General features: G+C 45.9%; 3 protein-coding genes across 20 annotated transcripts; 2 read left to right on the top strand and 1 right to left on the bottom strand.

Moving 5' to 3' along the window:
- Positions 1–21,090: 21,090 nt before the first annotated feature.
- On the bottom strand, positions 21,091–22,351 carry LOC127677914 (endogenous retrovirus group K member 6 Gag polyprotein-like; the record flags this gene model as incomplete). Its single annotated transcript, XM_052172853.1, is given in 2 exon segments — positions 21,091–21,972; positions 21,974–22,351. Coding segments are annotated over 2 exon segments (1,260 nt in total), but the record flags the coding sequence as incomplete, so codon positions are not given.
- A 21,161-nt stretch (positions 22,352–43,512) lies between these two features.
- Positions 43,513–67,127, top strand: Znf746 (zinc finger protein 746). Of its 12 annotated transcripts, none has more exons than XM_052173623.1 (7): positions 43,513–43,847; positions 46,540–46,839; positions 46,944–47,025; positions 47,680–47,793; positions 62,250–62,441; positions 63,074–63,199; positions 64,577–67,127. In XM_052173623.1, exons 1-7 carry the CDS (start codon positions 43,824–43,826, stop codon positions 65,677–65,679), a joined length of 1,941 nt encoding a protein of 646 aa, XP_052029583.1. In that variant the 5' UTR covers positions 43,513–43,823; the 3' UTR covers positions 65,680–67,127. The 12 variants fall into 12 exon arrangements, with proteins under 12 accessions (XP_052029583.1, XP_052029581.1, XP_052029589.1 ...); XM_052173621.1 differs by having other exon boundaries at positions 47,680–47,811; positions 64,574–67,127; XM_052173622.1 differs by having other exon boundaries at positions 43,514–43,847; positions 64,574–67,127.
- Positions 67,128–81,186: 14,059 nt separating this feature from the next.
- Znf777 (zinc finger protein 777) lies at positions 81,187–109,516 on the top strand. 7 transcript variants are annotated; one of them, XM_052173611.1, is made up of 8 exons: positions 82,114–82,157; positions 82,457–82,511; positions 84,542–84,644; positions 85,432–86,283; positions 88,027–88,153; positions 92,689–92,802; positions 104,622–104,873; positions 107,901–109,516. In XM_052173611.1, the coding sequence occupies exons 3-8, from the start codon at positions 84,591–84,593 to the stop codon at positions 109,082–109,084; spliced, it is 2,583 nt and encodes an 860-aa protein (XP_052029571.1). In that variant the 5' UTR covers positions 82,114–82,157; positions 82,457–82,511; positions 84,542–84,590; the 3' UTR covers positions 109,085–109,516. The 7 variants fall into 7 exon arrangements, with proteins under 7 accessions (XP_052029573.1, XP_052029574.1, XP_052029570.1 ...); XM_052173615.1 differs by having other exon boundaries at positions 84,542–84,659; XM_052173613.1 differs by lacking the exons at positions 82,114–82,157; positions 82,457–82,511 and adding an exon at positions 81,187–81,468.
- Positions 109,517–143,753: the final 34,237 nt, after the last annotated feature.

Raw genomic sequence — 143,753 nt, 5'->3', positions numbered from 1 at the left:
CAGTACTTCTATGTGGAAACAAGTCCACATAGAAGAAAATAGTTCAAAGCTACTCACAGCAGACATCCATACTTGGGTTCCTCCTTTCTTCCAAGCAGAGTCTATATCCCAGCACCTAGTGGGAAAGAAAGGTAGGTTCCAATACCAAGGTTATAGACAAAAGCAATAGGTACAGAATATAACTGGATTAGGACACACAGACCTGTGATCTCTGGTCAGATGCCCTAATCCTGTGCTGTTACCCCTGTGCATGGATGTCTTTAGCTCAGTTTTCCTTTGTGTGGTAACACGCAGACCCCGCCAGGCTTGCTTCCTCGAAGCTGCTAGACATGACCAGCAAGATGGCGTCCCTCAGCTCTAACCCTTCCCAGGCCTGCCCTTGATGAAGTCAAGGGGGAAGGAAAGGCACCCCCTGTAGACCCCAAGTTCATTTCACACTGCTGCCCTGGGTTAGCTCAAGAGCTGACCAACTCTCTCCTGCCTTAGCTCCCAGGCACACATCCCCTCCTTCCAGAGTGCAGAATGGGCTATCGCTGAGAGGTTTTCAGTGCCTTAGTTGGCCCTGGTAACAATGGCACTCCAGAATCCCTCCCGGCCCTGGGAGAGCAGCTGAGCCAGGCTCCTGGCCACTGGCGTAGAAGAAATACACAGTGTCCCTGACACAGGAGAAAGCAACTCACGTGGACACACGTGCCCTAGAAAGAAAACCTGGTTTGCTGATTGCCTCCCTAAGTCTGACGACCAACATCCAAACTGCTGCGTATGGCAAGAGGAGAATGGAAATACCTTAGGGTTAGCTGCTCTCTGCTCCTGGGAAGTTGGCTCTCGGCATAGCTATCTTCTCTGGCCTAAAAAACTGTCGCCCGCAAACCCTGCCTACTCTCTGAGAGTTCAATACACTCAGAGAAATTACAAATATACAGACGGAAGCCGGATGCTATGAATAGGAGGGACATTCAAACTACAGAAAGAGATAGGAGACAGTTACCCATCTACATGACATGTGACCAAAGGCTGGCCTGTTGCTACCAACTCTACCAAGGACCATAATGAGAATGAAAGAAAAGTAGAACTCAATATAACAATAACTCATATGAGTAAAAAGGAAAGTAATTAAACAAAACCCCAAAACCAAAACAAAACAGCAGGCAGGAGACACCTGGGCTTGAACTGGAAGCTCAGTAACCACATCCAAATGTTCTACCCCGGGCTACATCTCACTGCCCTACTATGAGGGCACTAAATTCTCTTTATACTCACAGATACACAGCATTACACATAACAGGTAGGACATTTCTACTTCTCTCTAGAGACTTGGTAAGACTGGTCAGGATACTTCCAACCTCAATCCAAAAAGATCCTTCTCAATCTGCAGTGACCTCAGCTCTCCCCTCTGACATGTCTCTGCATCTCTCTACATGTCCCCAGGCTATGGGAATAGCAGGAATATAGTCTATATAAAATACCACCACAGCTGCTATAGGATTTCCTCATGTTATACACCACAAAACCTCAGTTGTAAGGTACCGTGTCTAATGAGACTTCTTCAGTAACTCCATTCAAACACATCTCCCCAGCCTGAGGGTCTATACATTCCCTTGACCTGATTGGACAATGAAGGAGTTCAGAGAACCGCCATGAAGACAGCATAGAACAGGGACCACAGAGGGGCTCTGTGGAGACAGCTCTACTGTGAACTTTCTCCCCACTACACGAATGTGTCCACTGTATATCAAAATAGCTTCCACAATTATTTTTCAATGGTAAAAATATTGCTTTTAAATTTTAATCATTAAAAAAAGAAATTTCTCAATTCTCTGTGTTTCTCTCCTGCCACCTACACACAGCCACTTTCCATAGTTTGGGTTGTTTCTTCTATAGTTTTAGCCTTATGAAAGGAAATAAATAAAATCAGTGTGGTGATAAGCTTCATCTAAAACAAACAGGTTTAGAAATCACTAACACACTTCTGTAGGTAAGAGTTAGAACTCATATAAACCCATCCAGTCTTGTTTTTTAAATGTATTCATATACATCTCAACTTTAAGTTGAATTGTCTTTTTCTTTATTATGATTAGTTAAGAGTGCTCATAGCTCATCTACACCATGCTGAGTAAAACAAAGAAATCTGGTAGGACTTTATTTTCCTGGAGTTAGCCATAGCTGTTCTATTTAGCTTTAATTGTCAACTTTACATAACCTGGTATCATCAGAGAGGAAGCTTCACTTGTGGAATTACCTAGACAAGATTGGCCTCCATCATATCTTTCTGTGATTTTCATTAATTGTTTCTTTTTCTTTCCAATATTATGATGTAGGGTACTCCTTTGATTGTAGGAAGGGCGGTACCATTCCCTAGGTAGGTGGTCCTGGCCTATATAAGGTAGGGAGCTGTGGTGAGACTGCAGAAGACAGAGAGAAAGGATTATAGGACTCAGAGGGATCAAGAATACCACAAGAACAGGACCCACAGAATCAACTAAGCATGGCTCATCATGACTCACAGACTGAACCCACAATCACAGAGCCTGCAGAGGTCTGACCCAGGTCCTCTGTGTGTGTGTTATGGTTGTGTATCTTGGTGTTCTCTGGGGCTGTCTCTGACACTTTGGGCTGCTTTGGGGACCCTTTTATTCTTACTGAGTTGCCTCATCCTAACCTTGATATTAGGATTTGTGCCTAGTCTTGTTATAGGCTTAGTCTTGTTGTATCGTCTTTGGTTAATAGGAGGCCTGCTCTTTTTTTTTTTTAAAGAGGAAACAAGAGGAATGAATTTGGGAAAGAGGAGATGTGGAGGGAAGGGACTTGGAAGAGAGGAGGGAGGGGAAAGTGCAGTCAGGATGTAATATGTGAGAGAAGAATTTTTAAAAGGAAAAGAACAAGAAAGGAAGCTGAGCGTGGGTCTGCGAGCAGCCCACAGGCAGTGTCCTTCCGTGCTTTCTGCTTTTGAGTTCCCGCCTGAGTTCTTGATGGCCTTCTGTATGATGGACTGTTACTTAGAACTGCAAGCCAAGTAAACCCTTCCCTGTCCTAAGTGTTTTCACAGCACCACAGCAGTAACTAGGATTCCTCGTGTTTACAACTGCCTTGTCTCCCCTGAGTATCTCCTCAACCTGTGAGAGCTCTTTGAAGTGCCCGTCAGAACGATTCTCCATAAAGGAAAGGATCAGATCCACTTCCTGTGTTCCTGTAGTGAGCTCCTGCTCACTTAGTACTGATTACACCAAGCAGTTCCCTGTTCAATCAAGGCCCCATGTTGTCTTCGCCTTCACTAAGACAATTTCTCTCTTATGTGTGGAAGCTCCTCTTTCCCATATCTCTAGTGTTGACTTTAAAAAAACAAAAAACAGACAACAAACAACAACAACAGAAGCCTTCCTCTGGTTGCTTTCTGTAAGAGGTGAGCAGAGGAAATTGTTCAAGACTGCCCATGCTTGATGGTGCTGCTTCCTTCCCATCGATGAGCTTGATGTGCAGTCTGGAGGGCAGAGAATACACGCCAGGGCCTTCCTCATCTGAACTGCTTCCTGGCATCTTCTAGTGTCTAGCATTGCTGTTGAAGGTTTAGCCATTGTGATTTCCTATGTGTGTGTCTCCTGCTTCTCTCCCTGGTTATATTTTTAAGAGCTTCCTTTGGCTCTGGTGCTCTTTGCTATGCATTTTAATAGTGTTGGTGGTGTTCATTTTTTATCTACTGTGCTCAGAAGTAAAAGGATATTTTCTAATGGAAAATCTTGCCTTTTGTTATGAGAAAGTTTATTGGATTTTGTCTCTCTGTCATTTTATCTATTATTTTCATTAGTTTTAGTTTCAATTGATTTTCAGTCATGTGTACTACTCCTGTGTCTATGTGTAGATATATGCACGTGTGTGCAGGTGCCTGTAAAATCCAGAGAAGATATCAGTTCCCCTGAAGCTGGAGTTACAGATCATTTGTGAGCTATGAATCGAACTCTGGTCCTGTTCAAGAAAATTTCTATACTCTTAACATGAGCTTTTTTTTAATATCTTAGTTTTAAACACTGCTTTTAATATTTTTATTACTTTTTTGTCCTTTCAATTTATTATTGAAAATAATTTATTATTTTGGAAAATTCCCTTAATATTTTCTATATCTTATTTCTTCTAATTTCTAAGAGTTTTGCTTTTTTTGGATTTTGGGGTTTTTTTTCGAGACAGGATTTCTCTGTATAGCCCTGGCTGTCCTGGAACTCACTCTGTAGACCAGACTGGCCTCGAACTCAGAAATCTGCCTGACTCTGCCTCCCAGAGTGCTGGGATTACAGGTATGCGCCACCACCGCCCGGCTCGAGTGCCACTTAATATAGGAAGCTCTTTGTCTTCCATGTGTGATATACTTCCTATCTTTAGGGTATCAGGTTCTTTGAAGCTTCCCTCCCTGTCTAACCAGTTAACAGGTAGACCAGTAGCCTGGAAATCTCCCCATATAGCAATCACAACCAATTAGATGCTCTTTCTTCAAAATTCTTAACATAATAGAAACCTAAAAAAAGAAGCTGCCAGCAGGTGAGAATGACAAGAATGCAAAGAAAGGCCATTAGAGATACACCTTGAAATTATACGTGAGGAGAGACTCCTGTGGAGTGGGGCCAATGCCTTTAGAGGAACAATCAAACTACTGATCACGGTGCATCAGTGAGCTTCTGCCTTGGAAGAGCCATAGGCTCCGATCCTAAAGCTTCATCAGTAAGTTCAGGGCCCACATTCAGGCTCCACAGATGCCCTGTGCTGGAGCCTGAGATCCTGCACTCCTATACTAGGACCAAGGCCATCAGGAGTTAGCTGGATGCCCCACAGTAGCGTCCACTCAGTCTCAGTGGGAGCAGAGTGTTATTTGTGATTCATCTTTCTGAAACTTTTGGATTTTCTACCTTTAGTAATTACTTTTCTTCTGTGACCAAACATCTGACAAAAGCAAGTTAGGGAAAGAAGGGGTTATTTTGGCTCATGGTTGTAGGAGAAACAGTTCTTCAAGGCAGGGATGCATGGTGGGAATAATGTGAGGTGGTCATATTACCTCACAGTCAGGAAGCAGAGAGACATAGTTCCTAGCACTCAAAAGCTTTTTTTTTAACTCTTCCCTTTCATATTCATTCAAGGAAACCATGGAAACCAGGGTCAACCAGAGCCATGGAATGGTTCTGCTCATATTCTGGAAAAATCTTCCCTCCTCTGTTAAACCTCTCAGAAACCTTAAGATATGCCAGAGTCCTTGGTGATTCTAAATCCAGTCAAGTTGGTCATTGAAATTAACCATCACACTCACAAAGTCTCAGTGACATTTCTGACAAACTCTGGGTCATTCCAATAATAGGATGATGGTCTGCCCTGCCTAATGCGGTAGGGGGATCCTCTGCATAGCACTAGAATGGTTCAGAGAATCTGGAGAGGATAACCCAGAGTGGAACTGGCTGGGAGACTCTTTGGAAACCACCTAAATCAGGATAGAACCTAACCCCCGACAGAGCCCTCCTCTCTAGACACTGTCCCAGACATCTGGAAATGATGGAGATTGGCTCCATCCCATGATCCCTCTGTGATCACATGATCCCTCTGTGATCACATGATCCCTCTGTGATCACATGATCCCTCTCGTGATTACCCACCTCAGCACTAGCGCACGAACAGCACAGACATGTGGGCATGAATGAAGCCTTGGTACCTAAGCCAAAATAAACATGTCTTTCTTTCCATTCTCTCTCTCAGGAATTTGGTCACAGACACAACCCTGAACTGTCCACAAAGGAGAGCCCAGCTTCCCTCTGCCGCTAGGGCTCTCAGCACAAGTGCTGGGCTTCTGTCTCCCTTCTCCCTCTTCTGGGAGGAGTGGTGTTGTTATGTTTAACTCAGTGTGTTCTGTATACCTGAACTCTTTTTTTATGATATATTTATGTGAGTACACTTCCATTCTCTTCACACATACCAGAAGAAGGCATCAGATCCTGTTACAGATGGTTGTGAGCCACCATGTGGTTGCTGGGAATTGAACTCAGGACCTCTGGAAGAGCAGTCAGTGTTATTAACTGCTGAGCCATCTCCCCAGCCTCCTCCCTGAACACTTACAAGTGGTATACATTTCAGAACCATAACTCTTAGTGATGAATCTATTGAACAACTAGGAGCTAAATTTGTCACTCCTGGAGGTTATCTGATGTCCCCATGATGTGGGAGAATGAGAAGAAGGAAGGATGTGATTGCAAGTTAAGCTTCTAGGGCCCTAGCTCAGATCTCACAAGTCACAAAGTCTGAGGGCTCTGGGTAATCTACACATATCACCACACTATCAGACACTAAACCCACATACTCAGCAACCTTTCAATGTACACTTCCATATTGTATTCCCGAAAAGAGAGACTAGAACAGACTGTTTGCCTACGTCTATATAATGCTTGGTAACTTGATCCTGTTCTAGAACTACTTTTGTAGTTTCCATTGCCCCAGCTCTGGAGATTGGATGAGACTTTTTTCTACCAAATCGAGTCTGCCTCTCTATTTCTCCTCCCCCCTCCCCCCCCACCCCTCTACACTCTCTATTACTACTCCTCAACCCGGAAAATGGCAAAGTCTGTATAGGGCAATAAACTTCCAGAGGGAATAGTGCTGGATTTGAACCAGGGGCCTCTTGATCTGCAGTCAAATGCCTTACCCTGAGCCATGCCACCAACCATTTAGTGAGTACGAAACAAATACCCTTTCAATTGTATTGCAATACCTTTATCTAAGGAATTGGTATATGCAAATGAGTGGACATATGTTTTTTTTTCATTTGAGTGCCAAGGAATCCCGTGGCTGAAGTGCATTGGATCGTTTCCTAACAGTGCAATGCTGACATGCACTTACCCACCATCCTCTCCACAGTGGAATGGAGGCAAGGCACATAAGGTCTGGCATGCACAGCGGCAGGCTATTCCAGATGGGAATAACGGATACAGCTGCTTAAAGAAGAGAAGAACCAAAATGAATTAAAACGTTAGGAACAGAAACGCCTCTTTATAAATACAATGTAAAACCAAGACCTTTTATGTCTTAAGACAAAATAAAATAAAAACTCATGAAAGAGAGTCCAGATCACTTCAAACTGAAAACAGAAAGACACTACAATGAATTGTCCTCACAGGCAAAGTGAGGAAAATGAAGCTAATGACGATTTATTTGTTTTTATATAATATGTATAAGTGTTTTGTCTGCACACATGTGCAGTGCTCCTAGAGGCCAAAATAGGGTATCCTATCCTCTGGAACTGGAGTTACCGTTGTTATCCATGATGGGAACCAAACCTGGGTCCTCAGGAAGAACAGCCCTGTGCTCTTAATACTGAGCTGTCTCCCGACCCCATTTACAAATTTCTTGTAACTATCCTATAACTTCTATATCAAATATTCAAAGTATTAAAACTAAATCATCTGGATTTCCCTCCTTAAGTTTATAGTAAATTATCAAATTCCTATTGAATGCACTGTTTTTTCTGTGTCTATGTGTGTGGAATGTGTACATGTTGGGTGCAAGGGGTCTTCCTCTATCACTGCTCTCTTGTTCTGAGAGACCGATGCCTCTAGGTGGCAAACCAGGGCTTGCTTCAAGAGATCCAAGCATCTCTGCCCCACCTCTGGTGCTCCCCTGGGTTCTGAACTCCTGTCCTCATGCTTCAGAGCAGGAATTTTACCAAGCCATGTCCCCAGCCCCTGCCCTCTCTGTATGACAGCATGCTCTTCTGGTACATACATACATACATACATACATACATACATACATACATACACACATACATACATACGCTGGTGGCGTATCAGATAATCGCAGTTCCCATGTCAGATGAGTGACTTGCTGTTTCACTCATACACGCCTCTAATGTGAGATGCCAGGCATCTTTCCAGCAGTTTATTTTAATCAGCTTATTACGTGACGGAATCACTTTAGTGCCATGTGGCATGATGGATTTAAATTATTGTTTAGCTCACAGCTACACGGAGAAATGTTTGACTTTTAAAGTCCTGCAGGAGATGGGACTCTCTAGAAAACCAGGAATGAGTGCAGTCGTAGGCCCTCAGAACCTGGCAGAGATGGCTCTGAGTTTCAGGGTCTTTTTTTTTTTTTTTTTTTTTAGTTCTTTTAGCTTTAATATTTCTCTGAATCCATTTCAGTATTCTATTCTGAAGTAATGTCACACTGAGAGCTCCTCCCTTCCCCACGTCCTCTTTGACTCTCTGTGCTGATGGTGCAAACATCACTCCTGCAAACATAGTAAACGAGTCCTAAAATTTGTGGGGCTTTCTTCAAGAAATGTGTCAAGCACCAACCCAACAGAGAAACATGGTGCCAGAAAGACAAGGATTTTCTGCCCAGGAAAAGGCCAGTTTTAAGAGGAAACCATGGAGAAGGAGGATATCTAAGCCTGCTTTCTTAAAAAAGAAGAAAACTTCAAACAAGATCATCCAGAATGGTGGGTATTCACTGTGAGCAAGGGTCTGGAGAGACGGCTCAATGGATAAGAGCACTTGCTGTTCTTACAAATAGCTCTTGTTCAATTCCTGGCTCACAACTGTCGGTAATTCCAGTCACTGGGGGTCCCACACACCACAAACACAGGTGGCATACAAATATACAAGCAGGCTAAACACGCATGCTCAGTAAGATGGGAAAGGATGGGATGCATGCATGTTTCAGTGGTTAACAGCGTGTGCATGTTCTCAGCACCCACCAACAGCAGCTCACGAACATCCTTAACCCTAGGAATCCAAGCTCCTCAGGCACATGGTGCACACACACAGGCAGGACCAAGCGACCCAGTTCTCTGCCACCTTTCTTGTGAAGACAAAGAAATCACAGATACGTTCATTTCATAATTTAGTCTCTGGGAGGGAATAACTATCAAAGGGAAAGTACTCTGAGTTTCCTTGGGCCTTTCCACATTCTTGGGTTTCATCCAATGCCCGTCCATTTCCAGTGCTGGCCCGGCATCAGGAAAAGTCATTGCTAAGGCTAGTTGCAGCCCATCCCACCTCCCAGCAGGTGAGAACTCTGCACATACATTGCTAGGGACCTGCCTCAGCAACGTGAGCAAGACTCTGGGGAATCAAACCCAGGTCCTCGTGCTTGCAAGGCAACTGCTTTACCAACTGAGCCATTCCACCAAGGTCCAACCCGGGCTTTCTTTATACTGTTTTGAAGGCATTTGAATGAGCTGTAGTTTGTGTACACATGTGAGTGCAGATGTAAATAAACCACAGTCATATGGAGGTCAAAGGACAACTTCCAGCAATCAGTTATCTCCTTCCACTGTGTTTTGAGGAAAGGATTTCTGTTGTTTCCTCTGACAGACAGTATGAGCCAGGCTCTGGCTGATTCTTCTGCCTGTGCCTCCCATCTCACTACAGGGATGCTAGGGTTACCGAAGTCTGCCTCTGCATCCTATGTTTCATTTTGTCCAATATTTAATAAGACTTTTAAATACTTTTTAAATTTTTTATTGGTTATTTTATTTATTTACATTTTAAATGTTATCCCCCTTCTTGATTTCCCCTCCACAACCCCCCATCCCCCTTCCCCCTGCTTCTATGAGGGTGTTCTCCCACCCACCCACTCCTCCCTCACTGCCCTAGCATTTTTCTATGCTGGGGCATTAAGACTTCACAGGACCTAGGGCCTCCCCTCCCTTTGATGCCAGATAAGCCCATCCTCTTCTACATATGCAGCTGAAGCCAAGGGTCCCTCCATCTGGTTGGTGGTTTAGTCCCTGGGAACTCCGCGGGGAGTGGGGGTCTGGTTAGTTGATATTGCTGTTCTTCCTATGGGGTTGCAAACTCCTTCAGCTCCTTCAGTCCTTCCCCTAACTCCTCCATTGTGGTCCCCATGCTCAGTCCTATGGTTGGCTTCAAGCATCCGCATTTTTATCAGAAAAGCTCTGACAGCCTCTCAGGAGACATCCATATCAGGCTCCTGTCAGCAAGCATTTCTTGGCATCAACAATAGTGACCGGATTTGGTGGCTGCACGTGGATGGATTCCCAGGTGGGGCAGTCTCTGGATGGCCCTTCTTCAGTCTCTGTTCCACTCTTTGTCCCTGTATTTCCTTTAGACGGGAGCGATTCTGGGTTAAAACTTTTGAGAAGGGTGAGTTGCCCCGTCCCTCAACCAGGCACCATGCCTAACTTCTTAATATGGTCTCTCTCCCCTTTGTTGGATATTTTAGCTAAGTGACTTCTAGAAAGTAAACTCAGGATTGAGACATCTCCTGGCCCAATAGATTCTCTATAGATACCTACTGTATCTACATTAGAACACAAATCTCTGCACTGTGGATATATGCCTTAAACTGTGAGAGCAAAGGCAGGAGAAGGTTGTGGACTTCCCAGGTCCTGACTGGACAATGAAGGAGTTCTGAGAACCATCATGAGTACACCTCAGAATGAGGACCGCAAAGGGCCTCGACTGAGACAGCCGTACTGTGACCTTTATTTCACTACATGAATATGCCCACCGTTTATTGTGGTGTTTGAATAAGAATGGCCCACAGGCTCATATATTTTAATGCTTAGTCACTTAGAAAGGATTTGGAAGATTCGGAGGTGTGGCCTTGTTGGAAGAAGTTTGTCACTCAGGGCAGATTTGAGGTTTTAAAAGCCCATGCCAAAACCAGAGCAGACAAGTGCCCCACCCCCACCCCCCTCAGTCTATGAATCAGGAGGTAGTACTCACTAATACTACCACTCCAGCACCAGACTGCATGTTTCCACTATTATAATAATGAACTCACCTCTAAAACTGTACGCAAACACCAATTAATTGTTTTATGAGTTGCCTTGGTCATGGTGTCTCTTCACAGCAACAGAATCCTGACTAAGACATGGGTTGGTACCAGGATAGTGAGGTATTGCTGTGACAGGCCTGCCCATCCTGCCTGTTGATGGAATGTGTACTTTGGACTTTGGATTGGGAAAGCAGTTGAATGTTTTAATCAGGGTTTACTGAGTCATACTTTTAGGAGCATAGAAGACAGAGATGAGGGAAAATCAAACTGTGGGAGCCAAGCTCTCAAGAAATTCAGAGGGGAAGAATATTAGCAAGTGCCCTAGAGACTATTCTTATGATAACTTGGCAAAGAATGTGACTACTCTTTGTCCTTGTTCTAAAAATCTACCTGAGACTAAACTGAAAACCTTTGGATTAGTGGCATTGGCAAAGGAGATTTCAAGACAGCCTAGTATTAATGTTCACTTGGTTAGTAATGGTCACTCTTATACTGATCCACAATTAAAAGGAGAAAGCTAAGGAAGAAAAAATATAAAATATACAGTTTGTGTGAGAGGAACACTAAAGAGATGCACTGTTAGAACCAAGTTCAATGCTCAAGGAGATTAAAAAGTTTAAAGAAAAGCTTGATGCTAAATGATGTAAAAGTCATGGCAAGACCCCACCCAGTACACTTCCAATTTGTGCAAAAAAAAAAAAAAATTAAAAGGGCTTAAGCAGCAAAGGAAGCCATCAAAAGCAGAAAGCTGAGGGAGGGGCCAAGTTTCCGATCTATCAAGCAGCAGAACTTGTCTGCCCTTGGGTCACCTGGTTCTGGCTTTAGAGTCAATGGATACAAAAAATGGACTCTTTCTCCGTGGCTAAAGAAAGCCACTGAGGCCACACATATATCAAGAGCACCCCTGCATGGAAACCCAGAAAGGCCACTGTGTGAAACTATAAAAGTGAATCCTGGATTTTATTGGAGACCTCAAGCTGTTGGCTATGACAGAGTCATTGGAAACCTGCCAAACAGAGCTGCTAACAGGAACCAGCCCAAGAGAAAGAAGAGGAGAAAGAAGCTGAAGAGAATTGGAGGTCTGAAAAGTGTTTTGACATTAGACACGGAGATGCAGAGTTTGGAGTTTGTCCAAAGCTTTTAGGTCTAGCTTTGGTTCAGTGTTTCCTTGCTGTGCTCCCTTCCCTATCTTTTGGAATGGCACTGGCTATTCTGTGTCATGTGAGATGTGATCTACATTTTTCTCTTGATTTTATGAAGAGGGTACAGTTAAGAGATTGCTTAACTATGAGTCTCAGAAGAGAGTTTGAACTTTGGACTTTTGTTGTTGTTTTTTGTCAAGACAGGATTTCTTTGTGTAGCCCTGGCTATCCTGGAACTCACTCTGTAGACCAGGCCATCCTTGAACTCAGAGATTCAACAGCCTCTGCCTCATAAGTGCTGGAATTAAAGACATTACTACCTGGCAAACTTTGGACTTTTTAGGCAGTATTGGAACTGTGATAGACTATGGGAATTTTTGAAGTTAGACTGAATGCAGTTTTGCATTATGACATGGGTACAACCTATGAGGGCCAAGAAGTGGAATGTGGTGGTTTGAATAAGAATGGCCCTGTAGACTCATATATTTGAATACTTAGTCACCAGGGAGTAGCACTATGTGAAAGGATTAAAAGGATTAGAAGACATGGCCTTGTTGGAAGTAGTGTGTCACTGAGGGAGGGCTTTGATGTTTCAAAAGTCAATGCCAAGCCCAGAGTCAATCACCCCCCACCCGTGTGTGTGTGTGTGTGTGTGTGTGTGTGTGTGTGTGTGTGTGTGTGTGTCTGTTTCTCTCTCTCTCTCTCTCTCTCTCTCTCTGCCTGCAGATCAGGATGTAAAGTTCTCAGCTATCACTCCAGCACCTGCCTACATTCAGCCATGCTCCCTGCTAAGATGATAATGGACTAAACCTCTGAAACTGTAAGCAAATCCCCAATTAAATGTTTTCTTTTATAAACGGTGCCTTGGGCATGGTGTCTCTTTTCAGCAATAGAACAGTGACTAAGACAAAGGTCAAATGTTATTTTTAAAGCTTATCATTAAAAAAAAATTCTCAGTTCTTTCTGATTTTCTTCTATCACTTAGAGGCAGCCACTTTCCATAGTCTTGGTTCTTCCTTCTGTTCTTTTAGCCTTATCAGTTTAAATAAAGAAAGTACTGTTACATTTCTGAGGCAGTGTAGAGACAGGAGGCAGAAAGAGACCAGAATTTCACTTTCAACAGATGGCATTGTGTGACAAAATTTTCCCTGGGGAGATGAAACACTCTTGTTAACTTACCTTGGACAGGAATTCCATGACAGACCAAAGTACAGGTACCACCAAAGTATACTTTGGTGAGCCAATGAGTTTTATTGGGGCTACTTACAGGAATATGGGTAAGGAGTTGCTTACAGGAGCAGAAATGACTCAAAGACAAGAGCATCACTGAAGTTCACCCCAGTGCAGGTGACAGCTGGCTAAAGCTGGGAGCCTGGAGCACACTGCCCAGCCTGCAGACAGCTCAAAATTTGGAGAGTGTCCTTCCAGGTGCCTCAGTAGGTCTAAACCTCCTCTGGGCAGCATTTTGTCTGAGAGTTGTCTTCGCAGCTCAGCTTCACGTCCTCTGAGACTGCTTCCATAAGACCAGGAAGCCATAGGGCATGTTCTCAGTTAGTGATTGATGGGGGAGGGCCCAGCCCATTGTGAGTGGTACCACCCTCGGAATGGTGGTCCTGGCAAGTGTTTTCTGAGAGCACACAGAAGCTGTGTTACCAAGGAGGCAAAGGTTGAACCTCACTGTGGTAGCAGAACATGGTACTATAAGAGTCACCAGGTATTTCGTTCCCCCTTCTAAGAAGGACCCTTTGGTTTTCCTTCTTCTTGAGCTTCATGTGGTCTGTGAATTGTATCTTGGGTATTCTGAGTTTTTGGGCTAATATCCACTTATCAGTGAGTGCATACCGAGTGTGTTCTTTTGTGACTGTGTTATCTCACTCAGGATATTTTCCAGTTCCATCTATTTGCCTAAGAATTTCATGGAGTTATTGATTTTAATAACTGAGTAGTACTCCATTGTGTAAATGTACCACATTTTCTGTATCCATTCCTCTGTTGAGGGGCATCTGGGTTCTTTCCAGCTTCTGGCTATTATAAATAAGGCAGCTATGAACATAGTGGAGCATGTGTCCTTATTACATGTTGGAGCATCTTCTGGGTATATGCCCAGGAGTGGTATAGCTGGGTCCTCAAGTAGTATTATGTCTAATTTTCTGAGGAACCTCCAGACTGATTTCCAGAGTAGTTTTACCAGGTTGCAATTCCACCAACAATGGAGGAGTGTTGTTCTTTCTGCATATCTTTCCCAGCATCTGCTGTCACCAGAGTTTTTGATCTTAGCCATTCTGACTGATGTGAGATAGAATCACAGGGTCGTTTTGATTTGCACTTCCTTGATGACTAAGAATGTTGAACAGTTCTTTAGGTGCTTCTCAGCCATTCTATATTCCTCAGTTGAGAATTCTTTGTTTAGCTCTGTACCCCACTTTTAATAGGGTTATTTGGTTCTCTGGAGTCTAACTTCTTGAGTTCTTTGTATATATTGGATATTAGTCCTCTGTTGGATGTAAGGTTGGTAAAGATCCTTTTCCAATCTGCTGGCTGCCATTTTGTTCTATTGACAGTGTCCCTTGCCTTACAGAAGCTTTGGAAATTGTGGAGTACAGACTGAATGAAAGGTCATCAAGAGACTGCCCCACCCTGGGATCCATTCCATTTACAGTTACCAAACCCAGACACTATTGTGGATGACAAGAAGTGCTTTCTGACAGGAGCCTGAAATAGTTGTCTTCTGAGAGGCTCTGCCAGAGCCTGACAAGTACAGAGGCAGATGCTCACAGCCAACCTTTGGACTGAGCATGGGGTCCCCCATGGAGGAGTTAGAGAAAGGACTGAAGGAGCTGAAGGGGTTTTTACAGCCTCATAGGAATAACAATAATATGTACCAATCAGTACCCCCAGAGCTCCCAGGGACTGAACCACAAACCAAACATTACACACAGCTGCACATGCATCAAAGGATGGTCTTGTTGGACATCAATGAGAGGAGAGGCCCTTGGTTCTGTGAAGGCTTGATGCTCCAGTGTAGAGGAATGCCAGGGCAGGGAAATAGGAGTGGGTGGGTGGGTGGGGAAACACCCTCATAGAAGCAGGGGAAAGGGCAGTGGGATAGGGGATTTGGGGATGGGGAAACTGGGAAAGGGGATAACATTTAAAATGTAAATAAATAAAATATTCAATAAAAAAAAAAGAAAGGAGTCACCAGGTAGGACTGGCTTTGAAGGCATGAAGGGGTCATGGAGGATGACGGCTGAGGCTTGACTCTGAGAGGCCAGGGAGGCCTCGGGGGAAGGTGCAGCCTAAGCAGCAGTTGAGAACTCAGGACTGAGTCAGTCCATCTTGATGACCCCCAGTGGAGTGGAGTCTGCCGAGCTTAGAAGACCACTGTGTGTTGTAGAGGATGGAGTGGGAGAAATGTTTTGCCACAGCAGTAGAAAAACCTAACTGAGCCAGTGACCCTTTATAAGGATGTGGGAGGAGTTTGGGAATAAGGAATTGTTGCCACATTTCTCTCCTTCTTGGGAGACAGGCTATCTCTACAGACATTCCTTTTTGGGCTAATAAGGCTGAGCAAGTTCACCTGTAATCTCATAGGAATCCTGTTTTACCCCTCTATCAAGTATAATGTGATTAGTCTAGAGAACTCAGGCTTAGCAGAGCTTGCTGGCACCCATCTTCAGTCCCCCACACGGGACTCATGGGAGGCAGAGAGAAAATAGAGCTGCTTGGAAGTTAGAGACTAGCCTGGCCTATGTAGTGATTTCCAGGTCAGCCTGGGATGCAGGTGAGACTCTGTCTCCAATAAATAAACAAATAAATAAATAGTAACCAAATATATTCTTGCCATACTTTGTAGCTAAGCATTAAAATAAATATAAATATACAGACATACAGAGCAAGTTCAAAGTAAGCCTGGATTATCTGTGAGATTATCTTTTAAAAAATGAAGCCCCGACCTCACTTCCAGAAGATCCTGCTATACCACTCCTGGGCATATATCCAGAGGATTTCCCACCATGTAATAAGGATACATGCTCTACTATGTTCATAGCAGCCCTATTTATAATTGCCAGATGCTGGAAAGAACCCAGGTATCCCTCAACAGAAGAGTGGATGCAAAAAATGTGGTATATCTACACAATGGAGTACTATTCAGCCATTAGAAACAATGAATTCATGAAATTCTTAGGCAAATGGATGGAGCTAGAGAACATCATACTAAGTGAGGTAACACAGACTCAAAAGGTGAATCATGGTATGCACTCACTAATAAGTGGATATTAACCTAGAAAACTGGAATACCCAAAACATAATCCACACATCAAATGAGGTACAAGAAGAAAGGAAGAGTGGCCCCTTGTTCTGGAAAGACTCAGTGAAGCAGTATTCGGCAAAACCAGAACAGGGAAGTGGGAAGGGGTGGGTGGGAGGACAGGGGAAGAGAAGGGGGCTTACGGGACTTTCGGGGAGTGAGGGGCTAGAAAGGGGGAAATCATTTGAAATGTAAATAAATTATATCGAATAAAAAAAATTTAAAAAAAAGAATATATAATCCTGAAAACAAAAACAAAAACAAAAACAAAAACAAAAAAATGAAGCCCCCAAATAACCATTGTTGGGAACTTTGACAGACTAGAGTTACTTTTCCCTCATGTACTTAGCACTAGAAGAATCTTTTTCTAATAGAAAACCTTGCCTTTCATTACGGACAAGTTTGCTTAACTGTGCCCCCTGCTTTATACACATTTTAGTTTCAACCACTGACTTTTAACTTTTTTATGTATTTTTTTGACTTTTTGTTGCTTCTTTGTGAATCTCATATCATGCACCCCAATCCCACTTATCTCCCCATCCCTTCATATCTACCCTCTGTAACCACCTGTGGCTACATGTGAACTGGGTTGCCTGAAAGAGAATTTTGAGGTTAAGGTGAGAGAGATGTGAGTCAAGGCGGTATTCCGGTCAAGACTAACTTTAATATTTTTATGACAAGATTTATAGTCTTGGGGGAATCAGCTACCCCTCCCAGAAGCCGGTCACATCAAAGGCAGGGCTGTGAGTCTTCTTTGGCTCCAGATCTCAGCGGGTCGCCTGTCTTCAGACTGGCGAGGTCTCTGTTGGGTGTCAGGTGAAGCCGCCTTGAGGAAATGTTGGTAGTTAAGGTGACACGCCTTATTGTTCCCAGGAACAAAGGCCGGAGGTAGCCCATCGGAAGAGTTGGGGGTTGCCAGCCAGCTTAATGTTGTGGGGGAAGAGACAATTCCCCCTTAATTATTTATTTTTAACAACTCAGTGGATACAAGTAAGTTCATCCAATGGATGACGGGCTTTTAACCAGTGAGTGAAAGCAGAGGCCCAACCCCCTTAAACGTTAAGGACATCTTTTTCGGGGGGGGGGGGGGGGGGGGGGGGAATAGACTGCCTTTTTAATTCAAGGACGGTCTTTCAATGCCAACCCCCATGCAGCTGGGCGTGCTTTTCGGGGAAATTCGGAGACAGGATTTTTTTCCTTTTCCCCTGCAGTGCCTTGCCTCGCACCTCAACTGATGCCCATGTTTGTTATAATAACAAACATGCATAGTTCCGAATACTATGCAGCCTCCTTTCTGAGGGATCCACTGGCAGAGTAAATGCTCTGCTGATAAGCGCTGGCTGGCTATAATAACCACCCATGCTCAACCTGGGGCCATTGCTGAAGGAGCTTATCTTCTGAGTGTTATCTGCTTGAAATATAAAAGGAGATTAAGAGAAAAAACCTGTTTGGTCAGTATCGGAAAGCCCAAAATGTTTAATTTAATTGAAATTCAGTGTCCTCAGGCCAGAAGCCTGGCTTGCAACTTAATTTGCAAGAACACAAAGGAACCTTACTTCCCAAGTAAGTGGGAAGCAGCTTAGAAAGGGCCTTTTGAATTAAATATACTTGCCAACAGTTTTAGGGTGTGTTTGCCTGTCTTACCAATCTCTCGGGCAGCCAATGTGCACCGTCTTCTTCCTGAGAGAAAATGCAGACGGACCCCTTTCCATGTATTATTTAAAGGGTCCCGCCACTTACCCATGGCGTAGGAATTGGAAGTAGCTGGGTGCCAGTGTCGGTCTGCTGCAGACTGACCTTTAGCATCCGTTTGGAGAAAATTTAAAACAAATAAAACAAAGGCAAGATGTGATTTAGGGGACCTAGGAGGATATAGGTTCCCCTTCTTAGTTTTAATAAGCCAGTTTTTAAGGGTGCGATGAGCACGCTCCACGATTCCTTGCCCCATTGGATTATAAGGAATTCCAGTTTTAAGTTTTATATTAAATTCCTTGCAAAATGAGATAAAGTTCTTACCAGTGTAGGCTGGTCCATTGTCTGTCTTAATGACTTTGGGTAATCCCATGGTATTAAAGGCTTGTAAACAATGATCAATTACATTTTTAGAGGCTTCTCCCATATGCAGGGAGGCAAAAATGAGTCCCGAGCACGTATCAATGCAAACATGTATAAATTTTAATTTCCCAAATTCTGCATAGTGAGTTACATCCATTTGCCAAATTTGATTGGGCATAAGACCACGTGGATTAACTCCTAAATGGGGCACTGGTGCTAAAGTGAGACAATTAGGGCATTGTTTTACAATCATTCTTGCTTGCTCCTTAGTGATCTTATGGCGGAGTCTCAACGTATGACTAGAAAGATGAAATTTATCATGATCACGTTTTGCCAATTCCACGGATGTAAGTGCCAAAGCTTGGCCTATAAGCGCTTTGTCGATGCACTCATTACCCTGAGCCAGAGGTCCAGGAAGACCTGAGTGGGCTCGGATGTGACCAATATAAAAGGGATTTTTCCTAGCAAGAATGATACTTTGCAATTGTGAAAACAAGGATCCATCTGGCGTATTAAAATTAAACATGCCACAGGTTTCTAATTGTGGTATAGAAAATGCAATATAAGCACTGTCAGTAAAAAGATTAAACGTACTATTTACAGACACACAACACCGCTGTTAGCTCTGATAACTGAGCAGACAGCCCAGGCGTCTCTACGACCACCTGCTGATTATTAATACGATATCCGGCTCTTCCTTTGGAAGAGCCGTCTGTGAAAATTAAGAGAGCGTTATGCAACGGCTGTAAAGATGTCATTTCTCATGCATATTTAAAAACATTATCAATTTGTCTTGAGGATAATGGTTATCTATACTCCCTTCAAAGCCTATTTGAGCTAGCAACCAATCTGTGCTATGCTGTTTTAACCAATCATCCTGATTTACACTGTAAGGTTGTATAATAATATCTGGTTCTTTGCCAAAATAAGTTAGTGCCTGCTTTCTACCAAGCATAATTACTTGGGCCACCGCCTCAAAATATGGCAAAATATTACGCCTTGAAGACACCCTCAAATGAATCCACATCAGAGGAGCCTTTTGCCATAATAAACCTGTAGGCGAGTGAGTAGTATTAAAAATTAGCAGATGCAAAGGTAAAGAATAATCTATATAGGTAACAAATTGATTTTCAATAGCTTTCTCCACTGTCTGTAAAGCCAAAAGTCCTTCTGAAGTTAATAATCTGGGGGATGTCGGGTCAGCATTCCCCTTTAGAATATCAAATAAAGGTTGTAATTCTCCTGTTGTAAGCTTTAAATACGGCCGAAGCCAGTTAATGTCACCCAATAACTTCTGAAAATCATTTAAAGTTTTCAAATTGTCCCTGCGGATAATTATCTTCTGGGAAAAAATTGCCTGGGTTTAAAACCCAGATAATTATACGGCTCCTGGGTCTGAACTTTCTCTGGTGCTATTTGCAATCCTTTAGCGACCAAAGCTTGCTGTAAATCTTTAAAACATAAAAGCAAGGTCTGAGGATTTTTTCCTGCAATTAGAAAATCATCTGTGAAATGGATAAAGTAAATATCTGGCCATTTCTGTCTCACAGGCTGAATAGCCTGTGCTACAAATTTCTGGCATAAAGCCGGGCTGTTAGCCATGCCCTGAGGAAGTACTGTCCATTGATATCTTTTCATAGGCTCTATGAAGTTAATAGAAGGAACGCTGAACGCGAATCTTTTGCAATCCTCAGGGTGCAATGGAATAGTAAAGAAACAATCTTTTAAATCTATGACTATTTTATGAAACCCTTTCGGGATAGCCACGGGGGATGGAAGACCAGCTTGTAAAGTTCCCATGGGCAACATGGTTTCATTAACTTTTCTTAAATCCTGTAACAATCTCCATTTGCCGGATTTTTTTTTAATAACAAATATTGGCGTGTTCCATGGAGATAAAGACTCTATTAAATATCCCGCCTTCAATTGTTCCTGCACTAGCAAAGAGGCGGCTTCCAATTTCTCCTTAGATAAAGACCACAGATCAACCCACACAGGATTATCACTAAGCCATTGAATTTTATCGGCGTGGGATGCAGGCAAGATAGTGGCCATTACCGAAAATGCCCCAGACTTCTAGAGTTAGGGTTTGGCTGGGGGTTTTTAAACTTTCTAGTGCCTTGCCCTTCTTTCCCAAGCCCCTGAGCAGGTAAAGATTCTGGCTCTGTCTTTTGCTTAGAGGCGATTTCATTAGGGCTGCACATAATCAAATTCATCTGTGATAGGAGGTCTCTACCCAAAGGGTAGTAGGTAAGTCTTGTATAACATAAGGCCGAATTTGCCCTGAATTTCCCTCTGTATCTTTCCAAGTTAGAAGTCTCGCGCTCTGTTTAGGATTATTGGCATATCCGATGCCTTGGAGATGCGTAAGTGTCTCCGTCAGTGGCCAGCTACACGGCCAATCCTGTCCTTTAATAATTGTAACATCGGCTCCCGTATCTATTAATCCTTCAAAACTCTTTCCTTCAATAGTCAATTTAAGGTTAGGTCTTTTATTGGTGATAGACTGAACCCAATACACTCCGGAGGAGCCAAAGCCCTCCTTTCCTCTTTTATCTTTAACGAATTTGGAAGGCAGTGGATGTAAAGGAACCAAGACAAGCTGAGCAATTCTTTGGTTAGCAGGTATAGTTATGACACCATGAGGGGAAGCAGCCATAATTTTTATTTCTCCCTCATAGTCACTGTCTATGACACCTGGATAAATCTGCAGTCCCTTTACAGTAGAACTGCTTCGTCCTAACAGTAATCCCCAAGTTCCTTCAGGTAATGGTCCAAAAACTCCGGTAGGCAGGACCTGGATGCCCATTTCTGGGGTTAATACGGCATGGAATACACTGCAGAGGTCCAATCCTGCACTTCCTGGTGTAGCTCTGGCGAGTTCAAAGATAGATTTCCTTGGCTCGGCAGCAGCTGCGTTGCCCCACAGACTGTCTGTCGTGGATGAATCGGGGCCTGGGGCGGGCCCCTCCTCCCGTTTCCCGACACAGGTCTGCCATGAATATTAGTTTTGGACTTGCATCCCTTCACCCAATGATTTCCTTTTCTACACTTAGGGCATGTTCCTGGTGAACAACCTGATTGCCCGTTTATAGTAGCCCTGTTATCAGGGCAATCACTTTTAAAATGACCCAGACTGCCACATTTAAAACACCTTCTATTTCCTCGTCTCTGCGAAAGAATTCCCTGAATGGTGGTTCCCTGCAACGCTGCAGCCATTGCTAAACCCTGATTATACGAGGGACCAATTTCAGAACAAAGACGAATATAACCAACTAAGTCTGTCGTCCCCCTATGAGGTCTAATCGCCTCCCGGCAGGCCGCATTAACATTCTCGTAGGCTAGTTGGGTAACCAGCGGATTTTCTGCCTGAGAATTTCCGAAAATTCTATTAGCTGTTTTTAGCAATCTATCCACGAAATCCTGAAAAAGTTCATCGGGAGCCTGTTTGACACCTGTTAGATTCCCACTAGGATCTCCCTTTGATGGTAAAAGATTCCAAGCATGGCGGGCAGCCACCGCAATCTGCGCATACACTGCGATGGGAAAACCCATCTGGTTAGTATTTCCTTCATATACACCTTCTCCCAGTAACATATCAGCATTCCATTCTGGATGGCCTGCCTGAGTATTAGTGGTGGCAGTTCTTTTGCTAGCCTCACGCCATTCAGAACTCCAAAGCAAGAAATCTACCCCCCCCCCCCCCCGACAACGTGGCCTTACACAGTGTTCTCCAATCCTGTGGAGTTAAATTCGACTCTATCACAGTATCCAATAACGCCTGTTTAAAAGGAGCTGTCGGGCCGTACTGGGCTACGGCTAGCTTTAATTCTTTTATCACTTTAAATTCCAAAGTCTGATATTGTCTAATCACATTTTCCTGGTCTTCAATCTCAAGGACCGGAAAAGCTAAGATTTCTGACGTATCCTGCCCCTCTCCGCGAGCCTGGCTTATAACTCTTTCTAATGGCGACTGGCGGGTCTCAGAATTATTGTTCTCTCTAGTATTAGACACCCTTTTTAGCTCCTGTAATTCATTAGTCAATTTCTGCAATTTAATTTCAAACTCCAACTTTTGTAACTGCATACCTCTCTGGATCTCGTCTCCTGCCATCAAGGTCATAGGCGTAGCAGATGGGGCTACAGGGGCCCATTCTTCTCCATGAGATTCAGTTGCTCTTTTTTTGGGATGAGCTGTCTTTTTTACAATTGGCTCATCAGCACTGTCTCTGCGTTTATGTGACTTAGGGTGTGGAGGGTCCTCCCTTGCAGGGGTCCTCTCTGGCAGGCTTTCTTCTTGAGATTCCTCAATTTCTTGAATAATATCTAATTCTTCCAAACCTCCTTCATCTATAATATCCTTTATAAGTATCCAGAGGCAGAGAGTAATATTATCTGCCTTGGCTGCCTTTAGCGAATTACCAATTCTTTCCCAAGTTCTCTCGTTTAACATTCATTTTTCTTGGAACCAAGGACAGCAAGAATATATCTGGTCCAAGAAATCCTCCAATCTTTCTTCTTCAAACCCTATCCCTTTCGCCTGAAGCAATTCTTGAATATTGCGGGCGCAAATTTCGCATGAACTTTCCTGTCCCATATTTCCCTATCTTTCAACCCAAGCGGCCACTGTGCCGGGTCAGCACAGTTTTGCTTGCAAAACCCGTATGCCTCTGCACTCACAACAATAGAATAAAATTTTACACTAGCGCTAGCATTTGACCTCTATGTTGCTTACCGTGCGGATACCATTTTCCTTTCACTTTTTCTGCGAAGCTTCGCTGGACAGGGTCACCTCAGGAAATTCTCCCATACGTTCTGGCGCCAATATGTAACCACCTGTGGCTACATGTGAACTGGGTTGCCTGAAAGAGAATTTTGAGGTTAAGGCGAGAGAGATGTGAGTCAAGGCTGGAAATCCGGTCAAGACTAACTTTAATATTTTTATGACAAGATTTATAGTCTTGGGGGAATCAGCCACCCCTCCCAGAAGCCGGTCACATCAAAGGCAGGGCTGTGAGTCTTCTTTGGCTCCAGATCTCAGCGGGTCACCTGCCTTCAGACTGGCGAGGTCTCTGTTGGGTGTCAGGTGAAGCCGCCTTGAGGCAATGTTGGTAGTTAAGGTGACATGCCTTATTGTTCCCAGGAACAAAGGCCGGAGGTAGCCCATCGGAAGAGTTGGGGGTTGCCAGCCAGCTTAATGTTGTGGGGGAAGAGACAACCCTCCACCCTCAACCTCCTCCTCAAAAAAGAATAAAAGATAGATTAAAAAAAAAAAAACAGATCTTGTCCTGGAAGCTGTAGTTGCTACAGTGTGTCACACAGTATATCATTTGTCCATACATCTTTACTTGCAAATGTTCATTGCAATGATGAGTCATTAGTTTGTTTCAAGGCCTCTGGCTTCTGCAGCAGTATCACTACTGGATCTTCACTAGGTACTCCTGTCAGATGTCCTGTTATAGATGGAGATCCTGAAGCTTTGGGTCTGCAGGACTGGCCCTTTCGCATGCTCTAGATTATAGATGGGGTGGATGTTGGGGTGGCCAGCTCAAAGCTCTGGATCTGGGCCTGGGAGGTAACGGATTGGTCAGCCCTCCAGACCTGAGCCTGCACCACCAAGGCTAAGCTCTCCAGCACTGCCCTGACTAGCTCACCCAGTGCCAAAGTGAGCAAGGGGCAGGGACAGCTTTCTTGCTCTCATGTCCTTGGGGCTGGCTCACCCACACATTTGCCACCAGGGTCAGCTCTGCTGTGCTGCCAGGCAAGGTGCAGGGCCCACTCTCCCGAGTGCAGCAGCTGGTGAGGGGCAAGGCTGACTCTCTCCCACTCTGATGACTTTGGAGCCTGTTCTCCTATCTACTGCAAGCTGCAAGGGTTGAAGGGTGGGGAAGGACATCTCTCCCTGAGGAGTGGGACCAGCTCTCCTAAGCTCACACACTCAGGGATGGCTCACCTGCTACCCTACTGTACTGTCCAGGTGAGGGGCAGAGCCAGCTTAGCACGGTGCCTCAGGTAGCAGGCCAGACCAGGGCCATCTGTGTGGCCTTTGATGGTAACACAGTCCTGGGACATTAACACAGACCCCTGCTGCCATAGGACCAGTCTCAGGCAGGGCCCACAGCAGCAGCCTGGGCCCAGGTGTCTTCATGGCTTCAGGGGGCAACACAGGCCATTCAGATCAGTATGTCCCCTCACAGCAGCAAGGTCCTCAGGAAGCCAAATGGTCTCTACTGGCAGCCAAGGCCATGGGCATCCACTTGGTCTTTGGTGGTGACTTGGGCCACACACGTGGATGCAGACCCCAGCCTGAGCAGGACCATGGATCCATACATGGCCCCTGTGTACAGCTTGGGCAGGACCTCACCATGGCCTCCTCACCACCTGACCACCACCACCGTTGAGCCTCCAGTTCTGCCTTCCTCCACAGCACACAAGCCCCTCAGCTTTGCTTTCTCTTCCATCTTTCCCACGTCTCCATCACACATTTGTTCAGCATAGTTGTGCCCACAGCAGGTGTCTTTGCGTGTCTTTCTTCAGGCAGGTATGTCTTTTTATGCTTTATAACCTTTCCTTTTCCTTTTTAAAAGAAGATTTATATTTTATGTGTGTGAGTGTTTTGCCTGTGTATGTGTGTGTGTGTGTGTGTGTGTGTGTGTGTGTGTGTACTTTGTGTGTCTCTCCTCCAACTACTTGCGTAAGTGGAAATTCTCAGATGTAAAATTCTATGAGGTTTTCAATAATTCCCCTCGCTGTCCTTCATGAATCCTACTCCTATAAGGGGATTAATGCTGGTCTCGTGGAATGGGTTAACTTTCACAGGGGTGAATCCATTACGTAGACTGTGATACAAGGCTGACCCTGACCCTGGCCCTGGCCCTGGCCCTGGCTCCTCCTCCATCTCCTGCTTCTCTCATTACATCACTGCTACCACCACCACCACCCCAAATTCTGTTCTTTTCTCCCCAATGGTAAGGTTATTTGGGGCTTCTTTTTTTTAAGATAATCTCACAAATAATCCAGGCTGACTTGGAACTTGCTCTGTATGTCAGGTTGGTCTCAAACTTGAAATCCTTCTATCTCAGCCTTAGGACTACAAATATGATCCACTGCATCTAGCTGAGTTGACTTTTGGTTTAATGAATGTCTCTATTGGTTGTCTATTTCCTATTTCAGTAATTTACACTTTTATCTTTATTAGTTGATTCCATTTTGTAGACTTTATTTATTTATTCTTAATTAAAATGTTTTCCCAAACAATATATTTTATCATGGCTCCCCTGGCCTCATCCCTCCCAGACCTCTCCATTCCTCCCTCTCCCTACACACCCAGCCTCATGGTCTTTCTTTCTCCCTCTTTAAAAAACAAAAACAAAAAATGAAACTAATACAAACAAAAACACCTAGAAGACCAAAACAAATAAACAAAGCTGAAGCAAAAAGCCCACAAAAATTGATTTAATTTTGTGTTGGCTGATTAGTCCTGGGCGTGGGGCTGCTTTGCAGTATGTTGATATATCCAGTGAGATTTCATTGGAGAAAACTGATTCTTCCCTTTGCCAGCAGGTATGGATTGCAGTCAGCTTCTTGGTTAGAGATGGGACCCAGGTCTACTCCCCCCTCTCGATGCCAAGACCATGTCTGGCTTGAACCTGTGCAGGTCTGTACATGCTGCTGTTACCTGACACTGCTAAAGTGGTCAAAACCCTGAGACTAGAGAGTTCATGAGCCTAGAGAAAACCTATTATTTTGCTTAATAGCAATAAAATGATTCTTAGGGACATAATGCTATACCTACAGGTCAGTGTCTCACTCTGCTCTCATCAGAGAAGCTACTTCTTGCAGGAGATGAGACCTAACACAGAGATTCACAACTGAACAATATGCAGAGTGAATGAGAGACTTTGAAGCACTCAGTCTTCAATGAGATGTCTTCATCAAACTCCTCCCCTCAAGGTTCTGGGATCTATGCAGAAGAGAACGTGGAAAGACTGTAAGAGCCAGAGGTGGTGGATGACCCCAAGAAAACAGTGTTTTCCAGATACAACAGGACTGAATGGCTGCATGTATGTCATAGTGCATGTATGGAAATCAGAAGACAACATTCAAGAACCAGTTCTCTCCTTCCACCATGTGAGCCCTGGGAACCCAACTCGGTTGTCAGTCTTGGTAGTAAGTGCCTTTACCATCTTGCGATGCCTGAGCCATCTGGCTAGTGGCCTAAAATCTACTTTAAAAGCTGGAAAGACAGACCAGCAAGTTAAAGCATAAGTGGTACTGAGTTCAAGTCCCACACAAAAACAGAGTACACACTTGGGAGGCAGAGGTAGTTGGATCTCTGGGAGGCTTTTTGTTGTTGTTGTTGTTGTTTTTGGTCTTTTGAGACAGGGTTTCTCTGTGTATTCCTGGCTGTCCTGGAACTCAGTCTGTAGACCAGGCTGGGCTCGAACTCAGAAATCTGCCTGCCTCTGCCTCCCAAGTGCTGGGATTAAAGGCGTGCGCCACCACTGCCCAGCGGAATGTTTTTAAAAGGGTGCAAGAGCACATAGCTGTGTAGGGGACAGTTCTGATGCTCTGATCAGGAATCCACATGTGAACTCTGAAGGTCCTGTTCACCAACTGGTTCTTGATTGATCAATAAAGATGCTAGCGGGTAATGGCTGGGCAGAAGACGCAAAACTTCCAGGGTTCCCGCAGGCAAGCTAGCAGGCACAGAAGGAGAAGAAAAGATTTGCCATGCTTCAGAGAGAGAGAATGAGAGATAGAGAGAGAGAGAGAGAGAGAGAGAGAGAGAGAGAGAGAGAGAGAGAGAGAAATGTGAGATCTCAGGTAGAATTGAGCCTGGGGTAACAGGCAGGAGATTAGAAACACAACTACGCTGAGGGCGGATTTGGGGTGCTGAGCAAGGAGAAAATAACGGAGCAACTACGCTGAGAGCAGACTCAGAGGTGTTGATCTGGGGGTGAAGATAAGGACACATTAGCCACGGGTGGCTTAGATGTTCCCAGCCACTGAGCTAAAAAGCATATTAAAAATAAGTTAATGTGTGGGTGTATTTCATCCATGGATCCATAGCAACCTGGGCAGGGCTGGTAGTGTGGTCCACCTGGAGCTTAAAGTGGGGTAGTAGAAGCAACACGCTACATAATTGTAACCCCCATGTTCCTAAGGCAGTGCTGCTCAACTTGTGGGTCATGGCGGCTTTGGAGGTCAAATGACACTCTCACAGGGGTTGCAGATCAGATATCCTGACTATCAGATATTTACATTACAATTCATAATGGCAGCAGAATTACAGTTATGAAGTAGCAACAAAAATAATTTTATGGTTAATGGTCTCCACAACATGAAGAACTGTATTAAATACTGTGGGTCACAGCATTAGGAACGTTGAGAACCACTGGACTAAGGAGATAAGAGAAGGAGATCGGAAACTCAAGATCAGCCAGTCTGTTTTATACAGTAACAAACAGCAGAGACCCTGCCTCAAAAAAGTATGTTTTATACAGTGACAAATAGTGAAGAAGTCCTGGCTCGAGCGAGATGGAAAGCAAAGACTGACACCTAGTGACATTTTGACTGCCACATGCACACTGTGGCACACATGCACCCATCGTCACTCATAAACACCCCAACACACACCTATCATACACATACCATACATTCTCAAATACACATCATATACACAGACACACACCCCATTGTACACACACACACACAGAAAGTTTCTTCTCAGTGCTGCTTCAACTCTGTCATTAAGTCCAAATTTCCTTTATAATTTCTTCTTTTGACTCATAAATAACAAATGTGCTTAATTATAAAATTGTGTTGTTGCTACCGCCACTGCCGCCGCCGCCCCCCGCCCCTTCCACTGCTGCCCCTGCCGCCGGCCCTGTTGATGTGCATGGCCTACACAGCGATCTGAGGCGTGTTGAAGTCAGCAGCCTGTACAGCCACTGACTAAAGGGCAAGGAAGCTTTTCTTGCAGTGTTATCGATGACTACAGACTCACTGCTGAGAATGAGAGCCATAGAAGGCCTCTGTGACAAGCTCTCCACACCCCTACGAGGCAGCAGCCTAGACAGGAAGCCAGTGAAAAGAACTCTTAAAATCTGTGAGAGCAATCTTGAAGTGTAGCTCTTCACAGTGGATGGCTTCTGGCAGGGGTTGGTGTGAGGAAGGACTCGGTATTCTTTAAGGGCCGGCTTCTGCGAGTTTGACCATGTTCCAGTGAGTATACTGGCAACACAAATTGGACTTGATCTTTTTATTTATTTTCTTCTTCTTTTCTTTTAGGAAGGTCACAATCTGGGGTTGGAACTGGGAAGATGAAGGGGTGAATGTGATCAGGGCACATTGTGTGAAACCTCCAATCAATAAATACATTATGTTGTGAAAAGATTATAAAACTGTGAATATATCTATGTGCCATATTATTGTAACATGCAATTCACATGTGATCTATAAACATGGCCTACCTGGTTTGAATCCTTTCGCATGCTTGCTTTAGCAGAACATCCTCTCCTCTGTGTCTGCTTCAGTGAAACGTTCCCTCATGACTCTACCTTAAGATTTCACACCTGTGTCCACTTTAACAAAATGTTTCTTCATGTTTGCTGCAGCAAAACACCATCCAACTGACTTTCCAAAGAGGCCCTAAGTTCCTACTTCAGCTTTCCCTGTATGGTCTCTCAGGTAGACTCAGGAAAGGGCTAAACCAAAGAAGACTCCTATTGTTCATTAGCCCTGTCCATCATAAAACATGTGGCTGAGGATCTACAGAGAGGTAGAAAATCAAAAGTAACTTTCCGCAGAGCCTCTTCCCAGCCCCTGGGGCTCCCATGCCAGCAGCTGGGTGTCTGTGCTTTTCCTGGGCTCTTCCTTTACTGCAACTACAGACTACAGAAGGCTGGTTAGTGACTGCTCTTAATCTCCCAGCTCCCCCTTCTGGACTGTTACTTCTAACTCATCCCATACCCCTCCAAGATCTTACTCCTATAACAATGCCTTTGTTCAATAATACTTAATGATCCCACTTCATTTCCTGTTGACTTTTTTTATATGATCATAAAACATACAAAAGTCTGCATGACATCAATACTCAGCTATATAAATAATTTTTTTTAAATTACGTGCATAACCTCATATCCAAATCAAGAGACAAAGCATAAGTCAAGGTAGGAATGACATGAGCTGGAAGAGATGGGGAGGCGTGTGACTCTGTAGAGAGAATCTCTTATAAGTCTCACCTGTCAATGAAAAAGCCTATGTCCAATGAGCTGAGTCAGGAAGCGGGAGGTGGGGCATTGGCAGGAAGAGAGTGAGTTCTGGGAAATAGTGAGAGGTGCTGAGATTCCGAGATTCGCCCAGGAATACAGAGACGGTCAGAAGCCTGGATGCTGAGCAGAGGTAACCATCCATGTAGATGAACTCAGGACAGAATAAAAGGAGAGAAGTTCGGGCTGAGACGCTACAGACCGGGACTGAGGAGAGGTAACTAACCATGCAGAACACGTAAAATAATTTAAGCAGGTTAGATAAGTTACAAGGTAGCTGGGGAATGAGCCAAAGCCATGGCCAAGGCATTTATTAATAAATAAATAGTCTCAGATTGTCATTCTGGGAGCAGGGCTAGGTGGAAAACATGGATTTATTTTCTACATGACTCCTTTCTCCTCCCCTTCTCTCCACCTCTTGTGTGTGTGTTAAGTGTATGTGTTTGACTCAACTTTCAAATCAATTTAATATTTTACATTTCTGAAAGTCAAGCCATAGTTATGAGGAGAGAGAGAGGAGAGAAAGAGAGAGAGAGGAGAGAGAGAGAGTGTGTGTGTTTTCCAACACCACCATACTTTTATCCTCTCTCTGTTCTTAATGAACAGTGTCCCACAAATAGAACCATAGCTCCCCAAATACAGAAATCATTGGTCAGGATAATGTACACTTTTAATTCCAGCACTTGGAAAGCAGAGGCAGGAGGATCTTTAAAGTTCAAGGCCAGTCTGATCTACTTACTAGGTTCCAAGACAGCCAGTGCTACATAGTGAGATAATGTCTCAAAAACAACAACAACAACAATAATAATAATATAAACAAAACTAGTAGTATAACTACACAAATAACATTAACAACTGGTAACATTATCTAAGGAAAAAAGATGTTGAACTACAGTGAAATACTGAAATGTATTCACGGAGTTGTTTGAATGTAGCTTTTTCTTGTTGTTTGTACTTGTTTTGTTTTTTTCAGATGGATCTCAAGTCACCTAGGTTGGCCTCAAAGTTATTTCTGTAGCTGAGAACAACCCCTGTACCACTTTCCTCGGCCTCCTGAGAGCACAAATGACCTTTGTTCAGGTAAGAATATATTTGGGGAACTAGTTTTATTTGTGGGACACAGTTCATTAATAACAGAGAGAGAAAAGAAAGTATGGTGGTGTTGGGAAACACACACACACACACACACACACCACAAACTTCCTAACTCTCCCCATGTCTTGGCCATCAGATGCCCTTGAAGGAAATTGAGAACTCTTGGCTAATGCTGGACTCTGGGGCTGTGCAGGAACCTGGAGACTTTACGGCATGTGGAGTATTTTGTGCTAGAATACTTAAAGTGTGCCCAGAAGCTTACGTGGGCATGTCAGGACAACATGGGAACCAACTCGAAGAGGCTCACCACTAGCTAAATTTGGGACAATGAGTAAAACATACAAGACTATGTTGTAACTCATTAAAGAAGCCCTGTTAATAAGCTCCTTTTAATTTACAGTGGATAAAGGAAAGCTCTTCTTTATTGAAAAGTTAATCAATGTAGATGATGTGATTAAAGTATGGTTTCACTATTCTATAGTGATCATCCTAATCATTGAATGGGATCAGAATCATTGATAAATACTAATTTTTCTAGATAAAAACTCTTGGGGAGCAGAATATGGAAAAATATGTCAGACATCACTTAAATTGATCACATTCACCTCACCAACAGAAGGATAAACTGATCCTGATGATGATGGGCATGTCACCTGTGTAGTGATCTGCCAGAGAATAGATTATAATAAAGGAGCTGTAGAGGTGGCTCAGCGGCTGTTCTTCTAGAGGTTCTGAGTTCAATTCCCAGCAACCACATGATGGCTCACAACCATCTGAAATGGGATCTGATGCCCTCTTCTGGTGTGTCAGAAGACAGTGACAATGTACCCATACACATAAATAAATAAATCTTTTTTAAAAAAAGATTATGATAAAAAAGAAATACCCTTTCTTTTAGACATTTTGGCCCACTGTTGGACCCTACATATTCCTTCTCACAGTATTATTTGTGAGGCTCAGCCACGTTGGTGAACCTACACCTAATACAGAACACACCTCAGACATCAAAAGGCTAACTGACTGTCTTAGTTAGGGTTTCCATTGCTGTGAAGAGATACCATGACCAAGGCAACTCTTTAATGGGGAACATTTAGCTGGGTCTGGCTTACTGGTTCTGAGGTCCAGTTCATTATCATGGCGGGAAGCATGGCAGCATCCAGGTAGATATGGCACTGGAGAAGCTGAGAGTTCTACATCTTGTTCCAAAGGCAAACAGAAGACTATCTTGCAGGCAGCTAGGAAGAGGATCTCAAAGCCCACTCACACCGTGAGACACTTCCTCCAACAAGGCCACACCTCCCAACAGTGCCACTCCCTATGGACCAAGCATGTTCAAACCACCACATGGATATAGGCTGAAGTGATCTGGAAGTCTTAAAGCCATGACAGTCTTGCTCTGCAAATCAAAGGCTACTATCAGTGACACTGTATGGATAATTGAGAATTAAAGGCTTTAGGGCTTTTTAAATTTTATTATTTCTAATTTGTGTGTGTGTGTGTGTGTGTGTGTGTGTGTACATGTAGGTATGTGCATGTGAGTGCAGATACCCCTAGAGGCTAAAAGAATATGATCCCCTAAAGATAAAGTTAAAATGGCTGTGAACTATCTGCTATGGTGCTGGGAACCAAACTCAGGTCCTCTGGAAGAGCAGCAAGTGCTCTTAATTGCTGAGCCGTCTCTCCGGGGCAATTTATAGGTTGTTTTTTAAGATTCAGTTGTGTGTATGTGTGTCTGTGTGTGTGTTTGTGTGTAGTCATGTAGGCATGCACATAGGTGTGTGTGTGTGTGTGTGTGTGTGTGTATGTGTGTGTGTGTGTGTGTGTATGTGTGTGTGTGTGTGTGTGTGTGTGTGTACATGCATGTCTAGAACCCACCACCTAGATAGACTAGGCTGGCTTCAAACTCACAGAGATCTGCCTCACCTGCCTCTGCCTCCAGAGAGCTGAGATTAAAAGGTGTGTACCACTGTGCCCAGTTTTCTACGGTCATTTTTTAAGGAGCTATAAGGAACTATCTTATATCCATATAATGATAAGTTTGAGTTGTGCATGGTCACACTTGGGAGGCTAAGACAGGTAGATCTCTGTGAATTCAAGGCCAGGGGAGCAAACTCCAGTCCTCTTGAAGAGCAGTACCTGCTCTTAACCTCTCAGCCATTTCTCCAGCCCCTAGCTGAATTTTTCAAATGATTTTCTTGTACCTATTATGACTATGATTATGATTGTTAGTCTGTTAATAATAAATAACCAAAACTGATTTTCAAATGTTAAACCAACCTTGGTTGCAGGTTTAATTGGTTACAGTGTTTATGTCATTCTGGTCAACTGTGTTTTGTTTAATATATTTTTATCTAGTTTACTTTTTATCTTTTCTCTTCACAACTTATTTTACATATCATTAGTATTTAAACATCTTCCCAGCTGTTGGGTATCATCTTACACTTGTAAGTTAAATAGAATTAACTGTAATTTTCAAGTCTTTCATCTTTGCTGACCTTTCCTCTATTCATCCTATCAGTTATATGGAGGAGTTGTTAAAACCACCCACCATGGTTAGGTACTTGAATGTTTTTCCTTTAGAGCTGATAATTTTTGAGGCTATGGTGTTTGTACACTAGCATTTAACTATGGGGCCAGCAAGATGGCTCAACAGGTAAAGACACTTGCCACCAAGCCTGATGATGTGAGGTCAATCCCAGGGACGTACATAAGGAAAGGAGAGAACTGTCTGCTCCACGTTGTCCTCTGACCTCCACACACATTCCATGGTGGTTGACATGTCACCCATATGTGTTGTGCACAGCCATAATAAAGTAATTTAAAATAAAACTTATATGCGCTTTATATTTCTGCTATATTGACCTTGGTCTTGTTATGAAATTTCCCTAAGAAATTCCTAAGAAAGCTTCTTTTGTAATTTACAATATGTGGAATATAAGTACAATGTGGCCTACTTTCTTTTTCGTATGTTTACTTGGGGGTATTATCCTTTTACTGCTGCCAGTCTGGTATGCTGTTGGGTTGTTTATCAGGATCACTTTGCTGGAAAGCTGGACACTCCAATTTATCCTCTCTGTGTGTCTCACCTGGACTTCTGTCTTTACCTTTTAACGTCTGCTCTGGGAAGCCCCAAAGCAACTGTTCATGTAACTCTAAGGGTAATCTTGTCAAATGCCTGCTCCACATTTCATTCCCTGATCCAAGTATAGAATCCCAGATTCTAAATCAATGGTGGGTTTTATTTAATATTTGCTACTTTGTGTCCATGTATGTTTTGCCTGCATTGTTTGTGCACTATTTACATGCCTTATCTCTGTGGAGGTCAGAAGAGGATGTTGGATCCCTCTGGAACTAGAATTACAGATGATTATCAGCCACCATGTGGGGACTGAGAGCCAAACCTTGATCCTCTGCAAGAATTGTTGAGCTGTCCCTCCAAACCCCCCCATTCAGCCTCTTAATGTTTATTTGCACACTGCTACACAATGAGATTCTTAAGGCAAGGACAATGGCTTTCAATATTCTGCTTCAGGCTGAGCAGTTTGTGCTAAACCCTGACCATGGGTACCTGTTTTCCTAGGTCAAGTATAATCTCAGATAGCCTTTTGCCCAGATGAATATAAAAATTGTTCCATTTTTCTATAATTAGGGCCAATACTATATCTCCCAATCTCTCTCAGCAGTGATAAAGTGCCATAAAAATCTTTAGAATACCAGAGTCCATGAGTCTGGGATTAGAAGATACAGGCGCCTTGATTCTATACCTGCATACTTCAGGCCGGCCATAGGACCCACTAAGAACTCCACAGAAACATGGCTCATTCCTGCTGAGCAGGTTTGTCTGTACCCAAGCTAGAGAGGCCTCCGTGTCCCTGTAAAGCAGTCCTCCTTCTGACTAGCCCTTGATGTGACATCTTTCTCCCACTCTAAAAGTTATAAAGCAGTATTGTATTGACTATGAGGTCATCAAAACTTGATGACTCAATGGCCAGCCTTATAAAACTCCAAAATCTCCTGTAAATATGAGTCAGGAGCTGAGTAATAAGCATGTCCCTGTTCTAATTACTAATGTCATTGCTGGGGCGCACTGAACTCTGCACAGTGGTGTTCCTGAACCACACAGTGAAAAGCTCAACTTTTTATACCTAGACCATTATTCTCAAAAGCCACGGAGGACTTAGTCATTAAGTGACTTTTCCTGGGAAGGTATGAACAAACATCTATCCACCCCCAGAGAGTACACCAAAGAACTCTTCACCCTAGTCTAGACTGGTGAGCCAATGAGTTTACTGGGACCACACACAGAACTCAGATGCAGCTGTACCACCAGATAACCACACTAATGTGGGGAGGACTCAGGGAAGCTGCACTCCTGGAGATCAGCAGCATCAGAGGCTGTGCTCCCTCCCCCAGCATCAGTTACTGCTTGTCTCAACTTAGGGAAGAGCCTATCAGTCCTGTGACTTTGTGGGCTTCCTGGGTCTTATGAATCTCCTTCGAATTGTTTTAATCTGGAGCTTAAATGACATTTGTTATGGGGAAATTACTGAATTTTTTAAAAAATCTGAACACAAACTGATACTTCTTTCATGTGTCTGGATTTTTTTTCACACTTGAAGTTTACTGAAAGCCAGGCCCACATGATTATTCTTTTGTGACATTCTTCCTCTTTGCTGGCAAAGTGGCCCCTTTTCTGTCCTAGAGAACTCAGGCCTAAAGCCTTCAACCTATGGAGGAAGCCTGAACTACCAGGGGGTCCTATCCTGAATTCCTGATGCTCAGAGTTTTATTCCTGGGGAATGCAGAGGCCCTAGGATGGGCCACCCCCTAAGCAAGTGTCAGTTACTGACACCCTTGTACTCAAGCTCAGACATCAACTTGTCACAATTATTGACTACAGAGGGTTCTAGAAAAGAAAAGGCAATCATGGGCATCAGGATTTTCTTCTACACATGCCATATGCCCATCTCATCTCTGGTTCAAAGTTACATCAAAAGTCTTACTCCCAGGTGGTCTGAGGGTGCTATCATCATAATGGAAATTGTACATCATTTGAAATATCTCAGAGCTGTGTTTCTCAGACTGAAGCTCTCCAAGGCAGGTACCCAGAACATTTAGAGATGTAGGAACAAGAGAGGGCTTTTTAAGATTGCTTTTTTCAATTTATGTGTATTTTTGTACATATATATACATATATATACACACATTCATACATATATGCATATACACACATACATACACATATACATACACATGTGCATATACACATATATGCATATATACACACATATATACATACACATGTACATATACATACATATATACACCCCCCACACACACATATATATATACACACATATATATATACAAACACATATATATACACACATATATATATACACACACATATATATACACACACATATGTATACACACACACACACACATATATATACATATATGTCTGTGCACTTGTAACAGATACTCTGGAGTTTCAGACAGTTGTTAGCTGTCATGTGGGTCCTGGGAATCAAACCTGAGCCCTATGAAAGAGCAACAAGTTCTCTTAACCATGAGCCATCTTTCCAGCCCAAGAGAGGGCTCTTGAAGCAGTGTATCATTGATTTTTCCAGTAGTCAATAAATCAAAACATAAAAATTTTAAAATCTTACTTGATTGATTGATTGATTAAATGATTGATTGGGAGTACATGTGTGCACACACATGCACACCCACATACTTAGATGACATAGCAGCATGTGAAGGTCGGAGGACAGCATGTGAGAACTGGTTTTCTCCTGTCGTGGGTTTAGAGAATGGAGCTCAGTGGACAGACCTCTCTAGTGGCAGGTGCTCTGACCACTGAGCAATCTCTCTAGACCAAAACCATCTTTTATAAAATTATAATTTGGACCCAAGCACCCACCTGGGCCACACTGGCCAGGGGAAGCCAGAAGAAAGACACCCAAGCACCTGCTGCGGAAGCCACTGTGGATGAATGAGTGATGGAGAGATGGGAAAGATGGAGTATGCGTGGAGAAATGAAAAAGAACGAGAAGCCGAGGAGTTCACTGTGGAGAAAGGTGGAACTGGAAAATGTCAAACAGGCAGCTACAAGGAGCCCATGGTGGTCCTGGCCCAGGCACCACGAAGGTCGTGGTCCTACTGAGGTTGGGGTCTATGCTGATGTCTGTGGCCCGAATTATCACCAAAGGCCAGGCAGATGTCCGTTCTCTGTGCTGTTACCAGAGAGCATGTAGATCATCTGAGGGTTATGCTACCTTGGGGACACGTGTGGAGGATGGGAGGACTCCATGCTGATCTGAGTGCCACCTGAGGCCATGGGGGCATATGGACACTGCTGCTGCTGCTGCTGGGGGCCATGTCTGGGCACATGGTCCGAGGGCAGCTGGGGTCTGTGTTGGTGTCCCAGGCCCATGTTACCACCAAAGGCCACATGTCCCTGGTCTGGCCTGCAGCCTGAGGCACTGTACTGAGCTAACTCGGCCCCTTGCCTGGAGGCAGCACAACCCCTGGTGGGGGGAGGGCAGACCCCTGGTGGGGGGAGGGCAGAAGGGGGCACAGTTGAGCCAGCCCTGAGAGTGTGAGCATAAGAGATCTGGCATGGATGGCATGGCCAAGGGAGAGATGCCCTCCCTTGCTGCCTGAAGGCAGGAAAGCTTGCCCTGCCCTCACCAGCTGCAGCACTTGGGAGGGTGGGCCTACTGTACCTTACCTGGGCAGCACAGTAGAGCTGGCACTAGTGGCAAATGAAGGGGTGAGCTGGCCCCAAGGACATGGGAACAAGGGAACTGGCCCTGCCCCTTGCTGGCTATGGGATTGGGTACAGGCAGTGCTGAAGAGCTCTCCCTGGTGGTACAGGCACAAGAGAGCTGGTAAGCTGATCAACTCAGCTCCCTCGCAGGCTCAGATCCATGAGTTTGTGTTGGCACACCCAACAGCTACCCCATCTATGGACTGCTGAAGTGCATGAAAGGGTGGGCCCTGCAGATCCAAAGCTGCAGGGCCTCCATGACACAGAGCAAGAACAGGCTATATGAGAGGAATCCAGTGAGGTTCCAGTATCAATAGTAACACAGAAGCCAGAGGTCTAAAACCTGACCAAGGAATCGTTGAAATGAACGTTTGCAAATGAACATGTGTGGACAGAAGGGTGTACTGTGGGACATTCCATGACACACCACAGCTTCCACGGCAAGATTCTTTTTTTATTCTATCTTGTTTTCTTTCCTTTGAGGGGTGGATGTAGCAAGCGCAGAGGGCAGATACTAAGGTATGGGGAAATGAGTGAGACTGGGGTGCATGCTATGAAATTCACAAAAAAAAAAAATCAGTAAAAACTTTTAAAATTTATACTTTTATGTTGTTTTGGGGGGCGGGTTTTTTGTTTTGTTTTTGTTTCTGTGTTTGCCTGTGCCTTGATGACTGGTGCTTGTAAAGACCAGAAAGGAATGCAAGACACCAGGAATTTGCATCACATATGTTGCAAGCTACCATATGGATGCTAGGAATCAAATCCAGGTCATCTGGAAGAGAAAAGCCTGTGCCCTTAACTACTGAGCCATCTCCCCAGAGCTTCCCCCAAACAATCTTTTAAAATTGAAACAAGCATGGAAGTTTTATATAGAAGACTTGGAGATTACAAGGATTATTACAATGTGGCAACTCAACACATCTGGCCCTGAGGGCCACTACAGGACATATGGCAACTTTTATTTTTTATATTGTTGCAGAAAATTTCCAACCCCAATAAGCCCATGCAAAAAACACACAACTCAGTTACAGTATTTATAAACCATATGCCTACACTGGGCAGATTTATGACTACACTACTCTATTCCCAGCTGTGAGATCCATTGCTACTTGCGGTTTCTCCAGGCCAGGTAGCTCTGTTCCATCTACCTTCCACCTCCTCCTTCTCTGTCTTCTCCATCTTTCTCTCTCTTTTCATCCCTCTCTCTAAAACCTCCAGCCCCACCGTTCCCTTCCAATGCCCAACCACAGGCTCTCGCCTTTATTTGAGCAGCTAAAATGAGGAGAAGGTTCACATGACATCACCTGGGCACACTCCTCATCAGGGCAGCCCCTCGTGAGGAAGCAGAAATAACATCAAGATACAAACAGGGCCAGGGAAACCCACAACATTTCCCTCTTTTTGTCCAATTAAAAGGCTCTTTTCTTTCAGATCACAACTATTGTCTCACATTATATTTATTCATCTTATTGTAAGTGCAAAATGTTTTGTCTACATGTATGTATGTGTACTATTTGTGTATCTAATGCCCAAAGAAGTCAGAATACAGCACCATATCCCCTGGAACTGGAGATACAGATGGTTATTGAGCCATCAGGCATGTGCTGGGAGTCAAACCCGGGTCCTCTCCAATAGCAACAAGCGTCCTTAATTACTGAGCCACCCCTTCGGCGCCTATGTACTCACTTCTCCAATGCAGTTAATGAAAGTTATCTAGTAGACTATATCCTCTATTGTTCTAGTTTTAGCCAGCCTGGGTTTTCCCCCTTGTCTAAAATACTTTGTTTCCTTCTGCCTTGAGGTTTTCCAGGCTTACACCAGTTCCCACCATTATTAGCTTTCTCTGGTCTGAAATTCTTGCTACTAAAACCCTGCTTATCCTGCAAGATACAGTTCAAATTTCATCAACTCTTTAAAGTCTTTCCTACCAGTTTGAAGAAAAAAATGACAAAACATTTCTTATTAATTTTATTTTATATGTGTTGGTGTTTTGCCTGGATGGATGTCTGTATACCACATGTGTGCTATGGGGTGAAAAGGTGTTGGACCCTTTCCAACTGGAGTTACAGATTATTGTGAGCTGCCACTTGGGTGCTGGACCTAAACCCAGATCCTCAGAGAGAGAAGCCAGGTGCCCTGAACCACTGAGTCATCTGCCCAGCAACAAGACATAGTTAAGCACATCTTTTACATACTTTCTTATCAGTCGTTTGCTATACAGCTGGCTAGTCTTGGGATATACAAAGATGAGCAAGTTGTGATTCTTCCATAACTTAGTGACAGGACAGAGGAAACAATGGGATAAGAATTGGAGGTCTGTGAAAGTTAAAGGATTCTCAGGCCCACAGCTCCCTTTGAAAGAACGTAATTTAAGGTAATTTGCTCTATATAAAGTCACGGCTATTCTGGCCTCCCACCTGATGAGGACCTTGCTTTCAACCGCCCTGCACTGGTTGGTAAGAATTGACCCAACCAGATCCCCTCCTCCATAATTCCTTTGGAGGACTCACAAATGGTCTTCTAAATGCACACAGCACACAACATCCTGTCTGGATGCTGTGTCCTCAGAGCGGAAAGGCATTCACTGAGGAAGCAATGGGATTCCTTACACAGAAGCAAGGCCCTTTCTCCAAGGTACTGTGAGCAGTTACTTCAGGCAAAATGAACTGGACTGGCCTACCAGGAATGGCAGTGTACCAGGCCTGGAATCTTAGCACTTGGGAGACTGAAGGAGGAAGATCATGAATTCAAGACCAGGCTGTCGTACAGTGGGGCAGGACTCGGAGGAAACGTGAGATTATGAACAAATAATCATACAGAACCACAACTGGGCCACAGCTTTGAGAAGAGCAGATATGGACTCTCTACAAGGTTGTCACTGACTGCAAGGCTCATGAAACTCAACAGGAGCTCCTCAAACATTTGGCAACAGTAAAAGGTCTCCCAGGGCAGGAAGACAAAAAGTTAATTCAGAGTCAAATGTGCAGCCCAGCATACTGGCCTGCAATGCCCTCTTGATGCCTTCGAAGGCATCAAGCACACAAGTGATGCACAGACACACATGCAGGCCAAACACCCATACATGTAAAATAAAAATGCTTTTACCTTTAGGAAGTTTAAGAAGCCCTGAATTAAACCACCATAGAAGGAATGAAGTACTAGGCTTCAACTGGGTCCAGTATTAAAGCCAGATTGTATCTCCTGGGTGTGGTGACATAGCCTTTAACCCCAGGTCTGGAGGGAGGCAGGACAAGTGGATGTTTGTGAGTTCCAGGACTTCATAGAAAGACTCTCTCTCCAAAAAAAAGAAGAAAAAAGAAAAAGCAAGGCAGATCAAATAAGTTTCTTGGGTGACATCTTACACATGAGACAAAGAGACCCCTGGGAAACTGGCTGACTCAATCAAGAATCTCTGGCAGTTAATAGCAGAAGCTGCAGGTTTCCAGGCTCCTGGGTCTCTGTGAATTAACTTTTTGGTCTTCATGTACTCAGAAACTGTTCACTGTTTAAAAAAACAAAACTGCTTCGGGATCCCCACATTCAATTACACAACCCCACGGAGGTTTGCTGCCCACAGTTTAAGCTGTGATCCAGCTGTTGGTCCCTCTGTGTGGTTCTTTGTTTACATTCTCATAACCACTGAGAGTCTTGGACTTTACCTCTCAGGCTAGCAGGGCTTGTTCTAAAATATTTGCTGACTTTGGTTGCTTTAGATGTATTTATTTTAAGTGCACAAATGTTTTGCCTGCATGCGGGTATATGTACCACGTGCACACCTAGTGTCTCTGGAGGTAGGGAGACAACATCAGATCTCCTGGAACTGGAGTTACAGACAGTTGTGAGCCACCATGTGGGTGCTGGGAACTAAACCCAGGTCCTGGAAAAGTTCAGACAATGCTCTTAATTCCCGAGCCATCCCTCTAGCCCTGCCCTCCCTTTTAAATAAAGAAGAGTTGGAGTTAATAAAGATATTTAATATCGGCTTAAACGCAAAGGTTAGGAGAAGGATAGATACTTAGGAAAAAAGCAAAACATGCTTGAGAGCACAGCTGTGGGCTTCTCCAAAGAAAAGCTGAAGAAGGTAAGAACCACGTGCAGGCGTGCCTCTTCAGTGGAGAGGTGCCTTGACTTTTCTTTTTAAATCCAGGACTTTGCAGCAAAGCACAGCCACAGGCCACAGTGCACCCCCTTGCGCCCACCTCTACAGTGGTGCTCTTGCCAGATGTTTTCCCGTACCTACTCCCCTCCAGATTATAGAACTGGTCCCACCTATGGGCTCACCCCAGCAGAGGGGATGTGTTGGAAAGGGGAGGAATTCCTCCTTAGAAGAAGCACAGAAAGAAACAATAGGAAAGGAGCTGGGGAAGATGCCAGAGCTGTTCCTTGTAGGAAGGGTAAGAGATAGACTTCACCCTTTGAAGAACTGACTCCATGTCAGGAGATCCAGGTAATTCTTTTGAGAGGCAATCCCAAGACTTTGGAGACCTCAGAACACAGCCGAGTTAGCAGGAAGAGAAGAAAATTAGATTGGGGGAACCAGCCTCCTCAAATATTAAGTGCTCAGCCAGGGCAGTCCCCAGGGTAAATTCAATTTTTACACACTAAGAAGGATGTGTTCTAATGGCTCCCTCCCTTCTCACACCCCTACAAACATGCAGGCTGAGGAGAGGATAAAGGAAGTGTTAAGATCGCAGTCAGTGACTTAGGGTTTCTCTTGCCACAAGGCAATGCACCATGAGAAAAGCTTGAGGAAGAGAGATTTTATTCTTCTTACACTTCAAAGTGCCATTCACCATTGAAGGGCGTCAGTTCAGGAACTCAGGCAGCGCAGAAACCTGAAGGTAGGTGCTGACGTCAAGGCCATGGAGGCATTTTTTTTTTCGATTAGGATTCCCTTCTCTCAAATGACTATAGCTTGTGTTGTTAACGTCAAGTTAGCCAGCACAGTCAGGGAGCTGGAGAAGGAGGGTCAGTGATTAAGAGTAAGAACAAAACTTCAGTTCCCAGGTCGTTCCCAGGACCTGAGACATGCATACACATATTTGCATACATATGTATGCATATACATAATCAAAAATAAAAGTAAATCATAAAATAAATAACAAATGACAACAACAAAAAGATGTCAGGCACTGGTCTTGCAGCTTCCTGCTTGGGGGTGGCATGGAAGGCAATTCTGAAAAGCATTATATCTTCTCTGCCACACGGGGGCTCCACGCCAGGCTTCTGGAGAAATTTTACATTTTGACTTTTTTCTTCCTTCCCTTGTTATTACAAAACAAAAATATTAAAAAATTAGGAAATGCTCCCAAACAGTCTGGGATCTATTAACATAAAGCTACCAGCACTATGTTAATAGATGTGCTTCCAAACCTACCTAAACTTTGTTAGACATAACCTTTTATATGAACACTTATGAACATGAACAATACACATGATTAACACACATACACACATTTTAACGCCAAAATGGAATGGTTCCGGACTACTCTCATTATATCAACATCTTTCCATTCTTGCCTGCTTTATCACAAGAGGGCGTTGGATCTGCGGTAACTACAGCCTGTTGTGAGACGCTGGGAACTGACATCCAGCCCTCTGCAAGAACAAGTGCTTTTAGCAGCTGAGCTGTATTTCTAGCTCCATTCAAAAAAAAAAAAAAAATTAAACGAAGGCATTTAACCCATTTTTCATGTCATTAAAATGTTTATTATACATATTATAGAAAATCCCACGTTTTTCGTGTCATTGAAATGTCTATTATAACCCACATACATAATCCTACAGAGAACCTACTGTGACTTATCAAGCCATATTTCTATTGTTGGAAGTATTCATTCCATTTCAAGGCAAAGATAGGCGTGCTACAGTTGGCCAGCTGCGGAAGTGATCGTGAGGGGGGGGGGTGCGCACTGCTGGCCGAGGCCGTACCCCAAGTTTTATACCGCCAAACCAGGTGGCCACTACTGCGTGGACACTTGTGGTGAGCACCGGCGCCGCAGGGGGCGTGGCGATGCGCGGGGGCGTGGTCGGAGGTCGGGCCGAGGCGGGGCCTCGTGAGGAGGGCGGGGCCAGGCGCGGCGGCAAGCGGGTGCCGGCGCTGCCGTTCGCCGCTCGAGCTGCAGGTGGAGCTGTGCCGCCGCGCTGCCTCCAGGAAGCCTCACAGGCCTTCGTCGGCCTGGCCGCGGCACCGGCTCCCAGGATGCAGTGTGGAGCGGCCGGGCGCTGACGGCGGTGGTGCGGCTGCGGGCGGAGCGGCAGCAGGCCGGCCTGCGAGGAGCGAGGCGAGGAAGGTAGCGGCAGGCCCGGGCGGCGCTGCCGGCGGAGAGGACCCGGCGGCCGGGCCTGCGTGGGGCCGCGCGCTGCGGCGTCGACTTCCTCCGCGCCGGGCAGGACAGCGCAGGGCCATGGCCGAGGCGGCCGCGGCTCCGGTAAGGGCGGCCCGCGCGCTTGGCCCGCGCGGCCTCGGGCCCCGGAAGGCCGGGGCCCAGCACACTGTGCCGCAGGCCCCAGGAGGGCTTCCGGGCCAGACCCGGGCCTGCGGGTCCCGTGGCTGCGGCGAGCGGCCGCGAGGTCCGCCGGGGCCTACCGGACCGGGTGGAGCCGAGCGCAGGGAACGGCCGTCCGCGACCGGGAGGCCGACCCGCGCCAAGTTCCCGGTCTGCGCGTCCCCGGGCCAGGCTCCTTCCTCAGCGCCGGGCCGGTGCTTCCCTCCCCCAGCTCCCCCCAGCGGCCTGGTGGCACCTGGGAGGTGTCCGACGCCCATTCCGTAGACAGTGAGCACCCACTATGTGCCCAACCCTCCCCGGGCGGCACGAGAGGACTGCTCGTATTTGTCCAGCCAGGCTGGCGCTGCACTCAGCCCGGTTTTAGGCACAATTTTGTCTGCACTGCAGACCTGTGGGGTAGTAACTATTATAGTTATTATTTCGTACAAAAGAAAAGCTGAAGGCCCAACGAAGTTAACTTGCCGAGAATCTCAGCGAGAAAAGTGTGGGAAGACAGTGCTCACATTTCAGTGTCTGGAATAAGGAAAGCAGTCCAGGTACACATGTAACCATATGGTCGAACAGAAAGAGGTCGTAGCCAGCCTGGTGGAAACGAGGTTCAAATGCGGGTGCTTAGCAGCAGACTCTGGTGCTCCTCCTGCCTGGCCCTGCAGGTAATCTGTGCTTCTATGAGCTGAGTTAGCTAGGGTTTCTAGGGCTTGGGCAAGAGAGACAAGATTCAGACATAGGACAGCGCAAGACTGGTCCACAAGCTTGGAGAAACGGTTTTAGATATGAAGCTGCAGAGTTGGAAGGGGCTGGGAAGGCCTGGACTTTGTCCTGTGGGTAGCAAAGAGTTGAAGGATTTGGCATCCTCTTAGACCAGTGACTCCTCTCTAGCTCAGAGCTTTGGCTTCCCTGGCTGTTGGGCCGTTGACTAGGTAGCAAGGTGCTAGGCCTCCGCAGAGCACAACCCCTACTTCCAGCTACACAATTCAAAGACCCATGAACCCCATTTTTAAAAAGAGACGTTAAACAAGAATGATATCAACAAATAGATGTTTGTGCAGATGTCTTTTTGTGTAACACACAGCCTGCAGCAGAGGGACTGGGTGACAAAGTACAAGGAGAGTCTGAAATGGAGTCTTAAGAGTCTGGGGTAATCCCAGTCAGGGCCAGTCCTGAGGAGTAAGAGACCAGAGGTGTCCTCCACAGCACTTGTTCCCTCTAACCATTCTGTCAATCTGAGACCCACTGAATGTCCCCAGTCAGAGCCAGTACCCCTCCTCCTTACAGCCTGGGAAGCTCTTGAGCACCACTCAGGCAAGCTTCTCTGCCTCTAGTCAAGCTCTCGCCCCTGTTTTCTCATGTCTTCGCACTTTCTGGTTCTCAGCAACTCCGATGAGTCCACACTAGTTTCTAGAACTTGTTTTTTTTTTTTTTTGCAAACAGTCACCAATCTTTTTTGTTCAAGAATATTCTTCTAGAATATAAGAAATATCCATCTTCAAGCACTGGCCTAAAACAGCGCCTATGCCAGAATCTCTGATCCATCCTGTGGGTCACACCTTAGATGTCCATGGAGGCACTCCTCCCACTCCCTGCCCAAATGTGTTCTTCATCCCCAGTAGGTAGTCAGTAGAGCCACTATGCCACTCCCAACAACAAGGGCACATTAGTCTTGTGGTTGTTGCTGCACTCGTGAAAAGTGTGATTGTCTATCTGCCTTCCTCACCAGATTACAGTTCACCCCTGTTCTGAGGTCGCTCATGTTTGAGAATGGTTCTTACTTTACAAGGAGTTCAGGTGGTATAAAGAATCCAACTCTTAATGCCAGGCATGGTAACACTCTCGTCACCCCAGAACGTGGGTGGTGAAGGCAAGGAAAATGATGGGTTCAAGGCCATCCTATGTACGTTCTAGGTCAGCCAAGACTACGTGAGACTTCATCACAAAAACAAGCAAAAAGTATTCAGTTCTTTGATTGGTTAAAATTGGCAGTAATGGTAATTTTAGCTCATGGGGGAGGGGCAGTTAAGAAAGGACCAAATCACATTGTCCTAGAGGAAGGGGAATTAGCCATTGAGCTTGTCTGTTAAGTGGGGACATGAGATGCTTTTTTAAAAAAGCAGTTGAGCAACCCCCTTGTTCGTGCCTCTCAGTTGAGCAGCTGGAGTTTTTGCTGGGTCATCATCATGCAGTTCCTGTGCAATTGTGACAGGAGTGCAGGCTGGGCTCTAGTAAATCTGCAGTCTATCATTTCTCCACTAAAACACCCCAACAATGCTAAGTCACTGTTTATTTTGCAAAATTGCACTGTGTGTTTACCATGTGTTTAGCACTGTGCTGTGAAAAGACACAGTGTCCACCAGAAGAGATGCTCGGTGTAGCGACATACAGGAAATAACTGAATAAGGTGGAAAGCACCAAGATAGGAATCTACACAGTGTGCTCTGCGGTCCTGAGGCAAGGCACCTGCCAGACTCTGGCTAGTTCTGTTAAACCCAAAGCTATCACTAAGGCAGGATCTGCTGCATGAGATAGGATACTTCCCACATACATGGCTCCCCTATCTATGCTAGGGTCTTGAAGGCTCAGTGCAAAGAATGATGCTGGTTTCTCTTATTTCTCAAAGATTTCTCCATGGACAATGGCAGCTACAATTCAGGCTATGGAGAGGAAGATTGAATCACAGGCTGCTCGACTGCTTTCTCTAGAAGGTCGAACTGGGATGGCAGAGAAGAAGCTGGCTGACTGTGAGAAGACGGCCGTGGAGTTCAGCAACCAGCTGGAGGGCAAGTGGGCTGTGCTGGGGACCCTGCTGCAGGAGTACGGGCTGCTGCAGCGGCGGCTGGAGAACGTGGAGAACCTGCTTCGCAACCGGAACTTCTGGATTCTTCGGCTTCCCCCTGGAAGCAAGGGCGAGGTCCCCAAGGTAGCTTTTGGGAGCCTGAGGGTCTATGCCTAAAAGTGTGTGGGTGAGACACTGGTTTCAGGCACCTCTGACCTGATGATGTGGCCCTGTATTTTTCTGATCAGGAGTGGGGCAAGCTGGAGGACTGGCAGAAGGAGCTCTACAAGCATGTGATGAGGGGCAACTATGAGACACTGGTCTCCCTGGGTAAGCCTGACACACACCTCTGTAGGGTGGGATTTTACGAGTTCCCAGACCTCTCTTTGTGATGTGGTTGTTTTCATGTCAGTGGTGTGCAGATCCCTAGATAATTCGAGCAGGAAACCCCTCTTCCCCCACCTTCCCGTCTTCCCTCCTCATGTTGTGAGGTATAGAGTCAGATATTCCTTTGACAGCTTGACAGAGTATCAGACTGAGGAAAGCAGTGACCTCTCCTCACTAGGCCCAGGGTATTGGCATCTCCGTTTTGGCTGAGACTGGAGTACAGGTGTGCTGGCAGCTCTGCAGTTTAATTTTAATCAACTCCACTGTAGCAGAGGAATTGTTCTCTTGCCATGGATTGGGTGGCTTTTATGTGACACAGCAGGGTTTGTGAGAATAGAGTAGACCTTGCCTCTCAAAACAGATGTTCTTTCTCTGCCCCAAAGCCCTGCTGCCCTTGCCCCTGGAGCTAAGGTCCTGAAAGACCCTCTTCATAGTCTTCCTTCCTGGCCTGTTCAAAGACTTTGAGCAAAATGCCTACAGAGAACTGCTGTTCTGCACCAGTCAAGACATTTAGTTTCTAGGCTGTTAGTGATTTTACAAATGTCTGCCCCAGCTTCTGATAAAATGTGGCAAGATTAACCTCCTGTCTTTTCTCAGACTATGCCATCTCCAAACCCGAGGTCCTCTCCCAGATTGAACAAGGCAAGGAGCCATGCACCTGGCGTCGCACTGGCCCCAAGGTCCCGGAGGTTCCTGTGGACCCAAGTCCAGGTGAAGGATTGGGAAAAGGTCAGGGACACACCAAGTGACCAAATGAACACATACAAGTAGAGGTCCCGGGGTGGTGTAACTCTTATTTCTAGAGACAGAGAGAAAGTTTCAAATCTAAATCTTTCACAGTTGAGTCATAACTCTGAGTTACTCAGCTATGTTGTAGAAACTAGTAATTTCCATCCTGGACAGTGATAGCTAAGCCAGAAGCAGGGGTGCAGAATTAGAGGATGAGAGGAGGAGTGAGAGAGAGCTGAAGACAAGCTTCTGCAGAACCGTGCAAGCAGCCATCCAATCTTAAACACACCGGGAATTTCAGAACCCACGGGCAAGCTGTATGGACCAGTGTAATTAGAATCATGTATTTCAGCTGAATGCGAATACTGAATACACTGTCTCGGATTTCCCTGGAGCCAGTTAGCACCTCTCCATGTTCAGGAAGGATGGGATGCTGGGATCCTGCAGGGAAGACCTTGCTGGGTCCTTTGCTGAGAGACATTGTCTCTGCTCAACCTCTGCCTCCTCTTTTGCCTCCGTGGGTTTGTGTCCCTGACACTATCACTCAGACCTCCTGCAGGTTAACTCGTTTGTGTTGTACATGTGTACTTCATAGAAGTTAGGCAGGGCAGAAACAAGTCTAGAGCTGAGCACATGGCCAGTTTTCATGCACTCAGCAGTGTAGTTCAGCAAATGCGTTTTGAGAGTCTTGGTACCACCAACAGTGTGCCAGCTGAATGGTGGAAAGGTGCCTGTTGAGTTCCTATCCAGGAAGAGATGAGGACACGTGGCCTTGACTTCCAAAGCCAAGGGTGAGAGGTGCTGGTATCTGCTTATGTTTCTTAATGTTTGTAGCATGAATCAGTGAGGTCCAGGAAATGGCTAGTTGCTAGCCCTCACATCCACAGTTCATCAGAACATGTCACAGGCTGCTCTTCCTGTCTCAGCCCAGAGGTCCCTGCCCTCCTCTCACATGATAGAGTTGATCCGTGCCCTTGTAGGCCTCTCCTCTTCTCTCCTCTTCTCTTCTCTTCACTTCCTGTGAGCTCCATGGTGCTTTATAGGACCTACCATACACAGCAGTACCCCTGGCTCCAGGGTATTCCCAGCTATCTTGCTCAGGCTGAGCCGTGGCTCTTCCCAAGTGCTGCTGCCCATTGGCCTTTAAAAGTCAGGGGTCCCTGCTCCTCATGACTGACTCGTGCTGCTAATATCTCTCTCTCTCTCTCTCTCTTCTCTCTTTTCTCTCTTCTCCTCTCTCTCTCTCTCTCTCTCTCTCTCTCTCTCTCTCTCTCTCTCTCTCTCTCCTGAGACCTCTGATCACCTTGTCATTCCTTTGCCCTCCTTACTCTGCAGACTGCAGATTGCTATGTCCGTGTGGGTGCTTTCCCCTGGCACTGTCCTGGCACTGTTATGGTTTCCTTATTCCTTCCACATTTCTAGACCTGACTCTATAGCTACTTCCTGCTCCTGGTGCCTCCAGTCTTTAGAACCTCCGGTCTAATCTATAGGACCTTCAAAGCCTTCGCACTCTCCTCACCCTCCTCTCCCTGTGGCCATCATTAGTTGTCCCCATCTTACATTCTCTCACTTTCCCTGTATTCACTCTACTTGGCAAAACTGTAATCCCAAGAAACCCTCTGCTCTGCACCTGCACCTAGACAGCTGCCAGTGGCAAACCCATAAGCCTACAGCCACTTACCTGGTATTCCTGACCATTTAGTGGGAGTTCCTTATCAGCCAGCCAGTAGTCACCAGATCATCTCAGTTACCTCACTAGCTCAGGGTTGGCCAAGTATGGCTCCTAGGCCATAGCTAGCCCTGTTTATATAGGGCTCACAAACCAAGAATTTCAATTTAGTATTAAAAGGCCATTTTTAATTTTAAAAACTTACTCTCAGAGATTGGAGAGATGGCACAGTAGTTAACAGCATGTGTTGTTCTTGCAGAGAAGAGATTCTATTCCCAGTACCTACATGGTGTTTGACAACCATCTATAACTCCAGTTTTAAGAGATCTGACACCTTCTGACAACCACAGGCATCAGGCACACATGTGGTACACATACATACATACGGGCTGAACACTGACACAGAGAAGATAAATCTGCCAGGCAGCAGTGGTGTGTGCCTTTGATCCCTCACTCAGAAGGCAGAGGCAGGCAGAGTTCTGTGAGTTCAAGGCCAGCCTGGTCTATACAACAGTTCCAGAACAACATTCTTATGGCCCTCAGACTCCTGTTCTGGCTGTTCTGTGTCTTCTGCTTTGCAATCATGCCTATAGCTCTGCTTACCTCGACACTCTAGTCCACAGACATCCTTTCTGCCTGGCCCCAAGCTCTGCCCTATGCCCTTCTCAGGGGCAGCAGACACTCCTCACTTGGCCCCACACCCCTCCCTCCCAAGATGGTCTCACCATTCAGGCTCCAAAGAGAGCATGTATTCTCAAGGTCATGCCTTTTATCTGGGGTCCTCTTCCTCATTATGAGTGTGTTACCATCCTCACTGTCTTAATCCATTTTCTATTATTACCAAATATCACAGACTGGATCATTGTATCCTACCTGGAGGCCAGAAAGTCCAGGTCCAGGGACTGTACCTGGTGAGATCCTTCTTGTTGAACTCAACAAAGGATACTCCATTTGGGGACAGTAAGTCTTCCTTTGTTAAAAAGCACTCAGGTTATTATGGGGGGTCACACACTCATGACCTTATCTAGTCCTGATTGCTTCCAAAGGTACTGCCTCTAATACCAGTAACAGAGATCAAGAAATTACATTTCCAACACAGGGATTCCAGGGACACACCCAATAATAGCACTGCTTCTTGAAGTTATGTTTTTGGGTACACAGGACACCTCCTGGGATTCCTGCCCCACCCCTGTTGCCCTTCCCTTGCTGTTTCCTGTAGCATTGAGACCTTCCCAAAACGGTGTGCCCTTGTCCTCACAGTAAAATGGTGCGCCCTTGTCCTCACAGTTCCTTTCTCCTTCAGAACAGCTTAGGCCTCAGCACCTGTGTCCAGGTGCACGCCCCACCCTTGACTTCTGCCTGAATTCCCCACACCCCACAGCCATGGCCAGTACATCCAAGTAACTTCCCTTTGAAACCTATCCTTCCTCATTCTCGCTGGCTTCTCCATCTGTTCAGCTATAAGCCCAAAACCCAAGTTCTCTAGTCCTGTACACACACACACACAACCTCAGCCCCTTGCTGAGATGGCTGCCATCTCTGGTCCAGTCCTTAGCCCTACAGGCTGCTTGAAGCGAGCAGAGGTCCCCTTCAAATGTACTTCCTAACTTTCCATTGGTTGCCATTGTGCCCCCATCCTCCCAGTGTCATTTCTTTCTGCTCTGGTCCCACTGTCCTTTAAGCCATTTGTTTAGCACTTGGAGCTGCTTGTCCCAAACCCTTGGCTGCTATACGTCTTTAGGACCAGCACAGCAAGCCTTTGAATGGCCTGTGCCGAGCCAGCCCGTCTGAGCTGGCCGCTCTCCCCCCACAGGTTTAGCCTGTCTTCGTTCCAGGTGGTTTGTATTTATCTTCTCATTATATACATGTCCTCCCTCCCACTTATAAATTTCAAAGGATAAAAAGGTATGTGTCGTGTTCATGTGATGGTACAAGTCTCGGAATATTTCATAACAGAGTAGGAATTTTCAAAGTGGTATTGGGTGTATGCTCAGTCTTTTAAGATGTGTCTCTGGTACCATTAGCTACCTTTGTAGACTCAGCCCCATTCCTCATGCAGTTACCGCTTGCCCTTCATTGCTCTTCTGTTTTTGAAAGTCAACATAAATGTCATTGTAATTTTACTCTGTTTCACATTTGTCTACTAACAAAAGGGTGTTGCTGCTGTGGGAGGCAGAACCGCTGTCTTAGTGCAGGCCTTCCTGCCAGAGCCTCAGTACTGGGGCTAAAGGCCAGGCCTGGTGCACCTGCTCCACGCTCTTCAACAGGTGATTGATATTTGAAAAACAACTATATAGCTGGGTGTGGCACATGCCTGTAATCTCAGCATTTGGAACACCGGAAACTCTTGAGACCAACCAAGAGTACAATACCGAAAGCCTCTCTCAAATATGATCAAAGAAAATCCATATGTAGTAATATATGCTAGTGTTTTGGAGGCTGAGGCAGATGGAATTGCTAGGAGTTCAAGGCCATAGATGACATAGCAAGTTTCAAGCCAGCTGGGACTACATAGTAAGATCCTTTTCAAAACAAATCAACTACAATAACAAAGAAGAGGAGGAGAAGGAAGAACATCAGTTGTAGTTTATTTTCTAGTAATGTCTGTTTTTTCATTGCCACAAACAGCATGGTAGCAGCATCCTGATGTTTCTCTGGGGCAGACCTAAGGTGCCTCCCTGGGTTGGACTCGAGTGTCATCACCTCTGCCAGTACCACTACTCTCCTGGAGTTAGCAGAAACCTCTCCCATCAGCATTGTGAAATGTGTTTCTGATGTCTTCTCCCACTTTTCATAAGAAACATTTGCCAGTGAGGCAGGAAAGAAATGGTATCTCAGTTTGATTTCTATTTCTCCAAGAGAATATCATATCATATGTATAGAGGAAAAGAAGTCTGCTCACCTCAGAGCAGACAGGAAGCCCACAGAAAGATATTGTTTAAATATTTTTCTTGAAAAGATTTTTATTTTATGTATATGATTATTTTATCTGCATTTATGTAGGTGCCTCGTGTTTGCAGTAGACACAGAGGCTAGAACTAGAGTTGACAGATTGTAGGGAGCCACTGTACAGGTGCTGGGACTGAACCTGGTTCCTCTCCAAAAACAACTGCTCTTCACAGCTGAGCCATCTCTGCAGCCCTTTTAAATATGAATATTTTTAAATTATACTTTAAATTTAGGTATGTGTATATGTATGTGTTTGAATACATACATACATGGGGGTTAGAGGACAGCTTGTAGACAGCGGGCACACATTCACCGTCTCACTAGTCCATACTGTATTTTTTAAATACATATTTTAAAAGTTTTACTTTTTAAGTTTTTAACACTTTTATAGACTGCAAAAGAGAATTTAAATTTTTTCCACTACATATGGTGACACACACCTCTAACCCACTGGGGATTAGAGACATGAAAATCAGAAACTCAACACCATCCTTGACTACAAGTTGGAGGGATGGCTAAAAGCCCCTTCTGGAAAAGCACTTACCACCAAGACTCACAGCCGGAGCAGGAGGGAGCCAACTCATTTAAGTTTCCCTCTGACCTCGAACACATACACAGTAGTAACAAATGTCTAAAAAACTATCTGGAGACCAGCTTAAAATACATGAGAGCCTGGCTGAAAACATTAGGAAATGCTCCCGTCTTGGCTGGTTTGTGATGTCACTTCCAGCTTGAGCCAGTCTCTGCCTATACATGAGGCTGTCCCCAGTCTCTGCATGTCCATGAGGCTGTCCCCAGGCTCTGCATGTCCATGAGGCTGTCCCCAGGCTCCTGGCTCTGTTTGTCGGTCTCTCCCAAGGCCGTATCAGGGCTGCCCCACAACCCCGATACCTCACGGAGCAAACCTACCCTTTTTGCAGTTCACACTGTTCTTCGCATTCCCGGTCCTTGCTCTTCAGTGGACATTTTGGATTCTCTGAGTTCTTGATGTAATCCTGTTGGAAGCATGGATGAATTGCATTCACTTTATAATTAACTATAGAAAGTTGCCATCATTACAACTTTGAGCTTTTTTGTCCACAGGAAGATTCATTTATTAACAGTTTCTTAGGTGATTAAGTAAGGATTTCTCGTAGACTTAAAGTTTGTGTTCTATGGAGTTGTAACAAGTATACGTGTGGTATGCTTTGACTTCAGTCCAGGCTTTTAAAGAATGCTGCTCTCTTTAGATGTGATGAGTCATCTCTTCAGACACCCTTTGATTTTTTGATCCTTTAAAAAACAAATTCACCAGCAGCCCTTTTGGCAGGGCTAGGAATAAAACCCAGGGACATGTGCATTCTTTTTTAAATTGTATAACATTGTTTTTCTGCTCTGGCAATTTGGCTAAGATGTTGTAAAATAGACATCCTTACTGCTGATATACTTCTACTAGAGTTTCCATATGCATTGTGATTTTATGAGGTTGGTTGTTTTGTTTTCAGCACTGAAGATCAAATTCATGACAGGCTAGCTTTCTATTGCTGAGCTGTATATACCCCAGCCTCCCTTAAAATTTATCTATTTACTTTCATTTTGAGACAGCATCTCACTGGGCCCAGGCTTGGCTTGCACTTGAAATCCTGCCTTGTCTGTAAAGTGCTGGGTCTGTTACCTGGGAAAGAATTCAGTAGAGGGGCACAGTTTAAGCAATGATTTTCTTAGCAAAGTGAAGCAAAGACGTAGTAAACTTTATAGAGCTTACATAGGGGTAGGTATCTGAAAAATATCTTGCACTTGTTTTTGTAAGAGGTTATATGAATATTTATGAGGTAACTAGCGTATTTGTGGGGAAAAGGTAGCCTTTTTCCCTCCCAATTCGTGGTACACTAGAGCACCTTCTAGGGCATTTCTTCCCATGATCTTTTTAAAAAACCCACTAAAGAAATCAAAACCATCAACACTATTTTGAAGCTGGGTCCTTGGATGATACAGACCCTTCTATTAGTTCACATATGTGACAAATTAGGAAAGTCCTCCTTCACCTTAGTTTTAATTCAGTGGGAATAATCTAAGTGCAGTTTTAGAATGTTCACCCACAGAGCAACATTTTCACCATAGACTCAGTGTCAAGATAACAGCTTCCACTCCCTTGGTTATCTCACATCTGAATCCCGACCTAAGGAGTCTCGGGATTACAGGTATGTGTCCAAATTTGGCTAGGAATTTTCTTTTAAAGTACCTTCTAAAGGACCAGGCATGGTAGAGCATGCACGCCTTTAATCCCAGTACTTGGGAGGCAGAGGCAGCTAGATCGCAGAGTGTGAGGCCAGACTGGTGGTCCACATTGCAAGTTCCAGGCCAGCCAGGGCTGCCCAGTGAGACCCTGTCTCAAAAACAAAGTATCTTCAAAAGGAGGCAGAGAGTCAGCAGTCCAGACCATTTGCTGCTCTTCAAGAGGATCCAAGTTCTGTTCCTAGCCCCCATGTCAGGCAGCTCACAACCACCTCCAGGGGACCTGGTGCTTTTAGCCTTTAAGCCTTAGAGTCCAAGGACACTTGGACTACCTCTATTCACTTGCACATACCCATAGACACACACCATATAAATAATTTTTAAAAATCTTTTAAAAAGATTTTTAGGCTGTCCTATTAAATCAGTGATTTAGTATACACCCGTATATTTTTAATGGCATAGCTGTGCATACCTATAATCATGACATTCAGGAGACAGAGGCAGGAGGATCAGAAATTTGAGGATCCATAGTGAGGTCCTGTCTCAAAAAACAAAGGGTGGGTGAGGGTGGGTGTGACGCAATGATAGAGCACTTCATACTAAGGGTCAGGTCCTGGGTGCTGCCTTTGGCACCGTGTGAGGCATAAATTCTTTCACCCTATTTTAATAAGTACTCAGCCTCTCCTAACCCACCACAGTTTCTAACCCAGAGGCAGTGAAAGAGAAAAGTTATTAGGACATGGAGGAAGTGGACCTGTTTAGAAATTGTTCCTTGAGCGCGAGTCTAATCTTCATTGTCAGGATATCAGCAGTTCAGTTCAGTAGCAAACACTAAATATGAATCAGCAGCTGCAGTCCGGTCTACTTGCCAGTCACCATAACACGAACCAGCAAGGGCAGTTCAATCCTGAAGGAACCGCCAGGCTCACCAACCAGCTTGAGGAGAGGCCACTGTAGTGGCAAGCTGCTGCAGGAACCTCATGAGCAGGCAAGTTTCTCTCAATATCTTTATCACAAGTTGAGCTCAACCACTCTATGTGAGGCGAACAATACATGCAGGGGTGGGGTGGGGGTGTTAGAGCAGGTTAGTGAGACCGAGCCAGCCAACACTCTGCTCCCACCATCTGGGGCATGTCTACACTCCATCACACAGCCTTGCACATGTCTGCTACAGCAAAACGTCCTTTCATGTGTCTACCTTAGTAAAACATCCTTTTGTTGCCTGTAGTTTTAAAAACACGCTACCATCTTAGCCCCAGAGCTACCAGCTCCTTAACCGAAGCTCCACATCAGTTAGTTGCTGCCAGCCCCAACCTGGCCTCTCCCTTTACTAAACCACCTTATGCTCCAGGTCGACCACTCCACCAGCCTATACCCGAGGCCCTAGAATCTGCTGATAAAGGGCAGACAGACAGCTTTATTATTTCAGAACTTGCCAGCTAGACACAATTGCTGGGTGCAGAATCTCTTGCATAGAAAGCATGCCCTCATCAATTATTATCATTGTTTCTCCTCCTGCCCTACACTTAGTGGCCTGTGTCAGCCAGCCCCCTCCCATAGCGGAGCTACACTTAGTGGCCTGTATCAGCTAGCCCCCTCCCATAGCGGACACTGCAGGCCCTCGCTGCCCAAGACCTTGCATGACTGCTGCTTTAGTTCCAAAGCATGGCAAAAAACAAAAAACCTCTCCTTTGCATTTGCCTTGTCGTCCTGAGACCCCGAAGTCCCACCTATATCTTCTGCCCATCAATTGGCAACCAGCCTTCTTTATTGACAAATCTAAGATCCAGTTAGGGAACTAGACCTTAATATCAGCACCTCCCCTTACATCCTCTCACCTGTGTGCCCCAGCAAAACATCAAGTTGACATAAACAACTTTCCAAAGAAACCAGAAGTTTCCACTTCAACCATGCACACATGTATACACACATTTCCTTCTAATTGTATCTAGACAAATGCTTTGGGTAGTTTTTGGGAAGGGGGTAGTTTTTGTACAGATATGTGGAAATCCACAACACATATAGTTGGCAAGTACCCTATACAAAGTTGGAATTTTGGTTTCTTTAGAAACATAGAAATATTATGGTAATATGTTTTCATTCTAATTCCAAATATTGGGATATGGGGCTGCTTCAGACTGTCCACAGCAGCTGACTACTGATTTGCCTCGTACTGTAGCAGAGGTATGGTTTTGCCAACTGCAAGTACTTTCTGCGATGCAAATACTTTGTGTGATTTTTTTTTTTAAATTTTGGGAACTTGGAAGAATTCTGGGAATTTAGAAGGTATATAAATGCTAGGGCCCTGAGAGGTGAGGTTGGTGGGTATTGGTCACCCACGTCACCCACGGGCATGGGGTTGTTTGCAGTTTGTTAGTAGTTATGCTCAAAGAAGAAACAAGAAAGAAATTAGATTCAAGCATCTCTGTCTCTCCCCCCTTCTTTTTCTCCTATGGGGTAAAATGGGAGGTGAGGAATAAAGGGTGGGAAAAAGAAGAACCCACAAAGTAGCAAAGACCAGCTACACTCTATCCCATCGACCCAGAAATTTTTATTGTAGATGGTGTTATTATCAAACATTGAGGGTTGCTTTTGTTCTTTAGCAAAGTGTGGTTTTCTGTTACTCTGCATCAACACATAATGAATAGAAAGAGAATACTCAGGAACAAGGTTGATGGGGTGTCTAGAGTGAAATCAACACTTGCATGTCAAACATCCAGCATAAGAAATGAGCACCACCAGAACTTTCCAAGTCCCAGCCCTTTCCTTCTTGTAAACAAATAGAACTCAGAAACTGAGCAGATCGGTCCCTGCCTTCCTTTACATTGTTATTTTCTCTGATTTTTACCAAAAACTGTTTTTTGGTTTTACCTGGTTTTCAGCTTTTAATGAATGTTACAGATTTCCTTCTGGGGCTTGCTCTTCCCATGTGACATCTGTGCTCAAGCCCCTGTTGATTAAAAACAAAAACAAAACAATAGTTTGTTCATTTCCATGATTTTTCACTCTGTAGTTTTATGACTAACACATTTTATTTATTTTTTTTACTGCTAGGGAATATTTGCATTTTTCTAAGTTTTGAGTTATTTGGGGTTAGTTGTGGATTTTGGTTGGTTTGGCTGTTTGCTTTAAAGACATGCTGCTGTAAAATTCTTAGACATTTGTAAAGGTTTATCTAGTATAAACCTGGCAATGACCCAGGACTTGACTTTAACAGATGATGTCAACGTGTTGCTGCAGTGGGTTACCTGCTGGACCCAAGACTCCTCTCCTACCTCTCTTGCAAGGTTCTTTTCCTTTCCGGCCATCATGTAGGAGTGAGATGAAGCTTTGTGTGCCCACTGTCTGTGGCCTGTTCTTTGTCTTTTTATTATCTGTAAGTTCTTTATATATCTTAATATGAATCTGTGTGTGTGCTGATCCCTTCTCTACTTGTGGGCGGTTTGTTGGCCATTTTGTATACTGGAGATGGAACTCCAGAGTCATGTATATAATAGGCAGTGTCCACCATGAGTGACATGCTCAGTGCTACATGGAAGGCAGATGCTCTCACACTGCTGCACTTAGAGTCCAGAGTTTCTCCCTCTGTGAGTGAACGGCTTTGTGTCTTCAATTAAGGAATGTTTCCCAGTCCCCACAGCATAAAGTCTGGTATTTCCTACCAAAAGTGTTAAACTTTATTTTACATGTTCAAGTCTTTAACCCAGCAGGATTCAGTTTTGTGCTGAGCAGCAGAAGGGACCGTGGTACTTTCTTACTAGCTAGCATTTTGGTTTTTTTCCTTTACTGTTAGGGCAAAACTTCATCTGCCTAATCAAATACCATGAGAAATGTAAATAGGGTTTTGAAATTGCAAGGTACTGACACTTTTCACTCTCGTTGGGTTATGCTATCCTTGATGATCTGCAGTCCTTGTTCTGTCTACAATATCTTGGAAGTTTCATAATTTTATGCCCAAAAGGTCTTTACTTTTTACTTAGTTATATTTCTGTGTTCCTCTGTACTTTTAGGCTTTTTTCTAATTGCTATGATCAATGGTATTTTGTTTTAACTGGCAGTTTTTGTTTATTGCTGATTTATGGAGACTAGGGGCAGGAAACACCCTTCTCACACAGCAGGAACTCTGTGAAGGTGCTGTTTTCAATCCAGTCTCTGATAAGTGTGAGGTAACTCACCATACCAAAGAGTTAAGGATCAGGAGCTAGACTAGCAAAGTGCCTGAGCCACTAGCCACCTCCAGAGACAGGTCCCCAACCTCCCTGCCAGGAACAGGCTCCAGCCCAGCCCAGGCTAACTTCTGATGCTAGGGTCATTATCCACAGATGAAAGCTAAATCCTGAATTATCCCACAAGAAAATAATTTAGCCTCACTGGCTTTCCTCCTTTTCTCAAGTTAAGATCCATGACCCAGAAGAAAAATAACAGTTGATCAGCACCTCAGAACACTAGTAGTGTATTAAAAAAGCATTTGTTGGCATTTCTATCTAGAAACCTTATTAAAATTCTCATTAATACTAATAACTTTTCTAATAATTGGCTATTCTAAGGTTTTCTGAGAAATTAATCACATTATTAAATAACAAAGATGTACTGGCTTTTGTTTTCAAGTCCAAAATGGCTTGTTTTTCTCTTGCTTTATTCTGTTAAGAAATTCCAGACAATTCTTCAGTATAAAAGGGGTGTCCTAATGACCCAGAGATGATAACAGGCGCCCTAGTGATATAGATGTAATGATGGACACCTAGTGATACACACAGGATAGTCTGCACTCTGGTCGTTCAGGATTTCAAAGAAAGTGCTTTGAATTTTCCACATTGAGAATGCCACTAAGCAATTCCTACAGTTCTGGGTACTAGGGGTTTGCTACATCTGACAGGAGGGACTACAGTTGTACAGAATGGATTTGTTGTTGGCTTTGGCATCTGTTAAGATGATACAGTTTTTGTTTCCTTTAGAGTACTAATACAATAAGTTACATTATTTCCTAAAGTTGAGCCAACCTTGCAGTCTTGGAATAAACCTATTATATCATGATAATTTGTGTACATTATAGATTATGTTGTTTGTTCTAAAACTGTTGAATCTCTTTGTTCTTGAGTTAAACTGTAATTTTCCTTTTGCAGACTGCCTTCTCTTTTAATATTAAAAATATAAGCCATTATGTGGCCTCTAATACTATTTGCTCAAAGAGTATGCTTAATGTTGGAATGATCTACTCTGGGTGTTCAGAAGACACTACTGGAGCCCTGTAGGTCTCAGATTTTCTTTGTGAAAAGATTTACACAACAAATTTATTTTATTTTACTTATAAGACTATTTAAGTATTCTGTTCCTTTTTTGGTTGGTTTTAGAAGCTAGAATTTGTCCATTGCCTCAGACATTTCAGATTTAAAATACTCATCACAGTGCACTCCTTAACCTCAGCAGCACCTGCCTCCACTTACCCCTTCTGTTTCGTTCTCCTGCTGTTTGTCGATGCTCTCTTCCTTCTCCTAGTTTTCCAGACTTGAACTGGCTTAATATTCCTTTCAGTAAACTAACCTCTTGTTCCTTGCATTATCTCACCTTATGCCAATATACTGATTCCAGTCTCAAATCTCTCTCGCTAATTGGTGATTAAACTGAGACTTCACACATGCTAGGCAAGTACTCTGCCACTGTGCTGTCCCCAGCCTTTTGGTTTGGTCCACCCCCCCCCCCTTCTTATTTTGAGACAGGGTCTCAGACTGTTACCCAGGCTGACCTTAACTGTGTGCTGTGGTGATCCCCTCCCAGTGCCTGCCAAGAAGCAGGAATTAGAGGCAGAAGCACAGTGCTGAATTCCTTTTGTTCTTTAAAGGCTTTTGTTTTGAGGCCAGCCTGGTCTACAGAGTGAGTTCCAGGACAGCCAGGGCTACACAGTGAAGCCTGTCTATAAATAAGCAAACAAATACATAAATGCTTTTGTTGTTGGTATTACTTCTTTTATGATACCCTGCATTACCTGATTAGCCAATTAATTTTCATCCTGTCTTTTCTACTATAAAACTGTAAGATTTCATGTATGTGCTACTGTCACTCCAGCCCACACATTTTGATATTTTCATCAACTCTGTCGCCCAGATACCATCTTCTAATTTTCGTTTTAGTTTTCCCTAAAGCCCTTTGATACATACATACATACATACATACATACATACATACATGTGTATCTTTCTACATACCTACATGGAATGACTGATTTCTATTTAGTTTCTGTCATCTTTTTATTTGTGTGTGTGTGTATGTGTGTGTGTGTGTTCTCTCTGAATGCATTTCTGTTTACTACTTGTATGCCTGATGCCTGCAGAAACCAGAGAGGGGTGTTGGATCCCCTGCAACTAGGGTTATAGGTGAACCACCATGTGGATTCTGTAAGAGACCCTGGCTCTAGATCTTCTGAACAGCCAATGCTCTTAAGTGCTGAGCCATCTCTCCACCCTACTCATCCTTTTCTAATTTTGCTACTGGAACACTTCTGGAGATGTGGGTGAGCTGCGCCATCCTGCAGGGTGTGACTGGTCCAGACAGATTGCTGACCTTGGCCACCCTGTGGATCCTCTGTGTGTTCTCTTGTGTGTCAGTCTTATTCCTGTCTCATTTGCATTGTTCCACTCTCCCTTTAAGGATTATTTATAGTCCCCCCATTTCATTATTTATAGTTCCCCCCTATTATTTCTCTTAATTAGTTTGAAAACTATACTATGCTTGGCAGTGGTGGTGCCTCCTGAGTGCCTTTAATCCCAGCGCTCAGGAGGCAGAGGCAGGCAGATCTCTCTAAGTTACAGGCCAACCTGATCTATAGAGGGAGTTCCAGGACAGCCAGGGCTACACAGGGAAACCCTGTCTTAAAGGACAAAACAAAATTTAAAAAAACAAACAAAAAACAAACCTCTTTGTATTTCCCAGATTTTTAGATGCTAATACTGGGGGGGGGGGGGGTCCTCTGGCTCTCCATGTCTAGCTGCCACTCTCCCAAACAGACGCTCCAGATGCCACTGTTGCCTCACTGAGACGATTGCAGTAACTTTGCTATTAATCTGTCAAGAACTCTTAACTCTCTGGGTCATTTACCATCCATTCTGATGTGTCCCAGGCTGGCTTCAAAGTTTCTGTGTAGCTAAGGATGCTCTTAAACGTCTGACCTACCTACCTCTACCTCCCAAGTGCTGGGATTACCTGGATATGCCACCATCCCAGTTTTCTGCAGTGCTGGGGATTAGACCAAGGGCTCCTTGAGCTAGGTGAGCACTCTACCAACTAAATTACATCCTCAGCTCCTCACGGTATCTGCTAACCAAACTGCTTTCCTTTCCTCTGAGCTCTTTCTCTAAACTCCTGTGACTATACAAGAATGGAGGGATAAGATAAGGTCGAGCTCAAGCTGGCATTCCTGTATCACACACAGCTGAGAGCAGGGCTCCAGGGCAGCTAGGAGTGCCCTTGGTCCATCCCTCACCCTGAACACGGTGGCATGGTCTTCCTTCTCACCAACCCAGGAATCCACTGCCATGGCTTTCCTGTACTGTCAGACTCTAAGGGTGTCCCCAGGAGGGCCCAAGGGGCTCACGTGCTCTCCTTCTCCTAGGCTCTGGAGCACCAGTTCCTGCCCCTGACCTGCTGATGCAAATCAAGCAAGAGGGGGAGCTCCAGCTGCAGGAGCAGCAGGCTCTGGGTGTGGAAGCATGGGCAGCTGGGCAGCCAGACATTGGGGAAGAGCCGTGGGGCCTCAGCCAGCTGGACTCTGGAGCAGGAGACGTCTCTACAGATGCTACCTCTGGTGAGTAACTGAGGCAGAAGAGCAGACTGAGTTTTAGGCACAGAGAGTAGGGGTTGGAAAAATGCCTAAGAGCATATGAGAAACTGTGTGCTCAGGAAATATAGCCTGGGGCTTCACAGATGGCTCAGTAGTTAAGAGTGCTGGCTACTCTTTCAAGGACACAGGTTCAATTCCTAGCACCCACAAGGCAGTTAACAACTGTCAGAACGGGATCTGATCCCCTTTCTGACCTCTGAGGGTACAGTGCATGCATGCGGTGCACAGATACACATGCAAGCAAAACGCCTAGGTATATAAAATAAAACTAAGTCGTTTTAAAAAGAAGAAAATCTGGCCTAACAAGTTTTTCAAACCTACCTTGAGGTATAGACTCAACTCTTAATTGGAGAAAGGTGAGCAGTTTATAACATCTGACTTTGCAGGGCTTCAGAGGAGGGAACAGAGACACTGGCTTCAGAGCACTCGCACATTCAGAACATCCCACTGGGGCCTTCAAGAACTGACTGCCCTGCCTCCCTCCCCCTCCCTCCCTTCCCCCTCCCTCCCTCTGCAATCCTGTTCACTCTTCTCACAATGCTCACATGTCCTTGTCCTTCCCCTAACCCACAGGCTGCAATTTCTCTTCCTTACAGGTGTCCATTCCAACTTTCCAACCACCGTCCCACCCACTTCCTGGCAAGCAGACCTCCCTCCCCACCACCCCTCCTCAGCATGCTCAGATGGGACACTGAAGCTCACCACAGCAGCAGCCACGGAAGGTACAGGAGTGGCAGGAGAGGAGAGTGAATGCCTGCATGGGCAGCCTGTTCTTCCTCAGCCAGCATGCACTACCTTACGGCTCTGTGCCGCCTTCTCTCTCTCTATCTCCTTCAGAACTCAATGATTTGAACAGCCTTTCTTGAGGATACCCATATTTCTTACATTCAGTTTCTTGTTTAAAAAAAAATCCATGTTTTTCCTCCCAGCCCTTGCTCCAGGGATGACACCTGTGAGACCATTGATAAATGTCTAGGCCACAAGCTTTGGCTCATTCCCTGACCAGCTCATAACTGATTTGACACATTCAAACTGTTCTATGCCTTCCACGTGGTTAGTTAACTCACCTCAGCTTCATGCGTCCAAATCTAGGTTGAATCTCTCTTTAGTCCAGCTTGAGTTCAGGTACCAGGCTGGTTTACTTCCATCTCCTTGGCGTTCCAGCCCCAATAGCCCCTCTCTATGTCCCAGAATCCTCTCTGTTCCTGCTAGTGTCCCACCTCCTATTTCCTGCCTCACCTCATTGGCCATAGGCCTTTTTATTGACAGGTGTTGCTTAAAAGAGAGTCTCCCTATAGTTCTTTCCATGTAGTTAGCCAGTCTATTCAAATAAGCTGATTTCTTAGAGGATAGGCCTTCCCCATCCCCAAAGCAACCTGTGGCTTCCAGGCACAGTCGCAGACAGAGCTAAAGCCACTTCCTAGATATTCAGTACTGCCAAAGACAGCAGAAGCCAGAGTTGGGAAGAGCAACTTTCGCATTCTTGTATTTGTGTTCTTTTGTCTGAAGGCCAATTATCTATTACCTTAATAAAAATTTCTGTCAACTTTTATCATCCCCAGACACAAAATATGCTATCACAAAATATGCTATCAGGCCTTGGGGTTGAAATTCAACACATTTACATAAAGTCAAACAGTTCTACTTGTTCATTAACATTTTGGTCATCAGAATAACTGCAGTCACTGCATACTGGACGGTGTGCCCAGGGGCCTTGCCATATGTTGTCCTGGCTAAGAGTGTGCCTGACAGCTGTGCAGAGTCCCTGACACCTCCGTGGGCAGGCCTGTGCTTCTGCCTTCATTTTTGGTACATGACGACCACACTCAAAATCTTTTTTAGAATAAATTTGTAATTTTCTTTAATAGCTAAAGAAAGAGAAAACAGAATCTGGGGACCAAATTTGAGAGCTACTTTTACTATGAAGAAGTCACCAGGTCAGGGGAAGCTTTTGGCTAGCTTCACCCAGGCCGGTCTGAGGTCCCAATGTGGTGTTCCATGGGCTGAGTAATTGCTGAGTTTCCAGATGAAGGTGACTGACCCATTGTGTCCTTTAAAAATGTCCAGAATGATCTCTGTCCTACTCTCTTTCTCAGCAGATGTAAAAATCGTTATCAAAACAGAAGTCCAGGAAGAGGAGGTGGTGGCCACACCTGTTCATCCCACCGACCTGGAGGCTCATGGGACTTTGTTTGCACCAGGCCAAGCCACAAGGTTCTTCCCCAGCCCTGCCCAGGAGGGAGCCTGGGAAAGTCCAGGCAGCTCCTTCCCCAGCCAGGACCCAGTGCTGGGCCTGCGCGAGCCAACTCGGCCAGAGAGGGACATTGGTGAGCTCAGTCCTGCCATAGCCCAGGAGGAGGCTCCGGCCGGGGATTGGCTCTTTGGCGGAGTCAGGTGGGGCTGGAATTTCCGGTGTAAGCCTCCAGTGGGCCTGAACCCGAGGACGGTGCCCGAGGGGCTCCCTTTCTCATCTCCAGACAATGGAGAGGCCATCTTGGACCCCAACCAGGCCCCAAGACCCTTCAATGATCCTTGTAAATACCCCGGCCGGACAAAAGGCTTCGGCCACAAACCAGGACTGAAGAAGCACCCGGCAGCGCCACCCGGAGGCCGGCCTTTCACCTGTGCCACCTGCGGAAAGAGCTTCCAGCTGCAGGTGAGCCTGAGCGCACACCAGCGCAGCTGCGGACTGGCCGACGGGGCGGGCGCAGGAGCAGCGGCCACCGCCACTGGAAGCGGAGGTGGCGGCGGCAGCGGTGGAGGTGGGAGCAGTGCACGGGACAGCAGCGCTCTGAGGTGTGGGGAGTGTGGCCGCTGCTTCACACGCCCTGCACACCTCATCCGCCACCGCATGCTACACACTGGTGAGAGGCCCTTCCCCTGCACGGAGTGCGAGAAGCGCTTCACAGAGCGGTCCAAGCTCATCGACCACTACCGAACGCACACGGGTGTGCGGCCATTCACCTGCACCGTGTGTGGGAAGAGCTTCATCCGCAAGGACCACCTCCGCAAGCACCAGCGCAACCACCCAGCCGTGGCCAAGGCGCCCACACACGGCCAGCCACTCCCACCACTGCCGGCTCCTCCTGACCCCTTCAAGAGCCCAGCAGCCAAAGGACCCATGGTCTCCACAGACCTTGTGACTGACTGGACTTGTGGCCTAAGTGTTCTAGGACCCAGTGATGGTGGTGGAGACCTGTGAGGGTCCCAACCCTCCTGTGGCCCCTGCAGGCCACGAATGTACAGTCCTGAGTGCAGATAGCAGGGTGGCCTGAAAACTCAGAAGCAAAAAGGGAGACTTGGCAGAGAACCAAATTTCCATGTTGCTGAACTGATCACTGGAAAGAAGGACTATCAATGCAGCCTCCACCTTAAAGTAGAATTCCAACTGTGAAACTGAACACCGTAATAGGATCTTAAGTAATTTAATTACTCATTTTTTGTTTTTTCTCTTTAATTCTTGAGGAAAAAGCTGGAAAACGGAAGCAATGACCAGTTAGTTTTTGAGGTGTGGCTTTCAGAGGTGTGTGTTCATGTCTTACCAGTGTTGGAAAGATGGTCAGTGGGAGAAGCAGGCAGGGGCACTCCAGCCGTAGTCCACACAGCCCTGCCGCAGGGTGAGTTCCAGTTCTGTGCAGGCTGCGGCCTAGACTGACAGCTTCCACTCAGCAGTAAGAACCCTGCTAGAAGCAGCCCTTACCTTCTGAAAAGACCCTCTAAGCCAAGGCCTGGCTTTTCCCGTTTTGAGCCATCTATGGTACCTGTCCAAGGTGGTAACTTCCACTGCAGTAGTGGCTCCTGGGCCTGGCTAAGAAGAATCATATGGAGCTGTAGTGGTATTAGATCTGAAGTCAGAGGAAGCCAGGGCCACCCATCTTGGGCTATCTCCATTACCCACAGATGCTTCTGTTGGCTGCCCATTGTGTAGTATGTTCATTTTCAGAATGGTTTCACTGGTTCCACCTCACATCCCATTCCACCATTAACCATGACTTTGGAAAGCAGACAGGCAGGCAGTTCTTTTTAGACAAGAGGAAATAAAGGGCTCAGAAGGGGCACAGAATCTCTCTATGAGTACTGTGTTCTAGGAGCCGGGAAGTGCAGCAGCTGATAGCCAGTTCTCCTAGAACGATGGTTCAGGGAAGGAACGGTTCTGAGATCTTGCTCTCTTACAAGATTTATGCCACACGCATGGATCAGATCATCAGAACTCCTGCATCAGCAGCTGGAGCTGGACAGCCCATGTGTGAGCTTATACATCACTAGACAGCAGGGGGTAGTTGGATTGCCAGGTAACTGGGTAAATGGCTCTCAGGCCTGCCTGGAGAATCTTCACCGTGGAATTAGAGCTAGGTCTGAGTTTCTGTCATAACAGTGCTGTCCCCACCACACATAGCCATTCCCATTTTGTTAAAGCAGCCACTGGTCCTCTTGCCCAAATGGGTAATGATCCCTGGAGAGGGCAGAGACCATGGCGCCCATTCAGCTCCTTCCTGCATACTTTTATTAGAAATAGACTAGTTAAGAAAATTGTTTCTATGTACTGTATATTTTGTACCTGTTTACACTTCTAATATTGATATAACTGATATTTTGAAAAACAAATGAACAGAAAACATCCTGTTAAAATAAAATCTAACCAGCACCAAAGCTGTTTCATGGATTCCATTCTTAAGACATTCATCATTTTCCTGCTGCTTCTAAGCACCTCCTCCAGGAAGCCATTTCTCAAACCCCTTAGTTCTGGGCCATCTTGGAAACAAGGGGTGGATGATTTCAGGGAAGTTTGGCTTCCTAGAGATAAACTGGCTTTTGGAGAAAAAAATCAAAACATACTAAATCTCTTTGCCAACAGACTAAACAAGGTTTATATAGTTTAGTTTGAGATGGTATTCAGGAAGAGAGGAAATTCTTAGAGAAAACTATGGACTATCAAGAAAATGGGTGTAAGTTATCCCTTCCTTGCCTGGACAGGTGGCAGTACCTCTAGCTACAACCGGGCCACAATCCCATCCAAGGGCTAATCATCTTGCTCACAATTTTTTAAGATAAGGAAGAAAAAATATTTTGGGGCTGGAGAGATGACTTAGCAGTTAAGAGGTGCTCTTACAAAGGCCCTGAGTTCAGTTCTTGGCACCTGTGTTATGCTGTGAACGAGCCTCCTGTCACTCTTAACTCCAGTGGATCATGGCCCTGGCCTGGGAATACACCTGCACTCATAAGCACAAGCACTCCCACACAGACACACATAACTAAGAATAGAGACATACTAAAACTTTCATTTTTTACTTATTTCATATTATGTTTCATGAAGGACATAAGAATTAAACAGAAGAGAAGGTTTCACCAGGCCCGTGATGGGAAATCATAGCAGTGCCTAACTGACAACTTGATACCTTCCTTCCTCACTAGATGTCTCCAGTATCTGAGTCCTACCCAGTCCACTGTGCCACTGCTCTACCCCAGCCCCTCCGCCCCTGCGTGCATCCTGATTCAGTGAAAGGCTAAGATGCAGGGCCTGGCATGACTCTAAGAAAGGGTCTCCATCTGGGGTTAGGTGCCACTTGCCAGGTCAGGAAAGACAAACAGGTTGTATTTTAACCATATCAGTAACATCAAGGACTCCAAGCCAGGTAGGACGGCATATTCCTATCATACCCACAAGCAGAGGGCAGAGGCAGAAGGGTCACTGCAATTCAAGGCCAACCTGGTCTTCACAGTTTCAAGCAAGCCAGGGCTTTTTATGAGTCCCTGTAAAAAACAACTGGAGTGACTTTATTTCATGTGCATGTGTTTGTGTGAGTTCATATGTACCATGTATGTGCAGCAGCTCTCTGAGGTCAGAAGAGAGCGTTGGATCCCCAGGGACTAGAGTTGCAAGCTGTTGTGAGCACCGCACTGATCCCAAGAATCAAACCTATACAAGAGCAGCAAATGCGTTTAACTGCTAAACCATATCTTGGAACCCACTATGATTTAAAAACAAAACAAAATAAAACACTTCTACATAGTTGAAAGTCTGGGGGGCTGGAGAAGTGGCTCAGCCGGTAAGAGCACCGACTGCTCTTCCAAAAGTCCTGAGTTCAAATCCCAGCAACCACATGGTGGCTCACAACCATCCATAATGAGATCTGACGCCCTCTTCTGGTGTATCTGAGGACTTATTATACATATAATAATAAATAAATCTTAAAAAAAAAAGTCTGGGCCTCAGAATCTGTCACTACCACGGAGCCCCGTTCCATCTCTAACACTGCTCCATGGTGATTCTTCCTGGGAAACCACTGCTCCCTAGCTGAAAGGACTCTCCATTATCTGCTGGTTAAAATCTAAAGATCAGCATAGTACTTCTAGCCGCTCACATGGGGGGGGGGGGGGTTCCTTGTTCTTTTCCATGTCCCATTTGCACCTCACCCTAGACAATCAGAGTCACTGGCTCTCCCCTGAACTCCATGCCACAGCCACTGCAAACAATATCTACCTTCCCTTTGTCTCCAGTCCACCTGGCACATCCTACCTCCCCTTGAGTCTTGGCTTACAGAATCATCCACCCTCCCTAGATCGCTGCAAGTGGAACTGACACCATCCCTGCCTGTGTCCCAGACTCCTGTGTAGACTCCATCTGTCACCTTATTCAACCTCTTCCTACCTCGTAGATGTCTATGAAAGTTGTCCATTTAAAAACAAGGCAAGAGGCTTAGAAACCAAGGCCTTTTTTCTTTGACAACTATAACACAGAATTCCTAATTTGGGTGCAATTGTTAAATTATCCTTCCATGTACACATGACTGTTTAAAAATATTAAAACCATTTATATATTAATATATACTCTCAAATAATTTGATATTTTTTTAAATAGTAGGGGGATGCTAGATGTGGTTGTTCATTTGGGAAGCTGAGGCAAAAGGCTGAGTTCCAGGCAAGCTAGGCTACATAATGCATTGCCAAGCCCATCTGGGCTGCGGTGTGAGACCATTTCAAACCAGGAGGATCAGGAGCCACTGGAAAGATGGTTCAGTGGCTGGGAGCTCTTGGTATTGAGGAGGAGCCAAGTTTAACTCCCAGAATACTTGTGGTAGCTCACACTCATCCAAAACTCCAATTCTGGGAGATCTGACACCCTCTTCTTACCTCCACAAGTACCAAGCATGCACATAATACACACACGTGCAGGCAAAGAACAAATAAGTCTAAAAATGTTTAAGTGATAAATGATACACTGTGAACTGTGTGACCTCAACATATTGCTGATATGCACATCTTGAAATTCTGAATAAAGCTTAATAAACATGCCTTCAAATACAAAACTATGACAATAAACAAACAAATACATAAATAAATGGAAAGCCTCTTTGCCCGAAATGAAGACAGCTGCATGCCCAAGTTACAATGGCAGAAGTCCCTGTTGCGCCTACCTGGTACTGACTGTGTCTAAAGAAGGGCATAGTTGTAATCAAGGCAAAACATACTGGACTTCACAAAAACCTTGAAAGCCTTGTCATCAGCACGTGCACAGTTCAAAACCACATTCTGAACCAATCTGGCAGTTACTCAGGAAATTGGCAATAGATCTACCTCAAGACCCAACTATACTACTCCTGGGCATATAACCAAAGGGTGCCCCAGCCCAGCACAAGGACGCTTGCTCAACTATGTTCATAGTAGCTTTATTCTTAATAGCCAGAAACTGGAAACAACTGTCCCTCAACTGAAGAATGGATTTTTTTTTTTTTTTAATTTTTTTCGAGGCAGGGTTTCTCTGTTTAGCCCTGGCTGTCCTGGAACTCACTCTGTAGAACAGGCTGGCCTCGAACTCAGAAATCCGCCTGCCTCTGCCTCCCAGAGTGCTAGGATTACGGGTGTGTGCCACCACCGCCTGGCTCAACTGAAGAATGAATAAAGAAAATGTACATTTTACACAATGTAAAATTCATTTTCGAATTGGTGTAAATGTAAATGTGTAATAAGTGTAAATGTAAAAATTCATTTACACAATGGAATACTATTCAGCTATTAAAAACAAGGACATCATGAAATTTGCAGGCAAATGGATAGAACTAGAAAAGATCATCCTGAGTGAGGTAACCCAGACCCAGAAAGACAAACATGGTATGTGCTCACTGATAAGTGGGTATTAGCCAAAAGGAAAGGATAACAATCCACCAACCCAAGAAGCTAAGTAACAAGGAGGGCCTGGGGCGGGGGCACACTTGAATCTCACTGAGAAGGGGAAATAGAATAGACATCACGGATGGGTGGGGTTGAAACAGGAGGGAGCAGGAGGAGGGAGGATGGAGGGGAGAGTACAGGGAGAGACAACTGGAATGGGGGGATTTCTGTAACAAGCTAGAAACCTACCTAGGGCAGTGGGAAAATCCCAGGAATCTGTGAGGATGAGCCCAGCTAAAACTCCTAGCCATGGGGGCTATGCAACCCGACTGGGCATCTTCTGTAACCAGGAAAGACTTCCAATGGAGGGCCCGGGACACCAGGCCAGCCACAAAACCTCCAACCTACAATTTGTCCTGCCCCAAGATGTGCAGGGGTGAAGGTGGTGCAGAAATTGAGGGTCTGGCCAACCAATGATTGGTCCATCTTGAGAGCCACGCCCTGAGAGGGAGCCCATCCTGACACATTGATGATACTCTGCTATATTTGCAGACAGGAGCCTAGCATAGCCATCAGCAGAGAGGCTGCACCCCACAACTGATGGAAACAGAGGCAGAGACCCACAGCCAAACAGTAGGTGGACTTGGGGAATCCTGTGGGAGACGGGCAAAAGCATGGAGCCAGGGAGTCAAGGCCCACACAGGAAAACCTACAGAATCAACTAATCTGGGCCCATAGGGCTCACAGAGCCTGAACCGCCAACTAGAGAACACGCATGAGACTGGCCCAGGCCCTCAGCACATAGGTAACAGTTGTGTAGCTTGGTCCTCATGTGGGACTCCTAACAGCGGGAGCAGGAACTAGCTGTCTCTGACTCTGTTGCCTGCCTCTGGGATCCTTTCCCCTAACTGGGCTGCCTTGTGAACAGATGCACCCAGTCTTAATGCAACTTGGTATGGCAAGGCTAGTTGATATCCGTGGGAGGCCTGCCCTCTTCTGCAGGAAAAGGAGGAAGAATGGATGGAGAGGAGATGTGGGGAGAAGAACTAGGAGGAGAGGAGGGACTTCCCAGAAACTGAGGTTGGGATGTAAAGTTAACTAATTGTAAAAACAACAATAAACACACACACACACAGACAGACAAAACCCATCTTTAAAAACCAGGGGAGAGGGGTAGGGCAGGCAGACAGGCAGACCAGGCCATAGGCTTTAGGGGAGAACCTAATATTATTCTGTTAATGGGACATAATGCTACACTGACTCTTAATGACTTACATTGTCATGCTCATAGATTCGTGCATCTATCAAGCCTCATCAGAGAAACTTCTTTTGAAAGTGTATTGCAATTAACACAGCGACCCACGTTTAGTCAAAAGGCAGAGAATAAGAACTCCAAGGTGCTCAGCCCTAAGTGGGACATCTTTATCACACTCTTCTCCTACCAAGGCTGGGGAATCATGATGGGGGTGTGTAAAAGCCAAAGGCAGTAGATGACTACAAAAGAACACAGCAAGGCTGTCACACATAACACAGCAAGGCTGTCACACATGTGAACTCACAGCAGTTGTGAGAGCACATACGAGACCTGTGCAAGCTCAAGCCAGACAAAATCCCAACACAGTTGGGAGGAAGTGGGCACAAAGATACCCTGTGCTGACTGGCTATTGGTAGAAGATAGTTGCCAAGAGATGGAGTGTTAGTGTTCTCTACAGGTTTGATCTCGGATAGGTGAAGCACACCACAGTGGAGAGCCAGATACCCAGGATACAGTGTTAAAGGGGCTAGAATTTTTTTAAGTTGAGGATACAGTGTTGGGTGAGCATGGAATTAGGGATGGATTTGAAATGAGTTGGGGATGAATATAATCAAAATACAATGTGAAGTTCTCATTTGCTTATGTATGTATGTATGTATGTATGTATGTGTATGTGTTCACCAAACCTTAAGAAAACTGACATACTATAAAAAAAACAATGTACCATAAAAAATAAAAATAAAATAAAATAAACCAGGCATGATAAGCCCACAACTTTAATCATAACAATTGGGTGGCAGTGGCAGGTAAATCTCTCTGAATGTAGGCCAGCCTGGTCTACATACAGAGTTACAGGCCAGCCAGGACTAACGAGTGAGAACCTGCTGCATTACTTAATTAGTAAGGTATTTCTAGCAGTAAAAGCATAGTGTCTTAGTTAGGGCTTCCATTGCTACAGTGAAACACCATAACCAAAAAGCAAGTTGAGGAGCAACGGGAAAGGGCTGAGCTTATACTGTGATACTGTAGCCCATCGCTGAAGGAAGCCAGGGCAAGAACCTGGAGGAGGAGATGATGCAGAGACCAAGGAGGGCGCTGCTCACTGGCTTGCCCCTCGTGGCTTACTCAGCCTGCTTTCTTCTAGAACCCAGGACCACCAGCCTCACAATGATGCCCTCCCACATCAATCACTAATAGAGAAAATGCCCACCGGGCAGTGGTGGCGCACGCCTTTAATCACAGCACTTGGGAGACAGAGGCAGGCAGATTTCTGAGTTTGTGGCCAGCCTGGTCTACAGAGTGAGTTCCAGGACAGCCAGGGCTACACAGAGAAACCCTGTCTCAAAAAATGAAAGGAAAGAAAAAGAAAGAAAGAAAGAAAGAAAGAAAGGAAGGAAGGAAGGAAGGAAGGAAGGAAGGAAGGAAGGAAGGAAGGAAGGAAGGAAGGAAGGAAGGAAGGAAGGAAAGGAAGGAAAGAAAGGAAAGAAAGAAAGAAACAAAGAAAGAAAGAAAGAAAGAAAGAAGAAAGAAAGAAAGAAAGAAAGAAAGAAAGAAAGAAAGAAAGAAAGAAAGAAAGGGAAGGAAATAAAGAAGAAAGAAAGAAAAGAAAGAAAGGAAGGAAGGAAGGAAGGAATGAAAAGAAAAGAGAAGTGAAAGAAAGAAAGAAAAGGAAGGAAATAAAGAAGAAAGAAAGGAAAGAAAGAAAGAAAGAAAGAAAGAAAGAAAGAAAGAAAGAAAAGAAAGAAAGAAAGAAAGAAAGAAAGAAAGAGAGGAAGGAAGGAAGGAAGGAAAAGAAAAGAGAAGTGAAAGAAAGAAAGAAAGAAAGAAAGAAAGAAAGAAAGGAAGGAAGGAAGGAAGGAAGGAAGGAAGAAAGAAAGAAAGAAAGAAAAGGAAGGAAAGAAAGGAAAGGAAGAAAGAAAGAAAGAAAGAAAGAAAGAAAGAAAGAAAGAAAGAAAGAAAGAAAGAAAGAAAGAAAGGGAAGGAAATAAAGAAGAAAGAAGGAAAAGAAAGAAAGGAAGGAAGGAAGGAAGGAAGGAAAAGAAAAGAGAAGTGAAAGAAAGAAAGGAAGGAAATAAAGAAGAAAGAAAGGAAAGAAAGAAAGAAAGAGAGGAAGGAAGGAAGGAAAAGAAAAGAGAAGTGAAAGAAAGAAAGAAAGAAAGAAAGAAAGAAAGAAAGAAAGAAAGAAAGAAAGAAAGAAAAGAAGGAAGGAAGGAAGGAAGGAAGAAAGGAAGGAAGAAGGAAGGAAGGAAGGAAGGAAGGAAGGAAGGAAGGAAGGAAGGAAGGAAGGAAGGAAAAAGAAAATACCCTACAGGATTTTATGGAAGCATTTTCACAGTTGAAGTTCCCTCCTTTCAAATGACTTTAGCTTGTGTCAAAATGACATAAAGCTAGCCAGTACAATATGGTCACATAACTTAAAAAAAAAAAATTAACGAACTGCTTATACAACAGAATCACCAATAGTTTAAAAAAAATCATTCACCAGTATGGGGGAGGGGGACTCATTCCAAAGCCCTTACCCCATAACATTTGTGCATAACCTTTGCACATCCTTCCAGAAAGCTTAAATCATATCAATACCACTAGTAGTATGATATAAATGCTGTACATAATGCTGTATAAATACATTATTTAGGGAATAGTTACTATTTTTATAGAGTATTTTATGTCTAAAACCACAAATACTGAGAGCTAACTGAGAGCTACATCAAAGATAGATGAAGAAAGAACCTAGAACGAAGAAAAAAGAAATGATAAACGGGGGCTGGAGAGATGGCTCAGTGGTTAAGAGCACTGACTGCTCTTCCAGAGGTCCTGAGTTCAATTCCCAGCAACCACACGGTGGCTCACAGTCTTCTGTAATGGGATCTGATGACTGGAGAGAGATTGCTCAGTGGTTAGGGTTCTTGGTGCTCTTACCAAAGACCTGGATTGAGTTCCCAGCACAGGCAGCTCATAACTCTCCATCGAAAGATAACTCCAGGTCCAGATCTGATGCTCTCTTCTTGCCTTTGCAAGCACTTGCACATGTATGGAAAACAAACTCATGCAGGCACACATTAATAAGTAAATATTTAAGAAAACAAAGCAAAATTAAAATAATGGATAACAATAAAATATAAGATGGGGTGACTTATATTTCCCTATGTTTTCAAACAAGGGTCAGTGATGTGCAGAGTAGTGGTAGGTACCCCCCTGTAATCTCAACTCCAGGAAGGCAGAAGCGAGAAAGTCAGAAATGTGAGGACATTCTTACTACAAAGCAAATTTAAGACTAGCCTCGGCCACATGGACCTCTATCCCCAAAACAATTTTTTAAATAGAACTAAACTTTTTAAAAAAAGTATCAATTTCATTTAGATATTGTTTGGACAGTGTGTCACTATGTAACACTGGCTGCCCTGGAGCTCCCTATGCAAACCAGGCTGGCCTCAAACTCATAAAGATCCACTTGCTTCTGTCTCTGCTGAGTGCTGGGTTACTGGGTATCCACCAGCACAACCAGTGAAGCAGGTTTTAGACTTCCTACGCCAACTATACGATTTAAAATGTTCACTCACACCACTGAAAAACAGCAGAATGGCTCCCAGCAGAGGGAGAACATACGAAGAAAGCCTGCTTCACCGAGCATGGCTGCAGTTCATTCAATCCCAACACCCAGAGACAGAGGCAGAGGGATCTGTTGAGTTCCAGGTAGCCCAGGGTTCATAGTGAGACACTGTCTTGAAGAAAGAAGAGAGAAAAAACAAAGAAGGAAGATAGAGAAGGAGGAGGAAGAGGAGGAGGAAGAGAAGCTCCTGCCACCACTCAGTGCCAGGCACATGACTTTCTCAGGAGGCAGAGGAAGGCAGATGTCTGTGACGCCGGCCTAGTCTACAGAGCTAGTTCTTAGACAGTCAGAGCTATACACCGAAAAACCCTGTCTCAAAAAGAAAACAAGGAGATTGGGAAGGAAGAAGGGAGAAAAAAAATGTTCTCTGCTCCTCCGGAGATAGCCACATCTTGTTAGTGCCAGCCTCATCCCTGAGACCATGATGGTAAGATGTACAATTGATCATATTGGGTACCTGGTTGCCAGGGCTGCCTTCACTCAGGTGAAGTGGATGTTATTGCTATCAATGACACCTTCATTGACCTCAACTACGTGGTCTACATGTACCCCACAGTACTTAAATGGCACAGTCAAGGCTGAGAACAGAAAACTTGTCCTTGACTGGAAGGCCACCTCCATCTTCCCTAGTGAGACTATGCCGCCATCATGGAATGCATGGTGTAGAGTGTACTGGTGCCTTCACCACCGTGGAAAAGGCAGGGCCCACTTGAAGGGTGGGGCCAAAAGCATCATCTCGGCCCCTCCTGCTGATGCCCCCATGTTTGTCAAGGGTGTGAACCATGAAAAGTATGACAACCCATTCAAGACTGTCAGCAACGCTTTTTACACCACCAACTGCTCAGCCCACAGGCCAAGGTCATCCACTTCAACTTTGTCATTGTCAAGAGATTCATGACCAGTCCATGCCATCACTGCCGCCAAAAGACTGTAGATGGCCCCTCTGGGAGGCTAGAGCATGATGTCTGTGGGCTGCCCAGAACATCCTCCCGCATCCGCTGGTCCAGCAAAGACTGTAGGCAAACTCACTGGCATGTCCTTCCATGTTCCTAACCCCAAAGTGTCCGTTGTGGATCTGAAATGCCACATAGAGAAAGCTGCCAAGTATGACATCACGACAGTGGTGAAGCAGGCATCCGAGAGCCCACTAAGAGGCATCCTGGGCTACACTGAGGACCAGGCTGTCTCCTGTGACTTTAACAGTGACTCCCACTCCTCCGGCTTTGACGCTGGGACTGACATTGCTCTCCCTGACAACTCTCTAAAGCTCGTCCTCTGGTGTAACAATGAATATGGCTGCAACGGCAGGGTGGTGGGCCTCATGGCCGTTGAAAGAAGGCCTCTAAGAAGTAAGAAGCCCTGGACTACTCCCCCAAACAAGGACAAGAGAGAGGGCACACCCTTGGCTGCTGAGCAGTCCCTGTCCCAATGGGCATGTCCCTTCAGTTTCCATCCCAGATCCCCAGAAGAAGAGGAGGGGCTTGGGGAGCCTTACTCTCCTGAATACAATCAATAATGTTCACTGCACACGTATACCACCCCACCTCCCCAAAAGGAAGGAATGAAACCTAACTAAAGAAAAGGAGAAAATCACGCATGAGCTAACGGACTACGAAGGCGCAAGAGGAGCTGAGAAGGGATAGAAGCACTCCTCCTGTCAAATCTCTGCACTAAAACCTGCGTCTGTGTCTTAAGTGTGCCCCCTTCCCTAAAGAGACTAAAAAAGATGACATGATACAAGCGAGGCCTCCACACCAGCTCTGTGCACGGTGTCACGGGGACAGTCAGCGACTGGCCAGCCCGGGCTGTGAAGCTCAGGCCCCTCATGGGACCAGGTGGAAGTAAGAAGTGGGCTACCTTCAATCTCTGTCCTCTGCCTTGATCCCTAGACAGGGACTAACGGATGCCTGCCATAAAACTGCCTGTCAGACAGGCGACTTACAAGCTAAGGATGGAAAACAGTTCAAAGTCAGCCTGTGGATGAGGAGAGAAGGCATCAGCAAACACGCGCTAACACTACCAGATAAAGCAGGTTTTGATGCCAGAGGCTCTAATTTCTAGGCTATAAAAGGTGACAATATCAAAAGAAAAATGAGTTTAATGTATCCAACATGGCCTCAAAAATATATAAAGCAAAAAATTATAGAACTATGAGAAAAAATAAAAATGAAATATTTTCACATACTTATTTCAATAACTGATAAAAGTAATAAGACTATAAGAAACTTAAAAGGCATGGCTAGTTTTTATCAAGAGATTTTCTTTTCAGTCATTTACAAAAATGAGACTGGATGTGGTGGTACACACCTATAATCATTCCAACCCAACCTACATGAAACCAGTCCCCCCCCCCAAAAAAGACCAGCACAGCTACAAAGCAAATCACAACACATTTCATATACCCTATTTTGTTCAGACTACTTTTAAAACTCTCAATGCACTTAAAAAGTAAATGATAAAATTATATATATATATATATATATATATATATATATATATATATATATATATATATATATATAATTATATATAATTGATTGGGAGGGGTAGTGAGAATTTGACCTGGAGCCTTTTACATGCTAAGCAAACATTCTACCACCCAGCTATATCCTGACCCTATAGTTTCCTATAGTTTTATAACCAGGCATGTTGCAAATGCCTTTAATCCTAATGAAGGCAGGCAGCTCTCTGAGTTCAAGGCCAGCATGGTCTACATATTAAGTTCCAGGGTAGACAGAGTTACATAGTCTCAAAAAAATTGTAAAGAGAATAGCCATTTATTGACAAAAATGTAAAATATTTAATATTGTTTTGGGGAAGAAATCCTTCCACCAAGTATTAACCAGACCTGACCCAGCTCAGCTTCTGAGATCAGACCAGTTTAGGGCAGTTTGAACACAGACTAGAACAATCTTTTCTATAGGAAGTTCATAACAAGATTATATCTGATTATACAATATATGGCATTCATGTGAGTAATCTTGAGAGAAGAAATACTAAGAATGCATACAATTACAGAAACAATTAAATACACCATTGCAAGACACAAAATACAGAGAAAAGTACACTCCTGCAAGATGTGAAATGGGATAGAGCCCACGGCCCTAGTGGGTCCCTGAGGCTCTCCAGACAGCACAGCACTATTATACCTAGGATGTCGGATTTCGGGACCCCCATGCATGCCAAAAACCCTGGGTGTTCAGGACTTTTTTTCACATTTATTTATTGGGGGGGGGGGGGAGCACCATGAGTCATGTGTGGAGGTCAGATAATCTGTGGGACCTGGTTCTCGCCTTCCACCATCTGGGTCCCGGGATCAAACTACTGCCATCCGGCTTGAGAGCCAATGTCTTTACTCACCAAGCCATCTTCCTTCCTGGACCCAGGTATTTTTTTAAAGATCCTCTGCAAGAGCAGTAAGTCCTCTTAACTGCTGAGCCATCTCTCCAGCCCCCGCCCCCTCGGGTAGAATAACTAATGCCCCCGCCCCCTGAGGGGGTGGCGCACTTAGGAGGCGGAGGCAGGCAGAACTCTTGAGTTTGAGGCCAGCCTGGTCTACAGAGTGAGTTTCAGGCCAGTCAGGGCTACACAGAGAAACCCTGTCTGGAAAAACCAGAAGGGGCAGGGGGAACACAGCTGGAGGGTGTGTGGCAGCTGTGATGGTGGTATACTTATAAATCGTAGTACTCAGAGGGCAGAGGCCGAAAGACTTTGGGTCTGATACCAGGGAGTGGGCTACATAGCAAGACAGTTCTAGTTTGTTTTTGTTTTATTTTTGTTTTGTTTTGTGTACTGCTGTGGTAAACAGTAAACAAACTGGGGGTTGAATGACATTTCACAGGTGTTACCTAAGTTTCACAGAAAACATGATTCATAATAGTAGAAAAATTACAGCCACGACTTAGCAACAAAAATAATGTTATAGGTTATGGTTGGTGGTCACCATAACATGAGGAACGCTATTAAATGGTCAGACCATGAGAGAGAGAGAGATCTGAACATCCAGAAGAGGCAGAAAATTGCTCATAAGATGGTAGATTCAAGTCGAATCCTTTTAGAATTCTTACAGCAAAACAGAGTACACGGTGGCTGTCGTTTATTGGATATTTCAAAGCAGTCAGCACAGGGCTGGGGTGCTCAGCAGGGAGGTGCTTGCCTACAATGCCTGGTGCCTTAGTCAAGAGGATCTTGGGTAATCCAAACAGTAAGAAATGGTGAAGGTTAGAACTAATGGCTAAGCCAGTTGTCCTGATCTATGTTGTACAGACATACTGAAATGCCACACTGTCCTCCACCCATAGCCCAATCCCAGGAAGTCACATGTTGAAAGGGGGAACCTTAAAGTCGTCCTCCAACCTCTACAGGGGCTCATAGCGAATGGATGCGCCCACACAACCCACACACAAATAAGTAAACAAACAAATAAATAAATGTGAATTAAAAAGTAAGGCCTGGGGGTGTGGCTCAGTGGCAGTGCTGTGCTCTAGCAAGCCAGAAGCCCTAGTTCAACTCCCTGTCTCAGTGACGCATGAAATTAATAATAATTGCAGCTGCCATCAGTTGTCACATTAATGTTTGACGGGTGATAGGACTAATAACCAGAGTGTTTTTAATAAAACGCTATAAACCAATGGAAGAAAAACTACCCAACAGAGCAGGTAGGTAAAGAATATGAAGAGAACCTTAACAGGGTAAGAAAACGAATGTTAGTGCTGCAAATTTTAAAAAGCAATCAACTTCTTTAATGGTGGCAACATAAATATAAATGTCAATGTGAATAAAGAGTTGCATTTCTCATTCAACTTTATGACAAACTTTCCAAGTCTCTTATCAGGAAATGTTGGCCAGGACATGAAAACAGGAAGCCATGCGTGGTGGCAGGGTGTGTGGGCACCATCTCTGGTGAGCAGCACACTGAGCTGGGTATGTCTGTGATGGATATGTGGCATCCTGCAGTGGGTTCCTTTCATTTCCCCCAAAGGATAATGAAATGCTATATAGGGTTAAAATGAATAGAGCGGGTAGACAGACTTGTTTACACATACTGTATCTCAAAATAACAATGATCCAAGATAACAAAAAGTTGCAATAGGATATGGGCTGAATTAATACAATTTATATAAAACTCCAGGAACACGGAAGCCAGTAGTGTGCACTGCCTGTGTATTCACACATGATAAGCAATACATATACATATTGACGGGAGGGGGGGGACGTGACACTTCTCCAATAAATGAGATGGCCCTGGCCTGGTCTCCGTTTTTACTGAGAGCTTCATATTGCCCGGTTGCCTTCTAAGACAAGCTCCAACCCAGACATCCCCGAGGTTCTGTAAAGTGAAAAAAATTATTCTGTCCTTTCCTCTAGGTTCCAGTTGGGGTTCATTCATCCCTAACTGTAACCACGACACCTGCTCACACTTTTTTTTTCTCTTTTTTCATTCCGCTCCCAAATCTTGCCAGCTCTTCCATATTCAGTAAACGTGCGTTTCACTGAACCTGTCCAGGAAAGAGGGTCGTCTCTCACGGTTGGAAAGAGTACAAGGGGACGAAAACTGCAACTTGGGATCATCAAGCCACTCCCGGCTCAGCCTCAGTTTCCTCCTGAGCAGCCCGTCTAGCCCCTTCCAACCCGTGCCCTCAAAGATTCCAGGAATTCTGTCCTTTCTGGCCGAAAACAACACTGAGGCTTTTCACAAAGCACTCCCACCCCCACCCCTCGCTCCCCTTGGATCCACAGCCCGCGTCCCTGGAACCCGGGCTGCACTGCGCTGGTCACATGAACTCCGGCTTTCTCTGGTGTGACGGCTCTCTCCGATCCCTTTGTGAGCGCAGGTTTTGAAAGCCAAAGACCGGGTTCTGGGTTTGAGACGCGAAGGCGGCCGCGGGCGGAAGGCTGTCGGAGCCCATCGGCCCGCCTCCAGACCCAGCGCGCCGCGCGGGCCGCGCGCCCCGGATTCCGCTCCGCCGCCGCCCGCCGCGGCCTGGCCCGAGGGCGCCGGGCCGCCAAGACGCCAGGTGAGCCGCGAGGGATCGGGAGCCGCGACGGGCTCAGGGCGTGTCCGGCGCCGCGGCGGCCCGCGCCTCACTGTTCGCTCCTACCGGCTGTAGATGGAGCTGTCTGGGTTCCGGCCGCCTCCGACGAGCCTCCGAGCGCTCCTCTTGAAACGCCTGAGAGGGACATGCCTCCCAGGATGCAGTTTGTAGCAACATGGCAGCTGCGGTGCAGCTCCCCTGCTGAAGAGGCGCCGGGACGGCCCCGCAGCTCGCAGCCGGGACCCGGGCCGCAGCCGGGGTCGCAGCGTCGGCTGCTCGGGGCGGGCGAGCGCGCCGGGGGCGGCCGCAGAGCGCTGGGGCCCAGCTCGCCGCCGGGGCGCAGTCCGCACAGCCGCGCTCCGACGCCGCCACCGCCGCCCGCGCCCGCCCGCCGAGTGCAGCACCGAGCAGGCCGGGGCCCGACGGCCGCGCAGCCTGGGCGGGTGAGGCCAGGCCGCGCCGCACTGCCAGCCCGCCCACGGCGCCGGGCCTGCGTGGGGCTGCGCGCGGCGGCGGCGGGGACTCGCGCGGCGCGGGCCGGGCGGCGCGGGGCCATGGCCGAGGCGGCCCCGGCTCTGGGGAGGGCAGCCCGCGCGCGCACGGACGCGCGGCCTCGGGGCCCTGGGGACTGCCTGCGTGCTCCGGGCTCGGCGGCCCGGCCTGGGGTCTCGGTAAGGGCCGGGCGCGGCGACGTTAGCGGGGAGGGGGCGCCCTGGCGGGCTCGCGCGCCCCCTGGGGGGGAGGACGGCCGGGGCGGGCGGGAGCGGCGGCCGTCCGTGCGAGGCTGCGCGGCCGCACGGCTCCCGGACACGCGGCCCGAGGTGGGGCGCGGGCGGCGCGCTCGCTCCCTGGCTGCGGAGCCGGCGCTGCGTCCGTCGGGGTGGCCGGCGGCACGTTTTCCGCAGAGCTCGGCCCCGCGGAACGGCTCCCGGCCTGGGCGCGGTGCTGACGCGGCTCTCCCATTTCGCAGAGCGGAGACACTGAGGCACGGACACCCGGCGGCGACCTGCCCTGCCTGCCCCAAGGTCACGTAGCGAGTCGGCCCGGGCTGGGTGCCCGCAGCCCCTTAGAGGCCTGCCCAGCGTGCTGCGGGCCTGGACGGGGAGGGGCGGCGCTGGCCGCGGCTCCACCAGGGTGGGCGGCCTGGGCTAGCCGAGCACTGGCTGCGGCCCGTCGGGGGAGGAGGGGAAGGCCGGGCAGCGCCCAGCCCCGCGACTCAGGTGTGGGGAGCAGTGTGATCCATGGCCTCTGCGTCAGGAGCACCCCGAGTCAAACTTGGGGTGCGGATAAATGGGGTCTGGCGAGTGAGAGCCGAAGAGGTTGCTGTTCTTCCGAGGGCCATTCAATAATTAAACGCTCTCCCACCCAACGTGCTCGCTGAGGCACCCTGGCTGTGCCAGGCAGGTTTGCTGCATGGGAGTCCGTGCCTTTGAGCCTGTATCCATGTATACTGGAAGAGATGGGATAGATGGCTTTCTAAAAGCCTCGCCGTTATTAAAATAACAATAACAAAACTCCCGGGAAATAAAATGAAGATTCCCTTTTTTTTTACATTCCTACCTCTGGGCTTGGGTCTTCATGGCGTGTAATTCTGAGTGAACCGTCCTGGGTCATGTAAGAAAATGGCACAGCTTTCGTAAAAAAGTCAGATGTGTGTCGTTATGCATGTTTCTAGTATGTTGGCATGGATCCTGGAGCCCCAGTTCACTTACCACACAAGGGTGGGGAGGAAAGAGAGACAGGTAGAATCTGTGAAATGTGGCGCAGAGGAATTCTGACGTTCCTCCTGCTAGCAGCTAGCTGCTTGAGAATTTGAGCTTATTCGATTTAGATATCTTTGCTTGAGGGTAAGATCAAGCCACAGGTTTTTGGGAATTGATGACATTGTATTAGGACTTAAGTAGTGGGGAGGGGGCATACCTTGTGCCCCCTCACCTTTCCAGTATTCCAAATCCCTACATGGAGAGAAAAAAAATAACATTTCCCTTGAGCTCTGATTCAGGTGGTTGATAATGATATCATGTCCTGCTACCCTTTTTTTTTTTAAACTATAGTGAAGCCTTTTTTTGTTGTTTGAGGTAAAACCCTGTATTACTCTGGCACCTAACCTGCCCTCCAGGTATTTTTTTTTTCCTCTTCCTACTAATTATAGGCAAATCCCCTAGTCCTCCCTCAGGCAGACTGCCTTAATATGCCTACAGTGTTGGCTCTTGGCTCCCTTAGCTGTGTGATTGAGGCGTCCACCTGAGGGGCAGTCCTATGCTACCAACTTAACAGTGAAGGGTTGAGATTAAGGGGTCTTTGAACTCTTTCAGGGTTTGCATCTGTATGTATTTTGAGACCTCATCATTTGCATTAGGTTTCCTAGGGGGCTCTTGACACCACCATAAACTGTAGGTCTTTAAGGGATAAGGCCCTCACCCCAACCTGACAGCCTGTAGTAAGCCTCCCACGGGGACTCAGGACTCAAACCTATCAGCTGCCTCTGCCTCTAATTGAGGCCTAGAGGTCACCTACAATCTCTGGAGTCTGAGTTACCTGAGGCAAGGTAGATATAGCCTCTCCTATTTTCAGTATTTCCATAGGCTAAATGTGGATAATAATTCTAGTAGTACCTAATTCATCAGGTTTTGTGAGGCTTAAATGAGATAATCCTTTAAAATGCTTAACACAGTTTATGGCACATAATAAATCCTAAATATTTACTCTGCTATTGAGCTCTCATATAACAGAGGTATGGCTCATGCTTTCTCAAAGATCTTTACTGGACCAGGTCTCAAAATCTCCAGTCCTTGGCTTAGAAGTAGGATGCTGCTTTACTGAGTCACCTGTGTGTGAATTGATGAACAAACTAAGAAAGCTAGCTGTGGAAGGTATGACGTGGGTTTAGATGAGTCTGATGGATGACCAGAGGACCGCACCACTACCTTGGTAATCTTTTTAACTTAATGTACAGCTGACTCAGGCATTCACTGAGCACACGCTGTAAGACTGAACATAAGGGATGTGCTAATTTTCAAGTGAAGAAAACAAGTTTTAATTACCTTCCTTACAGAACACTCATAGAGAGCATAGGAGCTGAACAGATTCCTTGAAGGAATATTATGAAGAAAAGAACAAAAATTGTCATGGAAAAATCCCGCTCAGATCCAGTGAAGGTATTGAATGGCTAGGTAAATGAACTGGGCACTGACAGAAGACCACGGCTTCACCTCCTCGAGGTCTAAGATTTTAACATGGGAATGGCAAGATGGGGACCAGAGTGCCAAAAGGAAACACATCTTTCTTCTGCTTCTAGTCCCCAACACTCTTGTCAGATTCAAAACTAGTTTAATGTCTCATGGCTTCAGGCACCACAGGCCTTTCTTCCTATTTCCCACCTCAAGAAGGCAGTGCGGGAGCCCAGCCCGGCTGCACGCCTGCTCCAGCAGACCGTCTACCCAGGAAGCCTGGACTCCCAAGGAGGTGGAACTGCCTGCTAGCCAGCACCATGCCTCACTGTCCATTACTTGTGACAAAAGCCAGTTGCAGTACCCCAACTCCACCAGCCTCTGCAGGCCTTTCCAGACACCCGAAGGCAATGGTCACATGAGCAGGCCACAGTGAATAGGGCAGCAGCAGGTAGTAAGTGACAGCCAAGAGCTGAGCATTCCGATGCCTTCCTGGTCCCCGTCACCTCCTGCATGCCATTCGTCACTTTTGAAACCTGAGGGAGAAAGATGGCTCTAGAACACAGAACATAGCCATTTTTTTTGTGTCGTCCTAATAGCGTGTCATCGATGCCTAGATCTGGGCCGCTTTTGGAAGAGATTTGCTCTTTTGGAATGTGTCTTATTGCTTCAAAAACTGAGAATCTTTTCGTGTGAATGCTTGTCTCTGGGGTTTGTTTTGCCATCTGGAGACTGTGACCTTCAATCCTGTCTTTCCTTCTCTCTTTGAACACAGGTCCAGCAGCTGGACATGGAGGACGAGCGCTCGTCACCTCTGTCGTTCCCCAGTGTTCCACACGAAGAGTCTGTGCGTCAGGCCCCTGCTCGACTCCCTAGAGAAACTGTGTTCCCTTCTTGCATTCTTCCCCCCAAAGAAATTTCTCCTTTGTCTCCCACTGTCCCCCGGCAAGGTGCCCTGCCCCAAGCTGATAGTACTCAAGAGACATCCGGCCAAATGTCGCGTGTTCTCCAGAGAGGACCTTCACTCCTGTACCCTGCCACTTCGGAGCAAGACGCACCTCACCAGGTATCCCTGGCTTCCCAGGAAGAAACCCAGTGCCCTCCTTCAGCAGCTGGACAGGGGATCCCCTTGCTCTCCCAGTCCGCCCGCCATCAGGAAGCCGCACTCCACTCTCCTGAAGCCCCTGAGAAAGACTCGCTGACTCTGTCACCCACAGACCCTGAGACCGACATGGACCCTTTGCTCCAGAGTCCCACTTTGCAAAAGGACACTCCCTTCCATACCTCTTCTGCAGCCCAGAAGGAGCAGCCACTGCCCACCGCAGAGATCACTCGCTTGGCCGTGTGGGCTGCCGTCCAAGCAGTGGAGAGGAAACTGGAGGCCCAGGCCATGCGATTACTGACTCTGGAGGGCAGGACAGGGACAAATGAGAAGAAGATTGCAGACTGTGAGAGAACTGCTGTGGAGTTTGCAAATCATCTGGAGAGCAAGTGGGTTGTGCTGGGGACCCTGCTGCAGGAGTACGGGCTGCTTCAGCGGCGTCTGGAGAACATGGAGAACCTGCTGAAAAACAGAAATTTCTGGATCCTGCGGCTGCCCCCGGGCAGCAATGGAGAAGTTCCCAAGGTACACCCATCCCGTCGGGGTCCTCCCCAGGCATCTGCAGGGGACCTCGGTTCAGGGATTTAGTTCAGTTGAAAGAAAGGGAAAGTGATAGTTGGGAAAGGAAAAGCAAGAAGCAAGTGTCCCTGCCTTCCAGTATTGCTTCACTGAGAGCAGGGCACACAAAAGCAAGCAATTTCTCCTGGTAGGAAAAGCACAAACTGGTAGAAAAGTCCATTTAGAAAGGGGTGCTTAAAAAAAAAAAAAGAAAGAAAAGGAAGGAAAGAAGGGGTGAGTAAGCCCTTCCCAGAGCCTGAGGTGGGTGCAGAGAAGTCTCTGAGAGCTTACACACAGCTCGTCCTGCATGTCTGTCAGTCTGTCCTCCACACTCGGACTCTGCACGGCGGCTTCTGGCCACTCCAGTTAATGTCATGTGGCCAGCATCTGCTACCTGTGGGTTCTTTATTCTTCCACCATTCCCCACCCTTTCAACCCCTAACACTACAGAGGAGAGAGAAAGGACAGAACGGAGAGGGGGCAATGTTATCGTTAGACTGCTTCCTGCTGGTTAGGGGCCTTGAGTTCCTTGGGGCAAGTTTGATCTTCACTATCAGGATATTTAATTCTTGTTTCTTCTTTACACAACTTTTTAACAAACTGAGACCAACAGCAACAAACAGCCCATCCTAGCCCTTGAATCTAGCATTTATATACCCTATGGAAGGTTTCCAGAATTTCCAACTTCACACAGTTACTACCACTGGCAAATCACACCCTTGCACGAGCCAAATCATAGACTGCTGCTGTGGATAATCTGAAGCAGCCTCATATCCCACCCCTGGGATTAAAATGAAAGCACATCCCTATTTCTGTATTTTGTTTTTGTTTGGTTTTGTTGTGTTTTGTTTGTTTTTTTTTTAAAGAAACCAAAATCGTCACTATAATACTGGAAAAAAAGAAAATTGTGTCTGCACTGAACATGAACCCTTTTTCTAGCCATCCCCTGAATAGTAGATTACAACTGCACCCAGTATTCACCTTGAGAGGGCATTGCATACCATCGTTAGTTGATTTAAAGTGCTGGAGTTTTTGTATAGGCTTTATGCAAATGCCGTGCTATTATATATATATAAAGACTTCAGCATCTACTGACTTTGGTATCCTGAGGGTCCTGGAACCAATCCCTTGCAGGTTCTGAGGGCCACGTGAGACGCACTTAATAGTTTACCATCAGACTAGATGGGAGAAGAATATAGTTTAACTCTTAAGTTTTATTCTCTCTGATCTTTTTGTCAGTTTACTTATAAATCCCTCATTTCAGGAATTATCCTTAAGTAGCTAAGAAATGGGTTTTGATCTTATTTTCTAGAAAGTTCTAAAGGAACATGAGTATGGAATAGTTTTCTTCTTATTCCAAACAGACTGAGTGTGTAAGCCAGTTCCTCTTGAAAGCTGTTGTACATTAGAACTCTAGGATCTCACTAAAGGCTTCCTGACCTCTGGAGTTCCAGGGTGAGGCCTAAGAGCCTGCATTTTCAGCAGGTGTCCTGGTGTTCCTGGTGTCGGGGAAGGGCCCAGGCAAGATGAGTCCTCCAGTCCTTGGCCGGGGATATGGCCAGCAGGGTGCTGATAAAGCTCCCTCCAACCCCCAGCCCCAGCGAGTGCAGGGGAGGAAGTTTCCCTCGCTCGTCCTAAACAGGGAGTTGGAGTTTGGCCATCTATAGCGTTATAACTTTGGTCTTTCCTGATGCAGTTGTTTGGTTTCAGGTTCCTGTCACATTCGATGATGTCGCTGTCCATTTCTCTGAGCAGGAATGGGGAAATCTCTCTGAGTGGCAGAAGGAGCTCTACAAGAATGTAATGAGGGGCAACTATGAGTCTCTGGTCTCTATGGGTAAGAGCAAAGGACTGGGACGTGGGTATGAGGCCTGTGTAGACAAGCACTCAGGAGGTGTGAACAGCAGCTCCTGTACTGAGGAAAAGGCAAACATTTTGTTTGGCTTTGGTTTTATTTAGTTGTTTGGAGTGTGGCACTTGTTTGTGTTTGTGTTTATGTGTATGTGTTGCTTTGTTTTGAGATCGGGCTGCCCTGGCTGGCCTGGAACTTGCTGTGTAGACCAGGCTGGCCTCAACCTCCCTGGGATCCTCCGGCATCTGCCTCCCTTGTGCTGGGATTGTAAGTGTGCACTGTCATGCCCAGAAGATGGCTTTAACAGTCTTAGTGTTGAATAAGGCTGCCCATGAATTCAGAACCCCACCGCTCCAGCTCCCTGAATGCTGAGATCATAGGCATGCGTACCTCACCTGGCTTCAAACAGAATCCACATGTACTGTGTGTACACGTATGGTGTATGCCTGTGGAGGTCAGAGGTCAGTGTTACACTTTGTCTTCTGTTTTTGAGGTGATTAGACTGTTTAGTCAGAGTGCTTCTGGGATCTGCCTCCCTCCCTGCAGCCCTCCAGCGCTAAGGTCACAGATGGGCACCACTACACCCAACTTTTACATAAGTGCTGGGCATCAAACCTGTGTTTTTATTTTTCCTGGGCAGGTACTTTACCAACTGAACCATCTCCATGCAAACAGAATGTTAAAGAGTGCCACAAACAGGCTAGAGACTGCTTGGAGGTTAGAAGTTCCCACTTAGAACTTCAGCACTAGAGGGTCTGAATGTTTGTGTACTTCGTAGGCATCTGGATCACATGTGCACAAACATACATGTACATATACATATACATATAAAAAGACCAACAAGTGAAGAGAAAACCCTTTCATGTCTCCTTGTGTGAGTAGGCAGTCTATCTGTGAAGACAGCACACGACAGGGAAGCACTAAGGGCAGCAAAGAGCAGGCTAGACTGTGGTGGGCTCTCACTGTCAGCATTTTCCCATGCACCCTGCTTATAAAAGTCATTTGTCCAGCAAACTATCATTGAAGAAGGAAAAATGACTAGAAGAAAACAAATGTACTGAGGGCCTACTGTGTGCCAGCAGGGTGTGAAATGCTTCCCAAGAGTAACATGGTGAGGGAGTAAGGAGACAAATAGAGATCTGGGTTCTCTTTTTTTTTTTTGGATTTGGTTTTTTCGAGACAGGGTTTCTCTGTGTAGCCCTAGCTGTCCTGGAACTCACTCTGTAGACCAGGCTGGTCTCGAACTCAGAAATCCACCTGCCTCTGCCTCCCTAGTGCTGGGATTACAGGTGTGCGCCACCACCGCCTGGCTGAGGTCTGGTTTCTTACTCATGCAACTGAATGTTATCACTTAGGCCTGTGGCCCCAGAGTCCTGGTACCCATCAGGAAGTTATGGTCTCACCAAAATCTATGTACACCAAAGTCTGCTGATTCTTGTTTTCATTAAAACCATGAAAGGGTAGAAAACTGGAAAGTTGGACTTTGTTCTGTATCCTTATCTCTCATGTGTAGAATTTGACAGACAAAAGAAAAATCTGAGGGGACGGGGGAGATGACTCAGTAAATCGTTTGTTGTGCAAGCACGGACGACCTAAGTTCAGCTTACCGCCTCACATAAAAGCCAGACACCTTGGAGTGTATCTGTATGCAGTGCTGGGGTGCGGAGACAGGCAGGTGCCTGGGGCTTTACTGTCTAGCCAGTCTAGTCAAAACAGCTTCAAGTTCAGTGAGAGATCCTATCTCAAAAACACATACAGGAAAGTGAGAGATAAAAAGCATGTATGTGCACAGGTGATCATGCCTGCGTATACTCTCCAACCCCACGAACACACAAATGACAGAGAGGAAGGTTTAAATGTTGAGTGCACTGTTGGGCACATAAGACAGAAATAACTATGGTGCTAGAAAGAGCGCTCAGCATTTAAAAGCTCAGGCTGTTCTTCTAGAGGACCTGCCTGTATTTGGTTCTCAGCACCCATGTGGTGGCTCACAACCATTCATAACTTCAGTGCTGAAGGACCTGATGTACTGTTATTGCCTCTGTAAGCACTGTACACGTGCTAGAGAGACAGATTTGTAGGTTAAATGCCTGTAGACATAAAGTAAAAGTAAAATCCCCCAAAAATGAAATTATTTTTTTAAAGGTCTATTTATAATGTAAGTACATTCTCACTGTCTTCATATACCCCAGAAGAGGGCATCAGATCTCATTACAGATGGTTGTGAGCCACCATGTGATTGCTGGGATTTGAACTCAGGACCTCCGGAAGAGCACTCAGTGCCCTTAACCACTGAGCCATCTCTCCAGCCCCAAAAATGAAATTAAAACTATAATTTAAAAAAAAAATTGATTCAGGCGAGAATAGTTAATTTTAGATATAACTTTCCATAAGCTAACATTACTTATTAGAAATCTGGGGTTTTTTAAAAATGCATATGCAATTATGAAAACTTAATAATTTATAATAACATAATAAAGAGCAACTACTATGTGCTCACTCGTGCCACCCCACAGAGGGGCCACCCCGCAGAGGGGCCACCCCGCAGAGGGGCCACCCAGACATGCTCAGTTGCGCCATTCCCTAGAGAAAGCCACCAGCAGCTTCGTTCATGTTCTGCACATGTGTAAACATACTTAGTGTATGTTCTGTTACACCTGCAGCATGGAGTTTGCACAAAGGCAGCCGCTCACTCATGGTACCTCGTGTTAGACCCGGGATCTTTATCAGCACCTATCGGCCACAATCCTTAGAAAGTACAGTATCCAGGCAAACTTTGTTTCTCTTTCGTTTTTTTAATGTTATGAGTATGAATGTTTTGCCTACATGTTAACATGTGTACCACGTGCATGCCTAATTAATGCCCATGGAGACCAGAAGAGGGTGTTGGGTCCCCTGGAACTGGAGTTACAGGTATTTGTGAACCACCATTTGGGTGCTGGGAACCTAACCCAGGTTGTGTACAAGGGAAATAAGTGTTCTTAACCCCTGACCTTTCTCTATGACCCCCCTGAACTCTGGCTTTTGATCACACTGCCGCTGACCTGTGGGTGCGTCTGTGTCTCTCACTGCAGAATGTTGATTTAACAGCCCTGTCTATCTGTGCAGTGACCCAGTGCTTGACAGAACAGGTGTGCAGTGGGTTGTGGAGAAGAAGATTCACTACCGTGGAGCCTCCTAAACAGCTGAACCTGTGTCTTGTCTGCATGTACATGAGAACACGGTTTCTCCATGCCCTGGTTTACTCTGTCTTAATATCTCTCTGTGTGTTTTATTTTGTTTTTCTGAGACAAGATCATGTAACCCAGCCGGACCGCAAATGTGCTGACCCTGAACTCCTGATCTTTCTATACCCTGAGTACTTAATCTAAACAAATATTTGTCCTTTCGATAGATGAAAGAAATACTATTTTTATTTGAATGTATTTCTTGGGTGATTAGTAATCTTGTACATTTATTATATATAATTGCTAGTCATTTGTCTATCTCATACAAATGACCTATTCATACTTTCTCTCTTATTTTCTTTCTTTTTTTTTTTTTTTTTTAACTTTGGTTTTTTTCGAGACAGGGTTTCTCTGTGTAGCCCTGACTGTCCTGGAACTCACTCTGTAGACCAGGCTGGCCTCGAACTCAGAAATCCACCTGCCTCTACCTCCCAGAGTGCTGGACTTACAGGCGTGCGCTACCACTGCCTGGCCTTTTGTTCTTATTTTCTACTGATTATAAAAGTTTTTTTATATAATTATGAATATTAACCATTTATTATATGTGATGAATATGTATTTTTCTAATAGTTCCTCATTTTTTATAAACTTTGTGAGGAATATTAAAGATTAAACCTAGGGCCCCATACATGTTAAGCACACATTCTCTCACTAAGCTACATGCCTGTTCCTACCTTTTTTCTTTTTCTTTCTTTTTTTTTTCCTGTTTTTAATTTTTTTTTTTTTTTTGAGACAGTATCTCACTATGTAGCCTTGGCCAGCCAGAAAGTTACTAAGTAGCCCAACCTAATCTTGAACTCATAGAGCTCTCTGCCTACCTCTGCTTCCCCAGTGCTGAGATAAGGGTGTGTGCCACCACATCTGAACTCTTGTTTTTTGGAACAGGATCTCAGTCTGTGGCCCAAGTTGGCACTGGATTCACAGAAGTTCTCTTACCTCCCAGTGCTGGTGTTGCAGGCCTGAGCCAGCATTCTTGGCAGCCCTTTCTAATATAAGGAACTCTTATCAGTATTTTGTTTTATGAAGTTTGTACTTTATCAGGATTAGCTTTTTACTTCATATAATTTCAACTTTGTCATGAAGCTCTGTGCAAGTTTTAGTGTCTGTCAGAAGCATGAGACACACGCCTAAAGGGCCCTGGAGAAAGAGCTTGAATACTTGCCCATTTCTTTGCCAGCATAGCCAGTCCCCCGGCAAAGGGGAACCATGCTAGGCATGTCCCCACGGGTGATACCTTACAGCATACAGTGCTCCCTCATGGACAGAATATTGTCTTTCCTTCCTTCTGCTCAGACTATGCAATATCCAAACCAGACCTCATGTCACAGATGGAGCGTGGAGAGAGGCCAGCCGTGCAGGAGCAGGAGGACTCTGAGGAGGGGGAGACGCCCACAGATCCCAGTGCTGGTGAGTGGCAGATGTGCCTGAGTCTGTCAGTGTTCAGGCAACTCCAGTATGGAGCACTGCTGAGGTCCAGGAGGACCTGAAAGCCGTATAGAGTATGCAGCTCTGCAGCAAGGAGGCCCACGTGAGGTTAGCTTCCCCACAATCACAGTAGCCCAGGTACTGACAAGTGGGAATGCATTTGTCTTGCAGGTTTTTTTGTTTTGTTTCTAGTTTTGTTTGTTGATATGACCCTGATCCATTCTTCTTATCCCTTTTTCAGGAAGAAACAAAGAATGCACTTTTTTTTTTAAAGATTTGTTTATTTTATGTGAGTTACACTGTTGCTGTCTTTAGACACACCAGAAGAGGGCATCAGATCCCATTACAGATGATTGTGAGCCACTATGTGGTTGCTGGAAATTGAACTCAGGACCTCTGGAAGAGCAGTCAGTGCTCTTAACTGCTGAGCCATCTCTCCAGCCCAGAGAATGCATTCTTGTGTTATGCTCTTATTTTATTATTATGCTCCTAATTGCCCACAGAAATTCTTGCAGAATAGAGGACAGGCGTGGACTTGACTAGAAACTCCCTGCAGCTCAGGACTCCAGCAGGCAGTTAAATGGGATCAACAGATAGGGAGCAGATAGCATGTGGCCAGGTACATATACTACTAGGTATCAAGGGCCTGGCGTGGAGAGTGACATGTCATAGTGGCTCACTAAGTACAGCTAGAGCCAGTGTCATCCTCACAGTGGCTGGAGCAGCAGCCTGCATGCGCTCAGTGTGCATGCGTGCTATCTTGGGACAGTTCATTGTACGTGCGTGCGTACGTGCATGCGTGCTGCTGTCTTGGGACAGTTCACTGTGCATGCATGCATGCTATCTTGTGACAGTTCACTGTGCATGCTGCTATCTTGGGACAGTTCACTGTGCGTGCGTGTGTGCTATCTTGGGACAGTTCATTGTGCGTGTGTGCTATCTTGAGACAGTTAACTGTGTATGTGTGCTGTCTTGTGACAGTTCACTGTGCGTGCTGCTGTCTTGGGACAGTTCACTGTGTGTGCGTGCGTGCGTGCGTGCGTGCGTTTGTGCTGCTGTCTTGGGACATCAGTTTGTAGGCTCTACTTGGATCTTCCCTTGGACTTGCTGCACTGGCCTCATTTTTCAATGGAAACTTGCCTTTGTCATTGGTGGACATGTGTAACACTCAAAAATAGTAGTATATCATTAGGGATCTTGTGATTGCAGAAAGGAGATGATCCTGCTGGGGAACTCAGGTGAAGACCAACAGACAGACATTATAATTTAAGGTCGTTGATTTGAAGACTATTAGCTCAGAAACAACCCCAGGCAAGGAAAGTTTGTTTGGGCTCGCAGGTTCAGAGAGGTTAGTCCATGGATGCCTGGGTGCATGGGTACTTCAGGGCCAGACATCAAACAAAGGGCCGCGGTCTACCCAGTTCAATATCACAGATGATAAGTCTGAAAGTAGATGAGGTTGAAGGGTTGTTCTACAGTTATATTTTGGTTGGAGGAAATCTATACCTGATGGGTTTGAGTGGCCACATTGAAAACAAGAATTAGGTAGAAATAGACTCAGCATGGAAGAGGTCAGAGGCAGGGAGCGTTAAGGTGAGAATTGGCAGAGATGCTCTCTGGCCAAAACCCTGAAATATGGCTGATGCTCCCTCTAGATTTATGTACAGGGGCTGTGCTTGAATAGGGTACAGCGTACAAAGCAGATGACCAAGCCCACTATGCGCTGAGCTGGGCTCAATCTGGTACGCTCGCTCGCGCGCGCGCGCGTGTGTGTGTGTGTGTGTGTGTGTGTGTGTGTGTGTGTCTGTATATATATACACATATATATGTATATATAATCTGTCTGTCTGTCCCTGGCCTGAGCTTCTGCAGAGGCAAGTGACGTCATAGAGACTTCCTGATACTCCTGAGCTGTGTCACTTGCTGCCCTTGGAGGTGGCACCAGTCGGGAGGGCAGGTAATATGGGATCACTGTGCCAGAGAATATTTAGCCAAGCAATTGCTACCTTAGAGACTGTAAGCATCGGGCTTCTACATAATGGAGAAATCTGTCCAATGTCTTTTCCTGACAAGAAGGTGGTAGAGGCAACCCTGAACCAGACCCAAAAGTGCAATGCCAAGCAGGGGCATCTGGAAAACTGAGACCTTCCCTAGTTCCACGTATAGCAAGAATGGCAGTTTTAATGAATTGCCTCAGTAAATTCATTCAGTATTTCGGGTCCCTCAGAGATCCATAGAGAATTCAGATATTAACACATGATTAAAAATGCTCAGGGTAGCTGTCAACCATCTGTGTGTCTGTCCATTTGTTTCCTTCCCCCGTATACTCAGGCCCTGCCAGAAGTCATGGCAAAAATGTGTGCTCTTACATATATGCTTTAAATATTTTAAAACATTAATACATTTGACATAATGTCCTTTGAGAGTTTGTAACATTGAACAGAATCTAAAGTACAGTTTTAAACATCCTATTATAATATGGTACGCTCTGTCACCTCTGGTGTCACTTTATGAAGGATTTCATGCCATGAATTGACTTGTTTCTTTATTATTTAGTTCATCAGATGTTTTCTATATTGAGGCCCCTGGCGGTGGCTGGGCTCCCAAGAGGTTCTTGCTCACACTTAGACTCACGCCCTCCAGTAGAGAAGACCACAGTTAGCGTGCACATCCACACTATATGAATGCAGGCACTGGCCTGGAGAGATGGCTCGGCCCTTAGCATGTACAGCGCTTGCAGAGGACCCAGAATCAGTTCCCAGCGCCTGCATCAGGTATTAACAACTGCCTGTTATTCCAGCCCTGGGCTCCGCTGCCATTTGATTCCTCGATCATCTTTATAAACGGGACATGTGCACACAGATGTACACATAAGTAAGTCTTAACAAAACAGAAAACCATTCACCTCCTATAATAAGTTGTGACAAGAAGCAACCAGATGGCAAGACAAAATACAGAAGACTTTGCTGAGCTTGGGAGGTCGGAAAGGGTATCACACAGCCTGGCAGGAAGATGCAGCAGGTAAAGGTGCTTGCTGCCGGCCTGAGTGGCGCAGTTCAGTCCCCAGGATGCACACGATAGAAGGGGAGCGCCAGCTTCCACAAGTCCTCTGGCCTCGGCATACATATTATAGTATGCTTGCACACATGACGCACACACATTCACAGTATAAAAATACAGTAAAAACATTTAATAAAGAAGACAAATCTTGGAAGATGGAAATTTTAGTAGAGACCTAGATAACAAATAGGTTCTTTGATCCTCAAAGAACTGATTAAAGGGAAGATACTGGTAACTAGCAGACGGCAGTACTCTGAGGCCTTGGCCCAGCCCAGTAGGAGCCGTGGATATCTGCAAGATATGTACTGGCTGCTGACAAGAAAAACTGGTGGGTGTGAGTCCAGGTGAGATGGACTTGAGGCTCAGATGAAGAACAACAGTAAAAATGTGCCTATGAACTCATGTGAGTGGAGGTCCGGGAGAACGCTGCCCAGTGAAGTCCAGTGTTTAGAAGCAGAGCTCTGACGGTCGCTGTTGGGACATTCAGTGTCAGTGGTGTAGACGGAGTGATTGGTCTGTGAAGAGCAAGCTGGAAGGCTTGGGGATGTGGAATCTGTTGGTCAGAAGGAACTCAAGACTTGTCCTAATTAAGTTTGTGTGTGTGTGTGTGTGTGTGTGTGTGTGTGTGTGTATAGTGTATGTGTGTGTGCAAAACTCCTGTCTGACATCAGAAGTCTTCCTCGGCTGCTCTCCACGTTATATACTGGGCAGGGTCTTTGCTGATAGGACTAGTCTAGAGACCTTGTCACTGCCTTCCTTATTCTGGGTTTACAGCAGGGTCATTATTCCCAACCAGCATTTGCACAGGTTCTGGGGATCCAAGTGGTTGCTTACATAGCAAACCCTTGAAACGTTTAGCCATTTCCCAGGCCTGGAGAAGTTAGGTCTGGTTCTTCCTCCCAGCCCCATGCTCTGAGAAATAAGACTCAGTCTCAAAATAGATTTACAGATGCCTTGACCATGTTGATAGGCTTTTCTCTGAATAGATCATAACTTAAATTATCCCATCTGTTCTATATTCTGTCACGTGGCTGGTCACCTGTGCTCAGGTACCATGTGACCATCCTTCACGTCTTCCCCAGGAGTACGGGGCATATCCTGCCTGGCATCCCCTGCCTGGCATCCCCTGCCTGGCATCCCCTAGAATCCTTTCTGCCCCCTGGATGTCCCACTTCTTATTTCCTGCCTAAGCCATAGGCCATCAGATTTATTATTAGCAGGTACCACATCCATACAGACATTAAGATATTCTGTCTACACCAGCGTAACTTTTAAATTCTCATTTATTTTTATTTTGTGTGTATGAATATTTTGCTTGAATGTAAGTCTATGTTCCACATACATGCCTGGTGTCCATGGAGTTTGGAAGAGGACACTGGATCTCCTGGAACTGGAGTTATTGACAGTTGGAGCCACCATGTGGGTGCTGGGAATCGAACCCAAGTCCTCTGTAAGAACAACCACACACACCCTTTTTTATTTGTTTGTTTTGTTTTATTTGAAATAAGATTCTCTATGTAGTCTGGGCTGTCATAGAATTCGCATCCACCAGGCTGGCCTCAAACTCTGATCCTCCTGCCACTGCCTACCCAATAAAGAAGAAAGTAGGAGACCTGAAAACAGCTGTGCACAGCCCTGGCACAGCAGAAGGCTCTAGAATGTTTACAAGTAGGTGAAACTAAATAAATACCACATGTGTGAGTGCTTTAAGAATAGAGCTAGACGGCTGAAGGGACAGAGGGGAATTGGAGCTAATGTGTGGCCACCAATAGTGAGCCAGGCACAGGTCACGATGGCCACGGTGAGGGAGAGAGCCAGCTGCAAATGTGAACTGTCCTCCCTGGCTGCTCCTCAGGCTCACCGAAGCCTTGAGGAATCTGGAGGCTATGAGGGACGGTCCTGTCCAACGAGCAGGAGTGGCCACACAGGTGTGTGTTGAGGAGACAGGAGGGGGAAACATGAATCTTTGGAATCCCTGGGTGTGAGGCTGGTCTGGACTACCCAAAACCCTGTCTTAAGGAAAAGGTAGATTGCAGTGGGATCATGATAGTAAAATCTCAAGGTCACCTTTTTAATTTTTTCCAGTTTTCTATATATATGCTTACACATACATTATAAATTATATTTAATGCATTCTATAAAACAAGTCCAAAGAATACAGAAGCACATCACTCCAGCTTTTTCAGTAAAGTAACTAAGCCAGTGAAGTAGCTTACATCTTGAGCCCTAACAGTCAGAAAGCAGAGGCAGGAGGATTAATATCTTACATCTTTACGTGTTCAGATATTTAAATCTAGATTGTTCTTAATAGCAGATTGCAGTGATTATAATCTATGTGTGCACTCTTCTGTTGATACACAGGGCCTCTGCTGAAGTTATGTCCGGTTCCTCCTCCCAGCCTCATGCTCCCAGAAATAAGACTCAGACTCAAATATATTTACAAATATATTGGCCATTGAGCTAGACTCTTCTCTGACTAGATGTAGCTTGAAATATCCCATTTATTTTAGTCTACAGTCTGACAAGTGAGTAGTTACCTGTGCTCAGATACCATTGTCTGTCTCACATATTCCTGTGTGGATCTCTTGAGACTCGCTCTATCCCAGAATCCTTTCTGCCTCCCAGATGTCCCACCTTCTACTTCCTGTCTAAGCCATAGACCATAGACTTTATAATTGACAGGTGATATATCCAAACAATACACAAGATGTTCTTTCTACAGAGCTGACAAGTTTTAGTGCATCAGTAAAGACCCTTATGAGTAGATCCCTGCAATGATCTAAAACTTTCAGAAATGGATTTTCTAGATCAATGGATTTACACATACAAACATTTACTAGATATTGGCAATGGCCCTTCAGCTACTACCCCAGGCTATTCGCCTTCATCTAAGTGTGAGAATAAGGCCATATACCCTGCCAATAACCGGTTTTTAGCTTTGTGATTTGTAGGCGTTATAGGTATAAACCAGTGCTTTTCATCCTTCTTAATGCTGGAACCCTCTAGTGCAGTTTCTCATGTTGTGGTGACCCCCAACCAGAAAATTATCTTGTTGCTACTCCATAACTGTAATTTTGTTACTGTTATGAATTGTAATGTAACTATGTGATATGCAACCTCTGGAAAGGGTTAGTCGCCCCCAAAGAGGTCGTGACCCACAGCTTGAGAGCCACCAGTGTAAACAGAAGAGTGGCACTCTTTGTGACTTACTCTGTTCTGACCTTGAACTTTTGACCCTACCGCCTCTACCTCTCCCAACTGCTACGATGCTGAGTTCTAAAAGCTATGCTGGGTGTGTTGGTTCTTTAAAAATTAATGGCATGCTAGGTACAGTGATGCACACCTATCCCAGCAGTGGAAGACAGGTAAACAGATCTCTGTGAGGTCCAGGCTGGACTACATAATTAGACCTCTCTCTCAAAAAACAAAACCAAAAGTATTATCTCTTATCTGTCATATAAAAAGATTTCCCTAATTTTGGGGAAATGTAGTGTATTTTTTATATAGTATATATACAAAACTTTGGTATAAGCCAAAACTTTGGTATAAGCAGGGCAGTGGTGGTGCACGCCTTTAATCCCAGCACTCGGGAGGCAGAGGCAGAGAAACCCTGTCTCGAAAAAAAAAAAAAGAAAAGAAAAACTTTGGTATATAATATTAATATTTGTGTTATAACCATTTCAAGTTTTTTTAAAAAAGATTTATTGATTTATTTTATGTATGTGCATACACTGTCGCTCTCTTCAGACACCCCAGAAGAAGACATCAGATTCCATCAGATGGTTGTGAGCCACCATGTGGTTGCTGGGATTTGAACTCAGGACCTTCAGAAGAGCAGTCAGTGCTCTTAACCCCTGAGCCATCTCTCCAGCCCCACCATTTCAAGTTTTTAATGTATTGACAAAATCATTTTCTTTATGGTATATGGGTTTCACATCAGCTACAGAAATATTGGGGCAGTTTACTCAGTAAATACTATGAACACAGTACTTAGGCCTGTGGACTTCCGAAAAACTGTTAGAAATTAATTAGGAAGATGAGGGAATTGGAGTTCAAGGCCAGGCTAGGTAACTTAGTGGCTATCTCAAAACTAAAAGAGGAGCAGGGTTCAGTGGTGCATACCTTTAATCTCAGCACTTAGACAACTGGCAGACAGATCTCTGTGAGTTCAAGTCCAGCCTGGTCTACATAGTGAATTCCAGGATAGCCAGAGCTCCAGAGAGATGCTGTCTCAAAATAAAAAAGAGGGCTGAGGTTATAGATAGTACTCAAACACAAACGTCTCTAGAATAATCCTCATTCTTCTCCCACCCCCCAAAAAAACCCCAAAATAGTTAAATTATAAACAAGTTTTTGCCCTAGAGAACAAAGTAAAATACTAAACAAAGAATTTTTTATCTTAACTAAGTTTCTTCCAATACAACACCATATAAGCCCCATTAACAAGCAGTCCTTTGTATATTCAAAATCAGTTCACAGGCTTGAGCTTTTCCGTCTCATAACAGTTTTTATGAAAAGTGATTACAGAGATTGAAAATCAGACATAGACAGGTACAGTGACACATATCCCAAAGGTTGGGACACAGAGGCAGAAAGGTTCCCACAAAGGATCCTCACCTAGGTCCTCACAGATTAAATGAGTAGCTGTTTGGTCTTTCTCTGCCTCGTCCCAGTTCCTGAGCAGTGACAGGGATGCTGACTTATTTAGGATGCTTACGGCCTAGGCTAGGCCTGCTCCCTGACCAGCTCTTGATTTACATCAGTTCATTTATTCTGTTCTGTCTGCCACGTAGCTGGTTAGCTACCTCTCCTCAGGTTTGTGCATCTGACTTCATCTGAGTCTCAGTGGCAAATCTTCCTGAGCCTGACTTTCCCAGAGTTCCTGTCTCTTTCCCAGACGTCCCACCTTCTGCCTCAGCTTATTGTCCTTCAGCCTATGTCTACACAAGAGCATGCGCACAGACTACTGTGACGAAATATCAAAATACAGGCCTGGCAGCACACGTGTAATCCCAGCATGTGTGATGCTGTGGCAGGAGAACCTGAAGTTCAAGGTGACCGGCCTGGGTTACATAGCAAAAAATTTAACAGCAAAAGCTTATAGTTGATGTGGACGTAGAGCATCTAATGGTTTGTGTGATTGACCACCCAGCCTCTCACAGGAGCATCCGAGGCCTCGAAGGCCTGCAGACAGCCTGTTCCTCAGCTCAGGGCTAGTTTACATACCCTGCCTTTTTTCTAGTACAAAACTAGTATGATTTCATTATTCACATGTAAGGTGTATGTCTCAAAATTTTAAAAGTAAAGTGTGGGCCGGGAGTGCAGCTTAGTGAGAGCTGTGTGGCTTTCCTGAGCCCCCAGCTGCGTCCCAAGGACCACAAGAAATGAGAGAGTCCCCCATGCCGTTCCATTGTTACATGAAGATTCTGAGCTGTGAACCTCTGGGTCACCAGATCACCCAGACTGGCAGAGGACATGCCCAGAAGGGCATTGCTCTTGGACCTGTATGCCAGTCCTATTGCAAGTTAGGTTTTTTGCATTATTTTGCTTTCAATAAAATTAGAAGAATATAGTTAAGTTGTCAGCCAATGGGTCATTAAGAACAATTCTTGATGATTCTTTAACCACATGGTTTTTGTCTTGTGAAATTCAGGGTAAGTTCAAAGAATCAAGTGGCGTTTCCTAGCTGCACACATTCTCGCTACCCACACTGCTGTAAATGAAGCTTCCCAGTACCCGCATCTGTAAAAGTGAAAAACAGAGCAGGCCTGACTCTGGCCTGTACACATACGAGAGTGTGTGTTCATGCTCTACTAAGTGAGCTGACTGAGGGAAGTTTCTACCTGCCCTTAGAGGAGATTCCTTTCCAAGTTCTTCATTGTCCATATTGGATGACTGTTTATCATCATAGCTGGGGTCTGCTCCATTTCCTCCTTGAGCCTCTGTTTCTAAATCCCACTTTGGATGTCTGTATCCCAGGCTGATCTCAGCTCGTAACAGCCCTCAGGCCCCAGTGCTCCAAGGGCTAGGATTACAGTAGTGGCCCGGCTTGCCTATGGAGTTATTCACAAAGGTCCAGAGAGACTAGTTTTGAAATTTTGTTTTAGGGAATAAATAAGTAAAATACTTTCAGGAGTTTTGCTTTCAACACAATTAAAAGAATATAGTTAACAGCCAATGGGTCATTAAGAACAATTCTTGATTCGTTAACAATTAGGGAAATCATGTTTCTGGGGGTATGTGATAATTTAATACAGGCTTGAAGACAGGGTCAAGAGGCACAGCCCATGGGACGTACGATCCACATAAGCAGCACAGGTGGACATAGGCTGAATGAGGGAGGGCTGGAGAGGGATTGGAGAAGGGGGCCTTGCTAAGTCTGCTTTGTGTTGCTTTAACTATCCCCAAATTGGTAATTTATATAGAAAATAATTTCGTTATGCATTTCTGATGTGTCCCTATATTCCCATTACTTGGGAGGTAAAGGTGGAGAAAATAAAAAGTCAGGGTCAGCCTAGGCTTTACCATGAGTTCCAGACTAGCTGAGCTGCAGAGTAAGACCTTGAAGCTAAAAAGTAAAGCAAAATTGTTTTGCCTTCTAAGAGCTTGTAGCCAGCACCTCATTACTCTCAGAAGCCCTGGCTACGGCAGAGCATGGCAGATGCATCCTGATGATGAGAGAAAGAAAGTCATTTCTAAACCAGCACCACTGCCTTCACAGAACTATGCCTCAGTCTAGCTGTCTAACACCCCCTCCTTCTCAGTCCCATTACACACAACCAAACTCACTGCATGCAAACCTTTAATAAATATAAAACATACCCAGACCACCAAGACTGGTAGTTTGAGAAATTGAGGTCACAAATTTAAGACCTGACGCCGGTATGGTGGCACACGCTGGTAGGATTTGCTGAAGGAGGCAGAAGCAGGAGGATCACGAGTTCAAGGCCAGCCTGGGCTACACATTTTTTTTTCCCTGCCCTTGCCTCCACACACTTTGCACACCCATCAGCCTGCGCTTCTCCTCCTACTACTACTTCTCTTCTTCTTTGCACTTTTAGTCATACCCGACCCATGCCCACTTCATACACACACACTGTCACCCAACACCGACATCACCTGCCCTGATTGCTGGGCAATGGTGGCGCATACCTTTAATCCCAACACTTCGGAGGCAGAGGCAGGCAGATTTCTGAGTTCGAGGCCAGCCTGGTCTACAGAGTGAGTTCCAGGACATCCAGGGCTCCACAGAGAAACCCTGTCTCAAAAAAACAAAAAACAAAAAACAAAACAAAAAACAAAGACCTGAATGAGTTGAAGTGAGTTCAAAAACAGCATGGAAAGTTTAACAGGAGCCTCTCTCAAAACTGAAAAATAGGTGCTAGAGAGATGCCTCGGCGCTTAAGAGCACGTGCAGCTAAGGGTGACCTTGTGCTCTTGATCCTCCTGAGTCACCTCCCAAGGGCAAGGATGCATCAATAAGCTTATCTCTAGGGGGGAAAAAAGTGGTACTACACAGAATCCTTCTAAAGGACCAATAGATAAAGGAAATAATATTCAAATTTCCCTCTCCAAGAAATAGAATCAGCCAAGTTGGTACATGCCTGTTATCCTAGCACGCTGGAGGCAGAGGTAGGCAGATCTCTGAATTCCAGGCCAGCCAGGGCTACATGGTGAAAACAAAACAAAGGGGAAAATAAATTCAAAGTCTAAGTAAGTTGCCATTTTTTACATTTGTTGAAAAAAAAGCATATTCGCACATCCATCATTATCAGGGGAGTGGGCAAAGGGTCACTCCTATAGCCTAGCAGAAGGGCGAACTGTCACAGCCTTACTGAAAAGCAATCTTGTAAAAGATGAGAACCGAAAGGTTTCCATTTGGGAATAACTTAATAAATTACAGTATGAGCCGCAGGATGTGACATTTGCATCATCTTAAAGAGTGGTTGGCACCATAGGAGATCAGTTTAAAGGAATTTCTATATTTGATCACTGAGGAGGAAGAGAGGCTGTTTTACTCCAACAGTGACCCAAGAAAAAAATAAATGTATGTATGCTGGTATGAATATATCTATATAACCATGGAAGCAATTTTGGTTAATTACTGGAGTTATCTTCATGGTCCTAATGGAGAAATGAGAGGAGAAAGCTAATTATTAAAGGAAAAAAAGATGGCACTGAAAAGCAAAAAATGTGTTGTCACCATTTGTGTAGAACAGTGCCGTATCTATAAAGGCCATCTGAACTTGATCTATAGACTTAAACAGGAAAGTGAAAATGTTACAGCCATGTATTCTGGTGTTCTGTCTAACAGACAAAACCCACACACCTCTCTCACAGCCATGCAATATGCTGGAAAATGATGTGTCCAGGGGAGGGGCCTTCTACAAGTGTGCCTCTCAGAAACAGGCCAGAGTGAGGGCACGGCTCACCTTTTATGGTCTTTGGTACATGAATAGACCAATGAGAGGAAAACTGGGTTTTGACTGTCTGGCTTGGAAAGTAAAATGGTTTTCTAAACAATTTATAGAAAATAAAATTTTAATCTATTGTAACTTGACTACAATTTGTATTAGCATTCAAGACTACAAAGTGTCCAGAAAATTCTTTCTGCTCACCATTAACTCTATTGTATTTTTTAGGGTCTCTTTTTAAAAAAGACCAGTTGGAATGTAAATGCTAGGACTGTAGAAACCTGGGGATGTGCCATGACCGCTCTGTGTGTCCTCACCTTCCCTCAGCACATGATGGCATCGTGATTAAGATCGAGGTGCAGACCAACGATGAGGGCTCGGAAGGTCTGCAGACACCAGAGCCGCTGATGGGACAGGTGGAGGAGCACGGCTTTCAGGACTCAGAGCTGGGCGACCCCTGCGGAGAGCAGCCAGACCTGGACATGCAGGAACACGAGAACGTGCTCGAGGAGTCCACAGAGGGCTCCAGTGAGTTCAGTGAACTCAAGCAGATGCTGGTGCAGCAGAGAAACTGCACGGGTGAGTCCTGCACGGGTGGGTGGGCCTGCTGAGGCTCCCATCACCTAGGACGTGGTCCTGACAAACTCAGAATTTATTAAAATCTCCCTAGCCTAGCAAAAAAGTTCTGCTCAAGCTTGGCTCAAAAAAGAATTCAAAGGCAGTGAAGTCAGAACCGCCTCCAAGGTCTACAGGTAGCGAGTGAGTGGCAGAGCTCCAGCCTCCCTCAGTCATCACAGCACCATCATGATTCTGGAGTTTGTCGCTTTCATTTTGGGTAGTGGAGTCTGTTTTGAGACAAGAGTCTTAACTAAGAAGCCCAAGCTTGCCTCCTGGGTGTTGGGAATAAAAGTGTGTGCTAACACCCTGCAAGAAAAGCATGTTTCTTAAAAAACAACTTTGGGCAGTCCTGTGAGCTACTATGAGGGTCTGCTCTCTTTGCCTGCCAGTCTGAGTCCCAACCTAGAAAGGGTTAATTCTTCCCTTTCACGTCCCTGGCCAGAGCCTGGGCGTGCTTTCTTCTAGAGCTTACCACTCTGCTCCATGCCAGCCTAACTCACTGCTTTCCCTCCCTTCTCCACCGCCCCACCTGCCTCCCAGCAGCTGCTAAGGCAGCCTGCCTGCCCTGGGGTTTCCTTTTAAACTAAAAAAAAAAAAAAAGACCCTTACCCTTCTTTGGTGGACTCAAGTCATAGATCTTGTTAACTCCATAATCCCGTGTCCCCATTCCAGTCCCCAGAGGACAGCATTGCAGTAGGACACTGGTGCTGATCCTGGGACATCCTTCATGACAGCTTTTCTGCTGCTCCAGTTCTCACTGGTTGGCTGGATATTTGTGGTTTATTTTTTGAGACCGAGAGTTTCTAGTTATAGCCTGATCCCCTAATCCCCTGCTTCAGCCTCCCAGGAGCTGGGAGTACACGCATGTACCCTCCCCGCATAGCTATGCGGTATGGCTATTGGTATGTTTTCAATAAATAAAAATCTCATGCAACCTTGGTCACGTGATCAGGATCTAATTGCTTACGTTAGCTGAGCGCACAGAGGCTACGTGTGACTGTGGCTCACCGAACCTCACCTGCACTGCCTGTGAACTGCAGTGTACAGGCTAGAGCGGGCAGGGTCCTCGACCCACAGATGAGAGCCACTGTAGAAGTTCTGCAGTATGGGAGCCAGAGGAGTCACTGAAACACAAAATGAAACAAAACAAAAAACTGAACAAGATGGCACGATGGCCCAACCCTTTAATCCCAGCACTTGGGAGGCGTAGGCAGATGGAGCTCTGAGTTCAAGGCCAGCCTGGTCTACACAAGACAGCCAGAGCTGAGAAAAGCTGTGTCTCTAAAGAACACATACACACACCCATGGCACACTGAACAAAACCATGAGCTCCATCATGCCACAGGCATTGCTAGCTTTAGTTTGCCTGTCAGTGAGGGTAGAGCAGATGGCCTGTGACCTGTTACTTTACTTAGAAACTTCCTTTGCTTTCTGAGCTTGGATATCCGGGCTGTGGAATGTGGCCATGCTTGTGTGACTTGGTCCTTTTCCAATGCCATGTCAGGTTAAGAAGACAGGTTAAAATGCTCTAGAAAAAATTCCATTAGAATTCAGAAAATGGGGGCTGGAGCTGTGGCTCGACGGTCAGGAGCACACACTGTTCTTATAGAGGACAGACTTTAGCTCTCAGTTCCCACGTCAGGCAGCTCAAAACTGTAGCAACAGCTCCAAGGGGATCTGACAGCTCATGGCCTCCTGCATGTGTGTGTGTGTGTGTGTGTGTGTGTGTGTGTGCGCGCGCGCGTATGCATGTGTGTATGTGTGTGTGTGTGTGTGTAAAATAGCCACACAGATTCACAATTGAAAGATAATTTTTTAAAATCTGTATACTACATGCTCAGTCCTAAAAACATACATACAAGTAATATTATACAGATTGGGTAGGTTATATTTAAGAATACACAGACACACATGTATACGTATGTAATCACAACTTAAAAGGAAGCCATGAATTTGGAAGAGCAAGGAGGACTTGGATGGAGGAAAGGGAAGGGGAATGTTTTAATTCTCAAAAAACAAAAACTATCTGAGCTTAGTGGCACACACCTTTTATCCCAGCAGTCAGAAGGCAGAGGCCAGCAGTGCCTACCAGGGCAACATAGAGAGACCCTGTGTCACAAAGGAACAAACCTCCAATTAAGGCTGGATAGGAAATGGTGGTGACTGACTACAAAGCACCTGAGAAATTCAAATGAATCAGAATTGCTTAGGTTCTCAGGGCCTGGAGAACTTGGCGTTCCTTAGGAACATGGGACAGGTGAGGCTTGGCAGGAAAGGGAATCCCCCAGGCAGCCCGCGTGGTGCTGCATTCTGAAGGAACCCTTAAGGCTGCTGCCCAAGGAGACCTGCAGTTCCCAGTTGCCGCAGGAGACCGGAACCTGAGTCTCACCAAAGAAGCTCAGTTGGTGTTGAATGTCACTCACAGGTCAGGGTCACAAAGGAAGACAGAGCCTGAGAAGTAGTGGAGAAGAAATGATAGAGGTGGGTGAATAAAGGCATGAGGAGGAGAAAACCCCGGTGGGCTCGGGAAGGAAGGGGAATGAAGAAGAGAACGATATGTCAGCAGTGCTCTTTGCTACCACTGGCAGATTCTCAGCCCCAGGTGCTCGCTCCAGAAGGGAAAGTGGGATTCTCAGGCTCACAAACCATGAACATCACCGGCTTAGGCTGGCTGATGGTTTTTCTGCCCCTGGGGACGAGTGCTCCAGCTGCTTCACATTCTGACCACCAGGGGGCTGAGACGCCACCTCCCCGCTTCTCCCCGAGAGCCCTGTTAAGCTCTGGGTGTCATGACTAGTTGTCTGATGGTTAGAATCATGGGACAGGAAACTAGATTTCCCAAGAGGTGGAGTATGGACAAATATATGTATCCATGTGTGTGTCTGTATAGCACAGAGTCTGTTGCTGAGGTTGAAGCCATGTTGTACTTATCCAAGATAAAGGTGTTCTAGACAATAGCTAAATGCTTTCTTTCTAACTTTGGAGCAGAGGGCATCGTGATAAAGACAGAGGAGCAGGAGGAGGAGGAGGAGGAGGAAGAGGAGGACGAGCTACCACAGCACTTGCAGTCCCTTGGGCAGCTGTCCGGGAGGTACGAGGCCAGTATGTACCAGACCCCCCTACCTGGGGAGATGTCCCCTGAGGGCGAGGACAGCCCCCCACCCCTGCAGTTGGGCAACCCGGCAGTGAAGAGGCTGGCGCCCAGCATTCATGGGCATACACATGGGCACGGGCACGGGCACGGTGAGCGGCACCTGGGTGAGAACCGTGGGAGCTCCAGCCAGCAGCAGCGGAACAGGCGTGGTGAGCGGCCCTTCACTTGTATGGAGTGTGGCAAAAGCTTTCGGCTGAAGATTAACCTCATCATCCACCAGCGTAACCACATCAAGGAGGGGCCGTATGAATGTGCCGAGTGTGAGATCAGCTTCCGCCACAAGCAGCAACTCACGCTGCACCAGCGCATCCACCGCGTACGCAGCGGCTATGCCTCCCCCGAGCGCGGGTCAGCCTTCAATCCCAAGCACTCGCTCAAACCGCGGCCCAAATCGCCCAGCTCAGGCAGTGGTGGCGGCCCCAAGCCGTACAAGTGCCCTGAATGTGACAGCAGCTTCAGCCACAAGTCAAGCCTGACCAAGCACCAGATCACACACACGGGCGAGAGGCCCTACACCTGCCCAGAATGCAAGAAGAGCTTCCGCTTGCATATCAGCCTGGTAATCCACCAGCGCGTACATGCAGGCAAGCACGAAGTCTCCTTCATTTGCAGCCTGTGCGGCAAGAGCTTCAGCCGCCCGTCGCACCTGCTGCGCCACCAGCGGACTCATACTGGCGAACGGCCCTTTAAGTGCCCGGAGTGCGAGAAGAGCTTCAGTGAGAAATCTAAGCTCACCAACCACTGCCGCGTGCACTCGCGCGAGAGGCCGCACGCCTGCCCTGAGTGCGGCAAGAGCTTCATCCGCAAACACCACCTGCTGGAGCACCGGCGCATCCACACGGGTGAGCGGCCCTACCACTGCGCCGAGTGCGGCAAGCGCTTCACGCAGAAGCACCACCTGCTGGAGCACCAGCGGGCGCACACGGGCGAGCGGCCCTACCCCTGCACGCACTGCGCCAAGTGCTTCCGCTACAAACAGTCGCTCAAGTACCACCTGCGGACCCACACGGGCGAGTGAGCATGCGCCCCGCCCCTGCCCCGCCAGATGCGCAGCCAGGTGCAAGGGTCAAAGGCCCCCTGGGACAGGTACCTTGGCTGCCCCCAGACTGAGCTCAGTGGGCGGGAGCGGGGCGCCCCATGCCCTTCTGCTGTGAACCCTCCTCACCCCCCTCTCGTCCCTTCTTCCCCAGGACGGGTAGTGAGACCAGGACGCTTGTTGTTGCCTGCTCCCCCAGGGCCCCAGGGGGGAGTGCTTGGGCCTGGGGAACCCCTTCAGGCTGTTAATTTCCTTGACAATAAAATGGATGAAAACAATCTGCACGGGGGCAGTGATTTGGCTGCCAGCCACTCACAGGCGCGATGCAGGGCCATTTAGTCGGGGATAGAACTTTCTAATTACCTTTTGGATACTGTGGTTCTATTTGATAATAATAGAGTAATTTTTAAAAGACGAGTGTTTCCTGTTTGCAGTTCTTGTTTGGTTTGTAAGGGGAGGGGCTGAAGTGGCCCAAGGGACCTGTGCCCAATATCAGCTGGCAGACAACCAAGTTCCTTTCTCAAACTCATTGTCTGCTGGATGGAGGAGAAATAAGTACCACTTATCATAAAGTCAAAAGGAGGGATGCTGACCAACTTAGAGAGAGAAATCGAGGAAGGGTAGAAGTATCTGCTGCCAGCCTTTCAGTGCCCTCTTGTCTCCCTGGGCTGTGCTATCTCAGTAGGTAATAGGTCCCAATTGACTAGAGTGATCAAGAGAAAGTGATGGTCAGGTTGAGAATGATCTGAAAAGATGGTCCTATGGCAAAAGCTGGGGGCGTCCATGGGGCCTGCCCTTCCTGGTCAGCTTGGGTGCCACTAGCAGAGGAGTGGGGTAGGAGGAGTCAGGGTCTCCTAGTGTGGTCTCCAGAGCAGCCACAAATACAATACAACCACCATCAATACAACCACCTCTTCTTCCTCTTCCTCTTTTTCCACCACCTCCTTCTCCTTTATGAGGGAGATTGTGTGTGTGTGTGTGTACGTGTGTTTGTGTGTACGTGTGTGTGTGTGTACGTGTGTGTGTGTGTGTGTACACGTACGTGAGTACAAAGAGGGCAGAGGTATCAGAGCCTCGGGGAACTGGACTAATTGGCAGTTGTGAACCACCCAACACGGGTGCTGAGAACTAAACTCCAGTCCTCTTGCAAGAAGATAACCAGAGAGCTCTTAAGCACAGAGCCAGCTCTCCAGCTGACAGACTATTGAATGGGAGCTTCAAGGGGCTTTTGGAGGGAAAAGGTGACTCATTGTGGACTTTAAGGTGACTATAAGTCATCACCAACTAATATATCACTCTTTTGCTGGGGAGGGGGGTGTTGAGACAGGGTTTCTCTGTGTAGCCCTGGCTGTCCTGGAACTCACTCTGTAGTCCAGGCTGACCCCGAACTCAGAAATCCACCTGCCTCTGCCTCTGCCTCCCAGGTGCTGGGATTAAAGGCGTGCGCCGCCACCGCCCAGCCGTATATCACTCTTTATATGTAATTTTTTTTAAAAAAGATAAACTGGGGCACAAAAGATCTTACTTTTCCATTTACTTGCGCATTTCCAGAATGCTGGCAAGACAGCAGAAAGCTGCCAAAGAGGAGGCAGGCCAGTCCCGAGCCAGGCGTAATCCAGGGCAGGCCCAGCCTGGCCATTACATCAGTGTGCAGGAGACACCAAGTGTGGACAGAAGGCATACTGCCCTGCAGGGGTGGGAGGGAAGGCTCCCCATCAGGTGGCGCAATCCGAACTGGATCTGTTGACTGGGGAGAATTGTTGTATAAGGACTTACAAGGAGGATGTTCTTAAGAACTAAAGGGTGACAGGAAGGCTCCTGGGATGAAGCCCACTAAGCCTGAGCAGGCTTTGCAGAGAAAACAGTCTAGGTGCTGGCTTGAAGTGGACCAGGGAGACGGAGCAGATCTTGGATCCAAGGCTTTAAGGCTGTGAAATTAAACTAGACCTGTATAAGAAATCCCTGACACTTGATCAGGAAAGGGACATGATGCAAGTGGACAAAGCAGAATAGGTTGGAAGGGGGTGGGGAGCATGTCAGATAGCCGGGAGAGCCAGCCGAGGACCTCGGAGAGAGGTGACAATGGTGGAAGTAGATGCAGGGTCAAGGGAAAGCAGAGAAAATAGCTCCTTTGAACACTTGGGTATTTGAAGTTCCAAAGAGAGACTAAGGTCTTTTGGAGGTGTTTGATAGTCACCTAAGATCTTTATTTATCTGGATCCAGGAGTATTAAAGGTGCTCAGACTCAAGTGTAGACCATGCATGCAGTTTAATGTAAAATCCAAGTTAAGAGAGTTATTTTCATAACCACAAAGTTGCTGAAATATACAAGTAGGGGGGAGGTTTAAGAGCCTGTCTTCTGAGGAAACCTAGTTTTTTAAAAAGGAATTCAACCAAATCCTGTCAAAGCCAAGGGCCTTTGAACTTAGTTAACATCCTTGTCCTTATCTGTTAAATTAAGTCAAGGTCAAGTTACATTGTCCCAAGGCTTAAATAACAACCGAGCACTGACTTTGTGGTCTTACCAAGAACTCCGACGCTTACTGAGTCATTTTAACTTATGCAATGATGTTTTAACTTGGTAAAGCTGGAGACAGAGGTTGGCTCAGGAAACAGCAAAGTCCATCAAGTTTGTGCTTCACCACAAGCAAACTGAGAAGGGGATTCTGGTTTTGAAAGGTGAGTCGGGCAGTCAGAGAAGCAGGCTCCTGCACAGGAAGGCCGGTGGGGGATCGCTTCACTGAGGCAGAGCACTTTCAGTGGTGAGGAGAGGACATTTATGTCCAATCAAGCAGCTGCTTTGTGTTCCTGTTGTGACAATGACAATCAAAAGCAAGACAGACTTTCAGATTTCTAAGTACCAGATAGAGAACCTCTCACACGGGTTGTCTCACTGGGTGTGAAGACCTAATGCATGCATGGAAATTCAGATGCTTAAGCTATATGCCATTATATTCACTTAACTTCTTTTCCTTTATCTTTATGGTAAGGCTGTTTCTCCTGGATATATGCCTGTGCCACGTGAGCACGTGGACCGCCTGGGACCGGAGTACTGAAGGTTGTGGGAATCAAACCTGGGCCATATAGAAAAATAAGCAATGCTCACAACCACTGAGCTGTCTCTCCAGGCCACATCTACTTTAGGTGAAGAATTTGATGCATAGAGAGCGTATGTAGCCCAGAGTCACACAGAAGGAAATGGTGAACCAGGATTTTTGTTTACTTTTTGGATTTTAGTGTGTTTTTGTTTTGCTTTGTTTTGTTTTTGGTATTTTGGATTTGGTTTTTTTCGAGACATGATTTCTCTGTATAGCTCTGGCTGTCCTGGAACTCACTCTGTAGACCAGGCTGGCCTCGAACTCAGAAATCCACCTACCTCTGTCTCCCAGAGTGCTGGGATGACAGGCGTGCGCCACCACCGCCCGGCTGGATTTTAGTGTTTTGAAACAGGACCTACTCTCACCCAGACTGGTCTCAAACTCAAGACAATTTTCTGTTGGTTTGTTCTGGTTTTGGTTTGCCAGGGCACCACTGTGCAGCTCTAGCTGGTCTGGACTTGGTAGACCATAGTGGCCTGGAACTGATAGATAGCCACCTGCCTCTGTCTCCAGGTTCTGGGATTAAAGACCTGAACCCCGCGTGCCTGGTTACAGTTCAGATCTGAACTTAAGTATTAAGCCCCTAAACCCATGTTTGATCATAATGCTCTTTTCCTGGGATCCAGAGGTTGCTGGAAAGAGAACAGCCAGTATATCTGTTAACTATCCCCACTACCCCAGATTTATTTTTTAACAGAAAATGAAGTTGAGGGAAGGGCTGTGTGTGTCAGGATGATGAGTGTCCTAAGGATGGAAATTGGCGTGGGAGGTCTGGAAAACTCTCGAGTCAAAACGTCGAGACAGCACTTCCTAGCAGGAGAAGGGGGTTATTTTCTCTGTTATCTGAGAGTCTCTTATGTAAGAGGACGGGAGTGTGTGGAGCAGGGCTTGGGTTTGGTTCCTTTAAGGGTGCTTGTTTGTACAGCCTCGAGGAACTTACTGTGTTCTGGAGTCCATAGGGAAACAAAAATATGAGAAACCAACTGCCTTGACGGTGCTTGGAGTGTGGGAGCAATTCTCTAAACTGAACCTTCGAGATCTAGAGAAGTCTGCGCCTTCAGGGAGAATTTTAACCCCAGTATCATTGACAAAAAAGGTTGAATCTTCGATTTTCCTCCTCTCTTCTTCCTGGGAGCAGTTGTCACCAGCCAGGTGCTGGGGAGGCCTTTCTTGCTGTGCCCTGTGGCAGCTCTTCAGATTAAGGGATCAGGTGCTGAGGTGTAGGCCCTCCTGTTGCCAGGGCAACGCTGAGTCAGGCCCAGGCCTCTGCATCAGCCTTCTGGGAAATGATTTGGCTGCAGAATCAACTTACTTCTCATAGTGGGAACCTTTAAATTAAAATTTCTTCAAAATCAATCTTGAATTGATCACTTCTAGTTAGGTTCCCTGACATGTAGTAAACACATACAATTTAACTCTTCTATTTCTGACAAAGGATAGACAGCTGCAGGCTCACAGAATCCAAAAAGAAAAGAAATGAAAGAAAAAGAAAGGAAGGAAGGTAAGAAGGAAGAAAAAGAATTTAACCTAATACTACTGACAGTGACCTTACATAAAAACTTCTGGTCTGAAATCATCACTCAGGATTTTATCAAAGATAATGATAATAACGCATAATTTGTTGACTGTTATCATTACCAGGTATCATGCAAGGCAAATGCTTCTGTTTTATTCCGTAACAAGCTATGAAATTGTTATCCCTGTCCCTTCTACCAGATGAAGTTAAGCATCAAATTCACATGGCCAACATTTGTGGCCCCAAAGAATTTGCTGTCATGCCTCTGCATTTCAGTACAGATGGCATTTAATAAAAGAAGGCAGAACTGCAGTTGTGACTCTCGTGGACACCCCAGGTAAACCTGGACCTCTTCCAACCCTGTCACAGCGTTGGGACAGTCAGGACCGGTTTCCCTAACCAAGCGCTAGTAGGTGCTGCCCACTCACTGAAAAGGACTCTGAGAAGACTGCCAGTTCGCATGTTTGTCAAAATGATGGCTGCAGTGATGTGAGCGCCGCTGTACACTGAGGTAAGTGAGGCCACCTCCTGAGGTTCCGTCTGAGGTTGTCACCTAAGAAGCCCTTTGTGCAGTGATGACAGCAGCAGTTGGGGGAAAGAAAAAGGCCACATGCCTTGCCTGCTGCAGGACAGAGCTGCCGTCCTCCCAACACGAATAAGAAGACACTAAACTAAAACAGCCAAACATTGAACTTACGCTGTTCCTGGCACCCTCCAGAGTAACTAGGATCACAGATGCTACTAGGTCTGGGTCAAAATCATTTCCAGACCAACCCTCAACCTGTACTTTATTTACAAGATATACAACTACTAAAACTGTGCTCTCAAAGTTAAAATTGACTAGATTTAAGCTAACTTAAAAAAAAGCAAATGGGGGGGAGGGGACACTAGTTGGCGTGTCTCAAGGAAGACTGACAACCAAACTCCAACTCCCAGATTCCACAGTGGAAGTACAGAAAGTCCTGCTCTAGAGAGCTGTCCTCCACCATTGTATACACACACACACACACACACACACACACACACACACACACAACTGTGAAACTATAGCATTGATTTTTCCATGAAAGGTAATTAAAAATTACAGGAGTCCATGATCTAATTTCCTGCACATAAACTATGTTTATAAATCCTAAATCTAAGGGCCGGGTCAGACCCAGAGCCTTATGCTAAGAAAGTGCTCTTATCATGTTGCCACCATCCAAGATGGTTCCTTGTGTGCCAAGTGTGTCTGTGACAGGATCGAGTGGGCCTCCCTTACTGAGGAAACTTTTAAGTGAACAAACAACTTATTTTCCTGCTAGTCAATTTCATTCCTAATCATGACAGAAGAAATATGTGTTAGCCACCATCTGGCATGAAGACTTGTAGCCCTTTCCATACCTGTGACGTCAACATGAAGTGTGTCACTAGGAAGAGTCTGCTGCCCCTCTCCCTTTTAAAGACAGTCTCGTGGAGCACAGGTTGGTGAGACTTCACTGTGTACAGAGGATGACCATCTGCCTCATCTCCCAAGGGCTGCTGGCCACTGTCTGCCTGGCCTTCTGCGAGGGGACTCCCAAGAGAGAAGCTTGCTTTAAACCCACAGTTCTGACCAAGTGTCTGTGACTCTTCTTAACATTTCCCGGTTTCAGACCAAGCTCTGGGTGTTTAATTTACTCAGTGGCACTTGCCATAGTTACCTCACTCCTGGGTGGAGCCAAGTTGCTTTAATTTCCTTTAGGGCTTCATATGCTTGGCAGATAATTGTTATCGGAAGATGGTAAGTCCCCATAAACGCACCAGGAAAGTCTCAGAAGCCAAAACTCACCAGGAATTCCTGTAAGGCTTTCCAAATGACAGCACAGATGTCCTTAAAGGATACATAATAATTACAGCACATGCTCCCACTGCCGTTTCCAGGGACGATTCAGGGACCTTGGCCCACACCTTGTGAGCATCCTGGAGAGGCTATGTTGTCCTGGGATTATTGGTACTTCCTAGGGGCAGCACTTAGTGGCCATCACATGTTTGATTTCCCCACAAATGAGGATTGCTTTTACTTATCTGGAGTCTGACCAATCTCATGGATAAATATGTTACAGGTTAACTGATAAAATCTTGGCCTTGCAGGAACAGATTTTTTTTTTTTTGAAACATGTATGTAGACTAGGCTAGCCTCAAACTTACAGAACCCTGCCTCTTCCTCCCAAGGACTCAAGATCACCATGCCATACCACCTTCCCGGTCAGAAATCCTTTCTTAATTATAGACAATCCCGAACCAGAGCCATGTGTGGAGGCACAGCAATGCCAGAGCTCAGGAGGCCAAGGCCAGCGTGTGTGATACAGCGGACTGGAGGGCTATAGCAAAATTCTGCCTCAGTAAACAAAAACCTAAGACGTTAAAATGATACGATCTTGTAGCATGCATTTCACTCTAGCGCTGCCTCTCATATCTAGCCCATATATAGATCGAGTATCCAGGGCCCAGCCAAACCTTCCAAATGGTGTGCAGAGGAAGGCACCTAGAGCTCTGAGGAGGAATCCAAAGACAGGCAGGCAGAAAGCCTGACCCAGGAAGATGGTGTGGTGTGCCTCCATATCCCGAGGACCCCACGCCACCTTTCTAACTGAGCATAAACTGCTGGAATCCAAAATAAGCCAGGCTCTGGGGCTCTTGTTTTAGATGCCTGGCCTAGCTGTCTAGCCGCTCTCTATGACAGCACCATCAGAAGCTCGGACCCTGGGAAGGGTCTCCCAAGCCAGTCATCTAACCCCTTCCAGAGGGGCCAAGCCCTGCGGACTCCCAGAGAGCCCCACCCCGGGATGGCCCATCACTTCTGCCCCAAGGACTTTCATAGAAGCCTCTCAAATCCTGAACACGCGTGGGCAGAGAGACAATGAACCAAGGATCCCCAAACAGTATTTTTTAGGGTTCTATATTTACTTTCAATAAATGTAAATAGATAATTGTTTATACCTTTAAACACATTTTAATGGTGTAAATTCCAGCCGTCCTTCCTCCCAGCCTCCTAGGCCTGGCACACTACATAAGCTCCTGCAGGCCCCGCCATGTCGGGCCGCGCTGGCCGGTGTGCTGCCCCCTGGCGGCCAGCACCGAGAAGGCCTCGGAGGCCGGCGCCCACCTGGCTGTTGGTGGCCGCTCTAGGAATGTGAAGGGGGCCTCTCGGTGGTGGCGGCGCAGGCGGTTTCCGCGCGCCCAGTTCCCGCGCCACGCCCAGGGGTGGCTGCGCCCCCCCCCTGTCCCCCCCAAAGGCCAGTCCCAGCCGCGTCGTCTGCCAGCAGCGTGCCCTTCTACTGCAGTGACGCCTCAGCGCGGCGTTCTCTTCGCCCTGCACCCTCGGGGCAGCACCGCCTTGTTCCCTGGGGCTTGTGCTGCGGGCTCTTTCTCCCTAGCAAACACAATCGTGCATACACCCAGGGTTAGGGTTAGGTCAGGAATTTGCAGGTGATCATAGATGCGAAACTTACTCCCAACGGAAGGCTCAAACCAGTTGCAGAGAAGAAAGTCAAAAGCAGAGGAGAAAGGAATGAATATGTTTACGGTTCTTTAAGGTTTACTATTATTATTATTATTATTAATGTGTGTGTGTCTCTGAGCATGGGTGTGTGCACAGGCGTGCTGCTCCCGAGGCCGGAGGCACCCGATCCCCTGATGTTTGTGAGCTGTCTGATGTGGGTGCTGGGACCAGAGCTTCAGTCCTTTGCAGGAACAGCAAGCTCTCATGGTTTTTGTTTTTAACATTTATGTGTATGAGTGTTTTGCCTACATGTATACATGCACCACATAGAGTTATGGATTCACCTTATGAGACACCGTGTGGGTACTGAGAACTGATCCTTTTTTGATTTTTCGAGACAGGGTTTCTCTGTGTAGCCCTAGCTGTCCTAGATAGAGCTCACTCTGTAGACCAGGCTGGCCTCCAACTTAGAAAACTGCCTGCCTCTGCCTCCCAAAGTGCTGGGATTAAAGGCGTGCACCACCACTGCTGCCTGGTAATCCTGGTCCTCTTAACGTGTCAGCCATCCTCTAGACTGTATTTTAAGAGGAAGGCCCTGGCTGGTCTACAACTTACCATGCAGATGATCTCACATTTTCAACATCCTCCTGCCTCGGTCTTCCATGTGCTGGATCACAACACCCACTAATTCTCTCACAATTTTGGAGAAAGTCTAAGTTCAATGTGGAATAGATCGGTCCTTCGCAGGTGTGTTAGCCTGTGCACTGCCTCTGTGCCCAACTGAGCTTGCGCAGTGCCCCATTCTTATCTTTGAAGACAGGGTGCCTGTAGGCCAGAAGCCTTTCCCTTCAGCAGGAGACAGGTTGGTTTCCATGGGAGGTCCCTACGGGCTTTACAGCTGGTAGGGAAAATTATCCCTGTGAGGGAAAAATAAAACTCAGTTTAGCCTGATTTAGGTAGCCAGTGCTGGCCCAGGATTCTTGGAGTCTGACATCCGCTCGTTTAATGGTCCCATATCTAAGCACCGCACAATTTTAGGAAGTTTTCAGATATCAACTCAGCCCAGTGAATACAGCAATGCTTAAGGTGTGTTTTCATAGACGCTCTCTACAAAGTACGTGTGGCTTCATGCTTAAGATTGGTTTTTGTTGACTTAGAAGCAATGCCCGAGATAAGGGTCTAGGGAGAATTCTCAAGGGAGAATAAGATAAACACAATCCCCTGGGAGTCAAGATTTGGCCTACGATAGCATAGAAATCACTTTAAAGTACAAATAATATCTCTCACAAGGGTGAGTTTTATGGCCTAGAAATAATGTTCAAGGTTTCAGGGTAAAGGGGTCTGGGATAAGTAAAACAATCTCTGGGGGACACGCACACACAGAGCCTGGCTCACCAGACAGCAAAGGAGCGGCAGGCCGTAAGCCATAGCCATTCTCAGCATTCCAGGAGGTCGGGGTTAGACACCTCTTTCCTGTGCAGGCGCCTGGGAGTTTAACTTTCCCCCGCTGCTCCTGCTTTCTGTGTGGACCCACTCTTCGCCCTCTGCGCCGCTGCAGGTGCCTGAAGAGTAGGATAAAGCTGACATCATCTTATGTCAGAGCTGGTTCCAGAGGTGAACTTGGGTAATCCAAGCCCTTGGGAGATGGAGGCGCCAGAGTCAGGGGTTCAAAGTCATCCTCAGCTACATGGCTATATGAAAGCCAGCTTGTGTTTCGTGAGACCCTGTCTCAAAACAAAACAAAAACATCTCAGAAAAAAAAAAAATCTCAGGACAAGTCAGGGTGAAATAAAATCAGAGTTCTTGAAGAACGGGATTAGATATTAATATTAATGATGATGATGTTGAGAGAGAAAGAGAGAGAGACTGGGGTGTAGCCCATGCCTTTAATTCCAGCAATTGATGGATCAGAAATTCAAATTCCTCCTCAGCTACACAGCTAATTTGAGGTCAGTCTGGGCAACATGAGACCCTATTTCAACAAACGCCCCATGACCCGAGGCTGGAAACACAGCTCAGTTAAGAACACCTGTTGTTCTTCCTGAGGAATTGGGATTTGATCCTAGCATCCAGAAGCCAGTGGAGAACATCAGCCCCACCCCTGCCCCGCCCCAGAACTGGAGCTACAGAGGCTCCTGCACCTCTGTGTCCTAACTCCAGGCCAGCACCTCTCCCACCCCAAGGAAATTTAAGTCATACCCAGGTCACAGGCTATGAACACCTCATAAGTTTGTTTATGAAATATTCTCTTTAGCTAGGTGTGGGGGCTCACCCCATTAATCCCAGCACTCTGGAGACAGAGGTGGGAAGGAGGATCTCTGTGCATTCCAGGCCAGCCTCATCTACACAGGGAGTTCCAGGACTACACAGTTAGACACCATCGTGTGTGTGTGTGTGTGTGTGTGTGTGTGTGTGATCTTTAATATGTAGGGGCAACCTTAAATTGTGATGGTCCTGCTTCAGCCTTCTGAGGGCCGGAATTCCAGCCATGCCACCCCTGTGAGATTGTTGCCATCCTCAGCCACATGGCTGGCAGGACTCCTTCTCCTTCCCACACTGCTTCAGTTTTTTTCTATCTTCTTCTTCTACCTCAGACATGCCTCACCTCAGGTGGCTGTCTCCGGCCCCCAGTTCCCTCTCATCAGAAGGATAAGAGCCAGAGAAGGTCCAAGGCTCCTCTTTGAGAGTGTGGCCTCAATTTTTAACTCATGACATCGGTAATGACTTTGTTTTCCAGTTACGTCCCATTCAGAGCTTCTTCAAACAAGAATGTTAGCCAAGTGCCTCAGACTGCAGCCCCTCCCTCACCTTGTCTCTGGAGGACTCCCGTGGTGTCACCCCAGCCTTCACCATACAGTTCCTCTTCTCCGTCTTTCTGATCACTGACATCTTCACCTTACCTCCTAGTTACTTCCCCCATCCAACCCCTGCCACCTTTTAGAAATGTCACTACCACTCAGCTGAGAGAAAGCTCTGTCTTGTTCTGGGCTCCTAGCACTTACCACAGTGACAGCTAAGGTGGCATTGAATGACTGTGCTGTGCTCGCCTGTGCTTCCTCCACTAGAAGCCACTCCTCAAGGGCGGGGACCAGGAAGACAGTATGAGGCTTACTGAATCAGTAACTCAGCATGGTTGGGACGCATGCAGGCTAACATGGAAAGGCCAGAGGTAACGAATGAGTCTGTGAAGCCCACTGCAGACGCCCATCAGGGAGATCTCAGAGGTAGTGGCCCTGACCTCAGGAGGTCCTACTCTGACAACCCCTGGGGGGAGGCAGTGCATATGAACTGAAGCTCTCACCCTGATCATGGGGGCCTCACAGAGTCTTCTTCGGTGCTGATTCACTTGCTGTCCTGAACTGACCCATGTAACAGGGCTTTAGCTACTTTGTGGGTTCTTCTTCCTTCCACCCTTTCAACCCCTAACACGAGAGGGGAGAAAAAGGACAGAACGGAGAGGGGACAATGTCATGGTTAGACTGCTTCCTGCTGGATAGGGGCATTGAGTTCCCTGGGGCAAATTTGATCTTTACCATCAGGATATCTAATTTCTTGTTTCTTCTTTGTGTATGACTACTTAACAAACTGTGACCAACAACAACCTATCAGGGGTCTAGCATTTATACACCCTTTGAAAAGTCCCCAGAATTCCAAACTTCACACAAAAGCGGGAACTATCTGCAGCTGGCAAAATCACGTCTCTGCTAGAGCACAAGGCAAATCATAGCTGCTGTGGACAGTCTGAAGCAGCCCCATACCCACACCTGGGATTTAAAAGAAAGCACGTTATTATTTCTGTGTTTTTTTTTTAAAGAAACCAACATTCTCACTACAGATGCCAGGGCAACAGGCCTGACAGTATAACTGTCCCTGATGTCAGACTCATGCTCCCCATAGGAAAAGAGGGCTGTGTAGCTCCTGAACACCTGCAGCACCTGCTGGTGACTCGTGGGAATGGACTGCAACTGGAAGAGAGGCAGAGCAGAAGCAGAAGCAAGCCCCACTCCTGGGAAGGCTGAGACTCTAGAAAAGCCAAATCTCCTGAATGCCAGCCTTGAGTGTCACCACCATCCCCACGGTGCCAGGCAACCTGGAGCCTCTTTCAGACAGAGCTCAGAGAATTTTCCATGACTCTTAAGAATTTATGAATACTTTTCTCTTTTTGTTTTATGTTTCTGTGTTCTCCTTCTTTCTCTCTCCTCTCCCCCCACCCCCGTGTGTGTGTGTGTGTGTGTGTGTGTGTGTGTGTGTGTCACAGCACATGGATGGAGGTCAGAGGATAACACAGTGGAGCATGCCTGTAACCCCACTTCTTTTATGTGTATGTAGATATTCTGCCTGTATGTATGTGAACCACATGCCTGTGTCAGATTTCAAGGGGCTGGAGTTATAGACAGTTGTAACTGTTGTAACTCAGATGTCGGTGCTGGGAATTAACCGTGGGTTCTCTTAACTGCAGGCCCTCTTTTCTTTTGTTTTCAGGGTTTTTGTTTGCTTGTTTGCTTACTTCCGTTTGCATTTGTTTGTTTTCTTTGAGACAGGCTGTCACGTAATCCAGGTTGACCTCAAATTCACTGTGCAGTTAAGGATGACTTTAAACTCCTGATCCTTCTGCTGCCACATTTCAAGTGCTGGGACTACAGGCACACAACTCATACCAGCAATCCATCAGGCCCGCAGCTTTGACGATTTCCATACAAGCATGCTGCAGATTGCTTGACTGGCCACTTTATAATCAAGAGCTACTTATAGACACTTGGTGCTTTAGAGTGTCTGCGTGCTTGGCTTCACTCCAGAGTACTTTAACACCTGTGATAGCAGAAGGACAAGAGCTGGCTATATTGTCAGAGGAGCATGGGGTCAATGGGGTGGTTATAGGCTTGGCAGCCTCATAAGTATCTCAAGCACAGTCTGTCAGATCTAGCAAAAACAGTGTCACCAAATGGCTGTTAGCTTGAAAGTCCATAGAGATATGATTCTGGTTTTTGTTTTTTGAGACAAATCTTACACCATAGCCAGCCTCAAGCTTGTGGTGATCCTCCTGCATCAGTCTCCCGAATGCTGGGATTATAGGTGCAAGTCATCCCTTCCAGTTTCATTTGTATTTATTTCTAAAATTAGTTTGCCTTAATATATGAAATTTGAAGCATGGGCATTTATGTCTCAGTCTATCTGTATACAATGCAAGCATCAGGATAAACTAAACCATGGCAGGCTAAGGAAGCACTTCCTGTTCAAGGATGTTCAAGAAATAGGTGACAGGATGACATGGAGACTATGTAGGTGAGAAGGAAGGTGGTCCCCGGAAGGGCTGCCCAGAAGTGTCTTGGGCAGCCAAGATTAGGGAGCCACCCAGAAGGAACAGGGCAGCAAAGATAGAGCACAGATTCAGAGAGTGTGGAGTCAGGAGTACTAGAGGGAAACCAGTGAGAGCCAGGCGGAGAATCAGAACTGCCCAGCCTTTGAGCTAGCCAAGGCATTCCAAAAAATAAGCTTGTGTGTGTGTGTGTGTGTGTGTGTGTGTGTGTGTGTGTGTGTATGTGTGTGTGTGTGTGTCTATCTGTCTGACTGACTGACTGACTTTCATTCTCGGATCCAAAGAGTTCCTGGGCAGGTGGCTGGAAACACTCGGCCTGCCGGGAACACAAAGCTGTGTAGCCAAAACTCACCACTACATCAACCTTAACCACAGGAACTCTTGTATTAAAAATAAAACAAACACAGAGGTAATGGGCTCACACTTAATTTCAGCACTTGGAGGCAGAGGCTGCTGGATCTCTATGAGTCAGGGCTACACAAGAAATCCTGTCTTGACAAACAAACAACAAACTATTAAGTAAGTAAGTGAGTACGTAAGTAATTATATTGAGAGGGCTGGAGCGATGCCTCAGCAGGGAAGAGCGCTCCTGCAAAGACCTGAGGTAGGCTCCCAGCACCCTCATCGGACCTCACAAACACCTCTAACTCCATCTCTCAGAGATCAAACATCCTCTGTTCTTCACAGACTCTTCCATACACGGTACAAATAAACTCATGCAGAGATAAATAAATAGATCTCTAAAATCTTTTTTGATTAAAAACAAATAAAGTAAACACACACACACAGAGAGAGAGAGAGAGAGAGAGAGAGAGAGGGAGGGAGAGGGAGGGAGAGAGAAAGCAAGAAAAGCAAAGGCACAGGCATAGATAGGCATAGCCCTGCTTGAATCTTAGATATAGCTATTAAGATGAGATGTGCTCTGTAGTGGCTGCTCAGGTGTCGCTTGGGAGCAGATCATCTGATGGCAGATAAAAAGATCTGTGGGTCAAATGTAGGTCTTAAGTGTTTCTGTGCCCTACTGGGTTCTCCAGTGATGCTCCTCTCCCAGCAAAACTCCTGAAACCAGGAAAAATGATGACATCTTTTTCTTTTGACAGCATCAAGACATTGGGAATTACATCCCTTTTCTCGGGAGTGGGTTGCTCGCATACACTACTGTTGAGATAAAATTAAAGCAGATATGTTGGACGGTGACTTATGACTTTAATCCCAGGACTCAGGAGGCAGAGGCAGGTGGATCTCCAAGACTGAGGCCATCGAGTCTACAGAGTAAGTTCCAGGACAGCCAGTGCTACACTAGAAAATCCTAAATTAATTAATAATAAATTAGACAGAAAGAAAGAAAAATGCAGCACAGTGTGTGTGTGTGTGTGTGTTTTCTGACATTTGTGCTTATAGAAAAGGGGGGAATGTTTTATAATAACCCACCGTTGGAAGAGCACAAAGGAAATTGTTAACTTGCTATTCTAGCTTCATTCCTGTGGCTTTGGTAAAATAACTGGGTAAAAACCGACATGAGAGTAGAAAGCATTTACTTAGGTCATAATTCCAGGTTACAGTTGGTTCATCATGGCGAGGAGCTTAAGACACATATTGACTGTAACCAGCCTTTGCTACTTTGTGGCCTCTTTGTTTTCCCACCATTTACACACACACACCCCAGTTTCACCCCCTATCATTAGACGGGAGAGAAAGTGGGGGGGGGGGGGAAAGAGAGATCTCTGAATCTAATTTCTTTTTTCTTGTTTCTTCTTTGAGCACAACTACTAACAAACCAAACCCGCCACCCCCCATCACCCCATCACCCCATCACCCCATCACCTCTGGGACCCTAGCGTTCATATCTACCCTCTGAAAAGTTCCCAGAATGCCAAACCTTGCACAATCACAGAAACTGCCTGCAGACGGCAAAATCATGTTTCTGCTGGAACACAAGGCAAATCCCAGTCAGCTGCTGCGAGGCAGCCCCATGTCCCACACCTGGGATTGAAATGAAAACATATTTTTATAATATTTCTGTGTTTTTAAAGAAACCAAAATTCCAGAAGTCTCAGTACGACTGACATCATATTCACAGTCAAGAGCGGAGAAATGAAAGCTTACTCTTTCTCTCCTCTGTTTGTGGTCAGCTCCATTTCTCCACTCTTACACAGTTCAGAACCCACTGCCTAGAGATGGTGCTACCCGCAGAGGGCTGGATCTTTTCACATCCGTTAACTTAAGACACGCCCCATGGGCCTATATGTCAGCCCAGTGTGCAGTCCCACACTGAAACTCTTCCTTGTGATTCTAAGTTGTAGCAAGTCAGCAGTTTAACCATCACATGTAGGCTCAGAAACTGGGTGAATGAACCAACCAGAGGAGAATCTTTAGCCTGTATCACCATACCCTGCTCGATATGTTCCTTTTGAATGTGAACTTTGTGAATCTAGTGTTTATGTTTTAAAAGTACAATTTTGCTGGGCATGGTAGCACACATCTTTAATCCCAGCACTCAGGAGGCAGACGCAGACAGATCTCTATGAGTTGAGGCCAACCTGATCTACATAGTAAGGAGTTCCAGGACAGCCAGAACTACATAGTGAGACCTGTCTCAAAAAAAAAAAAAAAATGAATGTCTTAAAAGGTACAATTTAAAGTTGGGTATGGAGCCGGCAGAGTGGTTTAGTGGGTTACAGTGCTTGCTGCAACAAGCCTGCTGCCTGAGTTTGGCCCCAGGACCTTACAGTGAAGAATAGAGCGAATCCCGTAGTTGTCCTATAACCTACACACGCGTGGTGGCTCACAACCCCTCTCCATCACGTGCTCAGAAATGATAATGCTAAGTAAAACGTTACATGTTTAAAGCTGGGTATGGTAATGCAGGCTAATCATAATGTTCAAACCCTGATTAGGCAACTTAGTGAGACTATAACAAGCCAAACCTTAGCACAACGGAGTCCACGATAAAAGTACCATTCAAGCTGTAAAACTTGGCATGTTGACAGTGCCACCTGCCAAAACTAAAACTAAAGGCTAATCCATCGAAGTCCCTAGTCCCTGGAAAGTCTCTAACTGTACTGACCTTGTTTGTTGGCCTCTGTAGCTCTGCTTCTGACTATTTGTTCGTGTTAGCTGAGGTATGTCAGCCCAGGACATGGTTTTCATGCACTCACCCTGAGAGAGTCCTACACTGGGATCCACAACCACAGTGTAGGGGGTGGCTAATAAACAACCTTCTATTGGCTGAAACCCCTGTCTGAGCAGAGCAGACCCTGCCCAAAGAACAAAGAGAACTGGGGATTAAGCTCAGGTGGTAGTGTGCTGACCAGCCCCTTTGTTTTAGCAGAAATGTTTCCTTGCTCTCATTTAGATTTTAAATGGCGATACCCTTGGTTGTTTTAGATGTATTTATTATGTGTGTGTGCATTGAGCCTGCATGAGTTTATGTGCACCACATGCATGCAGGTGCCCACAGGAGTCAGAGGGCACTGGATCCCAAGGAACTGCAGTTACATGGAGCTTCTTGATGTGAGGGCAGTAAAGTGCTCTTAACTGCCGAGCAGACTTGCCAGTCCCTGGGATTCATTGTTTTGTTTTGGTTTTTGTTTTTTTTTTGTTGTTGTTGTTTGTTTTGTTTTTTTCTTGGATTTGGTTTTTTTGAGACAGGGTTTCTCTGTATAGCCCTGGCTATCCTGGAACTTACTCTGTAGACCAGGCTGGCCTCTGAACTCAGAAATCCGCCTGCCTCTGCCTCCCAGAATGCTGGGATTACAGGCGGGCGCCACCACCACCCGGCTTCGTTTTAATTGTCAATTCGATGCACTCTGGTATCACATGGGTAGATACTATGGGATACTCTAATATCTCACAGATGAGAGTTTCTCATCTAGACGATGAGATATTGTCTAAATCAAGGTTGGCCTGTGGGTACGTCTATGGGGGATTATCTCAATTATGTTCATTGATGTGGGAAAGACCCAGTCTGAAAGAGGGTGGTGCCATTCCTAGTTTGGATTCTAACTTGTACGGTGTGGACAGAGGAAGCTGAGCACTGACCGTGCGTTCATCCCCGCTCTGATTTTGACTGGGAACGTGACTGGTCACTTTGAATTCCCCGCCTTGACTCCCCAAATGACGGGCTATAATGTGGAATGTTGAGCTACATAAACCCTTTCCTGTTAACGCTTTGTCAGAGTATTTTGTCACGATGATAGAAATAAAACTAGGACATGCTCTCAGAACCTGAGAATTAAGTCACTTAGAGATAATTGTCAGCCTGAGAAAGTAAGTCAGCCAGTGCAGAGGGTGCCGAAATGACCCAGACTTGTGCATCTATGAGCAACCAACGTGACTAATTCAGATGGAACTCACTCTGCTTAACTGTAATCTCCAGAAAGAAGACGAAGGACAGGTGTCTTCCTGTCCCCACCGAGAAGACCCACACCCTCTGCCACCTACAGGACTTTTGTTTTGAGTTGTTTTTATTGTTGATTGTTTAGGCAGGGTCTCATTTATCCCAGACAAGCCATGAATTCACAAGATCCAAGCTGTGATCCTTGAATTCCCCCAGCCCCACCTCACAAGGCGGGGATTCCAAGCATGCTAGGCTTTAAGTATCGTCTGCCGTAAGACAACCGGGAGGGTCTCTTTATAACCAGTGCGGATTTATGTAAGAATAATGTTTGTATGCTGTGTAAAGTTTACCCTTCAGTCATTCAGATGCTGATATCTCTGCTCTCTTACCCTTTTTTCAATCCTGACACAGCATTTATACCAAGAATCTCCTGGCTCAAGTTTGTTTAAGTAGTTCTTACCGTGTATTCTCTGTCCTGTCAATAAATGCTAATCACTCAATGGCTGGGCAGAAGAGAGAATAGGGTGGGATGTCCACCAGCCAGAGGAAAGAGAGGAGAGAGGGAGAGAGGGAGAGAGAGAGGGAGAGAGGGAGAGAGGGAGAGAGGGAGAGGTAGAGAGAGAGGGAGAGAGAGAGAGGGAGAGAGGGAGAGAGGGAGAGGTAGAGAGAGAGGGAGAGAGAGAGAGGGAGAGAGGGGGAGAGGGAGAGAGGGAGATTCAGATGAGCAAGAGGATGGGGAGAATTGGAGCCATGAAGGAGGAGTCCGAGGGTCAGATCAATAATAATGTGCAAGCATCATGGGGTGGGGCTGGGCGTGGCCAGATTAGCACAGGAGGTAAAGGTAGATCATTTAACTGCTCAGCTATTAAGGTGCAGTTTTAAATAAATCTTAATTTTTCTGTGGTTATTAGAGAATTGCATAAGGTAAAGGAATCCAGCTGCCTGATTAATTCACTATTTACATTTATATTAAGAATAATTCTGCCGGGCTATGGTGGTTCACGCCTTTAATCCCAGCACTTGGGAGGCAGAAGCAGGCGGATTTCTGAGTTCAAGGCCAGCCTGGTCTACAGAGTGAGTTCCAGGACAGCCAGAGAAACCCTGTCTCGAAAAAAACAAAAAACAAAAAACAAAAACAAAAAAAAAAGAATAATTCAGTAAGAGTTTTACACTCTGGAATTATCTCCTCCCACCTCCACAATTGTGTATCAAACCCAGGGCCTATACATGCAAGGTGAAGGGCCTACCTTGAGCTAATTTCTCAGCCCCAGGCTGTGTTTTAGGAAGATTTTTCACAGTGCAATTACAGATTTTACTTCTAGTGTTAGACTTGATCCCTCTCAGCTGTAAGTTAGGGGCAGCCATTGAATCTCATGATGTGAAGGCTAAGCAATCAGATGACGTGTGTGCATCCCAGTCCTTAAACCCTCACAGAAGCAGTGTGTGGAAGAATGGAGAGCACCTGGGTAGCAGGGAGCACCCAGATGGAGCACCCAGGTGTAAGGTCGAGCAGAGCAGCCAGGAAGCTGGGTTCTGTACTCAGTCCAGGAGGTGAGGTCAGGATCTTCTGACCTGGGTTTTGCCCCTGAGAAAAAGGGGGGAAAGGTTACAGTGCAGAATCAGAAGTGTTAGCACTCCACGCTCCACACTCCCTGACAGTACTGAGGATTAAACCCAGGACCTCAAAAAATGCTAGTTAAAGACGTGCTCAGTGGTTAAGAGCACCTGCTGCTCTTGCAGAGTACCCAAGTTTGAAATAGAAATTTCTGGTTTCTTTGAGGACTCAGTTATGTCATATGATGTTTTGCCTAAGCAGATGCATGATTGGCCAATGAGCAGAGGCAGGATTAGAAGGTGGGATGAAGGTCACCTTCTTGTCACTTGCCTCAAGAGACTGATTGAGGGTTGACCCAACGAGCCTGAAAATAAGCCTCTTGCTTTTGCATCAAAAAAAAAAAAAAAAAAAAAAGTGGGATGAAGTGGTGGAAACTTTAAGGGTTCTTTGGAAAGTCAGTTGTGTCGGAAGGATGTTTTGTTGGGACAAACACGTGAAGGAATGTTTTCCTGAAGTGGACACAGGTGAAAGGCTAAGGCAGACTCATGAAGAAATGTTTCACGGAAGCAGACACAGAAGAAAGGGTGTTCTGCGAAAGCAAGCATGTGAAAGGACACGTGATGGAGGATTCTTTGCTAATGACACACATGTGTTGATCTGCCTTATATTGTGTAGTTGAGCTGCATTTGTCAGAACTCTATAGAGAGAAACAAACCAAAAAACTTCTGGTGGTGTGCTGCAGTTTCTTGCCCAGAAGATCATGTGTGGATCCCAGACATTGAAACAAGAAGCTGAAACATTGAAGTTGCATTGGCGATCCCAGGTGTTTGAGATGACAGAGCCCTGAGCTACCTGCTGAGGAAAAGCTGCTAACGGAGGATAGAGCCAGCCCAGGAGAACGAACTTTGTCGCAGTCAACAAAGATGAAAAGGGGTTGGAGATCTGAAGACCATTTTGACATCAGAACCGGAGATGCAGAGTTTGGAGTTTGTCCCGCTGGTTTCCTGTCTTGCTTTGAGGATAACAGTTAAATGATTGGATGACTCTCAGAAGAGATTTTGAAGTTCGGACTTTTAACATTGTTGAGATTGCTATAGACTATGGGGGCTTTGGAAGTTGGACTAAATGTATTTTGTATTATACTATGTTTAGGTACGGCCCCCATAGACCCATATGCTTGAACAAGCCTATGGGGCCAAGATTGTGGGTGTGATGGCTTGTGATGCTAAGCCCAGGGAGTGGCATTATAAGAAGGTGTGGCCCTGTTGGAGTAGGCGTGTCACTGTGGGTGTGGGCTTTAAGACCCTCCTCCTAGCTGCCTGGAAGTCAGTCTTCTCCTAGCAGCCTTCAGATGAAGATGTAGAACTCTCAGCTCCTCCGGCACCATGCCTGCCTAGATGCTGCCATGCTCCCACCTTGATGATAATGAACTGAACCTCTGAACCTGTAAGCCAGTACCAATTAAACGTTGGCCTTTATAAGACTTGCCTTGATCGTGGTGTCTCTTCACAACAGTAAAACCCTAACTAAGATACACAATAAGTTTGGACCGAACCACCCACCCAACAGCATTTCCTGCTTTTGTGGTATTAGTTGCCCCTGGAATAGACCCCAAAATAAGAGGGACACCTGTACCAATATAAGAAACTATTTGGAACAGACCTCCATTTTGAGTAATTGTCTAGTGAAGTTTAAATTCCCAAAACCTTGCTGGAAAATGACACCTAGTTGGCAAGTTAAGACAGGAATGTTAGACAGGCCCTATCCTGGTAGACAAGTTAGGACGTGAATATTAGACAAGGCAAGTCCCCTGCCACAGGTGAACACCCCAACCAATGGGACCAAGGTAAATGTACAACAAACACATGTTCCTAGGGACATCCCCTATCCCTGCATCCTGATGGGTGAAATAACTTGGCACAGATGTTTGTGGATTTGGGGCTTAAAAACACTGTAGTATCTTAATACAGGGTCGTGGTTCATTTCCTGAAACTGGACTATGACCCTGGTCAACCAGTCCTGGGGCATATATGCTCAATAAACTATCCCTGTCTGACTGAGATCTGTGTTTTGTGTGGTTGGTGAGGTGACTCCTGAACCCAAACAGTGATGAACAGCAATGTGGAAGGGTCAGCCAAACAAACCCTCTTTTTCTCCAACTTGCTTTTTGGTCATGTTCTTTGCAGCAATAGAGACCCTAAAACAGTGCAGGGGGATTCAGGAAATCAGTGTTGACATGAGAACAACCCGTGGCAGAAATAACTGGGCGTGGCTAGACGTTTTCAAGAATATAAGTAAGAGACACTGGAAAGAACCTAAACCCAGGCAGGAGGAGACCAGAGGCACTCATGTCCATATGAGACCAGAAAGACTGGGAGGCCAGAGCCCCATCACTACCTCACAACTGTTGTGCACAGAATGCCACTTCAGAATTTAAGGAAGTGACAGAAGCATGGGGGAGTCCGGAGTGAAGGCGGTAAATTTGGATCATTCAGCTTCTTCTAAACCCAAACTTTAGACCAAGTTGTTGTATTTTGTATTGTTTTATTTGAGACAGGGTATCAATTTTAATTGATACAGGCTGACTATGTATCCCTGTGTACACTGGAACTCACTATGTAAACCAAGGGGGCCAACTCACCGACAGCCTCCTGCCTCTGCGCCCTAGTGCTCATGTATTCCACCAAGCCTAGCTTTGGGTCGTGTTTGTTATAAAAGAATAAAGTTAACTACCCTCTATGCCTCAGCTTGTGCCAGAAGATTTAGACCTGCATAGCAGTCACAGAGCTGGGAAAGCGATGATCAGCTGGGGCTTAGAATCTGTGGATGTGAGAATACATTCTGGCTTCTAAAGAGCGGCCAGTATTTTACAACAAGAATGGTTCATATTAATTTCCCACAGCCTGAGAAAATGGTCTCAAGAGCATTCTATTCCGTTTGCTCTGATGGCAGCCTCACCAAGCAACCTTCTGCTGGCTAATTTGGTTTCCCAGGTAACCTGAAGGGCATTCTGGCTTCTTCTGCATCAGTCTTTCAGAGTGTAATTAAGGAGGTCTTGAGAACAAAATCAGATCAGGTTCCTGTACAAGTCAAGAGATCCTAAGTCCACTCCTGGGTGGCTGTGCAGAAGGCCTGAGATCAGGATCGCTGTGCCTTTTTCTAAGCTAATTGTTAACACTCTCATGAGGGGAAAGGGCAGAGTGAATGCGAGAGTCAGGAGACACTGGCGAGGGAGAAAGAGAACTGCTAAGAACTCTAAGAGTTAATCCCAAGACAGACTTGTAAGACACATTAGTGAGAGCAGCCTTGGACTCTGAAATTCTCACATTAAGAAATAAATGCGGGGACTGGAGAGATGGCTCAGTGGTTAAGAGCACTGACTGCTCTTCCAGAGGTCCTGAGTTCAATTCCCAGCAACCACATGGCTTACAACCATCTGTACTGAGATCTGATGCCCTCTTCTGGAGTGTCTGAAGACAGCTACAGTGTACTCACATATATGAAGTAAATAAAGAAAATATAAAAAGAAAGAAAGAAAGAGTGGTGGTGGCACACACCTTCGATGCCAGCCCTCCGGAAGCAGAGGCAGGTAGATTTCTCAGTTATAGGCTAGCCTGGCCTACAGAGGGAGTTCCAGGACAGCCTATGCTATACAGGGAAGCCTTGTCTCAAAAAACCAAGAAAGGAAAAGAGGTCGATCCTTGGGATACAGTCTGATATAGGGAAAGAGGTTTGTTCAAAACCATTAAAGTGATGCTCATAATATTGCAAAAAACAATCCACTTGATACCATTCTCTTTGTGTATATGACTTATGTGAATGTGAGTACAGGTGACCATGGGGGGCAGACACCAGAGTCATTGGTTCCCCTAGAGATGGAGTGACAGATGGTCACAAGCCACATGATGTGGGTTGCAGGAATTGAACTCAGGTCTTTTGCAAGAGCCAGATGTGCTCCTTGCCTCTGAGCCTCTGGAGCCGCGTAGTTACTCTCTGTTTAATTACGCAGCTGTCTGTGTGGGTTTGCGCACATGAATGCAGTACCATGGAAGCCAGAAGGCTCAGGCCCGCGGGAGCTGGAGTCGCTCACTGGTGGTTGTGAGGAGCCACGTGTCAGAGCTAGGAACTGAACTTGAAGTGACCTTGGGTCATCTGGGAAAGCAGGACGCACTGCTACCCACAGAGCCAACTCTCCAACCCCCGTCATGACTCTACTCTTTGTCCAGTTGTCCTTCTCTTCCTACTTGCCCTTGTCAGGCAAAACTCAACCTGGGATAAACACAACACTCACTTTCCTAGAAGAATGCTCAGTCGTGGATATCCATGTTGCTAGAGGAAAAACAGATGTGGTTCTGGCATAATTGTTTCCCAGGACTTCTACAAGAAGGATCCTGTCTTCCGGTTTGTATTGCTGTAAGAGATACCATGACCTTGGCAATCCTTATAAAGGAAGACAGTTCAGAGGGCTGGCCCAATATCGTCGTGAAGGGAAATGAAGTGGAAACTTGACAGCTCTTTGGAAAGTCAGTTAGATGGTGTTTTGCTGGGACAAACATGTGAAGGAATTTTCGTTAAAGTGGACACAGGTGTGAAAGGCTAAGGCCGACCCTTGAAGGAACATTTTACTGAAGCAGACCCAGGAGAGAGGGTGTTCTGCTAAAGCAGGCATGTGAAAGCACGTGTGATGGACATGCTAACAACATGGATGTATTAGTTTGCTTTACATTGTGTAGTTGAGGTGCCATAGAGAGAAATGAACTAAGAAACGTCAGGTGGCTGCAGCGCGTTGAGGCTTCCAAGGACTCGGGCAGATTGGATGCCCGTGCTGAGGCACCGGTGCTGAGGCGAGGCACTGGAGGACGCGTGATGTGTGGAGGACACGTGATGTGTGGAGGACACGTGATGTGTGGAGGACACGTGATGCGTGGAGGGTGTAAATAGGACTCGAAGGCGTGGCAGCGACAGGGCTTGGCTTGCTGGAGCAGCCAGCTGTGCAACGCTTGTGGGTCTCCCCGAGAGACACACAGCCGAGAGTTCCTCCTGGTGTTCCTGCTGACTCGAGCTGAGGCTGCTCTGGGTCCTGTCACCGCTGTTAACACCGCTGGGTCCTAACCCCACACACACACACACACACACACACACACACACACACACACACACACACACACACACTCTCTCTACCAAACCGGATCGCTGGCGTATTTGTGAAGTGTTTGCAAGTGGATGGCGCTGCCGATGCTGACCTGTCAACTGAACTGCTGATTTCCAGACAGTACAGCTGGGAGTTGCTCCAAAGAACCTTTCTAAACAGGTCTCCTCCCCCCACCCCCCAAAACAGTTATGTTGTGAGGTGTTAGAACTTGCACACACCAGGTTTGATGCCACTGTTCAGCTGATAACAGCTGTTTACCTGTCTTCTCCTTTTAAGTCCATGAAGGCGGCTCAGCTGTGTTCCCGCTGCACAGCGAATGGCTCTACATCTAGCAAGGCATCTTCCTTGGCCCCTGGATGGTTGTATTGAACTGTTTTTCTCTCCTGGTTTTCCATACTGCAACTGAAGCACTGGGCATTTTGAGATCTGAGATCTTTAGCAGCTTAGTCACAGTTTCTTTCCAAATGAGTATACTTCCTATAATTGAAGCACCAGGAAGTTTGATATCAGAGACCTTTAGCTATGGCTTAGCCTATTATATCAGCATGGCACATATTAGAAGCAATATCAGTAGTATCCCTTATCCACTTGTCCACAGGTGCTGCCCATGCCTTTAATGGTCTAATAACTTTTTTACATTCAGTATTTGCACTTTCAAATACCAAAGTCTCTATTAAGATCTTGTGTTGAGGTATGCTATGGCTTTGTTCACAGTTGAGATTTATCTTTGTAAAAAACAAAAACAAAACAAAAATGAGTGAAGGCTTCTCCAGAGCCTTGAAAATATTTGTAGACCTTTTCCCAGACTCCTCAACTTTGTCCCAACCTCTTTTTTTCCCCTAAAGATGTATTTATTTTATATATGTGAGTACATTTCAGACACACAAGAAGAGGGCATTAGATCCCATTACAGATGGCTGTGAGTCACTGTGTGGTTGCTGGGAATTGAACTCAGGACCTCTGGAAGAGCAGTCAGTGCTCTTAATTACTGAGCTATCTCTCCAGTCTTAGCCAGGCAGTAGTGGCACATGCCTTTAATCCCAGCACTTGGGAGGCAGAGGCAGGCAGATTTCTGAGTTTGAGGCCAGCCTGGTCTACAGAGTGAGTTCCAGGACAGCCAGGGCTATACAGAGAAAAAACCCTCTCAACACGCACTCCCCAAAATTGTCCCAACCTCTTAAAGTCACGAAGTGACTTTGTACCACAGAATGTCAAACTGATTCTGTTCCTGTATATCAGAATACCACTCTTCGCCCAGCAACTGGACTTTTACTATATTCATTCCCTCTTTCTTTCTACCAGAAACTGATTGTCTAGCTCAGTCACCAGGACTGAGTCTTTTTTCTCTCTCTTCCAGTACTCCACACCTTTCTACACTACCATCTGCAATTTTTCCAGTTGCATGGCCAGTTCTGCAACTGTTTCAGAAAAGGCAGAGTGAACCCTTTTGTTTTCGAATTTCAGCCATTCTTTTGTTTCTCAGTGTCTTAGGGTTTCTATTCCTGCACAAACATCATGGCCAAGAAGCAAGTTGGGGAGGAAAGGGTTTATTCTGCTTACACTTCCACACAGCTGTTCATCACCAAAGAAAGTCAGGACTGGAATTCAAGCAGGTCAGGATGCAGGAGCTGATGCGAAGGCCGTGGAGGGGATGTTTCTTACTGGCTTGCTTCCCCTGGCTTGCTCAGCCTGCTCTCTTGTCGAACCCAAGGATACCAGCCCAGAGCTGGGACCACCCACAAGGGGCCCTCCCCACTTGAGTACTAACTGAGAAAATGCCCCACAGCTGGGTCTTCCCAGTTGTGGCACTACCCCAACTGAAGCTCCTTTCTCTGTGATGACTCCAGCCTGTGTCAGGTTGACACACAAAACCAGCCAGTAGACTCCGTTCCTTCCATTTCAGCCTGCAACTTTTCCAACTGCTCAGCCATTCTCGTAACCTTTTTAAAAACAGTATATTTAAAAAAAGAAAAAAAGAAGAGAAAAAAAGAAAGGAAAATCCCCCCTCCCCCGGAAGCAGAGCAAGGGATATATGCTCTGCTACGCAGAGGTAGCAGCCTCAATACATTGTTTGCTGCCATCGTTTTTTTTTTTTTTTTTTTTCCTTCGAGACAGGGTTCCTCTGTGTAGTCCCTGGAACTCGTTTGCTGGCATCTTGAAAAGAAATACCCATTCCTTTGTCCCCTGCTATTTTCTCTATGACATTTGAAATTAAATTTCCCATTTTTATCCCTAATTTTGAAGCCCCACGTTTGGGCGCCACTCACAGCTGGCACTTTCTACTTTGGGTCTTCTTTCTTCCACCCTTCCCCACCCTTTTTGACCTTTTCAACACCCTAACGCTAGATAGGAGAGAAAAAAGGGAGAGAACGGAGAGGGGGCAATGTTATCATTAGAGTCCTTCCTGTTGATGAGGGGTGTCCAGTTCCTTGGGGCAAGTTTGATCTTTACCCAACTCGCCCCTGTAAATCAGTCTTCTGTGTGTTGAGTATTCTCCCTTGCATGAGCCAACGCATTTCATTAGAGTTGCTTACAGGTGCCTGGGTGAGGAATTGTTAACATAGGCCTGGCAGCAGCATCCTTAAGTGGCGCCTCTTGAGCCCCTGACCCGCCCACGCGGGATGTTGATGGACTTGATTGTATGCAGATCTGATGTCGTCTCACAGTTGCTGATACAAGAGGACAGTGGCCTTAAACGTGTATAGCCAAAGATGACCTTAACCTAAATCATGCCTCCACCCCGCGAGTGTGGGTATTGCAGCCTTGTACCATCATGCCCATCTCTATCACTGGAAGCTGGGAACCACCTGCTAGTGATGCTGTCAAAAGCCGCAAGAAGCAACTACCTTCTGTTGTGTGGGGGCACAGACACCAGTCAGTGACCACGCATGTTGCTGTAACAGATCTGCCTACACGTCTCACATTTCAAGGGAGCTGAGAAGGCCAAAGGAGTTTCCAGTGTAGGGATGGGAACATATTCACCCAAGGAACCATCCTGCAGAGGAAGCACGCTCTTTTTAGAGTTCCTGGGCTGGTCTTTCCCCTGAGGTTTTAACAGGATAGAAATTTTCTTTGAGTAAAATATCTTTGGAGTCGTGGCCGGGGCTGGCGTGGTGACTTCAGTGTATTTTGGGAACACAGTCTTCTTTTGTCTGTCAGCCTTCCTTAAAATATGGATCCCATCCATTCTCAAAGTCAGCAGCGGGGGCTCCAGCCATCCCGTCTGCATCTCAAGCAGGAAGAAGGGGTGAAATCAGAATTATAAAACTAAAAAGGATAAGTGACAGAAGACCGTTATTTCTCCAAGTCAGGCTGTGTGTGCTTTGCTGTGTGCCTGGTTCTCTAGTTCGCAACCTTGTTCTGGCTAGAGTCATCTGGGAGGGATGGCTTCCTTCCTGAAGAAGGCGGGGGTGGGGGGGTGGGGGGTGTGGTAAGCCTCCATCAGGTTGTCCTGGGCAGGTCTGTGAGACATCTTTTTTTTTTTTTTAAGATTTATTTATTTATTATATGTAAGTACACTGTAGTTGTCTTCAGACACTCCAGAACAGGAAGTCAGATCTCATTACAGATGGTTGTGAGCCACCAAGTAGGTGCAGAGATTTGAACTCAGGACCTTTGGGAGAGCAGTCAGTGCTCTTAACCCCTGAGCCATCTCTCCAGCCCCCTGTGAGACATCTTCTTAATCAGTGATTGATGTGAGAGGGGAGTACCACCTCTGGGCAGAAGGTGGCTAAGAAACCGGCTGGGCTGGGCATGGCAGGCAGTTGGTGCAAGCCTTTAATCACAGCGCTTACAGGCAGGGAGGCCGAGGAGGGGCAAGAAGGCCGAGGAGGGGCAGGGAGGCAGAGGCAGACTGATCTACAGAATGAGTTCCAGGACAGCCAGGGCTACATAAAGAGGCCCCAACTCAAAACCAACCAAAACAAAAATTCTCCATCCTGGTCTCTGATTTAGTTCCTGCCTCCAGGTTTCTGCCCCGACTTCCCTCTACAATGGCCTGATCCATCGCAGAGGGATCTATTGTAGAGAGGGTCCAGTGGACCCTCTCCACGTTACTTATGGGCATGGACTCTATTACAGCAAACAGCAAACAAACTAGAACAGAGTATATGTTGTCTAGTGGGTGTCTATGAATGAGAATGACTAAGGAAGTAGTGGGCTCAGGACCTAGCCCACCCTCACCCGTGCTGCTATTTCTGCTTTTTAAAGCATGTGGGTTAGTCCATGGTGCATGTGTGACTGTCAGAAGATGGCTTTGGGAGTCAGTTCCCACCTTCCACCATGTGTGTCTCGGGGACTGAGTTTAGATGGTCAGACTTAGTGGCAAGCACCTTTGCCCCTTGAGCCACCCCTTCTCCCTTTTTTAAAATCATGGCAAGCAGTTGGAGTCACTATGTAGCAGAGCCCTAGCTATGCCCTGGCGGAAGTGTGAAATGTGTGCTGTAGATGGCGGCGGCCCTGGTAAAGATCTATTATATGAATGCCTACTGTTCTTCAGAGCTAATCACAGCTGTTTCCTAGTGGGTGGATGTTTCCTTTTTCTCTTTCTTATCACCAGGAAGCTGTGATATGCTTCATCTCTCACTATTGGTGACTTCTGACCAAGACTTCTAGAATATTGTCTGTTACCCCATCCAGAGCATCAGCTCTTTTTTTTCCTTCCCCACCCCCACCCCCACCCCCACCCCCCGAGACAGGGTTTCTCTGTGTAGCCCTGGCTGTCCTGGAACTCACTCTGTAGACCAGGCTGGCCTCGAACTCAGAAATTCACCCGCCTCTGCCTCCCAAGTGCTGGAATTACAGGCATGCGCCACCACAGCCTAGCCCAGAACATCAGCTCTTAGCATCATGTATTTGTTAAATGGGTTAGTATTTTATTATAAGCTCCAGATCCCATTTCCCTTAAAAGCAAGCTTGGTATCAACAAATAAAGCCAGGATAATAATAATTAGACACAAGGAACACTGACAAAGCCTGGGACAGATTTTCTCAAGTCCTTCAAAAAATTACTGTGACCAAAATGGTAAAGATGAACCCTGGAAAATGTCACAATAATAACTCACGCCCAGTTAATCTTTGATGCTGGTTGAATTTCACGAATCAGTGTACCAGATAAAAAGGACTACACAGAGGAAAACAAAACAAACACAAAGAGGCAGCACTTGGATTTGAACCAGGAATCTCTTGAACTGTAGTCAAACCCCTCTATCCCTGAGCTGTATCCGCAGCTGTAGGGTGTTATCTAATAATAGCATCTTCATCATCACTGACTTCTCCAGAAGAGTTTTGGCTTCATTGTCTTCTGGTGACTACCCAAGATGTTCTTCTGCTCACACCTGTAGTGAGAATTCTAGAATATGTGTTTCTTTTTTTTTTTTAAGATTTATTTGCTTTTTATTTGTATGAGTACACTGCACCTGTCTTACCACACACCAGAAAAGTGCATCGGATCCCATCACATGGTTGTGAGCCACCATGTGGTTGCTGGGAATTGAACTCAGGACCTCAGGAAGAGCAGTCAGTGCTCTTAACCGCTGAGCCATCTCTCCAGCAGAACATGGGTTTCTTAAAACAAAACAGAATATTATAAGAATATGTTTTTGTTTTAATCCAGGTGTGGGGGATGCAGAGCAGTGTTGGACTGTGATTAACTCCACGCTCTAGCAGAGGCATGGTTTTACCAGCTGCAGATAGTTTCTGCAATTGTGTGACATTTGGAATTTTGGGCCCTTTTCAGAAGGTATATCAATGCTAGAGCCCAAGAAGTGGAGGTTGTTGGTTGGTCAAGGGTCTTGGTTTCGTGTTCAAAGAAGAAACAAGAAGAAAGAAATTCAGGGATCTTTCTGTCCCAGTCTCTCCTTCTTTCTCTCCTATCTAGGGATAAGTGGTGGAAGGGGGAAGGGAGGGTGGAAACTTTCTTTTGCAACAAAGTAGCACAGGTCAGCTACACACCTCTCCCAAGGTCAGATCTGCTTCCTTTCCGGAGTATTCCCACCCGCTGGTACCCACACACAGGCCGCATCCTCACTCCCCCATTATCACCGCTGTTGGATACAAAAAGATCTCCACTATTTTTTTTACCTCGTTTGCATCTTTCTTTCCCTCCCACTTGTTTCTGTTTCCTTTCACAGGGGGCTAGGCCCCAGAAAGGCTGCCCTGGATGCCAGGAGAGGCATCTATAGCCCATTCAGTTGTAGCTTCATATTTGAGGGAAAGCAGGGTATGAGGTAAGAACAGAGCCAGATGTTAGCAGAACTGGAGGATGGCACAGAGACTGCTTCCTCAGGGTCTTGGAGGGCATCTGCCTTAACACATGTTCCACTATTAAGCTCTGTGTGCACCACTCTCCTCTAATCCCAGGCCAGGGAGAAGCAGGAGTCCAGGAGTTCAGGGTCAGCCTTGGCTTCTTGGTTAGTTTTTTGTTGTTATTGTTGTTTGTTTTTGTTTTTTGTTTTTATCATCAACTTGACACAAAGAAGAGTATCTGGGAAGAAGGCTTGCAGCTGAGAAATGCCTCTGTAAGACTGGCCTGTAGTCAAATGTGTAGGGATTTTCTTGCCTGATGATTGGTATGGGAGGGCTCCTCCCACTGTGGGCGGTGCTATAAGCAGATGGTCCTGAGGAGTCTAAGAAAGCAAACTGGGCCAGCCAATAAGCAGCCTTGGTTTCTTCATGACCTCTCCTTCAGATTTTGCTTTCAGGTTCCAGCCTTGAGTTCCCTCAGTGGACTCGATAACCCAGGATATGTAAGCCAAATCAACCATTTACTACTCCCAAAGTTGGTTTCGTTCAGTGTTTTATCACAGCAATGGAAACCTAACGAAACCTGTTGACTCCCGAGGGAGTTGGAGGCCAGCCTGAAGCCCATGACAGACTGTCTGGTAAAAGAAGAAAGAGAGGGAGGGCAGCACCGTGGCTCAGCGGGTTAGAGCCCTTGCCCCACGCAGTGAAGGCAACTGCTCCTCTTTCAAAGGACCAGAGTTCAGTTCCTAGTACTCTCATTAGACTATCCATAGCCACCTGTCACAGGGGATCCATATGCATATAGACACACAACCCAGAGAGAGTTGTCTGGCCTGGCCCTCACTATGCACACCAGGCTGGCTTCACTCACAAAGATCCACCTTTCTACATCTTCCCCAAATGCTGCTATCAAACCTGGCTAATTTTTTTTTTTAAAGAAAATTCCTAAAAGGTAACATCAGAAGAAAGTGGAATTCTTGCTAAGACAGTAGTTGGATGGCACCTGGGAGGCTGAGAAGGACGAAGACCTTGATTAGATGCTGATAATGAGCAAGTGTCAAGGACAATTCCCACTGACTTACCAGAGTTCTTCGCAACGTTGATTTTACAATGGTTTGCCCAGATGGACCTGTCTGCCGTTGGGGGTCGCTGGGAAAACTGGGACTGATGGGGTTTGTTTGTTTGTTTGTTTGTTTGTTTGCCCTCAGGTGAGAGGTGAAAAGTCTCTGGTCAGATGTTTCCTGCAGCAATTAATCAACATCTTGCCTCTTAGTTTAAAACACACCACTCAGTGCTCTTCAGTAGTACCAAGGGACCGTACATCTCTCTGTATTCAGGTGGCGTAATGCTACGCTCTGTCAGAAAGAGTACAGGGGCCAGAGAAGGAAGAATCCATGCTCCTGGTAGCTGTGTGCGTTCCACAGCAGCGGGGCAGGTGCTAAGGGTCTGAACCAGCTGTTAAAGAATAAGCAGAAGTTCATTCAAACTGCAGAGGAGCAAGGAAAGCCTGCAACGGAGCAGAACAGACCTGCTAAGACTGTCCGTGAGCCCCGTGAGCGAGGGTGCCCAAGAGCCCAGGATTATCTGGGGTTTCCTTGTATGGGGATCAAGAGAAGGAGGAGCTGGTTGCCGTGGTGCATGCCTTTAATCGCCCACAGCGGTGGCGGAGGCAGGTGGCTCTCTGAGTTGGAGGCCAGCCTGGTCTTCATGGGATCCCAGGCCAGCTAGGGCTACAGAATGAGACCTTGGCCTACAAAGAAAGAGGAGTTTGTTTGCTAGGAGTTTAGTTGGGTGGGTCTCTGTTTTGACTGACCTGAGCTCTTGCTTACAGCATATGTCCCATTCCATAATACAGCTGATTTTAATCACATACATACCCAACTGTGAATAAGCATCAAATGATAGCTAGGGGATTCTCCCTAGAAGTTGGTCATGTTAAGAGTGCACCTGGAGTTGCAAGAAGTATTGAATAGAATTCACAGTTGGAGAGAACTGACTCCCTAAAGTTGCCTCTGCCCTCCAGACATGTGCTGTGACACACACTCACACACACACGAACACATAGTAGTCACACACAATAATAAAATTAAAAAAAAAAAGTAAGAAATTGTAGCCAGGCATGGTGGCACAACCCTTTAATCCCAGCACTCAGAAGGCAGAGGCAGGCAGAGTTCAGAGTTCAAGGCCAGCCTGATGTACAGAGATATCCATATATATAGATATAGATAGATATAGATATAGATGGATATGTATATGGATATATATAGAGATATATATGGATATATATAGATATATATGGATATATATATATGGACATATATATGGATATATACATGAAAGGGGAGTAGTTAGAAAAGTGATCTCAGTGAAGCGGAGGGACTTGAGGAAGCTGAGGGGGTGAAAATGAGAAAAACATTACATACCTGTGTGAACATGTCATCATGAAATTATTATTCTGTAGTTATATACAACTAATATATGCCAATAATTACTAAGGGACCCAGATGCCATCTTTGAATGGATATTTCTGGAGCCATTTTAGCCCCTGGAGCTAACACATCAGGATGGGAAATCTCAGCTCAGAGTCCATTTGGGAAAGTTCAGCAGGATCCATCTTCATACTCCTTTGACCTTGAGTGAACTGTGGTGCTTTTAAAGTGTGCTCACAAGTCTTTGATGCGTCTCTTTGAAGGCTATGAAGCTCAATTAACCTTTTGAATGTGAGCTACCTTGGTAACACCATTCTAATGACTAGGATGTAGCAAAAGTGAAATTGTCACTTCTGAACCTGGTCACAGAACACACTGATGGCATCTGCTATCCCTTGGATCTCTGGGAGAAGTGAAGTGAGTGCCATGGGAACACACAGCTGCTCTGAGAGGATCCCAGCATAGCAAGAAGGGAGACCTCCTTCCAGGACCAGCAAGGCACTAAGTCTTTTTTCCAACAGCCGTGGCAGAGGGACAGATTGGAAAGGCTCGCCCTGGAACAGCTGGCTGTTTATCTGCAGCCTCACGAGAAGCCAGAACCACCAGGGTAAATCTTCTCCACATTCCCAGCCATTGGAATCTTAGACACATAACATGCCCTAGGATGTCCAAGTGGTAACCACTGCTCAAAGAGCCTGCTAAAACAAAATTTGAAACTCCAAGTGCCTCAATCTGTGGTTCCTTCCCGTTCTGCCTCTGGGATGTGAGATCTCCCGCCAGCAGGAGGAAAGTCAGACTGCATTCACACTGTGCTGCTATCATCCTGTGCTGCCCTCAGGTGCTGGGCTGATGAGAAGCACCACTCGGTGGGTGAAAACACAGCCAAGGATGTGGACCTCGGCCTGGAGGAGAAACGGCACAGGCTGAGGCTGAAACTGGGTTCACTGAACTCAGAGAGATCTACTTGCTTCTGCTCCTGAGTGCTAGAATATATATATGTGTGTGTGTATATATGTGTGTGTGTGTGTGTGTATAAACAAAACATTTTTAAATGAACCTTAGAATTAAATTTGTTGATTTCCCCTACCCCAGGCTAAGCCTGTCAATAATTTGGTTGGAATTCAAAGAATCTCTTAAGTTAATTCTATGAGATTTAAAGCATTTTATAAATGGAATATAGAGTACTTTGTTTCATCTATTCAATGTACAATATCCCTCAAGGTTTTATACTTTCCCAGGTAGAGGAAATTCTGTCAGTATTCTGATTGAGTTACTTCTAATGCTTCATGTTTTATTCTATAATAAGTATAATTTTATACAATTTGCTTTCTATTGTGCCTGAAATATAGAAATACAAATGAGATTTTTCTCAGCTGTCATTACTATGGTGAAACTCACAGAACATATAATTTACTATCTTTGCCAAATGTAAATGCACAGTTCAGTGATATTTTTAAAAACTCCATAATGTTGGAGCAGAGGTGAAGTGATCAATACCCACATATGTGTTGGCTCACAAACACCAATAACTCTGCTTCT

The sequence above is a fragment of the Apodemus sylvaticus genome, chromosome 2, assembly GCF_947179515.1.
Source record: "Apodemus sylvaticus chromosome 2, mApoSyl1.1, whole genome shotgun sequence".
NCBI lineage: Eukaryota > Metazoa > Chordata > Mammalia > Rodentia > Muridae > Apodemus > Apodemus sylvaticus.
The sequence above is the reverse complement of the archived record's forward strand: the minus strand, read 5'-3'. Positions and strand labels throughout refer to the sequence as shown.

Bases quoted from the DNA above. Each gene is read 5' to 3' on its own strand.
- Znf746 (XM_052173617.1), top strand. From the start codon at position 44,528: ATGCGGGTGCTTAGCAGCAGACTCTGGTGCTCCTCCTGCCTGGCCCTG. The intron at 47,026-47,679 runs GTAAGCCTGACA...GTCTTTTCTCAG, and splicing joins TGAGACACTGGTCTCCCTGG to ACTATGCCATCTCCAAACCC. The intron at 62,442-63,073 runs GTGAGTAACTGA...TCTTCCTTACAG, and splicing joins CTCTACAGATGCTACCTCTG to GTGTCCATTCCAACTTTCCA.
- Znf777 (XM_052173610.1), top strand. From the start codon at position 81,633: ATGCCTCCCAGGATGCAGTTTGTAGCAACATGGCAGCTGCGGTGCAGC. The intron at 82,158-85,431 runs GTAAGGGCCGGG...CTTTGAACACAG, and splicing joins CGGCCCGGCCTGGGGTCTCG to GTCCAGCAGCTGGACATGGA. The intron at 104,874-107,900 runs GTGAGTCCTGCA...ACTTTGGAGCAG, and splicing joins GCAGCAGAGAAACTGCACGG to AGGGCATCGTGATAAAGACA.